The 121,896-nt window shown below is 46.9% G+C and overlaps 3 protein-coding genes and 1 pseudogene across 12 annotated transcripts; 2 read left to right on the forward strand and 2 right to left on the reverse strand.

The window, feature by feature from the left end:
* Positions 1–26,852: 26,852 nt before the first annotated feature.
* INTS10 (integrator complex subunit 10) lies at positions 26,853–59,808 on the forward strand. 4 transcript variants are annotated; one of them, XM_055566959.1, is made up of 18 exons: positions 26,853–27,290; positions 28,032–28,099; positions 30,670–30,773; positions 31,524–31,663; positions 33,574–33,655; positions 34,123–34,263; positions 34,849–35,020; positions 35,481–35,650; positions 36,410–36,543; positions 42,338–42,494; positions 44,862–44,944; positions 45,959–46,111; positions 47,513–47,621; positions 52,047–52,126; positions 53,638–53,800; positions 54,644–54,737; positions 57,431–57,508; positions 59,489–59,808. In XM_055566959.1, exons 1-18 carry the CDS (start codon positions 27,162–27,164, stop codon positions 59,643–59,645), a joined length of 2,214 nt encoding a protein of 737 aa, XP_055422934.1. In that variant the 5' UTR covers positions 26,853–27,161; the 3' UTR covers positions 59,646–59,808. The 4 variants fall into 4 exon arrangements, with proteins under 4 accessions (XP_055422934.1, XP_055422935.1, XP_055422936.1 ...); XM_055566960.1 differs by having other exon boundaries at positions 26,858–27,290; positions 42,341–42,494; XM_055566961.1 differs by lacking the exon at positions 57,431–57,508 and having other exon boundaries at positions 26,864–27,290.
* Positions 43,743–44,633, forward strand: LOC129642963 (mitochondrial inner membrane protease ATP23 homolog; annotated as a pseudogene).
* Positions 59,809–66,920: 7,112 nt separating the features above from the next.
* On the reverse strand, positions 66,921–120,926 carry HGSNAT (heparan-alpha-glucosaminide N-acetyltransferase). Of its 3 annotated transcripts, XM_055566964.1 has the most exons (19): positions 120,897–120,926; positions 119,305–119,408; positions 92,903–93,018; positions 87,680–87,816; positions 87,337–87,458; positions 84,810–84,879; positions 81,091–81,160; positions 80,352–80,449; positions 78,516–78,592; positions 77,875–77,905; positions 76,598–76,758; positions 75,366–75,481; positions 73,153–73,274; positions 72,621–72,747; positions 71,465–71,551; positions 69,841–69,918; positions 68,903–68,973; positions 68,691–68,803; positions 66,921–68,005 (listed from the first exon to the last, which is right to left on the reverse strand). In XM_055566964.1, the coding sequence occupies exons 3-19, from the start codon at positions 92,984–92,986 to the stop codon at positions 67,824–67,826; spliced, it is 1,746 nt and encodes a 581-aa protein (XP_055422939.1). In that variant the 5' UTR covers positions 92,987–93,018; positions 119,305–119,408; positions 120,897–120,926; the 3' UTR covers positions 66,921–67,823. The 3 variants fall into 3 exon arrangements, with proteins under 3 accessions (XP_055422939.1, XP_055422938.1, XP_055422940.1); XM_055566963.1 differs by lacking the exons at positions 119,305–119,408; positions 120,897–120,926 and adding an exon at positions 99,653–99,840; XM_055566965.1 differs by lacking the exons at positions 87,680–87,816; positions 119,305–119,408; positions 120,897–120,926.
* Positions 108,553–120,932, reverse strand: POMK (protein O-mannose kinase). Of its 5 annotated transcripts, none has more exons than XM_055566971.1 (4): positions 120,897–120,932; positions 119,305–119,408; positions 118,221–118,601; positions 108,553–110,020 (listed from the first exon to the last, which is right to left on the reverse strand). In XM_055566971.1, the coding sequence occupies exons 3-4, from the start codon at positions 118,500–118,502 to the stop codon at positions 109,250–109,252; spliced, it is 1,053 nt and encodes a 350-aa protein (XP_055422946.1). In that variant the 5' UTR covers positions 118,503–118,601; positions 119,305–119,408; positions 120,897–120,932; the 3' UTR covers positions 108,553–109,249. The 5 variants fall into 5 exon arrangements, with proteins under 5 accessions (XP_055422946.1, XP_055422942.1, XP_055422941.1 ...); XM_055566967.1 differs by having other exon boundaries at positions 118,221–118,669; XM_055566966.1 differs by having other exon boundaries at positions 118,221–118,774.
* Between the last annotated feature and the right edge of the window lie 964 nt (positions 120,933–121,896).

Consider the following 121,896-nt stretch of genomic DNA (forward strand, 5'->3'; position numbering starts at 1 on the left):
AGGACCGCGGCCCGCCAGGCTCCCCTGTCCACAGGGCTTCCCAGGCAAGAAGACTGGAGTGGGTTGCCATTTCCTCCTCCAGGGGATCTTCCCGACCCAAGGATAGAACCCTTGTCTCCTACCTCTCCTGCAAAGATAAAGACTGACTATTCTTTGCTGCACGTTTGGGATTATTTCAAAATAAAAAGAAAATGTTAACTCAAAAGTGCAGATTTTAAAAAAGTATATGTAAGTACTCTTCACACTCACAGATGCTTTTCTGTAACATCACTTTAAACAGTTTCACATACTGCAAGGACTGAATCGGCTTCCCTGGTGGCTCTCAGGTGGTTCAGCGGTAAAGAATCCTCCTGCCAAGCAGGAGACCCGGGTTCCATCTCTGGGTCGGGAAGATGCCCTGGAGAAGGAAATGGCAACCCACTCCAGTATTCTTGCCTGAGAAATCCCATGGACAGAGGAATCTGGCAGGCTATAGTTCATAAGCTCAAAAAAGATTTGGACACGATTTAGTGACTGAAACAACAATAACATTGCATATTTAACCAAATCTTCCATTATCAGGCATTTATTCTTTCCAACTTTGCATTATTCCAAACTATGATCATTGAGTATTATCATAATGATCTATTCGAATATACTCCTAATTATTTTCTTAAGACAAATATGTAAATGTGGAGTTTCTGGGTCAAAGGCATTCATTTGATACTTTTGTACATGTAAATTGCCAAACTGCCTTCTGAAATGCCAAATTCCCTTGCCACCCACAAACATAGAATCACTATTAGTAAAATGATCACCACTGTTCAGTCAGATATGATTAATCGACTGAACAACAACAACAAACCTCATTTGGGGAGTCAGCAATCCATACTTTGGAACCAATCTTGCCTCTTGAGGAAAGGAGAGAAATGATTACATTTTTCTAATCAAAAAGAGGGGATATATGTATACATATGCCTGATTCACTTCATTGTACAGCAGAAACTAACATATTATAAAGCAGCTATTTTTTGTTTAGCTGCTAAGTCATGTCCAACTCTTTGCAACCCCATGGACTACAGCAACCAGGCTCCTCTGCTCTCCACTATCCCCCAGAATTTGCTCAAATTCATATCCATTGAGTCAGTGATGCTATTTAACCATTTCATCCACTGCTGCCCCTTTCTCCTCCTGCCCTCAGTCCTTCCCAGCATCAGGGTCTTTCCCAGTGAGTCAGTTCAGGTGGCCAAAGTATTGGAGCTTCAGTTTCAGCAACAGTCCTTCCAATGAATAGTTAAGGTTGATTTCCTCTAGGATTGACTGGTTTGATCTCCTTGCAGTCCAAAGGACTCTTAAAAGTCTTCTCCAGCACAATTCCAAAGCATGAGTTCTTTGACACTCAGCCTTCTTTATGGTCCAACTCTCATATCTGTGCATGGCTAATGAAAAAATCATAGCTTGGATTATATGACCTTTGTTGGCAAAGTGATGTCTCTGCTTTTAATACTCTGCTAGATTTGTCTTATCTTTCCTTTAAAGGGGCAAGCAACTATATCCCCAATGAAAATAAATAAATTCCTTACACTCCCCTGGCCCCCACAAAGACTATTGGCCCCAAATGGGCAAATGATTATTGTTTACCATAAAAATTACAAAATTTAAAGTCATATTTGTTTGCATTTATGCCTGTTTTCTGGGCTTCCCAGGTGGCGCTAGTGGTAAAGAACTCACCTGCCAATGCAGGAGACATAAAAGAGGCAGGTTAGATCCCTGGGTTGGGAAGATCCCCTGAGGGAGGGCACTGGCACCCCACTCCAGTATTCTTGCCTGAAGAATCCCTCGGACAGAGGAGCCTGGCAGGCTACAGTCCATATGGTTGCAAAGAGTCGGACACGACTGAAGCAATTTAACACGCATGCTTGTCTTTAGATTTCTTAAAGGCAAAAGGGCCAAATGTTCACTCACGCTTGTATGATGACCCCATTGCTTAGCATCTGCTCTGGACTCAAGTCCACCCTGTAACTGCCAGAGGACCTTGAATCAGTAAAGAGTTGAGTTAATTTCTCTCTGTCAGTGAAAACGTGGGTCACTGCGTCATAAGATGGACCAGAATGGCCAGGGACCAGGGCTTATGGGCCCACTGGGTGGGCTCCGTGCTGTGACTCGGGCAGATGATTACAGTCTTTTCAGATAACAATAAAAAGAAATCTTTACATCATCCGAAAAAAGAAGTTTGGAGGATCTATAGGAAAATATTGACAGAACTTCAAAAGGACTACAAGAGAAGATTGGAATAAAGAAAAAAAATAGACTCTTCTCCTGAATGAAACAGTTCTAGATTATAAAAATATAATTTATTTCAAATTATTGGAAAAAACAATTCACAACACCCATGAAATTGATAAAATCATAATATCATCTTAATGAATACACGGGAAGGAGCAGTTAAGAAATGTTGAAAAGGATAAATAACAAGGAAGGTTTTTGCACTTAACAGATACAGAAAACTATAACGTTTCATCATGAAGATAGCGTGATGTGGTCACAGAAATGGACACATGGAAATTATTAGAGGGTTTAGCAACAGACCTAAGTACAAAGAATATTTAGTCTGTGATGAACAAAGCCCTTTAAATCTGCACAGAGATAAGTGAGTAAATGGTTTTGAAATGACTATTTGTAAAAATAAAACCAGGTCCCTAACTCTCATGAAACACCAAAAGAATTACAGAGGAATTTTTTTTTGTTAATGTACAAAAGGAAAAGAAATAAAGTACTAAAAAATATGGGAGCTTTTTACGCTACCCAGACAGAGATCCATACAGCATTGTCTGGATTCCTATCGTAATTTAAACTTGCACAGTACTGGAGCACTTGATGTCCTAAGAATGAAGTAGGAGGTAAAAAACAATAATAGTAATATATATACAGTACATATATACTGTGTGTATATATATATATATGTACTATAATAATATTCAGTTCAGTTCAGTCTGACTCTTTGTGACCCCATGGACTGCAGCACACCAGGCCTCCCTGTGCATCACCAGCTCCCGGAGTTTACTTAAACTCAAGTCCATTGGGTCTGTGATGTCATCCAACCATCTCATCCTCTGGCGTCCCCTTCTCCTCCCACCTTCAATCTTTCCCAGCATCAGGGTCTTTTCAAATGAGCCGGTTTTTTGCATAAGGAGGCCAAAGTATTGGAGTTTCAGCTTCAGCATCAGTCCTTCTAATGAATATTCAGGACTGATTTCCTTTAGGATGGACTGGTTGGATCTCCTTGCAGTCCAAGGGACTCTCAAGAGTCTTATCCAACACCACAGTTCAAAAGCATCAATTCTTCAGTGCTCAGCTTTCTTTATACTCCAACTCTCACATCCATACATGACCACTGGAAAAACCAAAGCTTTGACTAGACAAACCTTTATTGGTAAAGTAATGTCTCTGCTTTTTAATACGCTGTCTATGTTGGTCATAACTTTTCTTCCAAAAAGCAAGCGTCTTTTAATTTCATGGCCGCATTCACCATCTGAAGTGATTTTGGAACCCAAAAATATAAAGCCTGTCACTGTTTCCACTGTTTCCCCATCTATTTGCCATGAAGTGATGGGACCAGATGCCATGATCTTTGTTTTCTGAATGTCGAGCTTTAAGCCAGCTTTTTCACTCTCCTCTTTCACTTTCATTAAGAGGCTCTTTAGTTCTTCTTTGCTTTCTGCCATAAGGGTGGTGTCATCTGCATATCTGAGGTTATTGATATTTCTCCTTGTGCTTCATTCAGCCCAGCATTTCTCATGATGTACTCTGCATATAAGGTAAATAAGCAGGGTGACAATATATAGCCTTGACGTACTCCCTTCCCAATTTGGAACCGTCTGTTGTTCTATGTCCAGTTCTAACTGTTGCTTCTTGACCTGCATACAGATTTCTCAGGAGGCAGGTAAGGTGGTCTGGTATTCCCATCTTTTTCAGAATTTTCCACAGTTTGTTGTGATCCACACAGTCAAAGGTTTTGGCGTAGTCAACAAAGCAGAAGTTGATGTTTTTCTGGAACTCTCTTGCTTTTTTGATGATCCAGCGGATGTTGGCAATTTGATCTCTGGTTCATCTGCCTTTTCTAAAACCAGCTTAAACATCTGGAAGTTCACCATTCATGTACTATTGAAGCCTGGCTTGGAGAATTTTGAGCATTACTTTACTAGCGTGTGAGATGAGTGCAATTGTGCGGTAGTTTGAGCAATCTTTGGTGTTGCCTTTCTTGGAGATTGGAATGAAAACTGACCTTTTCCAGTCCTGCGGCCACTGCTGAATTTTCCAAATTTGCTGGCATGTTGAGTGCAGCACTTTAACAGCATCATCTTTCAGGATTTGAAATAGCTCAACTGGAATTCCATCACCTCCACGAGCTTTGTTTGTAGTGATGCTTCTAAAGCCCACTTGACTTCGAATTCCAGGATGTCTGGCTCTAGGTGAGTGATCACATCATCATGGTTGTCTGGATCATGAAGATCTTTTTTGTGTAGTTCTTCTGTGTATTTTTGCCACCTCTTCTTAATATCTTCTGCTTCTGTTAGGTCCATATAATTTGTGTCCTTTACTGAGCCCATCTTTACATGAAATGTTCCCTTGGTATATCTAATTTTCTGGCAGAGATCTCTAGTCTTTCCCATTCTATTGTTTTCCTCTATTTCTTTGCACTGATCACTGAGGAAGGCTTCTTATCTCTCCTTGCTATTCTTTGGAACTCTCCATTCAAATGGGTATATCTTTCCTTTTCTCTTTTGCCTTTAGCTTCTCTTCTTTTCTTAGCTATTTCTAAGCCCTTCTCAGACAACCATTTTGCCTTTTTGTATTTCTTTTCCTTAGGGATGGTCTTGATCACTACCTCCTGTACAATATCACGAACCTCTGTCCATAGTTCTTTAGGTACTCTGTCTATCAGATCTAATACCTTGAATCGATTTGTCACTTTCACTGTATAATCATAATAGTATATAATATATACTATATACAATAGTAATATACATTATATATATATATATATATATATTTGTTGTTGTTTAGTCATTAAGTTGTGTCCAACTCTTTGAGACCCCATGGATGATAGCCTGCAAGGCTTCTCTGTCCTTGAGGATTCTCCAGGCAAGAATACTGGAGTGGGTTGCCATGCCCTCCTCCAGGGGAATCTTCCCAACCCAGGAATTGAATCAGGTGGATTCTTTACCATCTGAGCCACCAGAGAAGCCCATAAATACTAGAGAGGGTAGCCTATCCCTTTTCCATGGGATCTCCCCCACCCAGGAATTGAACCAGTGTCTCCTGCATTGCAGGTGGATTCTTTACCAGCTAGCTTCCAAGGAAGCCCATATATATGTATATACATACACATATATATGTTTTATATATATATATATATATATACACATACATATATGAGGCTACTTATTTGAGTTTAGAATGGAGGAATCCCGTCTAGAAACATAAACATAAACCATAGCAATGAAGTCATAACTTTTATTCCATTAAAATTAAAGACCTCTGCAAGTCAAAATGGAGAAGGCAATGGCACCCAACTCCATTACTCTTGCCTGGAAAATCCCATGGACGGAGGAGCCTGGTAGGCTGCAGACCATGGGGTCGTGAAGAGTCGGACACGACTGAGCGACTTCACTTTCACTTTTCCCTTTCATGCATTGGAGAAGGAAATGGCAGCCCACTCCAGTGTTCTTGCCTGGGACAGGGGAGCCTGGTGGGCCACCGTCTATGGGGTCGCACAGAGTTGGACACGACTGAAGTGACTTAGCAGCAGCAGCAAGTCAAAAAACACCATAATAGATTCTGGAAAGATCATGGTAGCAGAGATGACATAATTTGGGGAACTTCTTGAATCTCGATGTAATAATAGAAAGAGAAACTAGATAGTAAAGTCAAAGTCATGGCTAACATTTACAACAAATCCAGGTGACGGGGTATTCCCACAAAGCCCCGCATAGCCAAAAGTTGCCACACACCGTCCGCCTTTACAGGGATGAAGTCACTAGGCCCTGCAGTTGCTGACCTTCAACACACCTTGAAACAAGTTCAGGATGGAGACCAAGAATAAGGTCCTCTGTGCTCTGAGAAATCTGGCAAAACAAGCCTTCAGATAGATATTTTCAGGAGATTTTATGAGCCCAATTTCTTGCATCTTCTCATATCTAGAGAATCATTAACAGAGGTATCTGCTCCTCATGACTAGTATCAACCCTCTGACAAAATGTGTACTTGCTCGCATTTATACCCCCTTCACCAAAATCATGTGTATACTGAGCTGCCCCCCTACCTCTTCAGGACAGCTTCTCAGAGTTGTCTGAGCAGCTGTCTCCCAGGCTATAGCCCTCATTGTCCCAAAGAAAGCATAACTCACAACCCTCATGTGGTGACTTTTTTTAGTCGATGATGTAGATACAAGCACAGGAAGACAAACCACCAAGAACCACAAGCAGGCTTCCCAGGGGGCTCTAAGGAACCTGCCTGCCCATGGAGAAAGACATGAAGGATATGGGTGGGTTTGATCCCCGTGTTGGGAAGATCCCCTGGAGGAGGGCATGCTACTCTAGTATTCCTGCCTGAAGAATTGGACAGAGGAGCATCATCATAAAACAGAACAGCAACATCATAAAACAGCCAATAGATATTCCCTGTAAACTCCAGCAGATCTCCATGAGAACCAAAGCTGAAACTGAGGGGATTTCATACAATCCAATGTAGGTGAGAGCAAGAATCCATGTTTAGGTCTGAAAGGGCTAGATCTTTCCAGACCCTTTGTACTCTCAAAACTGACCAGCTGGTACTCCCTTCCAGAACTGGAGAGTGATAACTAAAAGTGAAGTCTGACTCTTGGCGACCCCATGGACTGTAACCTGCCAGGCTCCTCCATCCATGGGATTTTCCAGGCAAGAATACCGGAGCGGGTTGCCATTTCCTTCTCCAGGGGATCTTCCCAACCCAGGGATTGAACCCGGGTCTCCTGCATCGCAGGAAGACTCTTTACCAGCTGGGCCACAAGGGAAGACACAAACTGGACGACACGCTAAAAAGAAATGATTGGAAATAGAATCAAAATTGAGTAGGATGAGGACAACATAGGCGAAGGAAAATCAAAGCATAAATAAAACTGGGAGGGAGAACAAAGCCAGGCAATTTCCGAAGGTGAACTATCATGATTTGTCAATACGACACAAAAAACACGAAAGAGGGAGCCCTGTGAAGTTAGAAAAACTTGACTGAATCACTTCTCCTTCAAAAAGTTCAGGAAAACTAATCACACAAGAAAATGAGCAGCTGACAATGATTAAGGTTAAATACCATGTAAAATCTCAAAGGAAAATAAGGGACAGAATAATACCAATGAAAGCATTCCAGAAAGACTTGCCCACAAAACACACCAAGACTCTTGCCCGTTGCTTCATAATAAGTGAAAAATGTCAAAGCTCTTTGGAAATCTAGGCAATTGAGCCGCTGACTAAATAAGGAGGGTAAGAAAGTTACATTTTTATCCTGACACTTCTTTTTTATCATCACACTTTTTGAAAGCAACACTTCATGCTAGAAGTAAATTTAAGATCCTCAAGGAAGGAAAATGTGAACCAAAACTTTTAAATCTGATAAACTTTTAAGTACAAAAAGTTAGAAAGATTATTCTCAAAACATACAAGAACTTGGGGAATGTTTTTCTCATGAGTTTCTCCAGAAATATCTACTAGAAAATAAGCTTCAAATAAATACTTACGAGTCTTAGACATAAGAATTGGTCATGCAACCGAGGACAAACTGAAGCAATTTGCAGACACGTATGCCTGAAACCTAGAGGGGTGGGATGGGGGGAAGGTGGGAGGGACCTTCAAGAGAGAAGGGACATATGTATGCCTGTTTCTAGCTCATGTTGATGTGTGGCAGAAACCAACACAATATTGTAAAGTAATTATCCTTCCATTAAAATAAATTAATTAATTATAAAAATAAATAAAAATAATTAGTCATGAGCATTAAATGCATGGCTACTTTTAAACTAAGTCTAAATGGGGGTAAAAAACCAAAGTTTAGTGTTTGAAGGCTATACTAACAAGGCAAAAATTGGGATACTCAATGCAGAAGAAAGAAAATATAGCCATATAGATGAGATCAAGTAAAAATTTTAATTTTTTAAATAGTTTCAAGTGGAACACAGTTTACAAACAGATAAATAAATAGGTGTAATTCCTAGATCTGTCCATTGAAAAGGCTTATAAACAATAACCATCCCAGTGGCAGTGGTAATCCATCAAACCCAGATTGTGATCTCAAAGCGCCATTTCCCACTAAATCACAACATGAAGCAAAACAAATAAAACCCCAAGGCCTCTTGAAGTAAGGGCTGACGATGTAGAAGATAAAGCTGGAACATCTTGACACTCCAGGTGAAAAGGAAGCTGTCACAGCATTAAAAAGATTGGACCTTGTTTCCAGTCGCAGGTGGTGACACAGGAGGCCCCTGAGCACCCCTGCTCCGGCGACACAGCTCTGTGCGCAGCGGTTTCCTCCGAAAGAAATCAGGATGCCGAGCGAGCCACTGATATACCCTGAGTGAACGAGGATGGACTCACATCCAAACGGGTCGGAGAGGGTAAGATGCAATCCCACCTTAGACCCCGTCTCCGGGATAAGAGCCTGCAATCAGGAGAAACTCCCAGCTCTCTTCATCTTTTAAAATTATGTATGCATTTATTTATTTAGTGGGGTGGCCTCCTGAAGGGCCTTCTCAGCAGCAGCTTCTCCCTAGCTGTCTGTTTCACACGTGGTAGTGTATTTGCATCAATCCTAACCTCCCGGTTCATCTCACCCTCCCCTTCCTGCTCAGCCGTGTGCACACGTCCACTCTCCACGTCTATGTCTCTTTTCCTGCCCTGCAAATAGGCTCATCCACACCATCTTTCTAGATTCTGCAAAAATGCATTCATATATGAGATTTCTTTTCTTCTTTCTGACTTGCTTCACTCTGTATGACGGACTCTCAGTCCATCCACATCACTACAAAAGACCCAGTTTCATTCCTCTCCATGGCTGAGTAATATTCCACTGTGTATATGGACTGCATCTTCCTTATCCGTTCATCTGTTGATGGATATTTCAGTGGCTTCCACGTCCTCGCTATTGCAAATAGTGCTGCAATGAACATTGGGGAATGTGTCTTTTTGAATTAAGGATTTCTCAGGGTATATGCCCAGGAGTGGGATTGCTGAATTACATGGTAGCTCTGTTTCTAGTTTTTTAAGGAACCCCATTACTGTTCTCCACAGTGCTTCACAACTCTCTTTAAAGAACCCATTTCAAAAGGGCTTGTGAGGGTTCCCAGCTTTGTCCGCAGGCCTCAGAGCAGAGACAGCATACGGCAATGCCCAGGCTTTCCCTGAAAAAGGCCTCTCTGCGTGTTTTGAAAGCTGCAGCCTGTCTCAGGCCTCTAATTTAACACAAGAGAGGGGCTAGCTGCCACCGCCACCCCCAGAGACCAGGGAGGCCAGCAGGTCCCACCTTTGTGCCTCCCTGTGCCCGGATCTACGTCATGAGCGTCTCCCTAGAAGGAGCTTGTGCACACGTCTGGTGCCCCAGCTGATGTGCCGCCGCCCAGGGGGCACGCTCCTTCGTTGCCTGTCTCTGGTTGCCAGCAGGACTTGTACACTCAGATCCCACAGGACCAGATGAGACAGAGAAAGAATTCTTACAAGACGATCCCCCCAAGGCTCAGTGCACAGATGCCAATCAGAAACGCCCAACCTCCAGGCTTTCTCTGAAAAAGGCCAGTATGCTTATCCTAAAAGCTGCGGTCTGAGAGTCAGGCTTCTAATCCAACACAAATCTACAGACCAAGGATGACACTCCGCGGAGACCGGGGAGCGCAGCAGAAACAGTGTCCACACCATCTCTGCCCCATTGATATCAGCAGTGCCCGTGATGCAGCAGAGAAGAGCTGGTGCACACACCTGGCACCCTGGGTTTTGCGGTGCCATCGAGACGGCACCTCCCCTGATACTCTGGCTCTGATGGCTAGGGAGGCGTCTGTCCCTCGGTTCAACGGGACTGCAGCAAAGAAACAGTTCTTCACTGGCCATGCTCTTAGAGGTCAGTGCAGAAGGAGCACAGAAAATTCTTCCCCGTCTTTTTCCCATAAGATGTCTATTTCCATACATTACAAGCTGCTGCCTGAAGATCTAGCCTTTTTTTGGTGGTGGGGGGGGGGGGTTCCTTTAAAAATTTTTTTAATTAATTATTTATTTATTTTTGGCTATGTTGGGTCTTCATTGTTGCGGGAGCTTTTCTCTAGCTGTGGTGTGGGGGGCTTCTCACTGTGATGGCTTCTCTCGTTGGGTAACACAGGCTCTAGGGCTCGTGAGCTTCAGTAGTTGTGGCCCATGAGCTCAGTAGTTGTGACTTCCGGGCTCTAGAGCATGGGTTCTGTAGTTGTAGTGCATGGGCTTAGCTGCTCCAAGGCATGTGGGATCTTCCCAACCCAGGGATCGAATCCACGTCTCCTGCATTGATGGGCAGACTCTTTACCACTGAGCCCCCAGGGAGGCCTGATCCAGCTTTCGCTCAGCCTGAATCGAGGCGTTGACTGAGATCCTCTCCTTTGGGACACTGACAGGTCTTGGCACACCTTCAACTACTGGAAGCCACTAAGAACAAAGTAGTCTGCTTAGACAATCACAAAGATTTGCAAGACAACCAAGAGTGAGGACGGGGTTGAGGAATAAGTTTCATTTCCTACAGGAGGCCACTCCTCCAAAACTGGGCAAGTTGGCTGTTTCATCTAATGCATAGAAACCAACAAAGAGAGTCAAGAAAAACTTTTTAAAAATAGAAGACTATGTTCCAAATGAAACAACAGGATAAAACCCCAGAAATAGGTCTTAATGAAACTAAAATAGTTTATTTACCCTATAAGGAGTTCAAAATAATGGTCCTAAAGATGCTAACCAAGATCAAGAAAACAATGCATGAAGAAAGTGGGAATTTCAATAAAGAGATAGAAAATAGAGTGAAAGTGAAAGTCGCTCAGTCGTGTCCGACTCTTTGTGCAACCCTGTGGACTATATAGTCCTTGGAATTCTCCAGGCCAGAATACTAGAATGGGTAGCTGTTCCCCTTCTCCAAGGGACCTTCCCAACCCAGTGATGGAACCCAAGAAAACAGCACCAAACAGAAATCACAGAGTTGAAGAATACAATAGCTGAACTGAAAGATTCAACAGCAAACTAGGTGTAGCAAAGAAAGAATCAGTGAATTTGAAGACAGCAGTGGAAGTCATTCAACAAAAAGAACAAAGAGAGAAAAGAATGAAACAGTGTGAGGAGAGCTTAAGGAACCTATGGGACACTGTCAAGAGGACAAAAATCGCATTACTGAGGTCTCAGAAGGAGAAGAGAGAGAAAGAGGCAGAAAGCTATTCAAAGAAATAATGGCTAAGAACTTCCCTAACCTGGGGAAATAGATATCTAGATTCAGGAAATCTAGAGAGTTTTAAATAAGATGATTCCAAAGGGGCCCATTCTAAGACACAATATAATTTAATTGCCAAAAGTTAAAGACAGAGAATTTTAAAAGTAGCAAGAGGAAAACAACTTGCCCCATACAAGGAAAACTCTGTAGACTATAAACAGATTTTTCAGAGGAACTGTGCAGGCTATAATGAAATGGTAAGATATATTGAAATGCTAAAAGAGAAAAAAAAGAAAACCTGCCACCAAGAATACTCTGCTTGGAAAAGTTGTTCTTCAGAATTGAAGCAGAGATAAAGAGTTTTCCAAACGAGCAAGATGTGAGAGTTCATCACCACTAGACCAACCTTACATGAAACGTTAAAGTGACTTCTTCAAGGTGAAACAAAGGACACCAATTAGTCACAGGAAAACATAGGAGAGTATACATTTTGCTGATAAAAGTAAATATATATTAACTGCAGAATACTCATGTAATGGAATGTGTAAATCGCTTTTAAATTTAGTCTAAAGCTTAAAAGGCAAAATTAGCAAAAATAACTAATAACTACAGGGATTTTCCTGGTGACTCAGATGGTAAGGAATCTGTGAATCTGCCCATAATACAGGAGACCTGGGTTCAATCCCTGGGTTGGGAAGATCCCTGGAGAAGGGAATGGCAACCCACTCTAATATTCTTGCCTGGACAATCCCATGGACAGAGGAGCCTGGCAGACTACAGTCCATTGGGGGTGCAAAGAGTGGGACACGACTGAATGACTAATACACACTTTCACACACAGTGATTTGTAAATGGATGAACAAGATAAAAAGATATAAACTTTGGCATCAAAAACATAAAATGTTTTTACAAAAAGAGTACAAATGTAGAGATTTAGTATACATCCAAAATTAAGTTGTTATCAGTTTAAAATAGACTGTTATAAATAAGATGTTTTGTGTAAGCCTCATGCTAACCACAAAGCAAAACCTTAAGTAGATTCAAAAAAAAAAAAAATAAAGAGAATCTAAGTATACCACTACATAAAAATCACCAAACACAAAGAGAGCAAGAGAGGAAAAAAGAAACACAGGAATGACAAAGCACCAGAAAACAATTTTAAAATGGCAATAGAACATGCGCACCTGTTAATATTTACTTTAAATTTAAATAGACCAAATTCTCCACAAAAGACACAGAGTGGCTAAATGGATAAACAAAATAAGACCCAACTATATGCTCTCACAAGAGACTCACTTCAGCTTTAAGTACACACACAGACTGAAAGTGTAGGGATGAAAAATAATATTCCAGGCAAAAGAAAACCATTAAAAGCTGAATAGCTATATTTGTATCAGACAAAATAGATTTTAAACCAAAGACTGTATATACTAAGAGATACAGAAGGTTATTGGGTATTAATAAAGGGATCACTCCAACAAGATATTGTAATATTTATAAAACTTCTGCACCCAACCTGGGAACACAAATAAAGAGTAAATATTAACAATACTTATCTGTTGTTTTAAACATTTTTATTGTTCACTATAACGTAAGAAAGCTCCCTGATGGCTCAGGCAGTAAAGAATCCACCTGTAATGCAGGAGACTTGGTTCAATCCCCAGGTGGAGAAGATCCCCTGGAAAAGAAAATGGCAAACCACTCCTGTGTTCTTGCTTAGAGAATCCCCATGGACAGAGAAGCCTGGCGGGCTACAGTCCATGGAGTTGCAAACAGTCAGACATGACTGAGCATGCATGCATGCACATAAGAAACAGGTACATTTGACTTGTCACAAAATGAGTATCTTGTAACCACCACCTGGGTCCAGAAATGTTCAGTTCAGTTCAGTTCAGTGGCTCAGTTGTGTCCGATTATTTGTGACCTCATGAATTACAGCACGCCAGGCCTCCCTGTCCATCACCAACTCCCGGAGTTCACTCAGACTCATGTCCATCAATTGGGGATGTCATCCAGCCATCTCATCCTCTGTCGTCCCCTTCTCCTCCTGCCCCCAATCCCTCCCAGCATCAGACTCTTCTCAAATGAGTCAACTCTTTGCATGAGGTGGCCAAAGTATTGGAGTTTCAGCTTCAGCATCAGTCCTTCCAAAGAACACCCAGGACTGATCTCCTTTAGAATGGACTGGTTGGATCTCCTTGCAGTCCAAGGGAGTCGCAAGAGTCTTCTCCAACACCACAGTTCAAAAGCATCAATTCTTTGGCACTCAGCTTTCTTCACAGTCCAACTCTCACATCCATACATGACCACTGGAAAAACCATAGCCTTGACTAGATGGACCTTTGTTGGCAAAGTAATGTCTCTGCTTTTCAATATGCTATCTAGGTTGGTCATAACTTTCCTTCCAGGGAGTAAGTCTTTTAATTTCTTGGCTGCAGTCACCACCTGCAGTGATTTTGGAGCCCAAAATAATAAAGTCTGACACTGTTTCAACTGTTTCCCCATCTATTTCCCATGAAGTAATGGGACCAGATGACATGATCTTAGTTTTCTGAATGTTGAGCTTTAAGCCAACGTTTTCACTCTCCTCTTTCACTTTCATCAAGAGGCTTTTTAGTTCCTCTTCACTTTCTGCCATAAGGGTGGTGTCATCTACATATCTGAGGTTATTGATATTTCTCCCGGCAATCTTGATTCCAGCTTGTGCTTCTTCCAGTCCAGCGTTTCTCATGATGGACTCTGCATAGAAGTTAAATAAGCAGGGTGACAATATACAGCCTTGATGTACTCCTTTTCCTATTTGAAATCAGTCTGTTGTTCCATGTCCAGTTCTAACTGTTGTTTCCTGACCTGCATATAGGGTTCTCAGGAGGCAGATCAGGTGGTCTGGTATTCCCATCTGTTTCAGAATTTTCCACAGTTTGTTGTGATCCACACAGTCAAAGGCTTTGGCATAGTCAATAAAGCAGAAATAGATGTTTTTCTGGAACTCTTTTTTTTTTTTTTGATGATCCAGCAGATGTTGGCAATTTGATCTCTGGTTCATCTGCCTTTTCTAAAACCAGCTTGAACATCTGGAAGTTCATGGTTCATGTACTGCTGAAGCCTGGCTTGGAGAATTTTGAGCATTACTTTACTAGCATGCGAGATGAGTACAATTGTGAGGTAGTTTGAGCATTCTTTGGCATTGTCTTTTTTGGGGATTGGAATGAAAACTGACCTTTTCCAGTCCTGTGGCCACTGCTGAGTTTTCCAACTTTGCTGGCATATTGAGTGCAACACTTTCACAGCATCATCTTTCAGGATTTGAAATAGCTCAACTGGCATTCCATCACCTCCACTAGCTTTGTTCGTAGTGAGGCTTTCTAAGGCCCACTTGACTTCACATTCCATGATGTCTGGCTTTAGGTCGGTGATCACACCATCATGATTATCTTGGTCGTGAAGATCTTTTCTGTACAGTTCTTCTGTGTATTCTTGCCACCTCTTCTTAATATCTTCTGCTTCTGTTAGGTCCATACCATTTCTGTCCTTTATCGAGCCCATCTTTGCATGAAATGTCCCCTTGGTATCTGTAATTTTCTTGAAGAGATCTCTAGTCTTTCCCATTCTGTTGTTTTCCTCTATTTCTTTGCATTGATCGCTGAGGAAGGCTTTCTTGTCTCTCCTTGCTGTTCTTTGGAACTCTGCATTCAGATACTTATATCTTTCCTTTTCTCCTTTGCTTTTCGCTTCTCTTCTTTTCACAGCTATTTGTAAGGCCTCCCCAGACAGCCATTTTGCATTTTTGCATTTCTTTTCCTTGGGGATGATCTTGATCCCTGTCTCCTGTACAATGTCACGAACCTCCGTCCATAGTTCTTCAGGCACTCTATCTATCAGATCTAGTCCCGTAAATATATTGCTCACTTCCACTGTATAATCATAACCAGAAATGTTGAGTTGGCCTAAAATTTCTTTTGTGTTTTTCTGTAACATCTTGCAGAAAAATCTGAACAAACTTTTTGGCCAACCCAATATATAGAACGGTTCAAGCATCCCAGAGTCCTCCCATCACCTCCCAGAGTCCTCCCGCCACCTCCCACCTTTCACCCCTCCCTTCTCCCTGAATGAACACATGAGTGTAATTACTCCCTTACTTTCCTTTGTAGATTTACCGCTTGTGTATATATCTATAAACATTTTGTTTTACTTTTATCTGTTTTCAAATTTACATAAATGGAATTGCACTTTACATCTGGCCTCTTCCACTTCCCACATTGCATGAAATAACTGTTTTTTATTGCTGTGTAAGAGATGGAGAAAGCCTTTCTAAGTTTCTGCGTGAATAGACCATGACTTTTTATTCATTCTGCTCTTGAAGGACATTTGGGGCTATTTTGGATAATACTTCTATGAATATGTTTCTTCAAGCCTTTTATTCCATAGGAGCACACATTCTGTTGAGCATATATTTAGGAGTGGGATTGCTAAGTCAATGATATGTGAAACTTCGGTTTTAGTTCAGTTCAGCTCAGTTGTGTCTGACTCTTTGCAACCTCATGGACTGCAGTACTCCAGGCTTCCCTGTCCATCATCAACTCCTGGAGTTTACTCAAACTCATCTCCATCGAGTCAGTGATGCCATCCAACCATCTCATACTTTGTCATCCCCTTCTCCTACAGCCTTCAATCTTTCCCAGCATCAGGGTCTTTTCCAATGAGTCAGTTTTTCGCATCAGGTGGCCAAAGTATTGGAGCTTCAGCTTCAGCATCAGCATCAGTCCTTCCAGTGAATATTCAGGACTGATTTCCTTTAGGATGGACTGGTTGGATCTTTTTGCAGCCCAAGGGACTTGCAAGAATCTTCTTCAACACCACAGTTCAAAAGCATCAATTCTTTGGTGCTCAGCTTTCTTTATAGTCCAACTCTCACATCCATACATGACTACTGAAAAAACCCATAGCTTTGACTAAGCGGACCTTTGTTGGCAAAGCAATGTCTCTGCTTTTTAATATGCTGTCTAGGTTGGTCATAGTTTTTCTTCCAAGGAGCAAGCATCGTTTAATTTCATGGCTGCAGTCACCATATGCAGTGATTTTAGAACCCCCCAAAATAGAGTCTGTCACTGTTTCCATTGTTTCCCCATCTATTTGCCATGAAATTTTAGTAGATAATGTCAGTTTTCCTAATTTCCTGCAACCAATTGACACATCAGTGATGCAAAAGCTTCCATTTTTTCACGTCCTTAATAACACTGGATATCGCCAGTCTTTCCTCATTTTCATAGTTATATGATTACAGAGCAGTATCTCATGATTGTACTTTGCATTTTTCTTATTTCTCATGGATTTATTGGCCATTTACACATAGTCTTGTTATGATGGGTCTGTTCTAACCACTTGCCCATTTTTTTCTATTGGATTATTTATCTTTTTCTTTAAAATAATAAAATGCAAGTGGAAAAAGTTAATGACTGCATAGATCTTGGTAATATCAGTTATTTCTGAGTGTTGGAATTACAAGTGGTTTACGTTTTCTTCCTCATGCTTTTCTGCCCTTTTATAATTTCTTATAACAATTATACATTATTTTCAGGACACTTAGTGTTTCACAATTCTAATGAATAAAAATAATGGCTTTTGCAAAAGATATTATCTAGGGAATACATTTTGAATGTTAACTGTTAAATTTATGGGATATTTGGATGATTTATGGTAGTGATTCTTAACCATTCCAAGGTGTTCTACAGCTAAACTTGAATAATTGCGTTCTCTTCCAATTTGCCATGGTTTCATTTATTTTGTTTAATGCCTACAACCAAATTTAATATATCAAGCTATCCATCTATATACACATCAATGAATTATTAATACTCCAAATAGGATTCAGCAGAAAAAAAAAGTTATGAGAGAAGTTTAAGCAAAAATTAGGAAGTCACAGTCCTCTATCAAGAAGAATTTCTGCTTTCACTCCCATCAGAACTCCTATTAATGTAGCAACTTCAAAGATAAAATTATTTGCATCCAAAAATCACACATGAAAAGGCCTTAGATGGCTCATGCTCTGAAAAATTAATTATAAAATAGTAATTGAATAACAACTGTTCCCAGTACTGTGTAGCATTAAAAAGAATTAAAGCATAATGCCTGACCTCAAAAACCCTGCCATCTAATTGGAGAAATAAATCAAACCCTTATGAAAATAACAAAACGCATGATGATGTATAAATGATGTAGTGAGTCAAGGAAAACATTTAAAAGTAGGATGAAGCCTTAAGAGAATGCCTAATATGAGAGGAACATGACTATGGGGAAGAATCATTTCATCACTGGGACTCTGCCTGAGGCCTGCAAAAAATGTTGTTGTTTAGTCGCTAAGTCATGTCTGACTCTTTTGTGACCCCATGGACTGTAGCCCACCAGGCTCCTCTGTCTGTGGGATTTCCCAGGCAAGAATATTGGAATGGGCTGCCATTTCCTTCTCCAGGGGATTTTCCTGACCCAGGGAACGAACACATGTCTCCTGTATTGGCAGGTGGATTCTTTACCACTGAGCCACCCGGGAAGCCCATAAAAGATGTTAACGCACAGCAGTATGAGATTTTTTAATCTAAATTTATGCTACCTTCTTACTGTTTTCATAATGGACGATAAGATGGTTTTAGGATAGTCCCTAAGCCCGGGATCCCAATCCTTTCTCTACTGCTTTGCTATGCTCTACATCTTTCTCATACACACAAACATGCTTTCTTTTGACCAAAGTGCCGAGTATGCCTTTGCATAATCTGGAGTATATCGTGAAGAAGACTTTAAAATCTGTGTATAAATTAATTTCCAGCTATCATTGTCAATAATTTTAAATTCTACTTGGCAACCTGAAGTCAGTTTTATATATATATTTTTCTTTTTTTTCGTTGGCTGCGCCAGGCCTTCATTGCAGCATACTACTACTACTAAGTCGCTTCAGTCGTGTCCGACTCTGTGCGAACCCACAGACGGCAGCCCACCAGGCTCCGCTGTCCCTGGGATTCTCCAGGCAAGAACACCGGAGTGGGTTGCCATTTCCTTCTCCAATGCATGAAAGTGAAAAGTGAAAGTGAAGTCGCTCAGTCGTGTCTGACTTCACGACCCCATGGACTGCATCCTACCAGACCCCTCTGTCCATGGGATTTTCTAGGCAAGAGTACTGGAGTGGGGCGCCATTGCCTTCTCCTCATTGCAGCATGCAAACTCTTATTTGTGGCATATGGGATCTAGTTCCCTGACCAGGGTTGGAACCCGGGTTCCCTGCATTGGGAGCATGAAGTCTCAGCCACTGGACTACCAGGGAAGTCCCTGAAGTCAGTTCTTCTAACTGTTACATGAGTGAGTTGACACTGGGAATTTAAAATGCACTGTACAGAATGTAAGACGAAATAAGCCTGGGAGGGCAGGGAAGATGGCAGTGTAGGAAGTGCTAGGAATTTGTCTCCCAACCTGCACAACGTGGAATTGGCCAAGTCTGTCTTCTGTAATTATTTTAGAATTTCAGAGTCTATTCAAAGGCTTGCAGCTTCCTGGGGGAAGATGAGTCTGGTAAATTGTGCTTAATTTTGGTCAGTTTCAGCCTCGGGCAACAGGCGATCTGCATCCTCCCGCGCCCCAGCCCACGGCTGCCAGCTGGACCAGCGCTCTTAGAGGGGCTTGCTGGAGCCAGAGTGATGATAAGGACTTCGTCCTCCAAGTAATGGGTCTGGGTTCTGATCACCGACAGCTGCCTCTGCTCTCGGAGGGGCAGACACAGGCGGGCAGGCAGCTGCATTTTCCCCCGTCATTGCTTCATGCTCCTCTACCTGAAGCACCTTCCAGGGGATTTAAAGAGACAATCGCTATTTTATGCCCTTTATTTTTACATTTTCCCCCTTTTGGGTTATTTAAGGATTAGTTACACATACGGGGAAATTTAGAAAGTTACCACTTATGCCCAGTGTGCAGGCTTTCCTTAGATCTGAGAAAACTTTAAGTTTATATGCTTCAAGCTGATCCCTAACACAGAGACAACTACACAAAAAAAAAATAAAAAAAAAAGAACAAGAAATTCTAAAATTTGTATGGAACCGCAAAGGACTTTGAATAGCCCGAGCAATTTTGAGAAGAGGAACAAAGCTGGAGGCATCACACTTTCTGATTTCAAACTCTATTACAAAGCTGCTGCTGCTGCTAAGTCACTTCAGTCGTGTCCAACTCTGTGCGACCCCAAAGACGGCAGCCCACTAGGCTCCACCGTCCCTGGGATTCTCCAGGCAAGAACACTGGAGTGGGTTGCCATTTCCTTCTCCAATGCATGAAAGGGAAAAGTGAAAGTGAAGTCGCTCAGTCGTGTCTGACTCTTCACGACCCCATGGACTGCAGCCTACCAGGCTCCTCCATCCATGGGATTTTCCAGGCAAGAGTACTGGAGTGGGGTGCCATTGCCTTCTCCAATATTACAAAGCACTAGTAATCAAAACACTATGATATTGGCATAGAAACAGACATATAGATCAATGGAACAGAGTCGTGAGCTCAGAAATAAACCCATGCATATATGTTCAATTAATTTACAACAAGTTTACTATTAGGAAAGGACAGTCTGTCTTCAGTAAATGATGCTGGGGAAACAAGCCACGTGCAGAAGAAAACTGAACCATGATCTTATACCAAACAGTTACACAAAACTTACTCAAAATAGATTAAAGACTTGAAACCATAAAAATCCTAGAAGAAATAGGCAGTAAGCGCCTTGACCTTGGTCTCGGTGATGACTTTTTGGATTTGACACCAAATCAAAGGCAACAGAAGTGGGACTATATCAAACTAAAAAGCTTCTACACAGCAAAAAAAAAAAAAAATCACCAATGCAATGAAAAGGCAGCATACTGAGAGGAAGAAAATATTTACAAACGTATACCTGATGAAGGGTTAATATTCAAAATAAAGAAACTCAAGCAACTCAATGGGATTAAAAATGGGCAGAGGAAGCATATAGACATTTCTCCAAAGAAGACATGCAGATGAGCAGTAGGTACATGAAAAGTTGCTCGACATCACTAACCATCAGGGAAATACAAACCAATACCACAATAAGCCATCATCTCACATCTGTTAGACTGGCTACTCTCAAAAAGACAAGGGCTAACGAGTGTTGGTGGCGGTGAGCGAACCACTGTGCATTGTTGGTGGGAATGTAGATTGGTACAGCCACTAGGGAAAACAGTGTGGAGTTTCCTCAAAAAATTAAAAAATAGAATTACCATGTGATTCAGCAATCCTACTTCTGGGTATTTATCCTAAGGAAGCAAAAACACTAACTCAAAAAGATATCGACAACTCCGGGTTCGTTACAGCATTATTTATAAAGGCTGAAACATGAAAACAATATCAGTGTCTGTCAAAGTATGAATGCATAAGGAAAATGATCCTATATATAGAAGGGGAAAATTGGATACAACAGAAGAGAAAGGATTAGTAAACTTGAAGATAGCTCAAAATAAATCATTTAAACTGAAACACAAAGAGTAAAATATTAGGAGGGAAACAAAGAACCCTCAATTGGCCTGTGGGTCTAACACATGTGTGGTCAGGATTCCAGAAAAAGAGAGACAGAAAATGAAGTTGCAATAATATTTGAAGAAATTTTAAGCCAAATTCCAAAGTTGATCAAAAAAGAAACCCACAGACAGGAAAATCAGTGAATCCCAACCAGAAAAGAAAATACACCTACAAAGAAAATCACACCTACACACATCATAGTCAAACTGCTGAAAACCAAAGACAAAGATAAGATCTTACAGGTGCTGGGTCTTGAGAGATACAGATTCCTATTAGTATTGTGTCCATCAGTGGGAGAGTAAAAAAAGCAAAATGTGGTGAGGGAATATTACTCAGCCTTAAAAAGCAAGGGAAATCATAACACATGATACAACATGGATACATTTTCAGGACATTAATCTAAATGAAATAAGCCAATCACAAAAAGATAAATATGGTGTGATTTCACTTAAGGGAGGAACCTAGAGTAGTGAAACTCAAAAACAGCAGGTAGAAGGTTGGCTGCAGGGGCTGAGAGAATGGGAAAAGGGAATTGTTTCATGGATGTAGACTTTGTTTTGCAAGAGGAGAAACTTTTGGAGCCTGGCTATATAATGTGGAAAATACTTAACACTAATGAACTCTACACTTAAAAATTGTTAAAATGGGGACTTCCCTGGTGGTCCAGTGGTTAGGAATCTGCCTTCCAAAGCAGGGGATGTGGATTTGATCCCTGGTTAGGCTTCCCTGGTGGCTCAGACGGTAAAGCGACTGCCCGCAATGCGGGAGACCCGGGTTCGATTCCTGGGTTGGGAAGATTCCCTGGAGAAGGAAATGGCAATCCACTCCAGCACTCTTGCAGTCCATGGGGTCACAAAGAGTCGGACATGACTGAGCGACTTCACTTTCACTTTTACTTTAGGCTTCCCTGGTGACTCAGACAGTAAAGAATCTGCCTGCAAAGCAGGAGACCCGGGTTCAATCCCTGGGTTGAGAAGACCCCCTGGAGGAGGGCAAGGCAACCCACTCTTGTATTCTTGCCTGGAGAATCCCATGGACAGAGGAGCCTGGAGGGCTATAGTCCAGGGGATTAGAAAGAGTCAGACATGACTGAGCACTCCTAGACTTACTGGACATATTGAATCTAGAATTCTTGGTAAGTGCATCCACATTGATAAATCTGATCCCATCTAGTTTTGTAATTTATCCTGTTTGGTCAATGCCCTTGTTATCCATTCCAAGCATCTTGTGTACGTGAGTTGGGAGAATCCTGCATTCTTTTGGGATATACTTTTTCTCTTCCTGGAGTAGGTTTTGTGATGTACTCTAGGCCATGTAGAAATTTATTTTTAAAAAATGTTTTATTTGGAAATAGTTTCAAACTTACAGAAAAACTACAAGAATAAAAATTAAAATTATCTCAATACCCGTTAGGAGTACAACTGTGTCCCCCCGAAACAGACATAAAATGCCTGAACAACTATGGATGGAGGTTCATGACATCGTACAGGAGACAGGGATCAAGACCATCCCCAAGAAAAAGAAATGCAAAAAGGCAAAATGGTTGTCTGAGGAGGCCTTAAAAATAGCTATGAATAGAAGAGAAGCTAAAGGCAAAGGAGAAAAGGAAAGATACACCCATTTGAATGCAGAGTTCCAAAGAATAGAAAGGAGAGATTAAGAAAGCCTTCCTCAGCGATCAATGCAAAGAAATAGAGGAAAACAACAGAATGGGAAAGACTAGAGATCTCTGCCAGAAAATTAGAGATAGCAAGGGAACGTTTCATGCACATGGGCTCAATAAAGGACAGAAATGATATGGACCTAACAGAAGCAGAAGATATTAAGAAGAGGTGACAAGAATATATGGAAGAACTATACGAAAAAGATCTTCACCACCTAGATAATCACAATGGTGTGATCACTCACCTAGAGCCAGACATTCTGGAATTCGAGGTCAAGTGGGCCTTAGGAAGCATCACTATGAACAAAGCTAGTGGAGGTGATGGAATTCCAGTTGAGCTATTTCAAATCATAAAAGATGATGCTGTGAAAGTGCTGCACTCACTTAATATGCCAGCAAAGTTGGAAAACTTAGCAGTGGCCACAGGACTGGAAAAGGTCAGTTTTCATTCCAATCCCAAAGAAAGGCAATGCCAAAGAATGTTCAAACTACCGCACAATTGCACTCACCTCATACGCTAGAAAAGTAATGATCAAAATCCTCCAAGCCAGGCTCAACAGTATGTGAACCGTGAACTTCCAGATGTTTAAGCTGGATTTAGAAAAGGCAGCAGAACCAGAGATCAGATTGCCAACATTCATTGGATCTTCGAAAAAGCAAGAGAGTTTCAGAAAAATATCTACTTCTGCTTTATTGACTATGCCAAAGCCTTTGACTGTGTGGATCACAATAAACTGTGGGAAATTCTGAAAGAGATGGGACTACCAGACCACCTGACCTGACTCTTGAGAAATCTGTATGGAGATCAAGAAGCAACAGTTAGAACTGGACATGGAACAACAGACTGGTTCCAAATAGGGAAAGGAGTACATCAAGGCTGTATACTGTCACCCTGCTTATTTAACTTACACACAGAGTACATCATGAGAAATACTGTGCTGGATGAAGCACAAGCTGAAATCAAGATTATTGGGAGAAATATCAATAATCTCAGATATGCAGATGACACCACCCTCATGGCAAAAAGTGAAGAAGAACTAAGGAGCCTGTTGATGAAAGTGAAAGAGGAGAGTGAAAAAGTTGGCTTAAAGCTCAACATTCAGAAAACTAAGATAATGGCATCTGGTCCCATCACTTCATAGCAAATAGATGGGGAAACAGTGGAAACAGTGACAGACTTTATTTTTTGGGGCTCCAAAATCACTGCAGATGGTGACTGCAGCCAAGAAATTAAAAGACGCTTGCTCCTTGGAAGAAAAGTTACGACCAACCTAGACAGCATATTAAAAAGCAAAGACATTATTTTACCAACAAAGGTCTGTCTAGTCAAAGCTATGGCTTTTCTAGTAGACATGTATGGATGTGAGAACTGGACTATAAAGAAAGCTGAGTGCTAAAGAATTGATGCTTTTGAACTGTGGTGTTGGAAAAGACTCTTGAGAGTCCCTTAGACTGCAAAGAGATCCAACCAGTCCATCCTAAAGGAGACCAGTCCTGGGTGTTCATTGGAAGGACTGATGCTGAAGCTGAAACTCCAATACTTTGGCACCTGGCGTGAGGAACTGACTCATTTGAAAAGACCCTGATGCTGGGAAAGATTGAAGGTGGGAGGAGAAGGGGATGACAGAGGATGATATGGTTGGATGGCATCACTGACTCAATGGACATGAGTTTGAGTGAACTCCGGGAATTGGTGATAGACAGGGAGGCCTGGCGTGCTGCAATCCATGGGGTTGCAAAGAGTCATACACGACTGAGCGACAGAACTGAACTGAACTGAAGACAAATACTGGATTGGCCAAGAAATTTGTTCAGGTTTTTCTGTTACATCTTTTGGGAAAACCTGAACGAACTTATTGGTTAACCCAGTATTTAGTTGGAGACCTTTCAAAATTAGTAAGTTGGCTAGAAAATAGCCAGAAGTCTTATGTTAAACTGGCAAAAAGTCAGAGGCATTCTAAATTAATTGGCCTGTAAATTATATCCGGAGTTCCCTTATTGAGCCCCTAGCTCTCACTAGAGAACTGAAGACTCAAGAACAGGTACACTGTTTCATTTTGGTTTCTGTTTTCTAATCCTAGACCCCAAACATTGTGTTTAATGATTAATCAGTCATTTTTGCCATATGCTTCCCTTGTGGTTCAGAATTCATCTGCAATGGTAAAGAATCCATCTGCAATGCAGGAGACCTGGGTTCTATCCCTGGGTTGGGAAGATCCCCTGGAGAAGGGAACAGCTACCCACTCCAGTATTCTGGCCTGTATAGTCCATGGGGTTACAAAGAGTTGGACACAACTGAGCGGCTTTCACTTCACTTTGCTATTTGAAAACCTTACACAATTTATACTTGCAAATCAATTAAATAATGAAAAAATGTTCAAGCCCTCAATTTTTTTTTTGATCTTCACTTTATACGATAAAAATTATCAATTTCGTACCTTCTTCTTTTCTACAAAGCCAACAGAATTCTATCACCAAGCAATCCATCCCGGCCTACAGAGTGAACAGAAAAGCGGGCTGTTCCTGTGTATAATCACAGGACATGAAACAGCTTTAGGAACCATAATGCTTTCTAAAGCGCTAGTACAGTTCAGGCATGGAGGAGCTGAGGGGAAAGCAGTGACTCTTACCTAAAGACATCACTGAGGATGCTGATGAAACAAAATCAAGTTTTTAAAATTTGGGGTAGAACTTCCGTGGTGGCCCACTGATTGAAAAAAAAAAAAACAAAAAACAAGTACACCTGCCAATGCAGGGCACACAGGTTCAATCCCTGGTCCAGAAAGATTCCACACGCCAGGAAGTAACTAAGCCCACACACTGGAACTGCTGAGTCTGCAAGCCTAGAGCCAATGCTCCACAAGGAGAGTAGCCCCCGCTCCTGGCAACTAGAGAAAGCCCAGTGCAGCAACGAAGACCCAGCGCAACCAAGAATAAATAATTTTTTTAAAATTAGGGGTAAGTGGGGAGATACCAAAGTTGCCGTTTGTAGAATGGTACCAATGAGCAACGTAGCAAAACAAAAGAATCCCAACCTTGACAGATTCGGTAAGGTTGGCACTTTACATGGTGTTGCAAGGCCTGCTCCCCTTGGTGCTTTCCTCTAAAACTAGCTTGGTAATTCACCACTAACTCTACAATTGTTTTTCAAGTATTCTAATTAGGAAGTACCTATATTAGGCTTCACACATAACCATAGCATTGCCTGAGAAAAATACACAACCCGAAGTTGCTAGCTACGTTTTATTCAGGGACCTTATTGGGGACCACAGCCCAGGAGACAGCCTCTAGCTCTGCAGAACTGCTCCAAAGAGCTAAGGGAGGAGTCAGGATATATAGGAATTTTTGCTGAAAACAAAACAAAAAAACAAAACACATTGTTAGACCCAAGACTCTGGGCTCATTGAAATTACTCTTTAGATACACATCTGTAGTTGGGCCAGTTTGCTTTTTTTCTCCATCCTAAATGCCCCTCCTGGGGCACTAATGTAAGTGGGGCTGGGGGTGCTGGCAGACAACATGCATTGTTTATCAGAATGGCAGGCGACATCCTCTGTCCACAATAGTGATGTATATATTCATATTTATTTAACATATCTATAACTTTTCCATGTATGAAGTGTATAGTAATTTTTTTTTTCAAACAGATCAGCTTTGAATCCCTAACCTTGGTTTTAAACCCAAAATATCAGTGGTACTAGAACTTGCTTAAACTTTTGTATATAGACCATGGATTGAAAACCAAAGGAAGGTTCACAACCCAAATTTTGGCACATTCTTCCTGTTCGGCAAATAAATACTGCTTCCTCCGGTTCCTAAGTGCGGCTTCCCTTCCCGAGAGCAGGGGAGACTGTTTAGCTTTCATCTGGCGAAAATGACATCGATCCCGACTGGAAAGGATAATTAAAACAGCTACTTTCTGCAGGTCATAGGTCCCTAACACTGTAAACCCGGGGCGCCAACAGGTATAAACGACTCAGTAGCTCCCAGCCCGCAGCCAAGCACTGGCAAAGCGTTCACGCTGCAATAGCTCAAGAAACGCTCGCGGGAGAAACGAGAGAATAAAGGCGCAGCGGCAGTGACACGTGGCCGAGCGGAAGATCCTAACAGCAGCCCGATCGCCCGCAGGACCGCGGGACCAGAACCCGCGCAGACCTTTCGGAGCGTCCACTCCGCCGGTGACCCCCGGCAGAGGGGCTCCTGGCACCGCCCTGGGCCCACCCCCGCCTTTCCGGCGTCTTCTGGCTGCCCGGGCGGCGCGCGCGCAGGCTCCTCGGGGGCACGGGGGTCGCGCCCCGAGCCCGCGAACAGGCGCCCGCTGCTCCGCGGCCTCGGAGATCGGGACGCTCCCGGGGAGCTGCCCGCCCGAGGCCCCGCCAGGCGCAGGCGCGGAGGCCGCCCGCAAACCCGGAAGCGCTCGGCGCGTCCCGCGCCGGCGTAGTAGCGGTCCCGGCGGCGGCCAGGCCCGCGGCGTCCCCCGCCCCGAGGTCCGGCGGGCTCGGGCCGCGTCATGTCCGCCCAGGGCGACTGCGAGTTTCTGGTGCAGCGAGCCCGCGAGCTGGTGCCGCAGGACCTGTGGGCCGCCAAGGCTTGGCTCATCACGGCGCGCAGCCTCTACCCGGCGGACTTCAACATCCAGGTGAGGCCCGGCGGGCGCGCGGGGGGCGCGGCTCCCACTGACTTGCGCCCCCCAGCTTCCCACCCTCCCCGAGAAGCCAGCCTGGGGACTCCGGGTCCGGCCGGCTGGGCTGGGGCCACGGGAGCGTCAGCCGCCCTGCGGCCGGGCCCGCGCCGGGTGCCGCGGGGGAAGGGCCGCCCGCGGGGGCGGAGGCGGGATTGTGGGGTGGGGGGAGGTCCTGGGTGCCTTCGCGGGCGAGCTGGGGCGCGGGGTGCTGGCCACAGGAGCCCACCTGGGCGATGGCTGTGTAAAGGGGGGAATGCCGCGGGTCTGCAGTCACCGCCGCTGTGCCTAAAGGTATCGGAGTAGCATGAGCCACGGAAACCTACACGCCGTTCCCGGGAACCCGATGATGAAGGCGGCGGCCTATTGGGCGCCGGCGACCTCGGAGCCCGTGCCTGCACTAACCTGGGCCCGGGCTGTGAGCGACCGAGCCCTGAGGCTTCATTGAGCGGGTGGTGCCCGACCCTGGGACCTCCAGGGGCGGGGCGGGACGGGGCGGGGCGGGCTCTGAGGGTCTGTGTCGCCAGGTGATGCTCAACCTTAGGACCTCCAGGGACAGGGCGGAATGTGGGGGTGGGGGCCTCTGATGGTCAGTGTCAGCAGGTGGTGCCAGATCCTAGGCCCTCCAGGGGTGGGGACGGTGGAGGAGCAGGCCGGGAGGGGGGCAGAGGGCCTGACCCCGCCCCGGCTGTGTTGCAGTATGAGATGTACACCATCGAGCGGAATGCGGAGCGGACGGCCACCGCCGGCAGGCTGCTCTACGACATGTGAGTGGGGAGCTGCCCCGACCTCTTGGGGTGGGGAGTTGATTTCTGTCTGTCGAAAAGGGAGTTGCGGGGAGGTCTGAAGTTCTGCGGGTCCGGTACCTAAAGCGTACTTTTTCATGGGTCTAGGCCTTCCGTTAACTGCAGAGAAGTCTAACTAGGCCTTGTTCTTATTAAAACTCTTCTATTCAGTCATTTATTTTGGAAATAATACACACTCTTCTCAGAAGTTTAGACAGTACTGAAGCATAGAGAATAATGAGTGGAAGTCCCTCCTGGCCTCAACCAGAGTACACACAGCGCACGTCAGTAGGTTCTAGGGGAGCGGTGGTAGCAGTGAGCGCTACTGCTCACCCACCTGATGGACCCTTTTCCAGGTCAACAGTAAAGATCTGTTTAGTTCTTTTTCACGTCTGCAGAGCATTTCACCCCTCTTTTATTGGGGGACATTTAGGGAGCTTCCAGTTGGTTAAGATTATATTCAAGAGTGTCAGAAAGTAATTTTGTACTCAGGTTTTGGTGTTTTGCTTTAGATTCTTCAACATAGGTTTGCATAATCAAAGGGTGCGTGGATTTTAAATTTTGATGTACTATCAGACTGCTTTCCAAAAAGTGCCATTCCTGTTTACATCTCCATGGCCAGTGTGTAAAAGTGTTGCGTTCCCATAGCGTTGCCAGCACTTGGATATTATCAGTCTTGCCATCAGCTGTTAATTTTCGCCAGTGCCACAGGAGAAAGGGCTTCCCCAGTGGCTCAGCAGTAAAGAATCCGCCCACAATGCCGGAGATGTGGGCTCGATTCCTGGGTTAGGAAGATCCTCTGGAGGAGGGCATGGCAACTCACTCCAGTATTCTTGCCTGGAGAATCCAATGGACGGGGCGCCTGGCAGGCTACAGTCTATAGGGTCGCAAGAGAGTTGGACACGACTGAAGTGACCAAGCACTCATACACAGGAGAAAACAGCATCGTGCTATTTTTAAAAAACGTGTGTTCAGTGTATTACTAGTAAGACTGAGTATCTTTTCAAATGATATTTGGCTATTTGTATTTTTTCTATGATTTGCCTCTGCCCATTTTTTCTTTCTGAATATTGAGCTTTAAGACAACTTTTTCACTCTCCTCTTTTACTTTCATCAAGAGGCTTTTTAGTTCCTCTTCACTTTCTGCCGTAAGGGTGGTGTCATCTGCATATTTGAGCTTATTGATATTTCTCCCAGCAATCTTGATTCCAGCTTGTGCTTCTTTCAGCCCAGCGTTTCTCATGATGGACTCTGCATAGAAGTTAAATAAGCAGGGTGACAATATACAGCCTTGACATACTCCTTTTCCTATTTGGAACCAGTCTGTTGTTCCATGTCCAGTTCTAACTGTTGCTTCCTGACCTGCATATAGGTTTCTCAAGAGGCAGATCAGGTGGTCTGGTATTCCCATCTCTTTCAGAATTTTCCACAGTTTATTGTGATCCACACAGTCAAAGGCTTTGGCATAGTCAATAAAGCAGAAATAGATGTTTTTCTGGAACTCTCTTGCTTTTTCCATGATCCAGCGGATGTTGGCAATTTGATCTCTGGTTCCTCTGCCTTTCCTAAAATCAGCTTGAACATTCAGAAAACTAAGATCATGTCATCTGGTCCCATTACTTCATGGGAAATAGATGGGGAAACAGTGGAAACAGTGTCAGACTTTATTTTTTTGGGCTCCAAAATCACTGCAGATGGTGATTGCAGCCATGAAATTAAAAGACGCTTACTCCTTGGAAGGAAAGTTATGACCAACCTAGATAGCATATTGAAAAGCAGAGACATTACTTTGCCAACAAAGGTCTGTCTAGTCAAAGCTATGGTTTTTCCAGTGGCCATGTGTGGATGTGCGAGTTGGACTGTGAAGAAAGCTGAACGCCGAAGAATTGATGCTTTTGAACTGTGGTGTTGGAGAAGACTCTTGAGAGTCCCTTGGACTGCAAGGCAATCCAGCCAGTCCATCCTAAAGGAGACCAGTCCTGGTGTTCATTGGAAGGACAGATGCTGATGCTGAAACTCCAATACTTTGGCCACCTCATGTGAAGAGTTGACTCATTGGAAAAGACCCTGATGCTGGGAGGGATTGGGGGCAGAAGGAGAAGGGGATGACAGAGGATGAGATGGCTGGATGGCATCACCGGCTGGATGCACATGAGTTTGGGTGAAATCCGGGAGTTGGTGATGGACAGGGAGGCCTGGTGTGCTGCGATTCATGGGATCGCAAAGGGTCAGACACGACTGAGCAGCTGAACTGAACTGAACTGATTTTTTCTTTGGGGAGGTTTTTTTTTTCCCCTTGTTTGCCTTTTAGGAGTGCTTTACATATTATGGTCATTTGTCTTTTCACTTGTTATAAAAGCTTAAGTCTATTGTAAGGGCCCTCATTTTTCTTAGTTTTTATTTTTATATCTTTATTTTGGTTTGGTTTATCTATGTATTCACTTGGGATAAAGAAAAATGTGTTTTTCTGTGATGCTACTGTTTTTACTTTCTTTTTTGGATGCTGTATAGAATCTGACATTTTAATTTAATGCATTCATTTTTAAAAATAGGTTTGTGAATTTCCCAGATCAGCCGGTGGTGTGGAGAGAGATCAGCATTATTACCTCAGCATTAAGAAACGATTCACAGGATAAACAAACCCAATTCTTAAGAAGTAAGAACAAAGTGATAACATAATAGTGTATAAATTACTACTTCCAGAATGTCAAATTGTTTGTAGTAATTTCATACGAAAAAAGCCACATCTGTGGTATTGGTACCCATGTATGTGTTTTGTTCTTGGCCTGTACAGATGTCACTTGGTCCCTTGAGCATTTGCTTAGAACCCTTTAAATTTTCTTAAAGGATGTGGATATTAGCCTGGGGAACTGAATATATTTTCACAGGTTCTGCAGTAATCAGAAAGCATCTGTAGATTATGCAGACCTCCACAGAACAGAAGAGAATCTTTTAGTAATTTATGACCTTTCTCATTAACCTTCATTCTGTGTTGGGTGCCATAGCCAATCCAGTATTTCAGATTCTGGACGAAAAAGGAAGTAGATGGTTCACACCATTTCAGCTTATGTGCATTCTTTTTATCTCAGCCGGCAGCAAGCACTGCTGTGACCCTTCCCAGACGTCATTCTTCTCTTCTAGATCCAGTGAGGCCTCCAGATATTTCGCGGTCATTCCACAAACATCTTATGCCCAATACCCTGACCTGGAAGCCTTCCAGGTTGTGGGTGAAATCCGCAGTAGCAGTTCTTTTACTTAGTGAATCCCAAGTATACTTCACTTATAGACTAAGAAGCGGTTCTTCACTCAGTATATCCCATTCTGTGCATGATGACGCCTTCTGTCCTCTTTCGCTTCTGCATTTTCTTTCTGAAAGACTTCACAAAGTGAAATGTATCGTATACAGGTTTATTTGAAACTCTTCCTGGGCGAATCCAGTGTGAAATGTTACTGAAGGTTACAGAACAATGCTTCAACACTTTGGAACGTTCAGAAATGCTGCTTCTACTTCTGAGACGCTTCCCTGAAACCGTGGTGCAACATGGGGTAAGATAAAGTTTATCAGTGGAGGCGCAAGTATGTTTAAAAGCTAGAATGTGTATGTTATTCTAAAGTAGGTTATTCTCATTCTGAGGAGTGCCAGAAAAGATTGAACTCAAATCAAAGGAATCCTTGTTGGTAAAGCTAGAAGGATGTCACTGTTACCAGACTCTGAAATTCCAGAAATTGTCTTAGCAGTGTAAGGAAATAAGCACCAAGCTATGACAGTGCTTTTGTTGTTGTTGCTGTTGTTCAGTCGCTCAGTCGTGTGCGACTCTTGGAACCCCGTGGACTGCAGCCCAGGCTTCCCTCCTCCATTATCTCCCGGAGCTTGCTCAAACTCATGTCCATTGAGTCGGTGATGCCATCCAACCGTCTCATCCTCTGTCATCCCCTCCTCCTCCTGCCTTCAGTCTTTCCCAGCATCAGGGTCTTTTCCAAGGAGTCCACTTTAACATCAGGTGGCCAAAGTGCTGATTATTTTCAATTTGTAAAGTATAGTAGAGTTTTCAAAAATAATCTATTTCATAGTTTTCAGCTCTGTGTTTGAATTTAAAGGAGCACCGTAGTTGGTAGTACGAACGGGCACATTCTTCACGTGCTTTTGCCGTGTGGTCACTTTTTCGCTGCTCTGCCCTTTCCTCGTGCGTCCAGCCGTGACTGAGTGTTGTTGGCAGACACTAGTCAGCGTGCGGTCGCTCCGGGAGGTGGACAGCAGCGTGCTTTGCAGCTGTGTTTGTCACTTCCCATCGCCTGTAATGGAGAGCTGGGCTTCAGATGATTAACTCTTAATTCAAACCCTTTGGCTTATTCTTTCTGGCTCCACTTTCCTGGCTGCTGCCCCGGTTAACCTTCTCTGTATCTCTGTGTGTTTCAAGGGGCTGCTGTAACAAAGTACCAGAACCTGGGTGCCTTAAAACAACAGAAATGTATTCTCTCACAGCCCCAAAGCAAGGCATGGCCGGGGCCGTGCTCCCCGTGAAGGCTCGGGGAGGACTCGTGCCCACCTCTTCCTGGCTCCCGGGGCACCAGCGATCCTTTTCATTCCTTGACTCTTGGCTTCATCATCCGGTTCCTGCCCCTGTTGTCACCTGGCCGTCTTTGCATGTTGTCCCTGTATCTGTGCATGACCTTATAAAAACACCAGTCATTGGATTACGACCCACCCTGATCCCGAATGACTTCATCTTAACTGATTACCTCTATAAAGACCTTTTTTATAAGATAAACATGCGAGATCACATCCTGACGTTCTGAGTGGACATAAATTTTGTGGGGGAAGGGGCAATGTTCAACCTAGAGTCTTCCCTGACTTTAACTTCGGGCCTCGTGTAATCATTCACAGGGTAACCCCTCCTTGTCACCCCATGTCATCAGGTTGCAGGGAAGACAGTGCGGAGGTCTTGGTGGGTTTGTGCAAGCCAGCTCTCCACTGGGCTAGGGTGTCAGAATGGGACCGTGGCCTGCAGACCCAAACCGCTCTCTCCTACCTAGTCCAGGCTATGCGACTGGCTACTCTTGGGAACTCTTGCACGTGCGAAGTTTTGTCTACATGATACATCTTGGTGTAGGGAATAAAGTCAGTTTCCGAATTTCTTAGAAAAATCTCTTCATCTCTGTTATCATTCTGTCTAGCTCCAGTGCTTCCATGAAGTTTTTTAGACATTTGATTGGTGTTTTAATTTTACTGGTTCAGAGGAGAATAAGATGACAGATGAACGTGGGATTCCCTTCCGGGCAAGGTTGCTGACGGATTCTTTTGTTTTCTAGTCTTTAAAGTGAGAATTCTTGTTTCTCAGGGAAGTTTGAATATACAAACTATGTAGTAAATCAGTAAATCAGATGCACTGTTTCTTCATGTAATTCGGACATCTGAAACTTAACACGTTTAAATGATGAGGTGTGTTTTGAAACAGGTTGGCCTTGGGGAGGCACTCTTAGAGGCTGAGACTATTGAGGAACAAGAATCTCCTGTCAACTGCTTTAGAAAATTATTCGGTAAGAAAAATTGCATCTTGTATTAATTCCTATGCTCAGTAGAATGTGCTGGGGGTGTCATTTCAGAAATAAGGTCATTTGTAGATAGCAAAGGAATTCTTCGTATTATGGGATTTAAATCCTTGTTAATTTTTTTGGTTCAGAAAGCATTTTAAACAACTTCTAAATTTTTGTTATGTAATAGTTAATACCTCTGAAAGAATACATGTAACCATGTATTGGGGTGTGAATAATAATAAATAATAGTAAACACCTGTCACTCGTGATGTAGCGTCTTCGTCTCCTTGCTGACTCCATCCACTAGCGTCCCTCTACATTGCAGTTTTCAAATAACTGTGCCATAAGGGAGTTCTTTTCTTCCTATTTACTCTTGGCCAAGTGAACTAAAAACTAAACTTGGTTTTTGCCAGAACCCAAGAGCAGCCAAACAGCTTAATCAGTTTTTCCTCGGTTTTCCTTCTCAACAGTGTGTGATGTCCTTCCGCTAATAATTAACAACCACGACGTTCGGCTGCCCGCCAATTTGCTCTATAAGTACTTGAACAAAGCAGCTGAATTTTACATAAATTACGTCACTAGATCGACTCAAATAGAGAATCAGCATCAAGGTAAGTGGGAATAGCTTGCAGTTTATTTTATTTTTTTGTCCTTTTTCATTTTGTAAAATTTCCAGCTCAGAACTCCCTCAGTGTTTTGATTATTCTCCTCTGGATATGTACCAGTTTGATAGTCTTGCTAAAAGAGGGTTCCTAGAAAAAAAACACTACACTTAAGAGATAAGACTTTTCTGGAACCAGTTTTACCCCTCGATTGAAACAGTGAAGCTGCTGAACTTGTAAGGTTAGCTTCGTACGTGGACCACAGCTCACAGGTCCCTTCCTGCTCTGCCAGGGGTGGACACAAGCCTGTTGAGGTTCTGTGTTCTTGCCTCTTGCATGGGAAGTCAGACCTTTTTTTCCTCTATTAAGTACCAGCCACATAAATAGTAAGTAGTGGGGCATCCGTGGCGGTCCAGTGGTTAAGACGGCACTTCCAGTGCAGATGTGCAGGCTCGATCCCTGGTCGGGGAACTGAGATCCCACATGCTGCAGGGCATGGCCAAAATAAATAATAAAAGCTTTTTTTTTTTTTTAAGTAAGTAGTCACGTTAATTAATCGTAAACTACTTTTTTTTTTTTTTTTTCACATCTCAGGTGCTCAGGAAACATCTGATTTAATGTCACCGAGCAAACGTAGCTCTCAGAAGTACATAATAGAAGGGCTGACGGAAAAATCGTCCCAGATTGTGGACCCTTGGGAGAGATTGTTTAAGATTTTGAACGTTGTTGGAATGAGGTGTGACTGGCAGATGGATAAAGGAAGACGGTAAAAACATGTTCATTTTCAAGACCACACGACAAATCATTTGATAGCATAATCTCTAAAAAAGCAAAATACTTTTTTCTAGAAGCATATAGTATGTGGGTACACCTCTGCCTGGGGCAGTTGTGTAACTCTCAGTATTTATGCAGGAGTGTAGTTTTTCACTTCATTAAAAGATTCCCAGGGGAAGCATGGTCTCTTAAGGTGCTGTTGAGTCTGAGCTCTCCTCGGTGCTTAGAGGAAAGAGAACCTACTTGGCACATTTGTGTCAGGAGCTCTTGTCCTGATGCTGCTCTGATTCAGAAGGGGAATTTGCCTCCATCTGCAGACAGTGGAGAGTAATTCTTCCTGCCCAGAGCCACATCGGGTAGTTGTAACGGTTCTAGGCGCGCTTTTCCCTCGTAGACGTTTTGCTGACAAGCTCAGAGTAATTAAATAATTTTTGTTGTCCTTCATCTTTCAGAAGCTATGGTGACATTTTGCATAGAATGAAGGATCTCTGCAGATACATGAACAACTTTGATAATGAAGCTCATGCAAAATACAAAAACCAAGTGGTTTATTCCACGATGCTGGTCTTCTTTAAGAACGCGTTCCAGTACGTCAACAGCATACAGCCGTCTCTCTTCCAAGGTTGGTTTAGAATTTTAGAGTGTCCCGGACTACTGGCCTCATTGAGGGTGGTGAAGACGATGAAACTGTTCACCTTAACATTGTTCTTGGGTCCAAGTAACTGCCAGTGCTTTTATGAGTTGTTGGTTTTTATGTGTGTTTTCACTAAAAACTTCTGTATCAGAGGATGCATGGTATTCGAAACTAAATACAGATATTGAATGCCTCTTTTTAAAAAGCAGCAGATGTAGCAGAGTGTTGACTTAGGTTTCACAGTAAATTCTCAACAGACAAAGATTTTTAAAAAATAATATGTATGCATATCAAGTCTAGAGAATGTGAAAAATAGAAATATCATAGGGTGAAATACCCACGATGCTTCCAGTCTAACATAACTCTCATTTTTGCATATTGCCTATAGTATTTCATACATTTAGATTATCTTATATGTTAGATTATCATATATTTAAATAATGTATGTGTATCTTTGTAGTTTTTCTGTTGTTGGTAGTTCTGTGCTTTGTGATCATTGTAAAAAATTTGGTAAATAACGTAAGAACAAACACAAAGAAGGAACTTGCTTTGCCCACCAAGAGACATTTATTAACAGTCGGATGTATATCTGCACAGTTTTTATTTCTGTATATGTTTGCTTATTTGTTTAGCTAATTGAGACGATAGTGATCATATTTTCACCCGGTACTTGAGTAGGTTTCCTCTGGTATTAAGTACTCTTTTCCTCCCACATTTTAAGTGTCGATCTTTCCGCTCCATCCGCAGGTCCCAATGCCCCGAGCCAAGTCCCGCTGGTTCTCCTGGAGGACGTATCGAACGTGTACGGTGATGTCGAGATGGATCGCAGTAAACACATACATAAGAAGAGGAAACTAGCCGAGGGAAGAGAAAAACCCATGGTAATTCTTTCACATATAATTATTAGCGGATGACATGTTTACGGTTTGCTAGAAACAGGTCACCTTGGTCACTGCCTGCTCCCTGCTCCCACTCCAGCGCCCACAGCCTCTTCTCTTTTTGTAACGTGAACCAGACGTCTCTTCGGTCACTGACGGCTTCCTGCCACTCTCAGAATAAAATCCCAACCCTGTCCTTTGGCTTCAGAGCAGGCACGAGCAGGCCCCCATGCTGCGGACCCTCCGGCCACCTGCGGCCCCTTCCTGGCCTCCGCCCAGCTCACGGCCACCCCTCTGGGTCCCGCCACTCAGCGCTCGGCCCGGATGTTCTCCCCCCTGAGGCTGCCTCCGAATGGCCCTCCGTTTTCTCTCTCTCTTCCTGTATTTTAATTCTGTGTGGCCCTTAGTGAGGTCTGTTCTTAAATCTTTCCTGGTTGGTTGCCTTGCTGTCCGTGTCCCTTCACTGGAGCACAAGGTCTTTGGGGCCATCGGCAGCATCTGTCTCGCCCACCCTGTGTCGTGGGCATCTGTCTGACAGTGCCTGCGCCCCCGAGGGCCTTTGGTGCCAGGGGGCTCCGCTGTGCCCTCCCCGGGGTGGGTCCAGGCATGGGACAGCTGTTGAGCATCCTGACCCTCACCTGTCGTGTGCGAACCAGCAGGCTCTGCCTGCGAGCTCTGGCCCCCAGTGCGCCCCACCTGATGCGGGTCCAGCCAGCTCTGTCTGCCCCGTTGCGCAGGGGACACACAGATTATATGTTCATACGTTAAGGGCCCTGGAGGCCCGTGAGCTCAGCTCACATGTCTGTTTTACTCATAGTGTTTGTTTTTAGTAACCCAGCATCTAAAACTTGGGCGCTTTCTCATCACAGTCCAGATGGACGTCCCTTTACTGATTGATGTCTTATGATGCTGGTCCCTGGGGGCGGCCACCCGTGGAGGGGGATGGACGTTCTGCCCGAAGCCCGAGTGCCTGCTCACGTGACCGGCCAGGCGACTGGAGGTGGGGGCGGGGGAGGGTCCTCCCGCCTGCACACGCTCGTGTGCTTTCCCCGTGGTCAGGACTCTGGCCTCAGAGTCTCCTCTCAGAATGTGCTTTTGTGTTCCTATAAATTCTACAGACCGTCTGGAACTCCATACCGACCCCCTGCATCTGAGGTCCCTTCCGTAAACTCCTGATCTCATTTCGGGGCAGGAGTGTATTCCATAAGCTGCCAGAGCAATGAACGCAGTGCTCGTGTCTCTGTGTCTCACTGGATTGCCCACCTGTGAATGGGGGACGACACTGGAGAGCCAGGATGCCTGAGAGATAGGTTTTGGTTTTGAAAGAGATTGAGGAGCGTGTCATCACTGAGAGGGATAAGGAGATGAAGCTAAAGAGTGTGAGACAGGGAGGGTCCCTGGATGTCAAGGAATGCGGAGAAAGGTGGGGAGTGGGAGGGGAGTGCCTTTTTTTCTGAGATTCGCTTAAGGAGTAGAACTGTTCTTTTTAACTACAGTTGATTTACAATGTTACGTTAGTCCAGTGGTACCGCTTTAGGTTCTTTTCCATCCCAGTTTTTATAAGGTACTGAATATAGTTTCCTGTGCAATATAGTGGGTCCTTGTTGGTTATCTGTTCTATATATAGTCGTATGCATGTGTGAACCCCATACTCCTGATTCATCTCCCCCACTTTCCCCTTGGTAACCATAAGTTTTCTGTATCTGTGAGTCTGTCTTGTAAATAACTTGTGTCATTTTTTAGACTCCATGTACCAGTGATGTCTTCCAGTATATGTCTTTCTCTGACTTGACTTCACGTGGTGTGATGATCTGTAGGTCCATCCACGTTGCTGCGGCATTATTTCATTCTTGTTTGTGGCTGAGTAATGCTCTAGTGTGCGTGTGTACCGCGTCTTTTTCTTTATCTGCTCACCTGTGGACGGACACTTAGGTTGCTTCCATGTCTTGGCTGTTGTGAATAGTGTTGCAGTGAGCGTTGGGGTGCATGCATCTTTTCAGATGGAGGTTGCTCCAGATACATGCCCAGGAGGGGGATTGCTGGATCATACGGCAGTTCTGTTTTTAGTCTCTTGAAGGAACCTCCATACTGATCGCCATAGTGGGTGCACCGGTTTGCATTCCCCCCAGCAGTGCAGCAGGGTACCCTTCTCTCCACACCCTCTCCAGCATTTATTGTTGTAGACTTTTTGATGATGGCCATTCTGCCTGATGTGAGGTGATACCTCATTGTCGTTTTGGTTTGCATTTCTCTAATAATTGGCATTGTTGAGCATCTTTTCATGTGCCTGTGGGCCATCTGTATGTCTTCTTTGGAAAAATATCTTTTTAGGTCTTCTGCCCGTTTTTTGATTGGGTTGTCTGTTTCTCTGATATGAATTATATGAGCTATCTGTATATTTTGGAGGTTAATCCCTTATCAGTCCCACTGGATACAGATACTTTCTCCCCGGCCATTGGTGGTCTGTTTGTTCTGTTTATGGTTTCCTTTGCTGCGCAGAAGTTTATAAGTTTGATTCAGTGCCATTTGTTTATTTTTGCTTTTTTTTCTTTTGCCCTGGGTGACTGATCTAAGAAAGTATTAACTGTGATTAATGTCCGAGAATGTTTTGGTTATATTCTCTTATAGGAGTTTTATGGCGTCATGTGTTAATATATGTCTTTAGGCTGTTTAGACTTTATTTTTGTGTATGGTTCAAGGGAGAGTTGTAACTTCATTGATTTACACATGCCTGTCGAGCTTTCCCAACACCACTTGCTGAGGAGATTGTCTCTTCCCCCTGTATATTCTTCCCGCCTTTGTTGAAGGTAACTGGCTGGAGGCGTGTGGGTTTATTTCTGGGCTCTCTGCTCACATTCACTGAGCTGCGTGTCTGCTTCTGTGACGGTACCAGGCTGTTTTGTGCTACAGCTTTGTAATATTGTCTGCAGCCTGGGAGGCTATGCCTTCAGCTTTATTCTTTTTCCTCAAAATTGCTTTAGCAATTCTGGGTCTTTGGTGGTTCCATATAAATTTTAAGATTATTTGTTTTAGCTCTGTGAAAAATATCATAGGTAATTTGATAGAGATCACATTAAATCTGTAGATAGCTTTGGGTAGTGTGGCAATTTTAACAGTAGTAATTCTTCCATTCCAAGAACATGGGATATCTTTCCATTTCTTTGAATCATCTTCAGTTTTCCTTTATCAGAGCTCCCAACGTACAGCTATTTCACCTCCTTTGTTAGGTTTATTCCTACATTGTTGGGGTTTTTGTTCATTTGTTTTTGATATGATTTTAAATGAGATTCTTTTTTTAACTTCCCTTTCTGATATTCCATTGTTAGTGTAAAGAAATGCAACAGATTTCTGTCTATTTATCTTGTATCCTGCTACCTCACTGAATTTGTGAATTAATAGTTTTTGTGTGCAGTCCTTAGGGTTTTCTGTATAGAGTATCATGTCATCTGCATACAATGACGGTTCTACCTCTTCCATTCCAATTTGGTTGCCTTTTATTTCTCTTTCTTGTCTGATTTTTATAGTTAGGATTTCCAGTGTTGAATAGGTGTGGTGAGAATGTTGCAAATTGTCTTGTTCCAAATTTAAGTGGGAAAGCTCTCAGTTTTTTACCATTGAGTATTATGTTGGCTGCGGGTTTGTTGTACATGACTTTTATTACATTTGAGATACGTTCCCTCCATACCCACTTTGGTGAGAGTTTTCATCAAGAATGGACGTTGAGTTTTATCACATGCTTTTTCTGCATCTGTTGAGATGATCATGTGGCTTTTGTCTTTTCTTTTGTTAATGTGTATATTATGCTGATTGATTTGCATATGTTGAATCATCCTGTGACCCTGGGATGCATCCAGCTTGGTCATGGTGCATGATCCTTAATATGTGTTGTTGCATTCGGTTTGCTAGTATTTTGTTGAGGATCTTGCATGTGTATTCATCAAAGACACTGACTTGCAATTGTCTTTTTTTGGAGTGTCTTTGTCTGGTTTGGTATCAGGGTGATGGTGGCTTCCTAGAATGACTTTGGGAGTGTTCCCTCCTCTTCGGTGTTTTGGAGGAGTTTGAGAAGGATCAGTGTAAGTTCTTTTTTGTACGTTTGGTAGAATTCCAGAGTGAAGTCTTATGGTCCTGGACTTCTGTCTGCAGGGAGTTTTTTTTTTTTATTACAGATTCTATTTCACTTCTAGTGATCAGTCTGTTCAAATTGCGTTTCTTCTTGATTCAGTTTTGACAGGCTGTATGTTTCTGGACACGCGCCCATTTCTGCTAGGTTGTACAATTTGTTGGTGTGTATTCATGCCAACAAGATGTCTTCATGGTATGTTCTTAGGGTTTTTTTGTCTTTCTGCTGTACTGGTTGATATTTCTCCTCCTTCATTTCTTATTTATTTGGGTCCTCTTTTTTTCTATTTAGTGAGCCTGACTGAGCTTTGTTCTCTTTTTTAAATGAGGATTGGATATATTTAGCTGAAATATATGTACTTTTTTTATTGAAGCATAGTTGATTTACAATGTTGGATTCATTTCTTCTGTACAGCACGTTGATTCAGTTACACATATTTTTTTCAGATTCTTTTCCAGTATGGTTTATCACAGGAAATTAAATAGAGTTCCCCGTGCTGCACAGCCAGACCTTGTTGTTGATCTGTCTCCTGTATGTGACACGCACCTGTCAGTCCCACACTCCAGTCCTCCCCCCCCATCCTCTCCCCCCAACAACCATAAGTCCATTTTTGTTTCATAGACATGTTTATTTGTACATATTTTTGAATGATCTTAGCGGGGTAAAAATCTACAGGGAGAATTTAATTTGGGTCATTGAATTAATAAAAATGACTTTGGTGGAATAAGAGAGTCAAGAAGTTTTCAGGAAAATTAAGTGGAGCTGTTTTGCCTTTGCTTGTTTTCAGCACAAAGTCCGACCGCGCTCAGTGGCCTCTACAGTAGTGGCCTTTCTCCGGGGCCCTCTTCTTTATTCGTTCTATTATTTGAGATGAAAAGCAAGTTACAGATCTTTACTATTAAATAAAATGAGTAAGTGCAGACAAAAGGACTCCTAGCCAGACGCCTTGCACTGGGTGACTGTTGGAGAAGGTATATGCAGTGAACAGAAGCTCACTTTTAGTAAGTCAGTTTCTCTCAGGTATTTCTCAGAGGACTCAGGCTTTAATTTTTACTCCACTGCACAAGAAACTGTTTTTTGGAAGCAAACTAAATAATGTCACCTATTGGAAAAAAGTAAACTATAAAATAGGTACTACTTAATTAAGCTGTATGCCTAAACATAATAATGTAGGTTTTGGCTTTTTTAGCATTAATATGTTTTTAAGCTAGTAGAAGTTTTAAGTCTGTAGCTTTACTCTGAAGCTGCCATAACCTTAGTATTTTATCCTTAGTATTTAGCCTTAGAATTTTATCATCAGAAAACCATAATTTTAAAAATAAAAATTGAATGCATGAAAGGATGAAATTTTATATTATCTTTTAATACTGTTATTTTGTATTATATTGTGTTTTAAAATTGTTAAATTCAAAATATTTTAGCATACTCACGATCATATCCTTTGATATAAAATTCATACAGTAATCAGAGTTGACATCAGCAATAAACATAATAATGTTCAAATAGTGACTATTTCCAACCCACTCCAGTACTCTTGCCTGGAAAATCCCATGGACGGGGGAGCATGGTAGGCTGCAGTCCATGGGGTCGCTAAGAGTCGGACACGACTGACGCGACTTAGCAGCAGCAGTGACTATTTCTGTAACTTTAATCGTGTTCTTCACATTCTCTAAGCAGAGTTCGGATGACGAAGACGGTTCAGCAAAAGGAAGGAACCGTCACATTCTCATCAACAAGGCAGAACTTGCTAACTCGATCGAGGTGTTGGAGAGCTTCAAGCTGGCCAGAGAGAGCTGGGAGCTGCTCTATTCCCTGGAATTCCTGGACAAGGGTAAGGCGTACTTGTCCCGTTGGGATATTTCAGTTTTTATATGGAATCATCACACCAAAAAAGACTCATTATTCTACTCGAAATGTCAAGTCACTAATGGCTAAGTAAACTGATTATGGTAGTTCACACATCTTAGGATCATTTTAATCAGAGTTGGGGTGGAGTGGCAGGGAGAGTTTTTGGTCTTTTAAAACTTATATTGCTGGCCTTTTTCTTTGCTTTCGGGGTTTGTTCTGGGCTTTCAGTTGTTCTGTCCCCCTGTGTTGTATCTTCCTCCAGCCACACGTACTAAGGTTACAGGAGTTAGTGCTGTTCTGTCTGCATTAATTCCATTGCCTGAACGTGAAAAGCTCAAATTCCAAACACTGCAGGAAGCCTGTTTTGAGTAAATAGATGTAAATAAGAGGGAGTTTCTCTGTGTAATATTTGCACTCGTATTTCAGCCTTACTTAGAAATGACTGGCACTTGGCTAACCAGCATATTTTTCTGTGCTTTGGGATCAAGACCCTGACCTTCCTTTTGGCCAGTGGACATCGGTCCCTGGCTGCTTCCGTCACGCGCCTCTACCGACGCTTTGGCGTGTTGTCATGTTTTCTAGTAAACATCGCATGACCCGATTTGTCCTTGTCACATCTAGAGTTGTGAACAGGTTTGTGACTTTGGAAGGGGATTTTTTTCTTTAGTTATAGGTCGGCTTTTAAAAAAATGAATAAAACTCTTAGTGTCACGTGTTGATTATTTTAACTAGGTGAAAGCAAAGTAGCTTAAAAGATAAACAAAGTAATGTGTGAAAAGCACGTTGAACAGCTCTTAGCACATGATACGTGCTTAGTGAGTGTCAGTGCCTAACGATATTTCTTACCTATTACTGGTAAGTATTCTTTCTCAGTTGTTAAAGAATCCACCTGGCAATGCAGGAGATGCAGGAGACCCAGGTTCAATCCCTGGGTCAGGAAGATCCTCTGGAGAAGGGAATGGCTACCTACTCCACTATTCTTGCCTGGAGAATCCCATGGACAAAGGAGCCTGGCGGGCTGCAGTCCATGGGGTCACCGAGTCGGACACAACTGAGTGACTGGCACTGTCACTGTGATTCTGCCCTAACTTTACCCTCTGATTAAAAGTCCAGACCAGGCTGGGCTGGCGCAGGTTCGACCTGGCAGAGGGAGGGCCTGGGCGGTAGGAGGGAGGTTACCTTTCCCTCTCTCGCCCTCCGCCGCCCGAAGCGGGAGGAAGAAGCCGAGGCAAAGTCCGTGGGCGGCATGGCAGAAGCTCCGGATGAGCACGAGCCGGGCTCCGTGGCAGGGGAGCAGCAGCAACAGTCGGGTGCCAAGTCTTCTCCGAGCGGCTGGCTCAGGGGAAGCCACAGCAAGGGTTCCTCTCCAATTTCTTCACCAACAACCACAAGTGCCAGCTTATGCTCTTAAAGACGTTGGCCACAAATCCATATGTCAAACTTCTACTTGATGCCATGAAGCATTCAGATTGTTCTGTGCCAGAATAATATCCGTAATCAGGCCCATATGAACAGAGTGGTCACCCACGAGCTCATTCACGCGTTCGATCATTGTCGTGCTCACGTCAATTGGTTCACCAATGTCAGACATTTGGCCTGCTCTGAGGTTCGAGCTGCTAACCTTAGTGGAGACTGCTCACTTTTAAATGAAATATTCAGGTTGCATTTTGGATTAAAACAACACCATCAGACTTGTGTGCGAGACAGAGCCATTTGTTCTATCCTGGCTGTTAGGAACATTAGCAAAGAAGTAGCTCAGAAAGCTGTTGATGAAGTTTTTGAGTCTTGTTTCAATGACCATGAACCTTTTGGAAGGATCCCTCATAATAAGACCTATGCAAGATATGCTCATAGAGACTTTCAAAACCGGGATCGATACTACTCAAATATATGAAGACAATGATATTTTATACTATAGAGCTTCAGTGATCATGAAGAAAGTATGGTTTCTACGTGGACAAACATAAACAATCAATTAAATACAGGGAAGACACAGAAGATGCTGATTCTAACATCAGAAAGTAACTGTGGTGAGAAATGAAATTGCCTTAAACGCAAAGGCAACCATTGTATCTTTGTAGCTTTGGATCTTTATTTACCAGTTGGTAAATAAAGCAAATAAATTGTTCATTTAAAATTTTCTACAATATACTTGTTATTACTTGTGAAAAAAAAAATAAAAGTCCAGACCAAAATAAATTAAAAAAAAAAAAAAGTTCAGACCAGTGTTTTAGGAATCAAAGTCTAAAGTTACATCCATGTTTTGATAATTTGTCTCTCTGACTGTTGTTCTCTTGATGGGTATGATGTTACATATCTTTGATAAATTTGTCTTTGAATTCTTGCTCAGAATTTACAAGAATTTGTTTGGCTTGGAAGACGGATACTTGGCTCTGGCTGAGAATCTTCCTCAACGATATGATCATCTATCAGGTAACGTGGGTTTGTAAGTGCCTGTGTGCAGACAAGACCGTGGTCTCCTGAGCGCATCTTCAGCGTGGAGGAGTGTGTGTTCCCTCCCGCTCTGGAGACAGGCGTCCTGTCTTCACTGGCGGGAACTGTGCTCCACTGTCATCTCAGAACAGCTCCCAGCGACAGGCCTGCGTCTCCTGTGTCACGTGTGGCCTGTCCGGTCACACCTGTCTGTAGACGTCAGGGTTTACTTTTCAACGAAAGACGGACCCTGCTCAGCCCCCTCTGCTCTGGTGGAGCCTGCCGCCCGGCTCTGCTGTCCTTGAGCAGGACCTGCCCAGAGGAGACAGAGGACTCAGTCCCAAGACAGAGAGGCTTCGGGCCTCCATTGTGAAAATGGGCCGTTTGCTGCTTCCAGCCTTCATGGAGGAGAAATAGTCAAATATTTATAAAGAAAGAAAGAAAGTGAAGTCTCTTAGTCATGTCCGACTCTTTGCGACCCCTTGGACTGTAGCGAACCAGGCCCCTCTATCCATGGGATTTTCTAGGCTAGGGTACTGGAGTGGGTTGCCATTTCCTTCTCCAATTTATAAAGAAACGGCATATCAAAAATGTACTTTAATCAGAGAGCTTGTGTTATTTTATTTCCTCTCAAGAATTAAGACCAGAAAGAAAAATCTTTGTGTTTATAAGGTACCTCCATACAGATCCTCCATTGGCTTTAACTAAGTGGGTTTGATACTGTTGCTAAGTCTCCTTCCCCTTCTCACTTGGTTCAGCAGAAGTACCTGATTTGGAGTTGCTTGCTAGTGGCTCTGGAAGGTTTGATTATTATTATTCATTTACTTGTTCTTATTCATTTATTTATTTTACTTTGTATTGATCTTAAAAGGATGTATGAAGGTGGTTTGCGAAGATGCATATCATAAAAGAGCACTTTCTCAGGACAGCTCATGAAAGCACATGGAATCTAAGAGCAGAAAGGAAGTTGTTTTTCTGATGGCTGTGTCTCTCTTGCTGTTGTGACTCCCTCAGGGCCAGTATAAGAAGGCCGTCGCCAGCTTGCACCACTTGGCGGCCCTCCAGGGGTCGCTTCCGCAGCCACAGGTCTCGGGGCAGGGCACCTTGGAGCATCAGAGGGCGCTCATCCAGCTGGCCACCTGCCACTTCGCTCTGGGGGAGTACAGAGTGAGTCCTGGGTGCCTGGCGGGTGTGGGGACCCTCATGGGCGCCATTGGCGACCCTGGGCCTTCCTCTCTTTCCCAGAGTGGCTTTTTAATTCCATGCATATTTACTTGAAACTTGCTCTTTCTGCCTAGGTTTTATTACCTGATCTGCTGGTGAAAAAAAAATAGTGATTCTATTTTACTTAATTTCCTACTTTCCATCGCGTACCTGAGGTCAGGAGATGGGTATTGAGGAATGGCAGCATTTGATTCTGAGTTCACTCTTGGCCCCACCGCCTAACTGGTTCTCTGTCTACTTCCAGAGTTTTAAGTTTTTAACTGCCCAGATGCCACCTCTCAAAGCTGGACCCTGTGGCCATGGGTGGTTCTGGACGTGCTGGAACGCCAGCCCCTCAGCCCAGGCGGTTAGCTAGGGCTTGAGCAGCTGAGCCCCGGGGTCATCTGCTTCCAGCTCTGAGCAGCCTTATAAGTATTTTCTGGACTTGCCAAGATACGAAAAAGGCTGGGAAGCAGGGATTTAAGATTGTATTTCCTCGTCTGTAAAATGAAGGTAATAGGAGGGTTGTGCCTGACACACAGGAAATGCTCCCCCCGTGACCCTCTCACTCCTGGAGTTTGATGGGGGGGACCGAGGGTGACGCCCCGCTCTCTGTGGGTCGAGACCACCTGCTCAGTGGGGCGTGGGGGCCGCCTCTCCTCCACTAGTGTGTCATCTGTCCAGTTTCACACCTGTCTTCTAAACCACGCCCTTAGGTGACTCTCCAAGGCCAGTGCATAGCCCTCCCCGCATCTTTCTCTCCTCTGAAAACCCTTCCTTCTCTTTTCTACATATCAAACCCTCCTGGCTTTAAGGCTTACATCAGGATAACCATCCAGCCTAAAACTCCTCCTGCTAGTTTATTACCCTGTGTGTATTTCTACTTCATTTTAAATTATGCTCCTTTACCGTCTGTCCCATTCTGTTCATTTCTCTATGCAGTGAGTTAGTAAATGTCTTTAAGACAGGGCTGTACTTCTTTTGGACTCCACAGTGCTGTCAAATGCTTTAGTAGTTTAGTTAATACTCGATTAGTTTTTAAGTTTTGTTCTTTTGTTGTTTAACAGCAGAGAGTGGGTCGTGTTCCCTGAAAGGTCTAGCGCGTGGATTTAATCTTAGCTGTTTTTCCGCGTTCACTATCAGGCAAGCAGCAGTGACCACGTGGGGTCCCATGGGTTTAATCTTACTTATTTTTCCGCGTTCACTATCAGGCAAGCAGCAGTGACCACGTGGGGTCCGGGGCTGCCGGTGCTCCCCAGCGTCTGTGCCCAGGTGGCCCGCTGTGTGCTGTAGAGACTGTAGCTACGGAGGCATGCTTTCCATCAGAAACTCACAGTTACTTCCTTCTGGTCTCATCTTCTTCAGCTGACGTGTGAGAAGGTCCTCGATTTGATGTGCTACATGGTCCTTCCCATCCAGGATGGAGGCAAGTCCCAGGAGGAGCCCTCCAAAATAAAGCCCAAGTTTAGAAAAGGTACAGTGGCAAATGCTAGTTTTATTTTCTAGAAATAGCTTTAAAACCCACCTCTGGGAGTTTTTTTTTAAATAGTTCCTACAGTTCCTGACAAGGTGACACCCTGAGGTCTTCAGAGCTTGGCAAGCTGTGTAAGAAGCAGAGTGCTCACCAGGCTGCTCTGGGCTCTGGGTTCACAAGCAGCTGTGCGTCTGTCCTCCTTCCGACATTCTCTTCCTTTCCTGAATGTGCTCTCTTCAAAGAATATCAGAGAGCTCCTTTTCCAATCTTTACCAATTCCAGGAAACTTTGTCATGATTAGTGGAGAAGGATCGCTCGGCGTATCTCAGGCTGCTTTGAGCTTCACTCCAAGTTGCTCATTTGTTGAAAAATTACATAAGTTGAGCTGTGATGCTTCACAGGAAAGGAAGAGGGCCCCACCGTCCGGATCTCAGTTCCATCTTAGAGGTGGAAAAAGATGCGCCGTCGAACCCAAGCCCAGTAGAAAACAGGGATAAAGATGAGACCAGAGATCAGTGAAATAGAAACAAACGGAAGGAAACTAATAAAGCCAAAAGTTAATGAAATAGATGAACCCCTAACAAGACTGACCAGAATGACAGTGATCGCAAATGACCAGTATCAGGGATGGAAGAGGGAACATCACCCCGGATCCTGCTGAAATCAGGACAGTAAGAGCACAGGTTGTAAATAACTTTATGCCAATAAGTTCAGCAATTTAGATGAAATGGAAAAAGTCCTTCAAAAACACAGCTTACCAGAATGGATACAAGATGAAATAGAAAATCAGAACATTTTATATCTATCAAATTTGTCATCAAAAACTTTCCCACAAAGAAAATTCCAGGTCCAGTTGGCTTTACTGTGAATCCTGTCAGGCATTTAGGAAGAAATAACTTCAATCCTGTATGTAGTTTTTGAGAAAATAGAGGAAGAGAGAACACTTAGCCTTCAGTTTTTAAGACCAGCATTAACCCTGACAGCACAACCAAACAGGAGCATCACAAGAGGCCAGGGTCTGTCACGATCATAGGTGCCAAAATTCTTAACAAAATATGAGCAAATACAGCCGTTTATAAGAAAGATAAGACATAACAGCTGAGTGAATGCAGAGGCGGTTTAACCCAGGAAAGCCGATCAGCACAGATCATCACATTTGCAGATTAAAGGAGAAAAATCATAAGATTGTCTTAATAGATGCAGACAGAATTTAATTATGTCTGCATTTATCATTCACAATTAAAAACAAATAAACAACCCAGTAAACTAGAAAAAGGAGGAAAGCTTCCCCAACATCACTCTTGGCTATGAAATACCGAGTGCTTTCCCCAGGACCAGCAGCAGCACCGGTGTCTGCCCCCAGCACCTCAGTGCAACACCCTGGGGAGTCTCGCCAGCGCAATAGGCAAGAAAAAGGGAGGTCAGAAAGGAGCCCTTTATCCACAGCTACATATTTGGCCATGTAGCAAAGCCTAAGGACTCTCTAGATCAAATAACGTCAAAACCCATAAAATACTTAGGGATAAATTCAATGAAATATTGCCCTAAACTACTACTACCATTAGTACAGGAAATTCAGGTTAAAACAATAAGCTGTCATTTTACATCAGGATGTGGAGAGTAAAGGGTGGCTGTGTTGACCATCAGGACGTGAAGATCCACATCACCCATGTGCTTCTGGAAGGCACATAGATTCATGCGGTCGGTTTGTAGACCAGCTTAGCAGACCAGGTCACACATCTCACTCCCTGGCTATGTCTGAGACCAGCTTAGCAGACCAGGTCACACATCTCACTCCCTGGCCATGTCTGAGACCAGCTTAGCAGACCAGGTCACACCTCACTGCCTGGCCATGTCTGAGACCAGCTTAGCAGACCAGGTCACACCTCACTGCCTGGCCATGTCTGAGACCAGCTTAGCAGACCAGGTCACACCTCACTGCCTGGCCATGTCTGAGACCAGCTTAGCAGACCAGGTCACACCTCACTGCCTGGCCATGTCTGAGACCAGCTTAGCAGACCAGGTCACACCTCACTGCCTGGCCATGTCTGAGACCAGCTTAGCAGACCAGGTCACACATCTCACTGCCTGGCTATGTCTGAGACCAGCCTAGCAGACCAGGTCACATCTCACTGCCTGGCCATGTCTGAGACCAGCTTAGCAGACCAGGTCACACATCTCACTCCCTGGCTATGTCTGAGACCAGCTTAGCAGACCAGGTCACACATCTCACTCCCTGGCCATGTCTGAGACCAGCTTAGCAGACCAGGTCACACCTCACTGCCTGGCCATGTCTGAGACCAGCTTAGCAGACCAGGTCACACCTCACTGCCTGGCCATGTCTGAGACCAGCTTAGCAGACCAGGTCACATCTCACTGCCTGGCCATGTCTGAGACCAGCTTAGCAGACCAGGTCACACATCTCACTCCCTGGCTATGTCTGAGACCAGCTTAGCAGACCAGGTCACACATCTCACTCCCTGGCCATGTCTGAGACCAGCTTAGCAGACCAGGTCACACCTCACTGCCTGGCCATGTCTGAGACCAGCTTAGCAGACCAGGTCACACCTCACTGCCTGGCCATGTCTGAGACCAGCTTAGCAGACCAGGTCACACCTCACTGCCTGGCCATGTCTGAGACCAGCTTAGCAGACCAGGTCACATCTCACTGCCTGGCTATGTCTGAGACCAGCCTAGCAGACCAGGTCACATCTCACTGCCTGGCCATGTCTGAGACCAGCCTAGCAGACCAGGTCACACCTCACTCCCTGGCCATGTCTGAGACCAGCTTCACAGACCAGGTCACACCTCACTGCCTGGCCATGTGCTCCTCCTGGATGCAGACCTATTAGTGATTTCCAAACGCGAGCCCTCACCTCCTGGGTCATGGATTTTCAACTAGAAATTTTCTTTTTTAGTGAGATAGACTGTAAATATATTACTAAAATGAATGTACCTCCAGTAAAATGGATAAATTTTATTTCACGAACCTTTTGTTTTAGGTATACAGTTGACCCTTGAACAATGCAGGAGTTAACCCAAGGGCTCTGACCCCCTCTCTCCTCCTGCCGCCCCCAGTAGTCAAAAATCCAGGTACTTTTCTCTCTCTGCCTCAGCACCCAGAATTGACGAATGACTTACCCACAGGCAGGAAGCTGCAACAGTTTGGGCAGAATCAGGGCTCAAACCCTGGTTCTTTTGATTGCACACGCTGTGATCTGTAATCCCGCAGTTAGTTCATCTAGAGATCTGTAAAGTGAAAATGCCGGTACTGTTTACTGAAAAATCCACATACAGGTGGTCTCATGCAGTTCAAACCTGTGCTGGTCCAGGGCCAGCGGTGTGAACCTGTGTAAGTGCGTGTGCATAGGAGCCACACGAAGGCAGTGTCTCTGTTTTTTGCTGCTTCTTACCCTTGGAGTAGAGAAGGATTTAGGAATAAGGAGCACACACCATAAAGGAAAGGACTAAAATCTTGGTGTGAAAAACAGCCACTGCTCTCTACAAGTATGAAGAAATATATAAGAATGTTTATTTCAGCACTGTTTGTAATGGTGAAAAATGGGAAACCCCAGGGTTAAACGGAAAAGAATAGATAAATCAGTGGTGGTCTGTGTTACCAACAGAACATTATGTAACATGGAAAACCAACAAGCTGGAGTCACAGGGGTCATACTGCAAACGATCAGCGGAAGGATGTGCAGGCTGAGACACCGTTTATACCGCAGACTGGAAACATGAGGAACATTCCTCTGAGGTGTACGGATACAGATTCTTGCCTGACAAATGCGCAGTGTACGTAGGAATGCTGAGCCCCTCATTCAGAATGGCCCTTACCTCCAGGGCTTCCCTCATAGCTCAGTTGGTAAAGGATCCGCCTGCAGTGCAGGAGACCCCAGTTCAATTCCTGGGTTGGGAAGATCCCCTGGAGAAGAGACAGGCTATCCACTCAAGTATTCTGGTCTGGAGAATTCCATGGACGCAGTCCATGGGGTCACAAAGAGTCCGACACGACTGCACGACTTTCACTTTCTTTCCAGGGAGGGAGGCAGGGATCAGAAGGGGCTCACAGAAGGCGGACTGGATTTGTGATGCTGTGTGTGAAAATCTAAAAACTAAACCCAGTGTCAACATTTTATAAAACTTGAGTGATAAAGCACACTGGTGTTTCTGATATTGTCTTGTCATTTTCTGTATATTTCAAAGGTTTCATAATAAAAGGTATTTAAGCAATTTTAGAAATTGAGATTGAGACATGAAATCCAGAGACGATTCAAAAACCAATTTTTACCTTCATTAAATGTAATTGTGGTTTAACTGTGTTTGAGACCATGTGACTGCTGCTTACCCTTTTTGTTTTAAGGAAAGCACCTCAATCATTTGCCCTCTAAGCTCTCTTCTTTGCCTGTCGTGGACTTTTCTTAGGTTCGGATCTGAAGCTTCTGCCGTGTACCAGCAAGGCCATCATGCCCTACTGCCTGCACTTGATGTTGGCTTGTTTTAAGGTAAGCTTCACGTTGATCAGCACGTTACTGTTACTGTTCAGTCACTCAGGCTGACTCTGCGACCCCATGGACTGCAGTAGCTAGGCCCCTCTGTCCTCCACTATCTCCCAAAGTTTGCTCAGACTTATGCCATTGAGTCGTTGATGCCATCCAACCATCTCATTCTCTCTGCCCCTTCTCCTTTTGCCCGCCTCAGGGTCTTTTCCAGTCATTCGGGTCTTTGCATCAGGTGGCCAAAGTATTGGAGCTTCAGCATCAGTCCCTTCCAGTGAAGATTCACAGTTGATTTCTAGGATTGATTGCTGTGATCTCCTTGCAGTTCAGGGGACTCTCAAGAGTCCTCCAGCACCACAGTCCTAAAGCATCAGTTCTTCAGCACTCAACTTTCTTTATGGTCCAACTCTCATGTCCATACATGACTGCTAGAAAAACCACGGCTTTGACTCTTCAGACCTTAGATGGCAAAGTGATGTCTCTGCTTTTTAATACACTATCTAGGTTTGTCATAGCTTTTCTTCTAAGGAGCAAGCATCTTTTAATTTCATGGCTGCAGTCACTATCTGCAGTGATTTTGGAGCCCAAGAAAATAAAGTCTGTCAGTGCTTCCACTGTTTCATGATTAGCATGAAAGGAATTTAATTCAGAGGATTGTTCTGATGATCTGAAGTGACTCAAGTTGAGAGCCTTGAGCACACGTTAGTTTAGTCTTTTGACAGCATGTTGGTATAGCTAGGGAACCAGTGGGAGGAATAAACAAATATTTATTAAATGTCAGCTGCACTAGGCAGAGAAGAGTAGGAAATAACCTCCATCCTTGAGGCGCAAGATTACCTATTAGTCCAGGTACCAGTGAGGCAGACACGCACATAGCCTCGCCTGTTGCGATGTCCAGTGTTTTATGAGTTAGCCTGCAAGTCAGGATGTGCTAGGTGTGGCAGAACGGAGCAGAGGTGCTCTTGGGCTCAGAGAGGGCTATGAGTTTATCATCCTAGAGTGAGGTCTCCAGAGCTGCGGCGTCTCAGGACGGTTGACGGAACGCACGGCTGGGGCAGCCAGGGGCGGACAGGCTGAACCCCCATGGCTCCTGAGCGGGCGGCTCCGCCTCGGGGTGCCAGTCCCCAGCCCTGCTCTTGGTCTGTACCGGGCGGCAGAAGCAGCTTGGAGTGACTTTAGGCAGGGCTGCCGATCCTGACCAGGAAGCCCTGTGACGATTTCTCACTTCACGTTCCTGCCTCCTCCCCGCCTGCCCCGGCCTCGGGTGTCCTCAGACCTTCTCTCCAAGGGCGCCTCTGGCCCGCCCTCCACCCCCCACGCAGCCCCTTAAGAGCAGCCCCCGATCCTTCCCTCTGGTGCTCAGCTTCCTCCCACCTCACCCCACCTTCAGAGCCTCCGTCCCCACCTGCGTGACCCGCTCCCACCGGGACTCTGCCTGGGCGCCGGGTCCGCTGGCCGGGCCCCTCGCCACCGGCCTCAGTCACCCTGTGACCACACGCCCCGCCCCGTGTCCGCAGCTGAGAGCCTTCACGGACAGCAGGGACGACATGGCGCTGGGCCACGCCATCGTCCTGCTGCAGCACGAGTGGCCGCGTGGGGAGGCGCTCTTCCTGAAAGCCGTTGGCAAGATCTGCCAGCAAGGGAACTTCCAGTACGAGAACTTCTTCAATTACGTCACAAGTATCCTTTTCCCTGTCTGAGCAGAAGAAACTGCTGGGACAAAAATGAGTGAACCCTTTGGGGGAGAAATAGGTGTCAGTGATGTGGGGGAGAAAGGAGGAGTGGTGCTCTGAGATGGGATCGTGGCTGTCCGTCTTGTGAAAGGAGAGACCTCAGAGAGGAGCCGGGAATGTCAGCAGCCCTGGTCCCTTTCCCACTTGGAGCGACTTGTTGGGAAGGTACCCGGGATGCCTGAAGGGCCCCCAGCGGCGGATGGGCCGAGGGATGTAGTCGTTCATTGGGCTCCGTCTGGGGAGGGGCCCCGGGGTCCGTGGTCACAGCGGCAGGTGTCAGAGGTGCACTGAGCACCCACCAGAGATGCTGCCCCACCGGCACCTGCTTTCATGACGGGGAGCATTGGACTTGGTACTGCTGATGAGGGAGAAGCCACCTTAGAATCCAAGGTCTGGTGTTCACACTTGCTTCTCTTACATGCTAGTCTTCATTTGCGAGGAGTCTGACATCCCTGTACAGGTGTCTAGAGCAGTGTTTCTTAACCTTTGGGTAGAGGTAGAGGGGTGGAAATAACACCCCTACCACCCTCCCCCGCTTTTTTTTCCATCTCTTACTAAGAAAGCAAAAAGTGTTGCTTTTACGACCATACAGACTGTTTAACCATCTATATGAAAACCGTAATTCTCTTTGGGAGGGAGTTTGGTTGGCGTAGGAATCGTTGGTTTGGACTCAGGCCTGGGTTGCTGGTGGGGTGGCCGTGGGCGTTACCCAGGAGCTGCGAACCCGTGTCGGCCTCTGAGAGAACAGGGCTCCTGGCTCCCACACGTGGTTCCCTGACTCTGGCCTCAGATATCGACATGCTGGAGGAGTTCGCCTACCTGAGAACTCAGGAAGGTGGGAAGATCCATCTGGAACTGCTGCCCAATCAAGGAATGCTGATCAAGTAAGCCCGCCCCCCGCCCCCCCCATCTCCCGCTCTCTCTGCGTGTCGGAAATGTTTATAAATTTCTGTAGCTTTCAGACATTTAGTAGGAAGGAATCCAAACAAGTCTATTTTTAAGACGGTTTGACTCCAGGGATCCTTTTGAACTTGGCCTTCCCTTAACTACATTTCTGATGGAAGCGTGTTTAAATCGGGGTAGTTCTGTCACATTGATACTTTTTTCACCAGATGAAAGTCTCATTCACAGAACCTTTTTCCTTTCTAAAACATACAGACTGATCCTATAATTTCTGATTAGAACACTTTTCATTAAGAGAAGCTATGCTTCATCACAGTTGTGCTGGATTAGGAAAAACCTGCAGACTTGATTTACACACTGCACTTTCAGTCCCTCCCCATCAAGCCGCCTGCTCACATCAGGTGGCCTCCCCCCCCAGCCTCTGCAGCGAGGCTGGGGCTTGGTCTGGGCAAGCCCCCCTACACCTGGATGAAGTCAGTGACCATTTATGATTTTTAAATAGCTCATGACCCCCGCTTCTGCCCTCCAGTCCTCATCGCGGTGTGGACAGTGCATCCTCCCTGCTGTAGACAGCCACGCATGGTGTGACGTGTGGTCCCCCTCCGCGTCCTGCACGGTCCTCATGTGCAAGTCAGGTCACTGTCTCTGCAGGAGACTGAGACCCGAGGGAGAGCCCAGTGCTGTTGAGGCTCGGACCAGCTCCTTTTCCTGCCTAGTGAGAGGGACAAGTTTCCGGTTGAAAGCAGGAATTTGCATCTTGTTCCATCCATGGAGGGTGTTAGAAATGTCAGGAGAGGGAAGTGAGAGACATTCCTTCTGGATTCCCTAAACCTCAGGGTTGGGCACAGCCCGCATGGCGTCCTGTCAGGAGTGGGAAGATGCGGTGAGGGGGTGTGCTTCTCCTTCATCTTGCAGATGTTGCTAAATATTCTGAAGATTTAACATGTATACAGAAGACCTGCACACAGTAGCTGGCTTAGGCAAGTGCACCAGGCATGCTTATCTTCCTGCTCCGTTAGCTTCCCTCGAACCTGGGGAAGATGACTGCCTGGTTCAAAATATTCTTAATGGTGTTTGAGAACAAAGATGGCTTTTTGATACGGGAACCTAGGTAACCCGTTTTGTGTTGTGACTGCCTGGTTTTGAGGCTGGATTCACAAACATAACTTTGAATAACTTTTCCTTTAATTCCCATGAACACACACCATACAAACTGTCATAATATAGAGACAGCCTCAGCTGGATCAGCTCCATTTAGTTAAGGTTAAACCTAAGTTTAACAATCCTCCCACCACTAAGCTGATGCTCAGCTGTGGAAGGTGACAGACGGGGTTGTCAGACAATCAAGACTGACCCTTCCTTCTTCAGCCAGTTTTATTGAGCTGCTCAAGACACGGGGATGTGCAGACCAGCTCTCAGACAAGGGTGAAGGCCGGGGCTGTTGGACAGCCAGCATGACTGACTGTGGGGTGTTCAGGGCGAGGCAGAGACACAGCAGGCATTTCTAGGCTTTTGAGGCTTAATTGTGCCCCCCTCCCCACCCACGGTTAGTATAACCTTTAGTCTCTTCTAACGCCCTACGCCCTGTAGAAGACCACTCAGCTTCCTAGGAAACCTGCTCCTCCGTCAGTCTGGAAGCAGGCACAGGGGCTCCTGCTTAGTGAGCGGACTGTGTGAGTCTCAGAGTTTGCCTGAAACCTGCCTGACAAATTTCTGATGAGAAACTCCTGCAGAGAAGCGGGCCACCTGAGCCCGTTGAGGTACAGTTAGAATCTCGAGTAAAACTGTCCCATTCCTTTTCCTTTTGGTTCTCAAACAAATTACCCGCAGTCTTACAGATCTTTCAGGGGGCCCCGCAGCTGAGTGCAGAGATGTGGGGAGCAGAGGCCAGCCCCTCCAGGCCAGCCCAGGCCTGGGCGAGGCCACCTGTCCATCCCAGTGTGGGGCGAGTGCCTGGGCGCCGGGACCTGACGGCAGGAGAGTCAAGCAGACCCGCAGCTTGGGTCTGCGCTCCACGGGTTGCCGTCTCGTATCTGAAGGAGAGAAACGCTTCCCCGCGGACGCTGGCCGTGCCCTGGAGGCACTCGGCTGAGTGACCCAGACGCTCCGTCCGCGCGGGTGCCCTGAGCTGGGCGCGGGCCCCTGCTCTCAGAGGTGACCCTGGCCAATGTGCGGCTGTCACAGCACCCCGCGAAGCCGCGGCCCAGACTCGCGTTGTCCCCCTTCCCGTTCCTTTTCTCACTACCTTGTGAACTTGAAACTCAGCCTTTACCAAAAACACGCCAGTCCCATCAGTCTTCTCAGAAGGGCCTCTTCGACGTGGGGCTTCAGTCCCATCAGCGATGGTTCAGAAACGTCGCTAGGTTGCTCTGTGGGACTGGCGTGGTCACGACAGGTGTGGGGCCCTGTCCCTCCGTGGCCGCCCCGGGGCACCGCACCAGCCTCTTCCCCGGCGCCCCTTCTGCACCGGCTCTCAGTGGGCTGAGCCGGGGCCTGGGCGCACGCGCAGTCAGGGCCCCCCTCCCCCGTCCTCCCGAAGCCGCCGCGCGGGCCGGGGCTGCCGGCCGTGTGCAGCCAGCCCCCCGTCTCATGCGTTTTCTCTGGAGTGTTGTTTTTTAAGTGCAGGCTGAGTCGGTGTGGGTGTTTGAATGCCGCTGTTTGCTGTTTTTTAAAGGCCTTCTAGCCCTCCCATGGGGCTACTGCAGCAGGAATTCTTCCCTGTGCTTCAGCCCAGCATACAGACTGCCGACAGGTACCGCGCGGACACGCCTGCTCATAGTGTGCTGTTCGTTGACATGTCTTACCGCCCATGGTTTTCAGCTCTTCGTTCCTCGGTGCCCTGTTTTCATGCTTTATTTAATTTTTTAATTTGTTCCGCATTCCTTGGCAAGCCATCTGGTTGTAATATTGTTAACATTTCTTATTTTTTTCCATAAGTTGCCAGTGTTTTTGTGTTCAATTTAAAAATCATTATGGATCTGGAAATAAGTGAACAGTATATGAAAGTGTGTCAGATTAAGCACACATCAGATCAGGCACTGAACTACGATTCTCTTCATAAAACGTAAGACATTTGGTGATAAATGTTTAAGGATAGCGAAACTCAGAAGTGCATTTTTATCCTGGGATTTCCAAATTCGTGCCCAGGGTTGAGGGTTCGACCTCAATGAGCTGGCTTTAGCAGAGTTATTTTCGTGACACTGACCTCACCTTTCTGAATTGAAAATAACTGGTAGGCAGGACACCACGTTTATTAACTGGTTTATCCTGGTCTTAAACCACAGAAGCTAATTCATCCTCTTCTTCATCCAAACTTACCAGAGCAATAGAAACTCTGATAGAAATATAATTGAGTTGCACTGCTCTTCATGTATGGAAACAGTCTGGCCTCGGGCCCATGCCCGCGGGACACGGCGTTTTGTGATTACCAGCATGAAGGGGAGCCTTTGGTTGGAGGCACCCATGCCCTTCACTCAGGGTCTGCAAACACCAGTGTCTTTCACTGGGTCAGAGGGCGGGCTCTCATGTGGGGCTGCAGGCTGGGTCCCCCAAGAGCCGTATCTCAGGGCAGCACAGAGGGGCTGCTTGTGCCCCCAGTGGGGCTTACTGACCCTGTGTCCTCCCTGCCGAGGTCAGCAGCCGGACCCGGCTAGAAGTGTTCACGGAGACCCGAGTTTTGTCCGTGGCTGTGCTGGCGAATGCTGTGTAGCTCTGTAAGCTGCCCACGGGCATGTAGAGTGAGCACCCTTCTAACCAAGCCTGGGTTTTTTTATTTCCCCTTCTGTTACCCTGCAACTTTTCACTTCTATTGTTCTTACTTTATATGATTCAGGTTTTAAAAACAGAAACATTTTTAAAAATGGTTTCAAACCTTTTAATTTTGGCCAGTACCCTCAAAGTCTAGTTTTAAATCCCTGTGCCTGTCTGAGGGGAGTTAGGCAGAGGGCTGGGGATGGAGGTGCCTTGTGTTGGTCTGAATCCACCCCATCACTGAGCAGCTGGTTACAACTCCTTTCCTCTGACTTGAACCCACTGAACTTTACTAGGTGTTTCTTTTCCTTTCTTCATGTTGGTGTCCGGGGTTCCCTCTGTGACCCCCTTCTCTGAGGCACACCCTCCAGGGCACCCTGAGCGACCCGCCTTTGCTTCCCCGACCAGGGGCTCCCGGGCCCCCCCAGACCTCGAGGAGGCTCTCTTTCAGGGACTCTGCTCCCCTGTGTCCGTGCCAGACCCGCATCTCAGGACCCCAGCTGTGCCCACTTCCCGCACATAGGCCTGGTATCGCAGGGAGCAGAGTCATGTTACCCAGGCTGTGCGGAGACCCCAGCCAGGGGTCACGGCCACAGTCCTGCCCATTCGGGTGACCTGCCCCCCGAGGCCGGCCTGGCTGGGCCCGAGAGCCGTGTGGCCTGAGCAGTGAGCCCCACGTCACTGAACTGTGTGCGAGTCGGGGGAGCCCAGCGTCAGAGCTGCGGGAGCCAGAGGCAGGCAGCCGGCATCTGGCCGGAACTGCTCAGGCATGTAGAACAGCCTTGTCCCAAGTGGGGAAGGTGACACTCTGGTTCTGAGTGTTTCCAAGAAGGACCGGGTGGGGGGCTGTTTGGTCAGGACGTTTTTCTTTCCAAAGCTCTCCGCTAGGTTTGAGGCAGGCTGTTCTCCTGCCCCGGGACTGCGTACCCGCGCGGCCGTGCTAACCAGCCATCCACTTGTCTCCCTGTTGCCGCCCTGCCAGGCACCACACGGTCACCCGGGGCATCACCAAGGGCGTGAAGGAGGACTTCCGCCTGGCCATGGAGCGCCAGGTGTCCCGCTGTGGGGAGAGCCTGATGCTGGTGCTGCACAGGTTCTGCGTCAACGAGAAGATCCTGCTGCTCCAGACCCTGGCCTGAGGGCCCTCCCGGAAGGGAGCCTCCGGGTTCTGACTCCTCGGTCACTTAGAAGTAGTTCCCAAGAGTCTGAGAAGCTATTTCTATTTTTGTCACTTTTTGGGGTAATTTTTGTAAAACAAAAGAACTTGTTTTGTAAATAAATTGGGGTGCTTTTTTGTTTTTACTTTTTAATTCTTATAAGTGTACAAACGAGAGTGTCCTTTATTTAGAAAGACGTTTGCTTCCACGACCTCAAGATTTTCTTTCGCACAGTTAGACTTTGGTGACTATTAGGTATCAACACCTAGACCTTTTCCTTCAGCAAGTTTTAATGCTGAAAACCGTCATGCCAGAATGAACAAGAGTGAACTTCCACTGAAGGTGCTGTGGGGGCCAGGGTGGGGTCCCGCCCAGAGGCCCAGGAAGGGTATGGAGGACGCCTCCCCGGCCCTGCAGCCCCCAGGCCGCTGACGCCCGGACCCAGAGGGCCTACCCACCAGCCCAGCTCCAGCTGGCCCCTCCTTTCCAAGTACCAGGGACGAGCTCCTGCCTCTGCCTCAGGCGTGTCATGGGAGCAGGCATTGGCCCTTCCCCCCGGGTGGTTGTAAAGATGGAGAGGGACGAGCTTGGGACCAGGGCTTCCCACCTCTAAGTCCAGCGCTGGTGTCAGGTTGGTTTCTGTCACTGTTTCTGAAATACCTTAGGTAAGCATCACATGAACAGTTGTTTCTCGGGAGCCTGAAGAATGAAAGCGCTAAGAAGTTCAGTCACTGCTGGCAAAGCGGGTCCATTGGCTGCACGTGCAGCAAGCCAGATGCTGAGGTGCAGCGGTTTGCAGCCAAGTGAGGCAGGAGAACAAGTCTCGGAGCCGCCCGCCGAGGGTGAGGGGCACGTGTAGTGTGAGCAGGGTGGCCGCAGGCATGGGGACAGATGAAGTGATGGCTCTTCTGTGCGGGGGTACCTGAGCTCCTGCCTCGGCACATTCACACCAGAGGCCCCGAACGTGATCTGAGGGTGGAGGCTTCTGATAGCAGGCCATTCACAGGAACCCCACACAGCCCCACCTTCAGGGTTGGGGAATCCCAACCACGCTTAGCCACCTTGTGCTGGGCAGGAGCTAACTCCAGGCTCCCGGGCTGCAAGAGGCCAGGAGGCTGTGCATTTAAAGAGGAAGAACAGAAAACAGATAACCAAACTGAGCTTGTTGCATGAAAACAGGCCGCAGGTGGAGCAGTTTTAACCTGTTTCCTTCACTGGAATCCTGTGAGAGGTCAGGAACTTGTTAGTCACCAGTTTTGGTCACCCCTCTAGGGAGTGAAAAAGTTGGCTTAAAGCTCAACATTCAGAAAACTAAGATCATGGCATCTGGTCCCATCACTTCATGGCAAATAGATGGGGAAACAGTGGAAATAACGTCAGACTTTATTTTTGGGGGCTCCAAAATCACTGCAGATGGTGATTGCAGCCATGAAATTAAAAGACACTTACTCCTTGGAAGGAAAGTTATGACCAACCTAGATAGCATATTCAAAAGCAGAGACATTACTTTGCCAACAAAGGTCCGTCTAGTCAAAGCTATGGTTTTTCCAGTGGTCATGTATGGGTGTGAGAGTTGGACTGTGAAGAAAGCTGAGCGCTGAAGAATTGATGCTTTTGAGCTGTGGTGTTGGAGAAGATTCTTGAGAGTCCCTTGGACTGCAAGGAGATCCAACCAGTCCATCCTAAAGGAGATCAGTCCTGGGTGTTCACTGGAAGGACTGATGCTGAAGCTGAAACCCCAATACTTTGGCCACCTCATGCAAAGGGTTGAGTCATTGGAAAAGACCCTGATGCTGGGAGGGATTGGGGACAGGAGGAGAAGGGGATGACAGAGGATGAGATGGATGGATGGCATCACCGAATCAATGGACATAAGTTTGGGTAAACTCCAGGAGTTGGTGATGGATAAGGAGGCCTTGTGTGCTGTGATTCATGGGGTCGCAAAGAGTTGGACAGGACTGAGCAACCGAACTGACTTGACTAACTAGAGCATGGCTTCATTACTTTGTATACGAAGTTTATATAAAGGGGCTTCCCTGGTGGTCTAGTGGTTAAGAATTCACCTTGCAATGCTAGGGGGCACAGTTCAGTCCCTGGTTGGGGAATTAAGATCCCGCATGCCACAGGACAACTAAGCCTTCTCACTGCACGAGCCCAACTAAGACCTAACACAGCCAAACAAATGTTTTTAAAAATATTTTTTTAAAATAACCATACTGCTCAAGACAACCTACAGATTCAGTGCAATCCCTATCAAATTACCAAGGCACTTTTCCACACAACTAGAACAAAAGCTTTAAAAACTTGTATAGAAACACACAAGACCCCACCCAAGTAAGCCAAAGCCATCATAAGAAACAAAAACAGAGCTAGAGGAATCAGGTTCCCTGACTTGAGACTACTACAAAGCTACAGTCATCAAAACAGTATGGTACTGGCAAAGAAACAGAATGGAAAAAAGGCGGTCTCTTCAATATGTGGTGCTGGGAAACTGGACAGCTACATGTAGAAGAACAAAATCAGAACATTCTTAACACCATATAGAAATATCAACTCAAAATAGATTAAAGACCTAAATGTAAGACCAGATACTATAAAACTCTCAGAAATATAGGCAGGATATTTCTTTGACATAAATCATAGCAATATCTTTTGGATCTATATCCTAGAATAACAAAAACAAATGAGACCTAATTAAAACTTTTTGCACACAAAAGGAAACCATGGAGGAGAAGATAACCCAGAGAACACATTTGCAAATGATAACAACTGACAATCTTCAAAATACAGAGACACCTCACACAACTCAATATCAAATCACATAACCCAGTCAAAAACTGGGCAGAAGACTTAAATACATTTCTCCAAAGATGACTGATGGCCAAGAAGCACATGGAAAAAATGCTTGATATCACATATTATTAGGGGAATGCAAATCAAAACTACAATCAGGTATCACCTCACACCAGTCAGAATGGCCATCACCAAAAAGTCTACATATAAATGCTGGAGAGGGTGAGGAGAAAAGGGAACCCTCCTCCCTGTTGGTAGGAATGTAAATTAGTGCAGCCGCTATGAAGAACAGTGTGGAGGCTCCTTAAAAAACTAAAAACAGAGCTACCCTGTGACCCCGCAGTCCCCACGGAGCAACTAAGCCCGTGCATCAGCACCACTGAGCCTGTGCTCCAGAGCCTGGGAGTTGCAACAAGAGAAGCATCGCGATGAGAAGCCCAAGCACCACAGCGAAGAGTAGCCCCTGCTCCCTGCAGCTAGAAAAAAGCCCAGCAAAAAAGAGAAATGTGCAGCAATGAAGACCCGGCACTGCCAAAGGCGAACAAAATAATTTTTTATTTTAAATCATCCTGTTGTTTTTACCATCGTGTGTGTTGCCCCTAGCAACTTTCACAGTAAACGCCGTTGGTTTGGTTTCATAAATCCTTCTTCAGATCAGTGTTTGGGGGCTGCACACATCAAAACAAGACTTTCTAACACCCACGTGTGTAGGCCCCAGATAAAAGGGACCAATCATCTTTTTTTTTTTTTAAATTCAGTGGTGCCTGGGATTTGTTAAACTGACATGAGCTGCTGTCTCCTAGGCAGGCAGGATTTGGTGCCACTTTACAGGGCTTCCCAGGTGGCGCTAGTGGTAAAGAACCTGCCTGCCAAGGCAGAAAGACATAGAGACGTGGGCGGGTTCAATCCCTGGGTTGGGAAGATCCCCTGGAGGAGGAAAGGGCAATCCACTCCAACATTCTTGCCTGGAGGATCCCATGGACAGAGGAGCCTGGCAGGATACAGTCCAGGGGGTTGCAAAGAGTCAGGCATGACTGAAGGGACTTGGCATGCACACACGACTTAACAAGCCAAACAACATATGGAGTTTAATCACATAGAAGAAAATTTCTTATGTATCAAAGTGGAAAGGTGTGACCACTGGCAAGGTAAAATGCAACAATGAACAGCCTTGAAAGGTGGGAAAAACAGGAAAGAACCGACCTTTGTAGAGAAAGTCCTGGAGATGAGGACAGAATCCCACTGGCCCTGAGATGGGAACAGACACTGTGGGAAGCCATGTGCTCGGCCCTGTGGGACGGAGGCCAGCTGTCCTGGCAGCTGTGCCCAGGCTGCATTCTGCCGAGGAGAGCCGGGGGAGGCTGGCTGCCTCTGCGTGTCTGCACACCCGCAATTAAATCAGGCGTTACGGAGTCAGAGGCGTCTTAATACACGATGCAAACATGTAGCGTGTCTAATCAACTTTGAATTTGGAAACGCATTTAGCCTGGAGAAAAACAATGTATGGGAATTAATGCCCAAGAAAAACTGATTATCGGGAGAAAAATGTTGGCTCACCTCATCTGTGGAAACAGGTTACGCAAACACAGAACTGAAGACCACCCTGGCAGTGCGTTTTCCCGCCTGATTTCAAACTCTAAACAAAAGTTGTGTTTAAAACCCGCACTGCATTGTTCTAGAGTTGTGGCTCTCCTGCTTAGCATTTTTTTTAAAGCTCTTCCCCTGGATTTTCACAACTGATGGAAACCTCTTCTGAAAGGCAGTTTGAGACGCTGAGAAAATTTCTCAAAGTCTGTTTGCCACCCCTGTTTATTTGGGACGACATTAAAGGAAATATAAAAGCTAATATGGTGACTTTGATTTAAGCTGATACTGGGCGACACAAACTCGACTGCTGTGCATCATGAAAGAGGCCTTTTATGGGCCAGAGTGAGGGAGGTAAAGTGTAAGAACAGCAGCCTACTAACTTCATTATAAAGAGGAATCAGGAATCTACGTGCACAAATGAAGACACGATGTTAGGTTACGATAGCCCCGCTACACAACAGCACGTTTTGCTTTGTTCCTCAAGGATTCCACCCGACTTCCCCCAAAGATGCCCCGTGACGGGTGTTTTCTGCAGGCAGCGCTGCCCATGGGCGTCCGCACCCCTCCCCAGGGAGATGCCAGCTGTCCCCACTCAGCCCGGGCCCAGCCAGGCCAAGCTCCCTGTCATGGCTGGTCTGGCACAGTCTGGGGAGGGTTTTCCGGCCAATAACATTAGGCGCCACCGAGGGAACGCCTGCTCCCTCCCGCGTGGAGTTGAGTGTGTGCAGCCTTCCTGATGGTGATGGGGCAGCATCTGGGCCTCGGGGTTGAACTGGGGCCTGCTCACCCCAGGACTACTTCCGGTGATGCTCTCCTGCTAACCCAGCTGGAGCTGGAGTTCCTGTGCTTTAAAGCTCAAGACACCCTAACTGGCGTTCTCCCCAGTTGGGTGCACTGCCTCTGCAGGGGGCCCTGCTCAGCCACACCCGCTGAGATTCGGGGGGACACAGCCGTGACCACCCACGAAGGTGCCCTGCCAGAGAGGGGCCTCCTCAGAGAGGACCGCCCCTCACCCCTGCGCGCACACACGTGCACGCCAGGTATACGCTAAATTTTCAGCACTTAGATTAAGGACACACCCACCACCACTGCTTTGCTTCCACGAATGTTGATTTGGCACCTGCTCCGCATGGGCACGGGGCACAGGGCACTGCGTCCGCACTTGAAGAACGTGCAAATGGGCAAGGCCTCACCCTCCACGAGCTCATGGTCCAGCACGGGAGGCCAGTCCAGTATCCAGATGACTGTCGTGCAGGGCAGAAAGCGATAACGCTGCGAGGTTGACCCCAGTCACATATTAGAAGACACAGAGGAAAAAAATATTACTTTGGGATAAGGATAAGAGATGAGAAGGTGCCCTAGAGGCAGGGGGCGAGTGTGACAGATTAGATGTCGACAGGAGAGAATGAAGAAGAAAAAAGTAGAACAGGACAACTAGTCACAGTCAGACGCCAGAGGCCCGGCTCCCTGAGGAGGTGGGAAGTGGCGCTGGAACTAGGAAGCGCATCCAAGGGCTGGGAGGAAGCCAGGCAGGTGCTCTGGGCTCAGCCAGGGACGGTTTTGCCTGCCCACAGCGCTGTTCCAGCTCCAGGGGAAGTTCTTGCAAGGAGGGTATTTGATCTGAGAGCTTCCCCCATGACTCAATCTGCCTGCCAGTGCAGGAGACACAGGAGACACGGGTTCGATCCCTGGGTCAGGAAGATCCCCCTGGAGGAGGGCTTGGCCACCCACTCCAGTATTCTTGCCTGGAGAATCCCATGGACAGAAGGGCCTGGTGGGCTACAGTCCACAGGATCACAAAGAGTCAGACACAGCTGAGCAACCATGACACTGCTTTATGAAGTAGAGTCCATCCCCCCCACCAACCGCAAAAAGGCTCTTATTGTTGGAAAAGCAATCACGGCTCTATGAACTAGCTGATCAGGCCTTGTGAAAAAAGAATGTAAGTCAACTCTGCAAACAGGTCATCCAAGTGCCTCAGTTTCTGAATTTCCACCACCCGGGGCTGACAGTTGGCTACACCCCAAAGGGTAACAGGAACCTGGTTCTGATGCTGCGGGAACAGACACGGTAATCAGGATTGAGGGGCAGCCCTGGCTTTACACGGAGGGGGGACACTTGATAATGGCAGTTTCCCACCTACACTGCTCACGTTTTCCTTCTGACAAGTTGTCCACCTCCTCCCAGCACAGCCCACTCCACGATGCTGCCTGGGCCTCTCCAACAGTGAGATGCAGCACAGCCTGGGGCAGTGGACAGTGACTTTACAGGAGGGACCCAGGGAGGGAGGCCAGTTCAAAAACGATTCCAAGAGTCTGGGCAAGAGTAGCAGGCGGTGACCATGAGAATGAGGACTTCCTCAATTCCTCAATGGGAGCCGGAGACAGAACTGAGAAGACTCTGCAACGACTGAACACGGGAAAGGGGCAGACAGGAGGGAAGGCAGGTGAAGCCGAGAGATGGAGGGTCAGCTGTGTGCAGAGCTGGGGCAGCCTGAGCTGGAAAGTTCTGCGGAAGACAGGAGCAGGGGGTGCCCGGATGCTGGCGGTCATGCAGGTGGAGGCATCCTCGGGCGGGCAGGTACAAGTTGGGATGTAAGTTGGCGCAGACAGGGTAGCTGGAAAACATCATCCACAGGGCGACAGCTGACGCCAGGGGACGGGCTGAGGTGAGCCCACCTCATCACGCGAGGATGCTCCGCAGCGCAACCTTTCTGCCACAGAGAAGCCCTGGACACAGGACCCTGCATCATGGGAGTGCTGGTCCTCTATGTTCTCCACCTTCACGCCCGACAAACAATTCTTTCGTTTGGTGATTCCAAGCAGGCAAGTTGCCTCCGCTGTGGAGGATCATTCTGAAAGGAGTCACTCCAGTGAGAGCTTTTTAAACATCATTTATTTTGAAGCGTTTTTGGTAACAAAATGATCTCTTCTAAGGATTTCAGGAAAGCCACTAATGCCTCCCACCCCACTGGGTCTCAGGGCTGGAGTGGACCTGCCCGGTGAGGATGGCAGCGTGAGCGGGCTCCTCTCTTCCTAGAGACAGAGGATGGCTCAGGGGACCCTCCCCCTCCAGATACACAGACAGACAGACAGACGGGTGGGAGGCAGGTGGGCAGACAGACGGGGAGGTGATGAGCTCAGGGAGGTGCCTAAGTAGATAACTGCTGGCGAGCGTGGCCAGGAATCACACGTCTCCAGTTTCACTTATTTTTCAAGTGGGGAAATGCAGAACATGGCTTCTGAGGGAAAGGCATTTTTTTTGGACCCACCCATACCTTACGGATCTGACAGGATATTACTTGGACTTTCTTGGAATATTAAACTACGTAACCAAAATATAGTACACTATGTTACTGTACGTGACACCCAGTGAGCTTCACAGTCAGACACGGCAGCGATGGTGGCATCTTGGTCTCTGTGGACAAGCGTGGGAAGACGAGGCTGCAGGGAAACATGGATGAGGCGGCTTCATCCAGCACAGAAGCAAGGGCGCCTGGTCATCCCTTGTGAAAAATTCAACCACACAGCCTTAGAATGAAGTTCCAGAGGCAGCCGTGCACACAGCAGATGGAGAGAAAAGACAATTATGGTTCAGCTGTTTGAGTTCTGCATACACAGGCCGAGTTCGACGAGCTGTGTCCCAGTCAACCAGCCTGAGCATGTCCACATCACCCCCTTAACTGGGAAACACACAGCCCATCTGTTTTATAAGCAAGGACTCCTGTCAGTGATCCCCGGGGCCCAGCCATTCTGCCAGGAACACATCTCGGCTGGGGCCTCAGATTTTCCAGAACACCTTCTTCTTATAGAGGACAAAGGCGATGAGCACCCACAGGGCGGTGGCGACCATGTTCTGCACGAGGTGCTCCTTGTGTGACTGCTGGTCCCCCAGCTTCCACTGGAAGGGGAAGTAGTTGGCGAAGACCTCGTGGCCCACGTACACCAGGATCGAGTTCATCCCTGGGGAGACACAGCTTGGTCATCCAACTAACTCTGGATGTTTGACTTTGGTTCAGTGGAAAAAGAGAAAAAGCACCCACTTCTGCTATCGGCTATGGCCCAAAGATATAACGGATGGGTATGTTAAGAGATTTGAGTGTAAATTACAACCAAAAGTTAGAAAATACTCCTTTTGACAAGTGTGACTCTGGAATACTAAACCTGAAAGTCATAAATATTAACTTACCTTCTCTATCCAGAAAACCCGAGGACGAGACAGAGTAGCTGTTACTGGACTTGGGGCTGAAACGTAGTAACTGTTACTGGACTCGGGACTGAAACAAGTCACTGAAATCACCTGCCGCCTCTCGTCTTGGGCGGAAGCGTGTCTAAACCGGCCCCAGTGTCCCCAGGCGGCACCTAGCATCACTCACGCGTCATCTCTAGGGTGCGTGTGTGTGGGGGTTGTTCCATGAGAAGGCATGGCCCCTTTTGTGAAGCGCCTGGAACCAATGACCTGCCTGAGGAGGCCAGTCGGGTACGTTTACGACCCTACAAACGAAACAGTAAAATGGGGGGCTGCCTGGGAACAGAGCCAGCGATGCCTGCCTGGGCCCCCGGGACACGCTCCGCACCAGCCACTCGCGACCTCCAGCCGGTCCTTGGGGTGCCCTCCTTTGCCGGGCCTGGGGCACGGGGGGCTCACCCGGGTAGAAGAACGGGGCTCCCGTCCACAGCCCCTTGACATCCACCACGGGGTAGAGGGCCAGCAGGATGAAGAAGGCCAAGGAGCTCAGCGTGGTGACGTAGGAGATGGACCTGGGGGACAGCGGGCGTCTTAGGGCCCCGGAGAGCGCGGCGGACGCCCACCACCCCCCTCCCCACCAGGTATGACGGCGGTGGGGCTTCCACACCTACCAGAGGTTTTTGTTTACTGGAATAAAGCCTTCATTTTCAGATGCTTTCGTCAGAGCCACAGAAACAAGCCCCTGGAGGCGGGGGTGGGGTGGGGAGAAAGATGTTAAAAGTTTTTTCCGTCATCTCCAGAAACAATGGTGGTTCCAAACTGAAAACCAGGAGTGACTTCCTCACTTAGGGAAAGCTGGAAAATGTGCCCTCCGTTTTATTCTTTTAACTAGAAAAACATGTTTAAGATGTATCAGTATGGGCTCCCCTGGTGGTCAAGTGGTTACGAATCCGCCTTGCAATGCAGGGGGCACAGGTTCGATCACTGGTCCGGGCAGAGTCCACATGCCACGGAGCAAATAAGCCTGCACACCACAACGGCTGAGCCCGCACACCCTAGGCCCGGTGCTCTGCAACAAGAGAAGCCCCCGGGATGAGACCTAACTAGAGCAGCCCCACCCGCCACACCTAGAGAAACGCCTGAGCACAGCAATGAGAGCCCAGCACAGCCAGAACAAAACTAATAATTACATAAACAAACAAGATACAGAGCTAAAAACACTCTCCACAAAGCGCCTTCTCAGCACTGCCCTGAGTTGAAGGTAAACGAGCTGATCAGCTGGAGTGAATCCTTGGAGGAAACACGACCGCAGGGTCAGAGGGGAGAGGAACGCCAGGCTTCTCTTCTGCCACCTGCCGACCTGCTATCGGGGGCCAGGTCCTGCTGGCAAAGGCCCCCCAGAATCCACCCCTCCATTCCATTTCCTCATGGGTTCACTGACTTCCTTAAAGAGACTTCTAAGAAAACCAACCTGAGCATTTAGGCCTCGGGATGATGAAGTGAAGAATGTTCTGGCCCGAGGGCTGTGACCCCAGGGCTAAATGTTTTCTTTCTTTAAAACATGAATGTGTGAAGGGAAGGAACTTCAGTGAGGGAGGGGGTGACTTACAAGAAGACAACCCCAGGCAGCAAATCTGATCAGGATGCCTCTGGTCTGGTCCTTGTAATACAAGAGTATCTTCCCTGCCTGGGGAAGAAAATGCAGGTGACCAAGAGAACCAGCTGGGGGGATTCTTATTTCATATTCACCCAGTGTCCCAGGACAGACTCGCCTGCAGGCACTGTGGTTACCAGGGAATGAATGGTCCCCTGCCCTTGGCTAGTGGGGGCCAGAGGCGCAGGGACGACTGGGGAGGGGGCCGCGCAGAGGACGCGCTGCCGGGCTGAGGCCATGAGCGCGAGGCAGGAACAGCAGGCATGCAGCGTGTCGCACGGTGAAAGCACACGGCCGCCCTGCTAGGCTGCAGGTGGTTCAGAAAGGCCCAGGGGTCAGAGGTGGGAAGGAGGGAGCAGGCGGCACGAGCCTTCTCCCACAAGCGATAGGAGCCAAGCAAAGTCACTCCCCCCGCCACGTAACCAGGGACCAGCTCAGGCTGGGCTGCTGGGTGGCCCCGTCTGTCAGGGGTAGAGAAGGGGGACAGAGGCAGTGTGGACCCAGAGGCAGGGAACACTTTAAAAACAGAAAAATCTGCACTTTGCATAAACTACCCCCCAAATTAGGATTTCCTGAAAACACTGAATAAAGTGTTAACAATAATTTATAAGAGCTAAAACTTATGCATGTCCTGTTCTTGGAGCCTTATGTGAATTAACTTATTTGGGTGCTATTAACTTATATAAATGCTATTGAAGCACATGGGGTACAGAAACACTCCCCGGACAGCCCAGTGGGTGCGCAGGGTCCAGGCACGGGTGGCGGTCAGCACTCCTTACCAGAGTTAGGGCATGCACAGATTTACCTGGAGAGCATACGGGGGGATTAAATGCATTTACGAATAAAAGCAGCAATGTAAACTCGACAGTAGGCAGCATCTCTACCCAGGAAATTATTGAACCATCAAAATGTAAATGCTGCAGACCCGCACTGTCCCACACGGGAGCCACTGGCCACCTGACTATTCAAGTGTAAATTTAAATGAAATACAAAACCAGTTCCACCACATCTGGAGGACTCTGCAGCCACGCACAGAACAGTTTCAGTGTCACAGAGGTCCCCCAGGAAGGGGTACGTGGTCTTTCCCCTCCCAGTCATCTCCTCTCAAATAATGGTTTCCGACACCAAATCAGGAGAATTTCAGGAAGGAAAGTCTGGGCTGCTCAGAATCTTAACATAATTGTTTCTGAGAGAAACCGAGAGCCACGGGTACTGGCTCGGGCATAGAGTATGCGTAATCTGTGTGACGTGCACACGAAAGGTGACAGGTGACCTTCCAGACGTGGCCAGCCCAGCAGGGACACCTCTCACCCTGGGGCTGCTGTTCCCACTGCCGAGACGAGCCATGAGTAATAACTTCCGAGACTACCGGAATGACCCCTGATTATATGAACGTGCTAACTTTTAGCACCCTCTAGCTGTGACGATCTGTCAGACGGAAGCAGAATTTATTAGGCCTGAATTACACAGGAGACTGTGCTTCCAATGACTTCTTTTAGTCAAACGGACACGTGGGTGAGTGATGAATCAATAGTCACAAACTGTCAGGAACACGCATTCTCACGAAATGAACAAATACCTGAACTCCCAAAAACGCCATCACGATAGAGTTGATGGTCCCCAGGATGCCCTCTGGGTCATAGGCCACCTCGGTGTGATAAAGCACCTGAACAGGACGAGAAGACAGGACTCACTAACTGACCGAAAAACACACACAAAACAACTCGCAGATGAAATACTAAACTTCATTACACCCCGGCAGTCAATGATTTTGGTTTCGCTGCAGAAATTCACTGCCAACTTGTGGCCAGCATACTTCTGGCCAAGAAAGTGTGTGCTGTGTGACACTCTGGAAGGAAATGCAGATGTGAGCCCCGGTGCAGAGCAGCAGCCTTGACCTCAGGTGGTCCAGGAGATGGTGCTGGGACCCATGCCCCTGACACAACGCGTCCCTAGCCAGCTTCAAACACTATGGTATCTTTTACTTTTCAGGTTTATCCTTTGGGATCAACCCTATTGTGGCTTTGACTTCTTCCTTTCCTCTTTCAAGGCAAATAACATTTAAAAATACATTTGTACTATTTCATTATAAAAGAAATGGTTATTGTAGAAAAGGCAGAAATTTGGAGCCAGTTATTGTCATGGATGCTGGGGGCATTACCCAGCTCTCCAGCCCCAGCTCGTCCCACCCCTCTGGGGAGGACAGCATCCTGAAGTAGTAATGGCAGAAAGCTCTCAGCTGCTCCTGGGTTCGTCCCTGAAGGGAACCAGCTCTGGAGAGTCACCCCCTTGCTGGGCCACCCACATCCCACTAGGGATGTCAAGGGCCTGGTCCCACGCCTGCCCCACTGAGAAAACCTCTGAGGGGCCGTCCCAGCCCCCAGGACACCAGCGGGGTCTGCGTGTGACAGTCCCCCGCCCCGTCCTGCTGCCTCCAGCCCCACACATGCTGATCCCAAAGTGCTCCCCTGTCAGACCTCCCCTGTTGGAACCGCCCACCCTGCCCCAGACCTGAGACCCACGGGAAAGCACCTCGCACACACCTGGTGCCGGGCAGACCCCCTTTAAAAGACAAAGAAACACACCGCCCACGACCAACACAGTGAGGTCCCTTAGGTCAGCCAACTTCAGACACAGCTTGGCTCCACCCTAGTCTACTCCTCGGTTGCAGCTGGGGGCTGGCCGCCCCCTTTCCGCCCCTCAGGCTCCATCCCGGCCAGGCGGCGCCCACTCACAGCAGAGGAAGGGTGCTGGTAGAGATGCTGGTCGCCCAGGAGCAGGCGGTCCACATAGCCCGCGGCGCCGCCCGTGCAGTTCCGGTACCTGCCCCCGTCTCCGATGCCGCCGGGCCCCAGGTAACCACTGAGGAGGCAAGAACACGGGCTTCACCCGCCAGGCACAGGGGAGGGCTGCGCACGGGCGATGTGCGTGCCCACCACACCCCCAAAGCGCCGCCAACTCCTGCCCGCCCTGAGTGCTGTGCACACCCCCTGCAAAGCCCCTGACTCCCTGGCCGCCCCAGGGGTGAGACGGGGGTGGCGGCCCAAAGTCCATCCCCACTCCCACTGACCCTGGGAGACCTGCCAGAGATGGGCCTCTGGACACGCATTCCACCCCCTCCTCCCCTGCCCCGACACCAGGGAGTCTTCACGGAGGACAGAGAGGAATGAGGTCCCGACATGGGCAGGCTGACAGCTGGAACCCAGATGCTCCGACTTGGCAGAAAGAGCCGTGCAAACGGGGTTGGTTCCCCGCAGGGCTCCTCACGTGGGGCACCCGGGAACCGGTAAGAAGAAGGTCAAGGCCAGCCAGACGCCTTCCAGTATCAGCACGAAGAGCCACTGGGGCCAACTGGCCGTGATGTCCAGCAGAGAAAAGCAGCTTCTCTCCTGGGGGGAGGGGCCGCACATAAAGAACACGTGTGAACTCAGGCAGAACGGGAAATAACGTGCAGCTGCACATGTATTCAGGACGCTCCTGGGAGGCTCCTCTTGGCCTTGATGGTGGTAACACAGAACAGATGTGTGTTTATTCCAAACGCAGATACGCCACCTCTGTGACATGGGCTTCCCTGGTAGCTCAGCTGGCAAAGAATCTGCCTGCGATGCGGGACATCCAGGTTCGATTCCTGGGTGGGAAAGAGCCCCTGGAGCAGGGCGCAGCAACCCACTCAAGTATTTTTGCCTGGAGAATCCCATGGACAGAGGAGCCTGGCAGGATACAGGCCATGGGGTTGCAAAGAGTTGGACACGACTGAGTGACTAAGCACAGCATATGACATGTCACAGTAAAATGTTAGTGGAGAAGTTATCAGTGGAAAATTCTACTCTTGTATCCAAGCGATTTAAAAAGAGATGTTCATACAGAAACATGTACACGAATGGACACAGAATCATTATTCATAGCAGCCAAAAACTGAAAACAGGTCAATTGTCCATCAACTGATGAATGAATACAAAATATGTTACATTCATTTGGCAAAACTAATACAATTATGTAAAGTTTAAAAATAAAATAAAATTAAAAAAAAAATGTTACATTCAGAAAACAGAATGTCATTCAGGAGTAAAAAGGAGTCAAGTACTCATGGCATAACATGGATAAACCTCAAAAAATATTCTGCTAAGTGAAAGAAGCCGGACATAAGAAGCCACATACTGTGTGATTCCATGTCTGTGACATGTAATTCCAGGTCTATGACATGTCCAGAACAGGCAGATCGACAGACAGACAGCAGATTAGGGGTTGTCTTGGGCCGGGGGACCTAGGGTTGGGGAGTGGCTGGGAGTGAGACAGGGTGTTTTCCGGGGGTAATGATGAAACTGTTCCAGAATCAGACAGTGGCGATGAGTGCACAACTCGGTGACTGTTACCAAATGTCCCTCAGGTTTACACCTCGAGGCTGTGAGTCTTATGGTATGTGAACTATATCTCAATAAAGCTATTATTTTAAAAAGAAATACAACTGAATTTTAAAAAGGAAAATAAAATTTCAGCTTTGGGAGCTCTGCTGGTTGAAGAAACAAGGGGTACAGCCCACCTGCTCCTGGTGTACCCACAGCTCCTGGCTCCATCATGGGGGCCTGGATGAGCCTCGCAGACCCTCAAGTCCCCCACGGCTACCAAGGTCACATCTGGGCGAGCACGGCAGCCCCACTGTGCCTTCAGGAGCCTGCAGCAGAGGGCACAGGGCGTGGGCAGGGGGCCGCTGGGGGGAGTGGGGTAAAGGAGTGCCAGGTAAACGCACTCCAGCAACACACACCGAGGAAGCCTTATAGGAAGAACCAAGAGAACCTGGGACTCAGGGATGCGTTTGCTAGTTACATAGGAAGGAGCGGGAACAAATACAGCTTATACAGCTAATACGCTTACTGTGAAATAGGAGCCACATGGAAAGATTTAAACATTTCCACCTAAAGCTTTGCCTCCACTGGGGGTGGGGGGGGGGGTGGGGTGGGGGGAGACAAAAAAAATTGCTGTCATCTGAGTAAACTGAACTCGGCAATGTATAATAAGACAGAAAGTAATAACACCGGAGGCGAGACACATCCACCTTACAAAGAAGAAACAGGAAGAAGCCCAGGGCAGATCTGGCACCTTCCAGGTTGAACCTCTGCAGCCTTTGTGCGGACAGTGAACGTTCTGAGGTTTCCACGAGGAGACTGAAACACTGGCAGCCACGCCCCCAAGAGGCTGGGCTAGAGCAGCAGATGATGCTGCTGCTGTTAATACCATCAAAATGCACTGATTAATGGAAACTGCACATTTATTAAGAGAGTAGCGCTCATGGTATGTGTTCTTGATCTCAATAAAAAAAAAGATGGATATAAAGACTAAATAAAAATAACTACTTGAAGAAAAAAAATATGCTTTGCAACAGAGTTAGAGTCTCGTTCTCTTTGGCAAGGCGCTGAGAACTAAAGAAGGTTCTGGCACTTATACAAGGACCCTCCCCCCTTTATAAAGACAGGGTTGCTCACCGAGGCGCAGGTCTCGGGCACGGGCTTGGCAAAGAGCAGCTCCAACACGGCGACCACGAAGTAAGTGGCCCCCAGGCGCTGGAGCACGCCGGGGATGCGCGCCTTCTCCCAGGACACTGCGGGGCACCGGGCGGGGGCGTCAGCCAGCGCAGCTCACTGACCCCACACACCACCACCTTCTCCCGCGGGGCAGACAGACCTCTCCTGCACCCAAGGAAGTTTGTTTTTTCAGCGTATGGAGATGGGAGCCCAGGTGGTCAGGGGCCCCGCTCGCACCAAGCAGGGAGGCTGGGCGCAGAGCAGCTGAGGGTCCCGCTCGGCGTGGGGACACAGGGAGGCCCCCTCCCGATCTTCTCCCATCAGGGCTGACGATCCAACTGCCAGCCTGGGGGTGCCTGCAGCCCCGGCACGGGCCGGGCTCTCCCTGCCCCACAGGCGTGTGCCCTGCAGAGCCCCGCTGAGCCCACTGAGCCCACGTCCCTCAGGGCCCCACCTCCTCCCATCGCTGGAAGCCTCGGCGCCTCCTGCCGAGGGTTCCCCTGCTGGCTGCCAGGTGAGTGTGTCCCCTTCCACGAGCGAGAGTGAGCCCTCTGCAGCCCGCGGCCTCTGCTCCAGCGCTGCCCCAGCACGGGGCTCACACCCTTTCCCCCGCCGTCCTGCCCCTCTCATGCCTCTCCAACACGGCAGAGGTGTCACTGCCTCCTCGCAGCGAGGCGTGGCCACATGCAGGGGGGGGCCCTGGAAGGTCAGCCTCACCGTGAGAGCAGGTGACACCGAAGCGGCAGGAGGGGGGCAACGGCGACCAGCGGCTGGTCTGGCCCAACCCTGCCCCTCCCTACACTCGGACACAGCACCTCGCTCTCCCTACCCCAAGGTCTTCCTTTGTACAGAAGGGTTTGCCTGGACTTGGAGGCACCTTTCAGGCCTAAAATTCCAAGATAATAATAATAGGGACTTCCCTGGCCGTCCAGTGGTTAAGACTCTGTGCTTCCACTGCAGGGGGGCACGAGTTCCATCCCCGGTTGAGGAACTAAGACCCTGCATGCCATGTGGTGTAGCCAAATAAATAAATAACAATGCCCAACGCCATGCAAGCATTAGATACACTTCTCGAGTAACTGTTCTTTTTTGCAGGCAAAACTTGAGGTGGAGGAACTGCGTTTCTTTCAAAGTATAACACATATTTTCCCTATTTCAACCTGAATATATTTTAACAGGGGAAAAATACTTACGTGGACCAAGGCAATAATTGGGATTCACAACGAAAATTCCTATACAGATTAACAGAAAACTCCTCCACGAGATCTTCCCCAGTAGTCTGAATTTTGAACATCCCCGCTGCAGAATGGAAGTCATTGACAGAAAAATCGAAGTCCCCATAATAAACACAAACCTGAAAAAACAACAGCTCTTACTAGGTGGCCACTTCCAACTTTTTCGTCTCTACATCATTAGTATTTTATAACCTAAGATATAAGAGATGCAACGCATGATTTCTCGAAACCACATCAGCTTAGAGGTGGAGGAAAAATCTCAGTGTTGGGCTGAAAGGTTTGTACCCCTTCTCATCCTGACTTAGGAGCAAACCCTTTGGAACAATGGACAATCCCCCCATTCGGTCACCAAAAACAAATGATTATGTATAAAATAAGCTACAAGGATATTCTGTGCAACATAAGGAATGTGACCAGTATTTTATCATGCCTCTATTTTTAAATTGTGAATCCCTATAGTATATAGATGTATATACATATATACATGTACTATACACACATATATATACATATAGTATACACATATACGGCACAGACTTACATAATGTTGACCATCAACTACACTTCAATTTTAAAAAATTAACATAAAGGAACTCTTCACCAGCCCAGAGAAACCTAAGTTCATATCAGCAATGAAACACTGAGGACCAAAGACAGGAACCCGCGGCCAGTTCTACGAACACCTCCAAATGATGGAGGGAAGTCATTCAAAGTGTTGGCAGACACAAAAGCCGCGCTGTACAGGAAGTCAGGGTCCTTCAACCAAGGGAACAGCCGGAGACAGCCAGGCTTACTCCACTATCATTTTAGAGTTTAATTCACTACTATCATTAACTGTTATATACATTATCAGATTTTATCAGAAATCCCTGATACTGATATACTGCGTACCTTTTAGGAAATAAGATTTTCACATGTATTTTCAGGATCAGTGGAATATTCAGAATTTATGACTTTCCACAAGATTCTAGAATCTCCCACATCATATGCACACTAACTAATCGTTCCCTCTGAAGTCACCCATCTTTTATGCGCATGTGTCTTAGACAGCACTACGCCAGGTGTTAGAACTGTGCGGGAACCCAGCTTTCGGGAGGAGTTCATCACACGGAGGCCTGGGGGCAGCACAGGCCCGCCTCCGGAACTCAGGCCGGGGTCAGGAAGGTCCAGCATCAGCGGAAAACCAAAGCTGGCGGATGGGCCACGAAGAGCGGGCGGTGGGGTCTACAACTCACCATGGAAACACAAGGTCAGCCACTGTCAGCCCTGCAGAAGGACACAAGCGTGAAAGTGAGGAAGGGGCCCCGGAGCGGCGGCGCTCCCCGACCCGGGACGGCGTCCACCTCTCACTGCCCAGGCGCATCCCCAGGAAAACCCCTCCAAGCAGCGCCGAGCTCCCTGACTCTGGGCTGGGGGCTGGCCGGGGGCGCTTCCATACTTCCAGCCTGGACAGAAGTATGCAGACGATCTCAGGGAGTGCTACTCAAAACTCATCCTAAACCCACCTCCTCCCAGCCAGATTCACAGACACGATGCAGCATCACTCAGACCCCCCAGATCCACGGCGTCCCCAGGAGGACCACGCGTCTCAGGGCGGAGCGCCCAGGAGGCTGTGGCATAAGGCGCACCTAGAACAGGAGGAGGGCCTCACATCCACGTTCTAATACCCTCTGCAGAGCCCACATCTTGGCACCGACCTCTGCAGACCTCTGGGATGACAAGGAAGCATTGCAGAGCCAGGGTACACAAAAGGGAGAAGGAAACTGAAGGCTGAGGCAATGGTCTAAGGTGCCGTCCATGGGGACGCATCTCTGGGGCCTCTGGGGGACGCTGGAGGGGCCCGAGTCAGCCAGGCAACCCCCGGGCAGGGGCTCACCGTTCCAACTCGAGTGCTTGAAGTACCAGTATTTCCCGCCTCCATAGTTCACGAAGACCATGAGGATGAGCGCCATCCTGCAAAGCGACAGACGCGCGCTCAGGGCCCGGCCGTGTGCCCGGGACGCCTGGCTGCAGGACGCAGTGCCGCCCTGATTGTGGGCAGACCCTTCACGAGCGAGAAACTCCCGCTCCTCAGCACCGCAGGGAGGACCCCGCACGAAAGTCCTCTCTGCCATGTCCGACATGATGCCTGAAGAAAAAGTGCCACTACACCCTGGAATTTGAAAATGGAGCAAAACACTCCTCATCACTCCGTTTCGTGCTAATTGCTTAAGTGTTTCAGGTTAAGGAACTGTAGTGGGAGGGGAGTCTTTCGGGTCAAGACCTGGCTTCCTCTTTCTTGGATCCACCGGACCTCGGGTGAGCCTCCCATCAATTCTGTGAGAAGGAGGGACACCCGACCAGGGACCATGACAGAGAGTTACGTCCATCACTGCATGGAACCCGTGCCTGAAACATCTCAGCACTAAATTAGTGTCAGCCCTGAACACCTGGGAACATCTCCAGAAGAGAGAGGAATACAGTATAGACAGATTCTGCCTATGCTGCTGTTTGATGCCAGTTCCCCAGAATGTGGGGAATAAAGACAGGAGTGTGTCAGTGGGGTGATTTGTGGGAAATGTGGAGCCCAGAAATCACCAGGTAGCTCAGCTGGTAAAGCATCCACCTGCAATGCACGAGACCCCAGTTCGATCCCTAGGTCGGGGAAATTCCCCTGTAGAAGGGATAAGCTACCCACTCCAGTATTCTTGGGCTTCCCTGGTGGCTCAGCTGGTAAAGAATCCGCCTGCAAGGTGGGAAATCTGAGTTTGATCCCTGGGTTGGGAAGATCCCTGGAGGAGGGCATGGCACCCCACTCCAGGATTCTTGCATGGAGAATCCCATGAACAGGGGAGCCTAGTGGGGGCTACAATCTATGGGGTCACAAAGAGTCAGACACGACTGAGCAACTAAGCACAGCACACTGGAGCCCGGCCGACTGCATTCACATCCCACGTGGTCCCTGTGTGACCTTGGCCAGATTACTCAACTCTGAGGCTCAACTGCTCCATGAGAAACAGGGATGTTTTAGGAAGTATATACTTCAGAGGACTGCTGAGAGATGAAAAGATGAAGACAAGTTGGAACCGGGCCTGGCGCACAGGAGGACTCCGTGTTACGATGATTATTAGCATTGTTACTGTTGCTACTGCCTGGCTGCAGACACACAGAGAGGGGCATTCAGAGCCCTGGGGAGGCGGGGTCAGGGGAGCCCTGAAAGGGTTCTGAAAGGCCTCAGTGGGGAGCAAGAGAAGACCAGACCTCACACCTAGAGGTTTCTTCTTGGCCACATGGTCTCAGGCCTTATTGTCAGCGTCTGGTCCTGGCCACCATTCCAGACCGCGTGACTCTGGGTTTGCTATCAAAAGGGCCTGATGTTTGAGCTGTTCTGCGAGTGGAGGAGGAGGACGAGGCTGCCCCGCGTTCCATTTCCAGGCTGGGGCACTGGCCCATCTGTGCAGCTGCTGAGCGGACAAGGGTGCCCGGGGCAGCTCCTCGCAGGGGGAGTGACCCCCAGCAGCTCCCGGGCCCCCAGGAGGCGGGTCTCGGCCTCTCCCCCCACTGCTCCGAGTGACCCATCCGCCTGGCTTTCACGACACTCTCGTTTTGGGAGAGGCTGCCGATGTAGCTCTACAGCAGGAGACCTTCCCCAGCCTCAAGAGCAAAGGGTGCCTGAAATACCTCCTACGGCAAGTGTGTGTGCTTGTGAACGCGCCACCAGGAGCCTACGTACCCTCGGAACGTGTCCACGCAGCGGAGGCGCAGCGGGGCCGCCGACCGACGCCAGGCCTCTGGTTGGGGGTCACTCGCCCTGCTCGGGGACCCCAGCTCCTTCCAGAAAAGGGGAGAAAAATGCAAACAGTTCATGATGTGAAAGAGTAAACCAGACTTTTCTGCTTTTAGGGCAGAAATCAGCAGAGTGAAAGCTGAGGATCACTGTGGCTGTATGATGCTTTCACTTGCTTCTGTAAAGACCCACCTAGAGATGAGGGTTTCGCACCTCTACTGAGTGGCCAGGCTGATAAACAACCACAAAGGATGTCTGGGACAAGAACACCCGCGGGTATGCCCGCAAGTGGACTCGATGCGTCCATAAGGGACTGATCAACACGAGACAGGACATTTCATCACCACGGCTGGCCGTCACGTGTACAGAGCTAATAGTCATGTTTCTCATTCTTTTGTTTTAATCCTGACACTCTCTACTTAACTGGGTCGATTGAACAGTGCCGCCTGCGGAGTGGACACAGTGTCCACACCGAGCATCACCATAGAGCCCGAGCTCCAGTCTCACAAAGAAAGAGGAGGGGGTGCCCTTCACAGGGGCTGGAGGGGCCTTCTGGTGATGAAGAACGCAGGACATTCGACCTGGCCATGCACACGTAAGATGGTCTAGATGACTACATGAGGGACTGTAAATTCCGCGTTGAGGAAGACACCCAGAGTGCACAAGACGCATTCTAATCACTCACAGAATTGATGAGGCGATCGGTTTCCCGAGAATTGATTGCTTTAGAAATCCAATTCTGAAAGTCTTCCAAACTGTCAACAGATAAAAGGCCCGGTTAATTTATTTTCTTGGGCAGAATTTTCAGAATATTATGCTGAAAGAAAATGAAAGCTCATATTCTATAAAGTCAAAGAATCAAACATTTTCCGTTTTCAAGAAAACGGAAGTAGAAATCAAAGTTTACAGCAGCGGTACTTTCAGGGGCAGGACAGCACGGATGCCTCGGGGAGGAAGCAGGAGTAAAGACAGAGCCTTCCTAGAACGTCGTGAGGGCAAACGACACCGCTAGTCCCCGCGGCTGGAGATCTGGTTAAAGTTAGAACAGCAGGGGGCGCAACAACCGACCGTGCTCAAGGCAGCCAATGACGGACCTCAGCGTCTGCGGCCGTGGGAGGCTGAGGCACCGCGACCAGAGCAGCAGGAGCGGAGCGGGAACAGGAGGGACCCAGAGGTGATACACCAAGTGAAGGAAGCCAGGCAGAGAAAGACAAACGCCGCGCGGCCCCGCTTCCACGTGGAACCCATCTCTGAATCAGAAACAGGCTCACAGACAGAGACCCGTGGTTGCCAAGGAGGATGGAGGGCAGGGGAGGGATGCAGTGGGCGTTTAGGATTAGCAGATGCAAATTGGTACACAGTATACAGAACGGAGAAACAGCAAGGACCTGCTGTGCGGCACAGGGAACTATACTCAGCCTCTTGTGATAAACCATAATGGAAAAGAACATGAAAAAGGATTCTATATATTCATGTGTATATATAACTCAGTCACTTTGCTGTACAGCAAAGATTAACACACACTGTAAATCAATTATACTTCAATAATTTAAGTTTCAAAAATATCAATAAAGAAAACCAGCATAAACAAGAGTGTCAAGGTGAATGGGTGACTTTCTCTTGATTCTGATTTTATTGATATTTCTCCACCCTAAATGTAAATTAATGGAGCTAGAGGCACCCTCAGGCTATTCACAAAATAAATAAAAATGGCTTAAGGACTTAAATATAAGACACGCCACCATAAAAATCTTAGAAGAAAATATATGCAAAACATTCTTTGACATTAATTGCACCCATGTTTTCTCAGGTTACTCTCCCAACACAATAGAAATGAAAGCAAAAATAATTACACTTACATGCTTTTGCGCAGCAAACCACGAACAAAGTGAAAGACAACCCACGGACTGGGAGAACATATTTGCAAATGATGTGACTGAGAAGAGCTTGATTTCCAAAATATACAGGCAGTTCTTACAATTCAGTAACAAAGAAACAAACAATGGAGGAACGGATAAAGACGCTGTGGTACATATATACAGTGGATACCATTCAGCCATGAAGAAACAAAAATGAATGAAATAATGCCATTTGCAGCCACATGAATGAACCTAGAGATGATCATACTAAGTGAGCTCAGAAAGAGAAAGCCCAACACGGTTATCACTGATACATGAAGTCTAAAATAGGACACAGGGAATCTCCTGGCAGTCCAGTGATTTAGGACTCTGCACTTTCACTGAAGGGGGCATGGGTTTGATCTTTGGTGGGTGAACTAAGATCAAGATTCTATAAGCCAAGCAGTGTGGCCCACCCCCCCACCCCCCCAAAAAACCAGCCAGTTCAATTTTCCTATCTTTTTTGCAAATTAATTGCTCAAAATAGTATCCAAATATGATCCATGTATCCAATGCATATATTTTAAATTTCTTTTTTCCCACTACAAGTCAACTCCTATTTTTTGTTTATTCAGCACTAATAATATCAGTGTCACATGAAAATTTTTGAAAGAGAACTATATAATTAAGGGTAAAAAAGGAGAAGTTAAGATGCTGGAGAAGAACTCTTGAGAGTCCCTTGGACAGCAAGAAGATCAAACTAGTCCATCCTAAAGGAAATCAACCGTGAATATTCATTGGAAGGACCGATGCTGAAGCTGAAGCTCCAGTACTTTGGTCACCTGATGCAAGAACTGACCATTTGAAAAGACCCTGATGCTGGGAAAGGTTGAAGGCAGGAGGAGAAGGGGACGACAGAGGATGAGATGGTTGGATGGCATCACGGACTCAATGGCCATGAGTTGAGCAAACTCCAGGAGATGGTGAAGGACAGGGAAGCCTGGTGTGCTGCAGTCCATGGGGTCGCAAAGAGTCAGACACGACTGAGCACTGAGCAACAACAACAAAGATATTTAAAAACTAAAGTTGAAAAAGCACTTATTTTCTTATACATGCTTGTTCCCCCAAGTGAAAAGGAAACAGACAATATACTCTTTTCTGACTACTTTTTCAGATTCTTTTCTAGTTCACATACATCTGAACTTTCTGGGGCTTCCAGGGGCAGCTGGAAGCTGATGGGAGAGACACAAGGAACTTCTGCTTTGCCCACAGGAGCATGTGCCCTCAGGCTGAGAAGGCAGAATCATGTGCGAAAGGAGTTTCAGTTCCACTACAAGGCAGGGGAAGTTCTTCTCTTTGCAGGAGCCTGATGTCAGCTAGCTACTACTTTAAACATTATGCAACAGACACATTCACATGAAACGCAGCAAATGAGGACTTCTTGGCGGTCCAGTGGTTAAGAATCCACCTGCTGATGCAGGGGACACAGGTCCAGTCCCTGGTCCAGGAAGATCCCACAGGCTGTGGGGCAACTAAGCCTGTGAGCCCCAACTACTGAGGCTGCATACCCTGCCAGCGCTCGGCAACAAGAGAAGCCACCGCAGTGAGAAGCCTGCGTGCCGCAACTAGAGATTAGCCCCCATTTGTCGCAACTAGAGAAAGCCCATGAGCAGCAACGAAGACCCAGGTGGCCAAAAAAAAAAAAACCACACCAAATGTAAACACTCTCAGAAACTGTTACATTATTTGTATATCATCAACATTCAAAGGGATGCACCTCCCCTGCGAGGACTGCGCTGCCTGAATGGCAGTGAGGCTAACCGTCTGCTCGGTGGCAGGCAGCTCTCCTGCACAGCCAGGGTTCTCCGCCATGGAAGCACACTCTTTCTAAGTTCTTTCTTCCAGATTGGATCCGGCTCACCAAGAGAATCATGTGGTGTTTCCTGAGACTCTCACCGGCTGAGCATGCCAAAATGCAATCCTATTCCTTCTAAGAGGAAAGACCTTCCCTTGGAAAGAAGCTATGCTGGGCCTGAGTCTAGTTCACTTTCTTTTTCTTCTCCAGTTCACAGATCCACTCACCAGAATGGCCGTTTACCAGCAGAGGGGAAGGAATTCCCTCTCCAAGCTGGCTGACCCTAACCAAGGGAGAGTCTACCCCGAGGTGGGAGGTCCTGGCCGCGGGAGCTGGGGCCGGAGGCACGGCCTCAGGGTTCAGAGCTGAGAGGAAGAAGAGAGTCAGGGTGTCAGCATCTCCCAAAACCATCACAGGCCACTTCCACATGCCACGAAGCAGGATGTGAGTCCTCCAGGAAACAGTGATTGCTCGAGCATTTTCTTCTACGTTTCAGCTACGTGGGAGAATTGAAGGTAAAGATCCATGCCAACTAGGTTATTATTTCCTTGAAGTCAGAGGCCATCTCTTACTCGACACTGAATCCCTAACACCTAGGATGGCGTGGTGGACACAGTAAATTTTCATTTAATCCAGGAATAATGATCAAACTACCTTTTCTGAACACATTTTTTCTATACTACTTTCCCCAGTGTGCCTGCACCAACTTACCTCAGCAGGAATCTCAGAAAGGACACCACGATAATGAGCGCCATGCCGACAAGGAACGCGATAGCCACAGCTGCAAAAATCAAAGGAAACACATTATCACCAAAAGTGTGGTCACAAGCATCAAGGCTGTCACGTCATTGCAGTTATCTGTGAATGAAAAATGCAAACAGAATATGAAGAAGAATGTATTTATATGTACAACTGAGTCACCTTTGCTGTACAGTAGAAATTAACATTGTAAATCAACTGTACTTCAATAAAATAAATGGAAAAGTTAAAAAAAGAAAAAATGCAAACAAATAAAAATGGCAACATGAAGAGAAAGCCTATATCCCTTATGTGAAATTTCTTACTAACAATTGAGAATACGATTCATGACTAAAGTGCTAATTTTCATCATGAGAAATATCAAACATACTCAAAACTGTAGAGAATTGTATAATAAACCCACATATACTTGTAGCCTAGATTCTAGAATTTCAAACATTGTCACTCTTGCTTCATCTTCATTCTCCTTTTTTTTTTTTTTTTTTTTTGCCTGAAGTCTTTTAGGCAAATCCCTGACATCAGTTATTTCATTCCCACATCTTTGGGATGTACATCTTTAACATCATGCAACCCTTGACCTGACCCCCCACCCCCCGAGAGGACACAGCGTCACTTCCACAGGACTCTGTTGAAGACACACAGCCTCTCCTGGTCACAGGAAGGCAGCAAGCAAACCCAAGGAAGAAGACAACTGGCCAGTCTTCTTCAAGAGCATCAAGGTGGTCAAACATCAAGAAAGCCTGATTAGAAGAGATGAGACTGGCTTAGAAGAGGCCTGGGAGACCTGACCACTAAGTGCCCTGGAACCCTGGACGGGGAAAGGACACGAGAAAGACAGCTGGAGAAACCTGCGAAGTCCGAAGCTCAGCTCACAGCACTGGGCGCGCGTTAGGCGCCTGGTTTCAGAAACTATACGAGGGATCACGGTACTGTGATTCCACAGTTCAGGGGCTGAGGGGAAGCTGGCTGAAGGGCATATGGGAACGCTTCCTTGCAGTGAGTCTAAAGCTATTTCAAAGTGAAAAGTTTCTTAAAAATGGACCTTTTGCTGTATAGGCACAATGTGATACAAAATTAATAACTCCCTGGCTAATACTGACTCCATATTCAAATTTTTCCAGTTGTCTTGAAGACACCTTTTGTAGTCCGTGTGTTCAAATCAGGACCAAGGCAAGGCTCACACCTTGCACGTGTTATGTTTCTTAAATCTTGTGCATTCGTCCACAGTCATGGACTTGATTGACACGAGATTGGCCGTCTCCTATCAGGGCGTCTCATTCTCGGTCTAGATCTGCCAGGGCACTTCCACCCGGTGTCACTGATCTTGTTCCTTTGTCCTCTGAATGTTCTGCAGATGGAAAGTCAGCTGTTCAGCCTTGGTCGAGAAGGCCCACTTTTCCGGCAGGGATGCTCCGCAGGTGCGGCGTCTTCATCAACGCATCCCATCAGTAGCACCTCCTGCTGCCCACCGTACACCTGATGCCCACGTTCAGGGGGTGGAGGCCTGACCCCTCCCGTGTAAAGTCTCCCTTTCATCGCATGGTTCCATCCACTCACAGTTTTTGCCTAAATCGATGATTTCATTGGGTGTTGCAAAATATTCTGCCACACTATTAGTTAGATTCTTCTGTAAAGAATTGACCCTCTTCACCTAGGACTACTCCGTTATCCTAAAACACAGTCAAAAACAGGAAAAGCACAACAGATGATCCTGCTTTTCCACTATTTTAATTGCAGCAGTTAACATCACGTGTCCCTGTCACTCCCAAAGGCAACCAAAATATTGTTTCTGTTTGGGGATGGGGGCTTTGTGATTTTTAGCTTCATAGTGAACTCACTGGTTTTTGTTATGTTCAGGGTGTTTCCATCAATTACTTCATTATTCTTTTAATGATTGAATCTTCCCACATTGGCCCTTTCACGTTGCCTCTTACTAATGTTCTTCTGACACAACCAACCAGTCTTCAACAGCATCACTGCGGACAGTGCTTACTGTTTGGAACAGCCCCAGGGACTTCTGATACTATCTACTGGGGGCCCGGAAGGACTCATTTCCTCCAGAGGAGTTATTAGAGACTGAACAACTCCTTCAGAACCCAAGAGGATGTCTGAACTGTCAAAGACACATACAGAAAACACTGTATTCTAAATCCTAAAACAAGGAAAGATCCTTGACAGTCAACTGCCAGATTGCTAGCCAATTTCGAGTTTCTTTCCACTGCATTAACTTTTTTTGGCTTATTTATGCTTCAAAATTAAACCAACTATGAGAATATGTGGATATATCAAATATTTTTATATATCATGTAATTTTCTTAGTATATACCAATGGCACAATAAATACACTATAAACATGCCATAATGAGACAGACAACCTGTAATCCAGGGTCTGAATTACACAACATGTTGCAAACAATACTCAAAAACTGAAACGGTTGAAAATGCAAACTCTCAGAATCAAGCGAGAGCATGTACATACGAAGGTTACTGTCAGCTGGCTCCTTGTTGACGACCAGGTCACACGCAATTTCACTGACTCCGTCACGGACGTGCTTTACCAAGAGAGAATAGTTTCCAAATTCTCCAAATTTGTACTCCAGCCTACAGAAATTAGGTAAAATGAAGAAACACCATTAGGTTAGGAAATAAGGAGTTGGATACTGGTGATGCCGTCCAGACAGAGTGAGCGGCGTCTCTGGATGGAGACCAGGGAAGACACAGAAAGATGTTCTGAAAGAAGGAAGAGCTAGAAGCCAAACAGGAAAAAAAAAAAGCAGAGAGAACTGCAGATTTCAGTAGATCACATCAAAGCGGGTACGAACCTACAGACTTCCTTGTCCTCTGCGGTGTCGTTCAGCTGCAGGATGGACCCGTGCTGGGTGCTCACGGCCACGGCTGCAACGCCCGGCCGCCCGGCCTTCCTGCTCTGTGAGACGGTGGCCAGAACCTGGAGCAGGCACTAGAGATCCAAGCACAGGCCAGGGTTAGGGGTCTGGTAGTCTGCGGTGGTCGGATATCCAACTGAAGGGCCTGAGAAAACTTCCTCATGCTTGTAAATAATTTTTAAATTTCAATAATTTAGGTAAAATTTGTCTATGTAAGTAGGTGTTGCTATAGAACTACACAAACCTTTATTCACAGGTCAATTCTTCACATTATTAATAAATAGAGCATCCATTAAATATTGCCTTTTATGGTTTTGCCTAATATTGTTTAACAAATAAACTTATATGATTCTAGCCAACTTGCATATTTATCAAGGTTGCATTAATTGATACATCATGTCCCATCACATACTATAGTCAGGAATATTTAGGCTGCTTTCAAAGCTTTTATTTATTATTTTGTATATAACTTATATAAATTATAGTTTTGAAAGATCTAATTTAATGATATGACATATAAGTATATCTATAATTTATAAAAATTATATTGTTTTTAAAGATCTACACATGATGTTCTTATTCCTTTAAGTTCTTTCCCTGGGATAAATTTCCAAAAATGAGATTATTGGCTTAAAAAAAAATCATTTTAATGGTTCTTGTTACACGTGGCCAAACAACATTCACATAAAATAAAAAACTAAAACAGATTTATTTCTCAGAGCCTGACCAGGATGTCACATCCTTCTTCCTTCTGTTCAGGCACTGCTGCTGCTAAGTCGCTTCAGTCGTGTTCAACTCTGTGCGACCCCATAGACGGCAGCCCACGAGGCTCCCCGATCCCTGGGATTCTCCAGGCAAGAACACTGGAGTGGGTTGCCATTTCCTTCTCCAATGCATGAAAGTGAAAAGTGAAAGTGAAGTCGCTCAGTCATGTCCGACTCGCAGCAACCCGATGGACTGCAGCCCACCAGGCTCCTCCGTCCATGGGATTTTCCAGGCAGGAGTACTGGAGTGGGGTGCCATTGCCTTAGGAGTTTATAATACCAAAGCATTCAGATTACATTTTTAATTATCGGTAGATATGTTACTGTTTAGTTGCTTCAGTCGTGTCCTATTCTTTGCAATCCCATGGACTGTAGCCCATCAGGCTCCTCTGTCCATGGGATTTCCCAGGCAGGAATACTGGAGTGGGTTGCCATTTCCTTCTCCAGGGGATCTTCTCAACCCAGAGATTGAATCCGCATCTCCTGCATGGTCAAGCAGATTCTTTACTGCTGAGCCCCACGGAAGCCCCTATCAGTACATTAAATAATTCAATTTTCTTTGACTCTTTTATGTTCCCTATGGTGTGAACCACGTTAGACACCTAGTTCCCTCAAACATAATCTTAGAAATCTGTCCTCACGTCCTGCAACATTAAGCTTCTAATTCTCTCAAACATGTCCCCACTCTAGTGCTTTCATGCTGCTACATTCTGTTGTCTATAAGGCTTTATACACTCACACTACTCTGGTGTGTTATTTCTTCTGTTGCTTCATGAGCATAAAGATGTATTCTGCATCTTTTCTTTAATGTGTAGGTTTTTTTACTTGAATCTACTTGGGGTATTTGATAGATGGTGTCAGATAACGCCAGATGCCTTTCCCATGGTTTGCGCTGTAGTATGTCAAACTGATACATAAGTTAGAGTCTACTCGTCACACTCAGTTTGGACCACTGGTCCTCGTCTCTCTCTGGCTGCACTTACCACTGTGCTCTGCAAGGCACCTCATCGGGCAGAGCAAGGCTCTGGACCATCCGTTCACTTTCGGGCCATCCTCTGATTCACTTACCCACTTAAACTCTTTCATATAATTTGGAATTCTTTTTATGGAGCTTCTATAAAGTATCCATTGATGTATTAACAGCAATTGTGTTGATTGTATAAACTAATTTGGGAAGTACTGCCATTTTTCCTATGTTTAATCATCACATCAGTGTGCGATGGCTATCTCCCCATTTAGACTATAATTTTCCCGTTAAAACTTGATCGTTGTCCATATATATGACTTCTTATAGATCCCTCAAGGATGACAATATAAGTCATCCTAAATCTCTCAGTATGCCAACTTATTCTACCTGATACAAGTTTAAGGGTTAGGGTTAGGGTGAAACACTGACCTGCATTTCTTCTCATTTCTTCGATAGGTTTTAAGATTAACACCCTGCAGAATGAATCAGGTATCAAGCCATCATTTTTTTTAATAGTTGTTATATTTAGGGTGGGTGTATATAGATTTATAGGTGGGCTTCCCTGGTGGCTCAGAGGTTAAAGCATCTACCTGGAATGTGGGAGACCCTGGGTTCGATCCCTGGGTCGGGAAGATCCCCTGGAGAAGGCAATGGCACCCCACTCCAGTACTCTTGCCTGGAGAATCCCATGGAGGGAGAAGCCTGGTGGGCTAGTCCATGGGGTCTCGAAGCATTGGACACGATCGAGCGACTAGCACTTTCTCTTTCACTTATATAGATTTAGAATTATTTATTACTTGAAAATAATTTTCCAGATTTCTTAATCAGTTGCTGATCTGTTTATGTCCTCAATTTCTTTTTTTTTTTTTGGCCACACCGCACAGCATGTGGAATGTCCCAGACCAGGGACTGAACCCAAGCCCCCTGCATTGGAAGCACAGAGTCTTTACCATTGGATCACCAGGGAAATTGCATGTCCTCAACTTCTTGGATCAATCTTCATATTACATTTTTTAAAGGAATTGATTTTTTTTTACTTTAAATTGATCAGTTTTAACTGTTCATTGAACCATAATTATTTTAATCTCTGTTGACATATAAATTCTAATTTTATTAATTTCCATTGCTCTTTAAATATATTAGTAATTTATCAATTGTGTGATTTTTTAAAAAAACTTTTATTGGAGTATAGTTGATTTACACTGTTGTGTAAGTTTCTGCTATATTACAAAGTGAATCAGTTATATATATATATCCTCTCTTTTTTTAAAAAGACTCTTTTCCCATATAGACCATTACAGAGTATGTGTGACTTTTATTTTTAAAAAAATCACTTGGCTCATTCTTATTCCCATTTTTCCTCACTTTGCAGTTTCCATAGTTACTGTTTTTATTGCTTCCTTTTTTTGTTGTTTGGATGATGGCACTGATTTCCAAAACCCTGAGATCCTTACTCACTAGCTTTGCATTTCCCCTCTTCTTCCTAATAAACATAAAGCAGAATTTGGAAAGCGGACAGACTCTGAAGCTAGAGCAAGGGGTGTGGACCTCAGCGTTGCCACGTGACTGCTGGGGCACCCAGGAGAAAGCCCCTTTCCTGCCCTTAATCTCAGTATCACTGCCGGTAGCATCCCGGATTGCCCTTGAGGATTATATGAGCTGTAACATGCATAACAAAGAGCAGGCCCTCATTAAACAGAAGCTGCGACTTGTACTAATTGTATTAACATCATCTTTATTGTTTGCAACATTTAGAAACAAATTTTCGTAAGAATTGCTTTGGCCAGGTCAAAGATTTTCCATGAAATATTTACCTTTGTATTCTCTCTTCCATTATATTTTTGTTGTGTAGAGAGATGAAATTGCAGAAAGTATTATTTCTGCCTGTTGTGTTTATTTAGTCTCTTTTGACAAGACATGATTGATGTTTTGTTAAATACATCAACTTTCTTGTATGATAAACCTTTTCTTGGTCTTGACCTACCTTCTTATTATCACAAATGTTCTGTTTCATGCCACTTTACAGAAGGTGTCACATACTGCTCCATCACCTTCCAGCTGATGCCCATTCTGCGGACTTCTAAAAATTTGCCTTTTTTAAAAAAGCTATTTACATTAAACAGGGGATTCCCTGGTGGCTCAGAGGTAAAGAATCCACTTGCAATGAAGGAGATGTGGGTTCGATCCCTGGGTTGGGAAGATTCCCCAAGAGAAGGAAATGGCAACCCACTCTAGTACTTTTGCCTGTGAAATCTCATGGACAGAGGAGGCTGGCGGGCTATAGTCCATAGGGTGTCAAAGAGTCAGACACGACTCAGCAACTAAACAACAGCACTAAACAGATCACTATCCAGGAAAATTCCTCCTCTGAAGGTGGTACACCGAAGCTCTCAATTTGGAAGTAGGCTATTTCATTTTACATGGAAGAATAGCCTTGTCCCAAAAAAGCAATAAGGTTTAGCACAGGAGTAACACCTTCATATAAAATCCTTTATCATCAGAAGGGCCTCAGTGTGGGCCTCCCTCAGCCCTCACCACCCCTCCGTGGAGAAACCCCGAATCTCATCCCTTCCTTCTCTGGTCCAGCAAGAGGGTTATGCAGTAGGCAGAGAAGTCAAATAAAACACTATTAGTTCAGGCTTCATAAAGGGTCAAACTGAACCCACTGCAAAGGGAACTATGCACACCCTGCTGAGACTCCAGTCCTAGCACATCTTTCCTTAACAACTTGAAAACCTGTCACACCCTAAGCCCCTGGAGAGTGCTTCTAAGGGCACAGGCTCTAAGAGGTGGCAGAAATGGGCAAGCGGCCCAGACCTGGCTTATGCTCTTACTGTGGCATGAAAGAGCACCTGCCACATTAAACCAAAAACCCCAAAAACAGATCTATCGATTTGCTTATCTCAGTGGTCTGAAAAAGATGGGCACGGAAAAGAGAAGGTGAACAGATGTGGCCCACTGCCAGGCATTCTCCATGATGGCATTCCTTCTGAATCTTTATCTAGCCTTCCTCACCTGTAAAGCTAACATGTGGGGACTTCCCTGGTGGCTCGGTGGTCAAGAATCCGCCTGCCAATGCAGGGGACATGGGTTTGATCTCTGGTCTGGAAAAATCCCACGTGTCATGGAGCAATTAATCCTGTGCACCGACCCTGTGCTCTAGAGCCTGGGAGCTGCAACTACCAAGCCCGTGGATGGAGAGCCTGTGCTCTGAAACAAGAGAAGTCACTGCAACGAGAAGCCTGAGCACCGCAACCAGAGAAAGCCCGTGCAAAGCAACGAAAACCCAGCAGAGGCATAAGCAGATAAATAAAATTATTAAAAAAAACAACAACAAACTAACATGTTTGTTGGTTTCATGACAGCACAAAGGTCACATGAGACTAGCCTCAGAAGAAACATAACTGTGAGCACACACGTGGCACCTACATGGTAACAGCGATCGAAATTCCAGTAGACGGTCAGGTTTGTCCTGGGCAGTTCATTATGGATGAGCAGCAAAGCCTGGTCCATCTTCAGCTCCACAGGCTTCTTTTTGTCTAAGTCTGATAAGAAATAGAAAAAGAGAAAAACGAGGCACTTGAAAGATGTGTCAGAAACAGGCACTGGAGTGAACAGCAGCTTCCCAGGAACGCTTCTCAAATGCCGGGGCTTCTTGTCCCTCATGCCCTGTCCACACGGACGCACACATGCACCCAGTCCCCTCCCCTTCCACACGTGTGCCTCTACTACAAACGAGGGTTCAATTAACACCAACCACACCTTACAGTCGACAACTGCTAAGGTGTGAGGGGCACCGGTTTGGTAGTTTCCACGCACCTTCTCTATGATGCTATGACAACCTCGAGAGCTGGGAATTTCCTCCACCCTACAGATGAAGAAATTACAGCTCACAAGGATTGCATCACTACCCATAGCCAGAGTTTTTCCGTGAAATCACCGGGACTCCATATGTGTGACTCCCAAGCCCCAGCTTTCCTGGTCCACATCACTCGGCTCTGAGCCGGGACGGGCAGCTTGTGAGACCTGCAGGACCCGTCAGCATCCCTTGGGGATCTGCACATCCTTCACAGTCTGAGGAGCTCTGCCTGAGGTCTGGGGTTCAGGATCAACTGGTTCCCATGGCAGATGTGAGGCAGGGAAGGAGAGAGCCTAAGTCTGAAGGACAGAAGAGCTCCCTGGCTTAGAGCTCATCACTTCACCAGACGCTCTTTGGGCTCCATGAGGGCGATGCACACTCTCCACCTCACTCTGCCCATTTGCTAGGAAAACAAGGTCACCCATTATTGGCACATATTATCTGTGAGATGGAAGAGAAATTACCCTCTAGCTTCCAGGCAAAAGGAAAAAAGGGATGGGATTTCCCTGGTGGTCCAATGGCTGATTCCACACCCCCAGTGCAGGGGGCTTGGGTCCGATCCCTGGTTAGGGAACAAGATCCCATATGGTGCCACTAAGAGTTCATATGTCACAGCTAAAGATCCTGCATGCTGCAACTAAGACCCAGCAAAGCCAAAAAAATAAATGAAAATATTAAAAAAGAAAAAACTTGAATTAAACTTTTATATTGGCATATAGTTGATTTGCAATGTTGTGCTAGTATATAGCACAACAGGTATATAGAAAAATGATTTCATTATACATATATCCATTCTTTTTCAGATTCTTTTCCCATACAGGTTATTACAGAAAAACGAGTAGAGTTCCCTGTGCTATACAGGACTTTGTTAACTATTACATTTATATCTCTATCTATGTATAGTTTGCAATGTTAATCCCAAACTCCTAATTTATAACCCCCCCAACCTTTCCCCTTTGGTAACTGTAAGTTTGTTTCTGAAGTTTGTCTGTTTCTGTTTTGTAAATAAGTTCATTTGTATCATTCTTTTATTTTAGATTCCACATATAGTGACATCATATGATATTTATCTTTCTCTGACTTCTTTCACTTAAGAGGATAATATCCAGTTGCAGCTATGTTGCTGCAAATGACATTATTTCATTCTTCTTTATGGCTGAGTAATATTCCATTGTATACATGTACCATATCTTCTTTACCCATTCCTCTCTTGATGGACATTTAGATCGCTTCCATGTCTTGGCTATTGTGAACAGTGCTGCAATAAACATTGGGGTGCATGCATCTTTTTGAATTATGGTTTTCTCTGGGTACCAGTCCATTCTAAAGGAGATTGGTCACAGGACCAATGATGCTAAAGCTGAAACTCCAGTACTTTGGCCACCTCATGCGAAGAGCTGACTCATTGGAAAAGACTCTGATGGTGGGAGGGATTGGGAGCAGGAGGAGAAGGGGATGACAGAGGATGAGATGGCTGGATGGCATCACTGACTCGATGGACGTGAGTCTGAGTGAACTCCGGGAGCTGGTGATGGACAGGGAGGCCTGGTGTGCTGCGATTCATGGGGTCGCAAAGAGTCGGACACGACTCAGCGACTGAACTGAACTGAACTGGGTATATGCAAAGGAGTGGGGTTGCTGGGTCGTATTTTTAGTTTTTTAATGAACCTACATACTGTTCTCCCCAGGGGCTGCACCAACTTCCACTTCTACCAACTGTGTGGGAGGGTTAAGGGAACCTATTTGATAACACAACTAGAAAGAAATAATCTAACCTCTCTTATTTCTGTAATGTGAACACTTAATTCAGGACTATGCAGTATCTCATCTGGTTAATTTGGAAAATTCTTCACTACAGCCAACATAAATCTCTCATTTTTTAGAGTTTACTCAAATTTACCCTTATTTAGCTCCCTGTGAAGACAAAATACACAGTATGTATCTTTTAATAATCTACTGAAGCTTTTTCCTCCCCCAGGCTAAATAAAGCTTTGCCAGTAGCTCTGTCTGTTCTTTGGCGGCCCTCTCAAAAGCAGCCAGTGGGAGCGGTGTTTGGGACCAGGAGTACAACGTGGTGGGTTACGCGTGTGGACTCCAAGATGAGCCAACTTGAATTTGAACTCCACCACCCTCAGCATCCTCATCAATAAATTAGGGGTTACAGCAGTATGTGCTTCAGAGGATTGTTGGAGAGGCTAAAATTGATAACATGCATAAGTATTTGGCACAGAACCTCAAAAATAGTTTTTTTTTTTGAGGTGCTCGACAAATGATTATAATGGTCTGGACCACATCCAACCAACGCAGGGGACAACCATGTGGTTAAACTTTTTTTATTTTAAAACTGTTTCTTCTTTTTTGTTTAACCTTATTTACAATTTTATTTCATTCCCCATTTCTTCCAGTTATAAGAAATGATGCTGGGGACTTCCCTGGCAGTCCAGTGGTTAAGATTTCACTTTCCAAGGCAGCAGGTATGGGTTTGATCCCTGGTTGAGAGGTTAAGATCCCACATGCCTCGTGGCCAAAAAACCAAGACAGAACACAGAAGCAGTGTTGTAAAAAATTCAATAAAGACTTCAAAAATAGTCCACATTAAAAAAAAATCTTAAAAGAAACGATGCTATATATCCTACACAAAAATGGTACTATAGACATCTGAAAATCAACATTGTCCTTTGACATAGTTCCTTTAGAATGAACTTCCAGGAGTGAAATTCTTAACCAAAAATAGCCTTTCTAATAGTTTTTGATACATTTAGCCAAAGTTCTCCCTCAGTTGAGCTGTGACAATTTATAAAGGCAGGTGTGGTGTTTACCAGCTCCCCGGTGACTCAAGCAACGACATGCCTGATGAGGGGGGTGAGACCTGCAGAGACCCACCAGTCTGCCCGGCACCTAACCTCTGTGCTTCCAGTCTCCTGATACTTAGCAAAACTGTTCCCTAGCAGCTTAATCTTTTCCCCTTGCTATTTAACCTGATGTATAGATAATGTAATTTCTGTATTATTCTGCTTTGAATGAACAATTAGCAAGTTTGAACATGTCTCCAAATGTTGACCATCACTGTTTTCCGTTCCTGTAGATACTTGGAATGCTTACTTAACCACATGGCCCCTGTGATAGTAAATCCTTTGTCATATTTGTCATGTTTTCAACTCTTTCCCTTCTTCATTTCCTTTGTTCAGGTTTGAGAGCTCCCATTTGCAAATTTGCAGTCACTAGCTGTTGACAATTTCCTTCGTAATTGTTCTATATAGCATCATCCCTTTAAAGTTGTAATGACTGCTGTTTTTATTCATATTTCTATTAAGTCTCCAGTGGTGGGTGGAAGAAGGTTCTTGTTTCATGCTTAATTTTTCCATGTGAATTTCAGACTTTAAAAGCTCTTAATTATAATCAACATTATTTATTTTATAAAAGGCTGTATGGAAGGTTAATGCTAACTGAACATCAGAATTACTTGAGAAGCTTAAAAAAAAAAAAAAAACACCCCAACGCCCTGGCCCCAACCAAGACCAATTAAATCAGAATCTCTGCCCAACCAGTTCAGTTCAGTTGCTCAGTTGTGTCCGACTCTTTGCAACCCAATGAACTGCAGCACGCCAGGCCTCCCTGCCCAACCAGTATGATTTAATTGTTGTATTTTTAAAACTGAAAGACATCTGACTTACAATGTATGTTTCAGGCGTACCACAAAGTGATTCAAAATTTTTATAGACTATATTCCACTTAAACTTACTATAAAATACTTGCTGTATTCCTCATGCTATACAATATATCCCTGTGGCTTGCTTATTTTAGGCACAGCAGTTTGATCTCTTAACTGCCCACCCCCATCTCTACTTTTGCCCCTCCCCTTCCCTCTCCTCACTGGCAACCACTGGTTTGTTTTCCATATCTGTGAGTCGATTCCGTTTTGTTACATTCAATCATTTTTAGATTTCACGTATAAGTTACACAGTATTTGCCTTTCTCTAACTTTTTTCACTAAGCATAATACCCTCTAGGTCCATCCACGTTGTTGCAAATGGCAAAATTTTCATTCTTTTTTTATGACTGAGTAGTATTCCATTGTATGTGTGTGGTGGGTGTGTGTGTATATACACACACATATATATACACACACCACATCTTCTTCACTCATTCATCTGCTGATGGACACTTACGTTGCTTCCATATCTTGGCTACTGTAAATAATTCTGCTATAAACACTGGGGTGCATGTATCTGTTTGAATTAGTGTTTTCATTTTCTTCAGTTATATACCCAGGAGTAGAAAGGCTGGATCAATGTTTAATCATTTGAGGAAGCTCCATACTGTTTTCCATCATGGCTGTACCAATTTACATTCCCACCAACACCGAGGAGGGTTCCCTCGTCTCCACAACCTCATCAACACTTTCTATCCTCCTCACAACAACAGCAACAAAAACAGCTCGCAAGGAATGCTAATGTGCAGCCAAGATTGAAGAAAACAGCTGAAGACGCTGTGAGTGCAAGGCCAGGGGATTCTGATACCTTTGTAGCTTTTTTGCATTATTCAAACATTTTTGAAAAAAGCAGTGAGTTTGTAGGATTAGCAGATACAGACTATTATATACAGAATGGATAAAGCAACAAGGTTTACTGTACAATACAGGGAATCATATTCAGTATCCTGCAATAAATCATAAAGGAAAAGAATATGAAAAAAGAATGTATATATACATATAACTGAATCACTTTGCTGTACAGCAGAAATTAGCACACTGTAAATCAACTCTATTTCAATAAAATAATTTTTTAAATAAGTCTGCATCTGAATCACAAACACACACAGAGGACAAAATTCCTAAGCTATCCAATATGACACCAAAATTGAAACCGATGCTGTTTCTAGAAAAAGCTGCCAACTTCCAAACAGCTGACCTTAGAAATCCCAGGGCAGCCTCAAGGAGTTTAACACACAAGAACAATTCCCTCCTCCTCTTCCTGTCCACACAGTAAGGCAAACAAATCGCCTTTCAATAGTGATCATATATCGGGCTTTTACTGAATTTCCAAATATTTAATTTCTGGTTCTCCCTCTCAGCTCATACGTGTCTGTGCTGAGCATATTTTAAAAGACTTATTCTACTATTTTTTTCCTTTTCAAACGAGTCCTCAATTTATATGAAGGTGGAGTTCTTTATTCCTATGGTAGGAATCTGCCCGCCCAAACCTGGGCTCCAGGTGGCACTGGAAGCCTGGCAGCACAGCTCTGTGAAGGTGCTGCGGCGAGGGCCATTTAGAAACTACCGGTTCCCTGCGATAATGATCATTATCAACGGATGCTGAAGTACAACCAATAGAGCGCTGTGCGGAGTCTGCCCTCACAAATTGGGACCGGGCAGATTACATAACGCGCGAGGTGGGCTCCTCAATTACAATGTAGAGGGGGAGTGGACGAGATTGAGGCGGGGTGGGGAGACCGTGTACCAAACGCAATCCGCTAAGTCGCTACTTCAAAATCCATGCTGTCTCCGCCCTGCAGCATCTTGACTGGGGAGGGGGTGGAAGGTTGAACCACACCCGCCGGCCTCAAACCCCTGTGTTCGGATACAGAGGGGCTGGGAGCGGCGGGGAGAGGCAGGTGACCCCCGATCTCTCCAGCCCCGACCAGCACCCCCTTGGAAGGGGCCTGGACTGAGATCCTCGAGGGCCCCGAGTCTTCGTCCATGGGGTCCGGGGGAACGCTCTGGAATTTGCTTCCCCTTCCCCTTTCCCTGGCGAGCTCGGAGACCCGGACAGCCGGGGAAACGCTCGCGGGAGCGAGAGTCAGTTGCCCGGTCCTCTCGGCCGGACAGCAGCACCGCCCGCCACTCGACCGGTCTCGGGCCGCAGACCCGGCCGGACTCCCCTGCAGACCGTGGCGGCTGCGCCCAGCCCGTCACCATGGAAACGGAACCGCCCAGCGGGCCGGGGAGGCTCCTCGGTGTCCGACCGCCGCGCTGCCGCTGCGCCCCCGGCCGCGGTGACCCAGCCCCGTGGCCCCGGACTCTGAGTCCGCCGCGCTCAGGGCTGCGGCTCCGGCCGGTGTCCCGCAGCCCCTCCATGCGGCAGACGGATGGGCGCGCCGGCCCCCCGGCGGAAGGCTCTCCAGAAGCCCTGGGAACCCCACTTCCCCGCCTGCGTCCTCCCGCTAAGCGGCGGGCGCCCACGGGATGCGGGGCGGCCTCTGCGCGCGAGCCCCGGCCCCGCCACGGGTGGCGCGGCGGAAACGACGCGCGAGTTCCGGGCGCCGCGCCTCCCGGGCGGGCTCCGCGCCGCTCCGCGGGCCGGGTCAGAGGGCGAACTCACCTGGCGTCGACGAGCCGCCGGGGGCCAGCAGCGCGGCGCTCAGCACCGACGCGGCCAGCAGCAGCGCAGCCAGCGCTCGGCCTGCGCTGCCCGCGCCGCCCATGCTGCCCGCCGCGCCCGCGCCGCCGCCGCCGCGCCCGCCGCTCCCGCCGCTGCCGCGCTCCCGGGGCTCGCGCCGCTCCACCGCGCGCGGCCGCGCGCCCGTCATCGCCGGGCTGCGGGCCGAGTCGCCGCGCGAGTCACTGCAGGGGTGGGGCGAGGGCGGAGCGGGGGCGGAGCGAGGGCGGCGGGGCGGGGCGAGGCCTGGGGGTGGGGCGAGGCCGGGGCTGTGGGCCGAGTCGCCGCGGGGTCGGGGCGAGTGCGGAGGGGCGTTACCGGGGCGGAGCGAGGGGCGGGGTCAGTGCGGGATGTGGGCCGGGCGTGGGCGGGACCTGCCTTCCAGGGGATAGGGACGCTCTCAGAGCCCAGACCGCTCCAGCTGTGCAGGGCTTTTTGTCCCGGGATCGGAGGAGAGACGCGTCCGGAAGAGAGGGCACTGCAGGCCCCGAGCCGGTGCTCCGCGGTCCCTCCTCACACTCTGAATTCTTCGCCCTGCAAAACGGGCGTTAGTGTCCTCTGTCCACTGTTCCGAGTCCCAGCCCCCGTTTGCCTCCAAACCCCCGTTTAGAGGCGTTTGCTCCAGAGGCAGAGTTGCGACCTAAATGCCACCGCGTACTGACTCCCCACTTGCAAAGGCTAGTTCCAGTCCATCATGCGCGCAGGCATGATGACCCAATGGTTACACTCAGCTATGCGCTGGGATAAACTACCATAACTGTCATATGTAGGAGGGGCAGGTCCGGTCATGCTTGAGGCGAAGTGGATTGAAATTGCAAAAACCTGCCAGCGATCTAATGTCCACGGAAGAAAATAGATAAATTCTGGTGTAATGTATGTATGCTGCAGCTACTGCTGCTAAGTCGCTTCAGTCGTGTCCGACTCTGTGCGACCCATAGACGGCAGTGTATGTATACAGCAGTAGAAATTATCTAGAACTACCTGTATCCACACGGATGAACCTCAAATATAAGTCTGAGGGGAAAATGCAAGCTGCAGAAATATCTCTTTAATAACACATAAAGTGTAAAGCCAAGCAAAATAATGTTGTGTGTTGTTTAAGCTTATGTGCATGCCTAATAAAAGTATGAAGATGCATATGGTAAGCTAAATGCTGAATTTAAGCTGAAGTTGGGAACAGGGAGGGGCACAGTGTTGGGGGCCAGCTTCACAGTGGGCTTCAGCCAGCAGAGTTATTGCTTAGGTACAGCAATAGGCTTATGAGTTCTCTGTTATTATTTTCTATACTTTTCTGTACATTGAATGACTTGATAATTTTGTAAAGCTACAATACAGTGTGACGAGTGCTATGTTCATAGGACGAGATGCTTAGGCAGCATTTGATGGAAGCACCTAAGCTAGTCTGGGAAGGCTCCCAGGAGAACTGACATTTAAACGGAGTGCTGAGGGATGTGAGCCATAGGAAGGGAGGAGGGCAATCCTAACAGCAGGTACAAAGGCTCCGAGAAAGCATGGCTCAGCGCAGGAACTGGAAGAGACTCAGTGTGATGGAAACAGAATTCTGTCGGGGGTAAGGAGGAGACAGGTGAGTTTAGGGCTTCTTAAGGACAATACCAAGCTGTTTTAGGGTGGAGAATAACTTTCAGGAAGGTCATGGTCATGAACCATCTCATGAAGGTCAATCACATGAATTTTCTCTGAGAAAACAAGCCTCTATGCTGCAAGGTCAGGAAGTTGAGTGATACCTTTTTTCCTCCCTGCCCCACCCCATGACTCAAAATCCCGGGAGTCAGTGGATGCTGGTGCCTTAAGTGACATAACAAGACCATTGCCAACTTGCCGTCCAACAGCCTCTCTGGTCCCACACAACCAGATGGGCCACAGTGCCCACTGGGTGGATGTGCCTTCTCTGCTTCCTCTTCCAAGACTCTCAGCTCCGTTAAACTCCTCTGTGCCCTGGGGGGGGGGGGGGGGGGGGGCGGGGAGCTGGAATTCCTGTCTCAGGGCTGGGCATGGCTGGTCCCTCTACCTGGAATGTCCTTCCCCCAGACACCTCACAGCCCTTCCCTGACTTCATTCTGTTCTCAGCTCACTTGGTATCCTCTTCAAGGAGGCCCTTCCCAACAGCCCTACCTAAAACTATAACATTCTTTGTCTCTGTCTCCTGCTCTATCTGCCTTGTTTTCTTCTACTTGTCTCTACCTGACATTATGTATTTGTTTATCTGCTTCCATGGCATTAGAAGGTAAACTCCATGAACCAAAGAGTTTGTCCTAAGGGCAAAAACCTTCTGTTAGGCTTTATGCACAATGAACAGCCCCCTAATCTTGCAGCTTCCTCTTCATACATTGCAGCCTTGTCACAGGAAAGGGGCTTGCATAACTCAATGAAGCCATAAGCCACGCTGCACAGGGCCCCAAAATGGATGGGTCATATTGAAGAGTTCTGACAAAAGGTGGTCCACTAGAGAAGGAAATGGTAACCCACTTCTGTATTCTTGCCCGGGGAAGCCTATGGACAGTATTAAAAGGCAAAAATATATGACACTGGAAGATGAGCCCCCGCCACCGCCCCCAGGCTGGAAGGTGTCCAGTATGCTGCTGGGGAAGAATGGAGCGCACTTATTAATAACTCTAAGAAAGAATGAAGTGGCTGGGCCAAAGTGGGAATGGTGCTTAGCTGTGGATGTGTCTGGTGGTGAAAGTTCAGTCTGATGCTATAAACAACCATACCGCATAGGAAGCTGGAATGTTAGGTCCATGAATCAAGGTAAATTGGATGTGGTCAAGCAGGAGACGGCAAAATTGAATATCGACATCTTAGGAATCAATAAACTAAAATGGACAGGAATGGGCGAATTTAATTCAGATGACCTTTATATCTACTAAGGTGGGCAAGAATCCCTTAGAAGAAATGGAGTAGCCCTCATAATCAACAAAACAGTCTGAAATGTAGTACTTGGGTGCAGTCTCAAAAATGACAGAATGATCTCCGTTCATTTCCAAGGCAAACCATTCAACATCACAGTCTATGTCCCAACCACTGATGCTGAAAAAGCTTAAGCTGACCCAGTCTATGAAGACCTGCAACACCTTCTAGAACTAACACCAAAAAAAGACGTCCTTTTCATCATAGCGGATTGGAATGCAAAAGTAGGAAGTCAAGAGATACCTGGAGTAATAGGGAACTTTGGCCTTGGAGGACAAAATGAAGCAGGGCGACAGCTAACAGTTTTGTTAAGAGACCATGCTGGTTATAGTCGCCACCTTTTTCCAACAACTTAAGAGATGACTTTACACATGGACATCACCAGACACTGAAATCAGATTGATTATGTTCTTTTGCAGCTGAAGATGGAGAAGCTCTATACAGACAGCAAAGACAAGACGGTGGATCTGACTGTGGCTCAGATCACAAGCTTATTGCAAAACACAGGCATAACTGAAGGGACCAGGGAAAACGACTAAGCCGTACAGGTATGACCTAAATCAAATCCCTTTTGATTATACAGTGGAAGTGATGAATAGACTCAAGGGATTGGATCTGGTAGACAGAGTGTCTGAAGAACTCTAGACTGAGCACTGTACAAGAGGCAGTGACCAAAACCATCCCAAAGAAAAAGAAATTCAAGGCGGCAAAGCCGCTGTCTGAGGAGGCTATAGAAATAGCTGAGGAAAGAATAGACACAAAAGGGAGAAAGAGAAAGATATATCCAACTGAATGCAGAGTGCCAGAGAATAGTAAGGAGAGATAAGAAGGCCTTCTTAAATGAACAATGCAAATAAATAGAGGAAAATAATAGAATGGGGAAGACTAGAGATCTTTTTAAGAAAACAGGAGATATGAAGGGAATATTACATGCAAGGATGGGCACAATAAAGGACTGGAATGATAAAGACCTAACAGAAGCAGAGGAGATTAGGAAGAGGTGGCAAGAATACACAGAAGAACTATATCAAAAAAAAGTCTTAATGTCCCAGATAACCATGATGAAAAATCACTCTCCTAGAGCTGGACATCATGGGAGTGTGAAGTGGGCCTTAAGAACCATTACTACAAACAAAGCTAGTGGAGGTGACAGAATTCCAGCTGAGCTATTTAAAATCCTAAAGATGATGCTGTTAAAGTGCTACACTCAATATGTCACCAAATTTGGAAAACTCAGCAGGGGCCACAGGACTGGAAAAGGTCAGTTTTCATTCCACTGCCAGAGAATGTTCAAGCTACTACACAATTGTGCTCATTTCACATGCTAGCAAGATAATGTTTAAAATCCTTCAAGCTCAGCTTCAACAGTACATGAACCAAGAACTTCCAGATGTACAAGCTAGGTTTGGAAAAGGCAAAGGAACCAGAGATCAAACTGCCAACATCTTCTGGATCATAGAAAACCAAGAAAACTTCAGAAAAACATCTATCTCTGTTTCATTGACTATGCTATAACCTTTGACTGTGTGGATCACAACAAACTGTGGAAAATTCTCTCCAGACCCACTTTACTTGCCTCCTGAGAAATCTATATGCAGGTCAAGAAGCAACAGTTAAAACTGAATATGGAACAACAAACTGCTTCAAAATTGGGGAAGGAGTACATCAAGGCTGTATATTGTCACCCTGCTTGCTTAACTTATATGCAGAGTACATCATGCAAAATGCCAAGCTGGATGAATCACAAGCTGGAATCAAGATTGCTGGGAGAAATATCAGTACTTCAGATGTGCAGATGACACCACTCTAATGGCAGAAAGTGAAGAGCCTCTTGATAATGGTGAAAGAGGAGAGTGAAAAAGCTAGCTTAAAACTCAGTGTTCAAAACTAAAATCATGGCATCTGGTCCCATTCAGTTCAGGTTCAGTCGCTCAGTCGTGTCTGACTCTGCGACCCCATTAATCACAGCACGCTAGGCCTCCCTGTCCATCACCAACTCCCGGAGTTTGCTCAAACTCATGTCCATCGAGTCGGTGATGCCATCCAGCCATCTCATCCTCTGTCGTCCCCTTCTCCTCCTGCCCCCAATCCCTCCCAGCATCAGAGTCTTTTCCAATGAGTCAACTCTTTGCATGAGGTGGCCAAAATATTGGAGTTTTAGCTTCAGCATCAGTCCTTCCAATGAACACCCAGGGCTGATCTCCTTTAGAATGGACTGGTTGGATCTCCTTGCAGTCCAAGGGACTCTCAAGAGTCTTCTCCAACACTACACTTCAAAAGCATCAATTCTTTGGCGCTCAGCTTTCTTCACAGTCCAACTCTCACATCCATACATGACCACTGGAAAAACCATAGCCTTGACTAGACGGACCTTTGTTGGACAAGTAATTTCTCTGCTTTTCAATATGCTATCTAGGTTGGTCATAACTTTCCTTCCAAGGAGTAAGTGTCTTTTAATTTTATGGCTTCAATCACCATCTGCAGTGATTTTGGAGCCCCCAAAAATAAAGTTTGACACTGTTTCCACTGTTTTCCCATCTATTACCCATGAAGTGATAGGACCAGATGCCAGGATTTTAGTTTTCTGAATGTTGTGCTTTAAGCCAACTTTTTCGTTCTCCTCTTTCACTTTCATCAAGAGGCTTTTTAGTTCCTTTTCACTTTCTGCCATAAGGGTGGTGTCATCTGCATATCTGAGGTTATTGATATTTCTCCTGGCAATCTTGATTCCAGCTTGTGTTTCTTCCAGTCCAGTGTTTCTCATGAGGTACTCTGCATAGAAGTTAAATAAACAGGGTGACAATATACAGCCTTGACGAACTCCTTTTCCTATTTGGAACCAGTCTGTTGTTCCATGTCCAGTTCTAACTATTGCTTCCTGACCTGCATACACATTTCTCAAGAGGCAGATCAGGTGGTCTGGTATTCCCATCTCTTGAAGAATTTTCCACAGTTTATTGTGATTCACACAGTCAAAGGCTTTGGCGTAGTCAAGAAAGCAGAAATAGATGTTTTTCTGGAACTCTCTTGCTTTTTCCATGATCCAGCGGATGTTGGCGATTTGATCTCTGGTCCCATTACTTCATGGCAAATAGATGGGGAAAAAATGGAAAACTGACAGACTTTATTTTCTTGGGCTCCAAAATCACTGTGGACAGCGACTGCAGCCATGAAATTAAAAGATGCTCGTTCCTTGGAAGAAAGGCTGTGACAAAACTAGACAGCGTATTAAAAAGCAGAGACATCACCTTTTACCAACAGAAGGTCCATACAGTCAAAGCTGTGGTGTTTCCAGTAGTCATGTATGGATGTGAGAGCTGGACCATAAAGGAGGCTGAGTGCCGAAGAACTGACGTTTTTGAACTGCAGTGCTGGAGAAGACTCTTGCGAGTCCCACGGACAGCAAGGAGGTCAAACCAGTCAATCCTAAAGGAAATCAACCCTTTATATTCTTTGGAAGGACTGATGCTGAAGCTCGAATACTTTGGCCACCTGATGCAAAGAGTCGACTCATTGGAAAAGACCCTGATGCTGGGAAAGACTGATGGTGGGAGGAGAAGAGGGCAACAGAGGATGAGATGGTTGGATAGCATCACTGACTCAACGGACTTGAGTTTGAGCAAACTCTGGGAGCTGGTGATGGACAGGGAAGGCTGGCGTGCTGCAGTCCATGGGGTCACAGAGTCAGAAATGACTGCGTGACTGAACAGAACAACTAAGTTCTGGTACAGTGTGTTTTCATTTTTGTCTCAAGGAACTAAGATTTTCCTTTTGATTTCTTCTGTGACTCATTGTTTGTTCAGGTGTGTGTTGTTTAATTTCCACATACTTGTGGATTTTCTTTATTGTCTATTTATTTTCTATTTCATTGCTTTCTGTTGTTTTCACTCTTCTGTTACTGATTTCTATTGTAGTTTTAAACCACTGTGGTAAGACAATGAGATGCAATGCTTGATGTTATTTCAATCTTCTCAAAATTGTTAATCCTTGTTTTGTGACCTAACACCATAATCTGTCCTGGAGAAAGTTTCATGTGTGCTTGAGGAAAACGTGTATTCTGCTGCTGTTTGGTAGAACTTTCTATGTATGTCTGTTAGGTCCATTTAGTCCAAGATACAGTTAAAAATCCAAGGTTTTGTTCTTGATTTTGTCTGGATAATCTATTGTTGAAAGTGGGGTATTAAAGTGGGGTATTTTTACCATAGCTATTATTGTATTGCTGTCTATTTCTCCCATCAGATCTATATGCATTCTGGGGATATGCACAGACTTATGATTTTTATACCCTCTTGATGAGCTGACCGCTTTGTCATCATATACTGAATTCTGTCTCATTGCACTTTCTGACTTAAAGCCTGTTTTGTCTCTCTGGCTTCCGTGTGCATGGCATATCTTTTTCCATCCCTTTACTCTGAGCCTGTGTGTGCTCTTAAAGTGGAAGTGAGTCTTTTTTACACAGCAGAAAGTTGGGTCTTTCTTTTCCTCTTACGATTCTGCGGTTCTGTTGTTACTGAAGATAGAAACTGAAGGGCCAGGGCCAGCTTGGTGCCTGGCACTGGCACAATAAAGCATCATGGAGAACTCAGAGGAGCAGAAGCTGGAAATGCCTCGCCGACTCTCTCACTTAGAAATCAGTTTGTCTGAGACCACATGTGAGTCAGAGGCAGAGCTGGAATTCTGTCTTCTGATCCTGGCACTGTGTCCTTTCTAAATACCATGGTGCTCATTTTAGCTCTATCAGCAATATTTAAAAAGAAATTCATTTGAAACTGAAAGTTCTGTTCTAATGCAAAGTCCCCAAATCAAGGAAAACCCTCAATCCAGAATTACAACACGAAAAGGGTAACATCAGCTCAGCAGCTCCACACGGAGCTGCCCCCTTTTATACAGTTCAGTGTTATTTAGTGTATTCAGAGTTGTGCAACCGTCACCATTTCTGGAAATCTCCATCTCCCCTGAAGAAACCCTGTACCCATTAGTAAGCCCCCCATTCTTCAACTCCAGCCCCTGCCAGCCCCTCTGGAACCACTGGTTTATTTTCTGTTTCTGTGGGTTTGTCGATTCTGGACATTTCCTACAAATGGAATCATACGGCACGTGGTCTTTCGTGATGGCTCCGTTCACTTAGTACCTTCACCCATGTTGGAGCATGACTACGTGCTACACTCCCTTCATGGGTGAATGCTACCCCTTTGTACGCAGGGACCACATTTTCTATTATCTATTCACCAGCACATGGACATCTTCATCCTTTGTCTATTATGAATAATGCTGCTATGAATATTTGTGTCCAGGTTCTTTTATGGACATGTTTTCAATTCTCATTGGTTAATACTGGGAACTGGAACTGCTGGGTCATGGTAACTCTATTTTTGACCTTTTGAGGACAGTCAGACTGTTTCCTAAAGCAGCTGGGCCATTTTACGTTCCTACCAGCAACGTATGATGGTCCAGTTCTCTACATCCTCGCCGACATTCCTTACTATCCATCCTTTTGATTAAAGCCATCCTAGTGGGTTCTGGCAGCATGTTTATAACAAAGAGCAGCGATTACTATACTCTGGGCAAGCACATTCTCTGACCAACCATAGAACCCAATCACCATGGGAGGTAGAACAAGGATAATACTGACCACACTCCCTGTCTACTGCCTGGATAGATAAGGACACTGGTTCTCAAAATGTGGTTCCCAGACTGGCAGCACATCACCAGGGAACCAGTGCGAAATGCAGAGACTCCACCCAGACACTGAGTCCGAGATCGCGGGGCAGGGCCAGCTCTCTGTAATTCCGGTGACCACGAGGCCTGTGCACAGCCTTTCTGCCCTCCATGCCAGCTTTAACCCCCTTATTGGTAATGATGAATATGCACCAAATCCTTCCTCCCCTGCAAACAAGGATGACAAGGACCAAGGAAAGCTTTCTGAAGGATTCAATCATGCAACTCAAGTGGAAGGTCTTCAACGCCTTCCAATAATGAGTGAGTGACAGACATTGTTGGTGTAAAATGTTCACGATAATTAATGTTGAGCACAGAATAAATATCCAGCTGGAAGGTAAAGGGGAACTTCACAAGCACCATCCGAGGCAGTAGTAACACAGATGGGATTTCCGTCATACGTGATATTTTCAATGTTCCTTATCCACTCAAGGTTTCAGAGAGCATGCATGCTAGCTCGCTGGGGCGTGGATGACACAGGTGTGTCCCTGAGCAGTCACCTGAAACACAGTGACGTCTCCTTGGTACCGTGAAGCACACTGCAGATACTCACCCAACAAAGTGAGAACTACTCTTGTCTCTTCCCCACACTGCCACTTAAAAACCTCTCCATGCATATTTCTTATAAGCCTACAGATTCAGCTGTTAGGGACTCCTCTTTGTAGCTGCATTTTTGTTACTTCCTTCAGATACTGGTCAGACCCACTGCTTGTCTCCACCTTCGCTTGCAGCCAGGCTCACGGCAAGCCCGTGTACTCCTGCTTAGCAACTCCCTCCAGGCGGTCAGGAGAAGAACAACCTGGGGCAGAACTGCCAACACCTTCCATCAGGGAAAACCGGTGCAACTCTTCCAGCTGTTCCCTGACTCGCATCTGTCAGCGGCCACACGGGCTTTCACAGCATCTCTCTTGACTGAGATGTCACGGTGTCTCTGAGTAGATTCAGAACCTTCTGGTAAGTGTCCAGGACGGCCTGAGCGGTGGGTCTCTCTGCAGGCACCTGGCTCTTACATGCCTTGTGAATGTCAAACAGGTGGAATCGGACCATGTCGCTCCCTTCCACATGCCCCAGAAGGAAACTGGAGATGTCAGGAATCTTCCAGATGTCGCTCTTCTCGTCATATGCGGGCATGAGGTCGTCCTGGAAGGGCACGTCCTCTCCAAAGGGCCACAGCTGCTCTGGGGCCACGAAGTCCCCATGGAGCTCCCGGTGGCCACACTTCACCAGGGCCCCGGAGCTGTGGTTCACCAGGGGCAGGGCGTCCAGGTCGTTGAGCACGATGCTGAAGTTGGCGGTCAGCAGGTACTGGGACAGGGTCTTGGGCAGGTCACTGGAGTCGCACATGACCAGCGTGCCCAGGGGGCTGCGGTGCAGGAAGTCGAGGATGGCCACGTAGCCCAGGGCCAGCTGCAGCCTGTGCTGCCACGTGTTCAGGCTGTGGTACTTGGCGAGGTTCAGTGTCGCCTCCAGGTTGCCCAGGGAGCCCAAGGGGTGGTACTCGGTGAGAATGGTGTCGTCATCCTCGCAGAAGCCCAGCAGCGTGACCACGTGCTCGCTCTGCAGTGCCTGTAGCATCCGCAGCCCGTGCAGGAAGTCGTCTCTCACCTCCGGCCTGGTGAGCCGTGACAAGGCCACCTTGCGTTCCTTCCACTCGGACAGAAACACCTGGAACAAAGCCACAGAAAACGTCAACCCGGAACCCTCGGCAGCTGGTGAGCTGGGAAGCAGCTGCTTTGAGGTGCTGGCTGAGGTGCGGAGGATGCACAGAGCCAAGCGTGGGCTGTTCCACAGACTCACTTGGGAGCCGGACCAGATGCTGGGTGAAGGCTCAGCCCGCAGGCAGCAGGGCAGCTGGCCTTGGATCGGGTCTGTGGGATGACAGGCTTGCAAAGCAGATGTGGAGAAGGGGGTTCATTCCCCGGAGAGGGGGCTGCACGTGCAAAGACGGGGAGGGAAAAGGCTGGGGAAAGGGCGAGTGGAAAGCTGGAGAACCCCGAGTAGGGAGAGAGTCCAGCCAGCCCATTGCACACACCGGCACTGCCACTCGCTTTAAAAGGTGCAGAGTAAAGCACAAATAGGAACGGCTGTACGTAGGGAACACGCTTTAACACGGTCATGGTTTTCCGTGACTTTGGCTGGAACAGCAGGAGCTGAAATGACGCACTCCACCCTAGGCCAGCCATCCTGACATCGCCAGCCAGCGAGCAGCTGCCCTGCACAGCTGTGCACTCACACTTCTATCACAGGGAAAGAAATAAGAACTGCTGACCCGCTGCTCGAGTCCCCAAAGGGAAGGCAGGGGTTGGAGAGGAGAAAACAGGCTCCAGCTCAGGACCTGGCTGCCCGGGCTGAGCTGTACCCCGTGGGCCATGTCCCTCTGGCTTCCATGTCTTCGTAGTCAAAATAAAGGTTATGGTAGCAACTTGGGGTGTAGTTTTCTAGAGACTTTGGCACTTAAATTAAAGGCAATAACCCGAAATATATAAAAAGCTCCCGAAATAAAAATCTAGCATTATTTATCAAAGCCTAACTGGAACCTGTCCACCCATCAACAATTGGGAAGTGCTCCAGTTATGCAGGGCCACTCAGGGAAGATTATGGGTGCAGCCAAATGCAGATGCTATCGGATGGGGTTTTCACAGATACAAGCAATGTGACAGATGAAAAGGACACAGTGTTTTTATATTATTGTTCTAACTGCATAAAACAAAATTACACAGAAATCTAAGGACGTTTTCTGTTCTCTTTACATGCTTCCCCCCCAACTTTATATCTTTTGGCATAACAAGAAAGAATATATAATACTCTAATATTTTAAAACATTTTTTTAAGGAACTAAAAAATACATCAAATGGAGGAGGTAGGCTGGAGGACTATGAAAATTTACTGTGGGCCTGAGAAGGAAGGTTCATTAACAGAAAAATCCACTAAACTGTCGCCGTTGATCATTTATTCAAACAGTTGTCTTTTAAGACATTCTCCAAAACCCAAATCTAAGAAATTTCACTATAGATAATTTCTACTAAGAAGTCAAGTTGCCCTCGCTGCTGGAATCACTGTACGTTTCATGAGTACATTTCTTAAATTTTAATATGGAACACATTTTATTCTCTTCACAGAGCTGCACAAGCACTGAATTTGATCTCTGACTCCAGTATAAAAATCCTGTTTCTGTTGAGATCCATCACTCCCTTGGGCTCCCCTTCCCCTCACTGGCAACTAGCTTTTTTTTTTTCATATAAAATGAGGATCACTAAAGAGAAGCTGCTATGATTTTTTTACACATTTATTCCACAAGAAATGAGGGAGAGCTTCAGCCACAGGCCTCATAACTTCCCCCCAAACCTCGCTTACATCTCATTCACTTTTGTGCCTCAGATAAGTGAAAAGATTAACTACTACTGATGTTTATTATCAAATATTATTAGTCTTTGAGATCTCTCACAAATATCTGAAACCTCCAATATTACATACTTGCAAGTCAGGGGTTAAGAATCATTTCTCAGCAATCTACCTTTTTAAAAATATTATAAAAATAATCATGAATACTCTTGATAAAAGTTCAAATATGGAGGGAGTAGAACTCCTTCCTCTGAATTTAATCCCCACCCCAAAGAAAACTAGTTAACTGTTGGACTAGTAATGTTCCAGACATCTTTCTATGCTTTTACATGTGTTAATACCCATTTATAAAATAGCATTTGAGTTTGTTATATAAAATGATACTATAATATATATATAAAGAGAGATTCAGGTCATTCTTTTTAAATCTTCATAACATTTCATAGTATGGGTGTACAACCTATACTGGTGTATGTTAGGTAAGATTTTGCAGAAAACCTTTTTTTTTAAACTGAAGTATAATAAAAATTCATTAAATTTGGGACAGATGCTGTCAGGGTGGCTTAGGTTCCTTTTTCTACACAGCTCTGTAATTTTACATAGGCATTTACTATGACCTTATGTGATCTATTTTTAAAGAATTGATGTATATCTAAATAATTTCCCACTTATTTCCTATTAACAACAGTGCTACAATGAATAGCCGTATATTCACATCTCTGTGCACATGTGCAGATGTTTTCATAAGTTGGGGAAGTAGATGGATCACTGAATGAACACTATGTACCATCGCACCCTTCAGAGTCTGGGCCAACATGCACTTTCACCAATCATGTATGAATCTTACGTTCTAGCCTCAACCACACTGCTGCTGCGGCTGCTGCTAAGTCGCGTCAGTCGTGTCTGACTCTGTGCGACCCCATAGACGGCAGCCCACCAAGCTCCTCTGTCCCTGGGATTCTCTAGGCAAGAGCAGTGGAGTGGGTTGCCATTTCCTTCTCCAATGCACGCATGCATGCTAAGTCGCTTCAGTTGTGTCCGATGCTGTGCAACCCTATGGACAGCAGCCCTCCAGGCAGGATTCTCTAGGCAAGAATACTGGAGTGGGTTGCCATTTCCTTCAACCTTACTAAGTGTTACCAATCTACTGGATGAAAAACATTTCCCTGTTTTCATCTGTATTCTCCTGACTACTAATTCATCCCTGGGCATTTGTGTGTCTTCTATGGAAAGTCTGTTCACTATCCTTCATACTATCTCCTCTAGGATTGTTTGCTTCGTGCTTATTAATTTCTAGGAGCTCTTTATATATTATTCATGTGATCCTTATTATAAATATAAAGACAAATTTTAGAAAATAATGGCCCTTTGCAGTACAAAGTCTAATCTGTCTTCATTCATTTAACAAGGTACTTATGTCAATTAAAAAAACTGAAGGAAATCCCTGGCCATGTGAAATTTACATTCTAGTGCACGAGGCAGATGATAAGAGAAAATAAACAGGAAGTGTGTAAAGTCTACTGGAAGGTAAAATACGCTTTGGAGAATAATTAAGGAGGGAAGGGGGAGAATTTACAACTTTATTAGCTTGGGGAAGCTCTCGCTGGGGTGATGCTCAAACAGGAAGCTGACGGAGGTGGAGGAAGGAGCCAAGGGGCTTCTGCGGACCACATCCCAGGCAGGGAGGACAGCGGGGCAATGGCCTCGGGAGATGCGCCCACAGCCTGCAGTGACACAGCAGCGAGTGGTCAGGGGGTGGGGAGTGGAGCCAGAGCAGAGGAGGGACACCGCTGCCCGTGGCCACACACACGCCACTCCAACAGCGGCGAGAGCAGCCGAAGCGGGCCAGGCCGGAGGCAGAGAGCCCCATCTGGAGGATATGGAGACAGGCAGGCACCGGGCACGGAGCCCCGGCTCGGGAGGCGACAAGGCAGAAGGCTCGGAAAGGCCAACTCCTAGCTTGTCCCACGTGCAGAGACACTGCACCCTGCTGAGGGGCTGCGCGTGGATGGACACAGACACAGGGGCATGACAGCGGTGCCTCCCGGGTGGAGGAGAGAAACTCCGGGATTAGCACACACGTGCCACTAAATACAAAAGGGGTACCAACAAGACTCTACCGTAGAGCTCACTATTCTGTAATAACCTATATGGGCAAAGAATCTGAAGGGCAGATGAGTAACTGATTTCACTGTGCTCTACAACTGAAACTAACACTGTACTGTAAATCAGTAATGCCGCAAAATAAAATTAAAACTGAACTTAAAAGAAAAAGGAGGCCTCTTGGCCGTGGTGTGAGTAGCTGGGTGGTGGGAGAGGGGAGGGGGCTGAGGGGATGGTCTATGGCACACAGTCCTTCAACAGCCAAGGTGTGGGGGAGGCAGGGGATAGAAAAGGCCCGAGTTCACCGGCGGATAAAGGTAGGGACGGGGCCGGATGAGGCCACCCAGGCATCGGCACAGAGGATAAGAGAGGTCCCAGAGGAGGAGGCGGTCGGAGGGTGGACACCACATTTTCACACATCTGCGCTCCAGCCAGCCTTCCACATGAAAAACATCACATCCAGCCCTTTCTGGGGTTACACAAAGCTGGAGGGCGCCAGAGGAAGAGAAAGAACCGAATCAGTTCTTCTGATGGGCGCCAACCCAAACGCTCTGCCTCTGTAAAGGACCTTTTCACACCGTTCATGGGGTTCTCAAGGCAAGAATATCAAGTGGTCTGCCACTCCTTTCTCCAGTGGACCACATTTTGTCAGAAGTCTCCACCATGACCTGTCCGTCTTGGGTGGCCCTACAGGGCATGGCTCATAGTTTCATTGAGTTAGAGAAGGCTGTGGTCCATGTGATCAGTTTGATTAGTTTTCTGTGATTGCAGTTTTCAGTCTATCTGCCCTCTGATGGAGGATAAGAGGCTTATGGAAGCTTCCTGATAAGAGAGACTGACTGTAGGGGAAACTGGGATCATAGATAAAGCAAGAAAGTTCCAGATAAACATCTACTTCTGCTTTATTGACTACGGCAAAGCCTTTGACTGCGTGGATCACAACAAACTGTGGAAAATTCTTCAAGAGATGGGAATACCAGACCACCTTACCTGCCTCCTGAGAAATCAGTATGCAGATCAAGAAGCAACAGTTAGAACTGGACATGGAACAATGGACTGGTTCCAAATTGGGAAAGCAGCACATCAATGCTGTATATTGTCACCCTGCCTATTTAACTTATATGCAGAGTATAACATGCAAAATGTGAGGCTGGATGAAGCACAAGCTGGAATCAGGATTGACAAGAGAAATATCAATAACCTCAGATATGCGGATGACACCACCCTTATGGCAGAAAGCAAAGAACTACTAAAGAGCCTCTTGATGAAAGTGAAAGAGGAGAGTGAAAAAGTTGGCTTAAAACTCAACATTCAGAAAACTAAGATCATGGCATCTGGTCCCATGACTTCATGGCAAATAGATGGGGAAACAATGGAAACAGTGACAGACTTTATTTTCTTGGGCTTCAAAATCACTGCAGATGGTGACTGCAGCCATGAAATTAAAAGACGCTTGCTCCTTGGAAGAAAAGCTATGACAAAACTAGACAGCGTATTAAAAAGCAGAGACATTAGGCAACCTTTGTTGATTAGACAACAAAGGTCTGTCTAATCAAAGCTATGGTTTTTCCCACAGTCATGTATGGATGTTACAAACAAGAAAGCTGAGTGCCGAAGAATTAATGCTTTTGAACTGTGGTGTTGGAGAAGACTCTTGTGAGTCCCGTGGACAGCAAGGAGATCCAACCAGTCCATCCTTAAGGAAATCAGTCCTGAATATTCATTAGAAGGACTGATGCTGAAGCTGAAACTCCAATACTTTGGCCACCTGATGCAAAGAACTGACTCGTTAGAAAAGACTCTGATGCTGGGAAAGACTGAAGGCAGGAGAAGAAGGGGACAACAGAGGATGAGATGGTTGGATGGTATCACCAACTCGATGGACATGAGTTTGAGCAAACTCATGATGGGAGTTTGGTGTGAGCAAACTCATGATGGGAGGGAGACCTGGTGTGCTGCAGTCTGTGGGGTCCCAAAGAGTCGGACACAATTGAATGACTGAACTGAACTGAAAGTACCTTGGTTTTAAAGGACAAAAGCAGCAGCTGTGAAAACTACCGGAGGTCTGTGAGGTGGGCACACGGAGGCTGCCAGAGAGGACGATGCCCACGAGGGAGGCATGGGGGCAGCGGGTGGATGGAAGGTCAGGAGGCCGCCCTGGGCACCACCCTGCACAGGCCCTGGGGTCCCGACGTGGGCAGGACAGATGCGCTCAGGATACTTGTGCCATGAGGGCAAATTGCAGGCAAAGAAACAAAGCCTCAGTAACAGCCCTTGAGTGCCCTTGACCTTAACAAACAAACCACACTGCGCACTGCTGAACCTAGTGGGAGTCTGCTGCGATCCTCTAAAATCACGTCTGTCTCAAACAACAACCTGCCATCACCAAAGCTACTCAAAGCCATCCTTTAGGGTAAAAACCAATGCCGAAAATGTTCTGAGTGAACACAATAACACAGAAACAAGTGGGGAGCCACAGGGTCCCTCTTCGAAGGAGACAGAGTTACCTGGCGTCAGGTGCTCTCTCTACTCCCCCCTCCTGCTGACATCTTCACGGCCCGCTGCTGTCAACACCGACCCAAGTGACACCTCCCCCACCCCGAGGGCCACATCTTACACCCAGCAGCCGGGCACCTCATGCGCACACGGGACCTCCCCGGCACTGCTGACCCTGTCCCTCAGCGGCCTGGGCCAGGCGCCTCCATCACCCCGTCCCTTACACCCCACGGTCAGTATAACGGGATGGCCCGCGGCCTCTGTCTGGCAGGGACAGCCAGAACCCACTGATTCCTCACCGGATCCGGTCGGGCTGCAGCCGCCTGTCTCCACGCTCCCCACCCAAGCCGGCACCGCCCCCCCCACCGCATGCAGGGGCAGCGTGCCTGAGGCTGGGAGCCCCCCGGGGCCCTCACCTCTGACTCCTTCCTCGCGTCCTGCCTCTGGTCCCCAGACAGCCAGGCAAGGCCTCAGCTCGTCCCCGGGTTTCCTGGTGGAGCCTTGTCCCCAGATACCCACTACCACCTTGACCCCCCGGGATGACAAGCCCACGGCTCTCTTCCTTGCCCCAAGGGCAAGTTTCAGCCATAGAAACAGAATCTCAGGGCAACGGCCTTTTCGTCACCCTTCATTTTAATGAACAAGCCACATCCTTAACTGACTTCTAGAGTCATCCTGCCTCAGTTAACATGGGCAAAACCGCTGCTGAAACAGCCCATGAGACCGGGCTCTGGAGGCTTCTAATGAGAACTGAACTGGCCCCTTTGGGTTCTCTTTTTAAAGTAAAAAATTTTCTTAATCAACGTAATAGCATGCTGATATAAATCACAGCAATATCTTTTTCCATCTGTCTCCTAGAATAATGGAAATAAAACAGAAATAAACAAATGGGACCTACTTAAACTCAAAAACTTTTGAATGGCAAAGGAAACAATAAACAAAAGGCAAAGACAACCCACAGACTAGGAGAAAATATTTGCAAATAATGTGACAGACAAGGGATTAGTCTCCAAAACTTATAAACAGCTTGCTCGCATGACGCTTAACGGCATCAAAACAAACCATCCAGGCCTCCTGGTGGATCAGTGGTAAAGAATCCATCTGCCAGTGCAGGGGACAAGGGTTCAATCCCTGGTCTGGGTGGATTCCACATGCCTCGGGGCAACTAAGCCCATTGCGCCACAACTGCTGAGCCTGTGCTCTAGAGCCGGCGTGCCTAGACCTCTGCTCTGCACCAAGAGAAGCCACTACAAGAAGCCCGTCACCCCAACCAGAGCTGCCCCCGCTCACCGGAACGAGAGAAAGCCCACGCCCTGCAATGAAGACCCAGCGCAGCCCCCAAAAATAAATAAACAAAATGAATTTTTAAAAAAAGACGTAGATAATAAACACATAAAACGGATAACCAACAAGGACCTCCTGTACAGCACAGGGAACTCTGCTCAGTGGTATGTGGCAGCCCGGATGGGAGGGGAGCTGGGGGAGAATGGATACATGGATATGTGCAGCTGAGTCCCTTTGGTGTTCATCTGAAACTATCACAACGCTGTTAATTGTCTATACTCCAAGGTAAGATAAAAAGTTTTTGAAAAACAGCACCGTACAGCTGGAAAAATAAGAACCAGAAAAACTTGCCCCAAACCCTCCTTCAGCATTGCACGATTTCTATCATTTTTATATTTTTTACGTATTGAATCGTGCAGATAGGACAGCCTCTGGCACAGCTTTCCATTTTGCTTTTCTACTTAGGACAGCATTCTCACGCTGTGACACAGGGTTCCTAATGACCCCTCTTGACTGCAGAACACCCTACAAGGGGGTGGGCCACCCTTCACTGGGATGGCGTCCCCGCAGTGAGGTTTCTGGGGTGACGCCAGCGCCCTCCTCCAGGCTGCCTGCCCCCTTGACGGCGGGCGGGACTCACCGTCTTCACGGCTCCCTCCCCGACGCGCTTCAGAGGCCTCACTTCCGTCCTCAGCTGCTCGCAGGACAGCCACGGGGAGCAGGTGGTCGTCTGCCCCATACTGAAGTGGCCGGGCGGGCAGCGGCCGGGGTGCGCCACGGGGCCGCGGGGTGCGGTGACGAGCCGGTCGAGGCAGAGGTAGAGGAGGACGTTCATGAGCGCCATGGACAGCAGCAGCCCCACGGCCGGCGGCAGCTCCCTGGGCGCGGGCCCCTTCCTGCCTTCCAGGGGCCTTTTCTCCATGGTGCTGCACTCCGCTGGCCCCTCAGACGGAGACACGAGGCACGGTCACAGCCCAGCCTGTCTCAGGAAGGACGGAGGGGCCGGGGCTGCTGTGAGCATCTGGGTTTGAGAGAAGCAGCTGCAGGTCGGGTGCCCGATGCCGGCTCCTCCTGGAGCCCGACTTTCTACTGCAGGGTAGAGCAGAAGGCAGCCTTGGGCCTGTCCGGCCGTGTCTCTGTCTCCCCCACAGCCGCCTGCACTGAGGAAAGGCAAGCACCGCACAGCCAGCAATGCTAAGAGGAAAGCAAACCGTGGCTCTGGAGACGGCAGGGGAGAGAGAAGCTGGGCTGGGGGCTGTCTGGGATGCTGAGGGGCTGGGATGCTCCTTGGGAGGTGCTCAGAAGCCCTCTGATGCTTTTAAGAAGCGAAGTGTGAAAGGGTGCTCTGGGGGGTTGGTGTGGGGTTGGGGGTGGGAGAGGCCAGGTGGGAGGCCTGGGCTGGAATCCAGGACGAGCGCTGATGAGAACGCAGGCGGTCTGACAAGGGTGAGGCGGGGCACAGGTGACTCTCAGCGGCCCAGGAGCAGGTACGGGGCCCAGCACAGGGCAGGAGCTGCTGCCTGGCCATGGGGGGCGAGAGGTGGGGAGGAACCTGCATGTCGGGCGCGGGGCCCTCCAGGAGCCCGGGGTGGACACTGGTTGCCACCCACAGGGAGCGGCCAGAGTAGAGGGCGCGGGCTTAGCCACAGCACGGGACACATGAGACACAGTGACTGATGGACCCTGGGTGTCGGGGCCGAGGACACAGCGATGCGAAGCCTTACCTGCTGGAGGGGGGGCCTTCCTTCCCGCTCAGGTTTCTGGCCAGACTCCCAGGTCAGTCAAGGCTCCAGCTGGCCTCGCGCGCTGGTTTGAAAGCGCTCTGCCTCTAAGTACCAAAGAGGAGGTCTGTTGAATTTTGAATAAGACTCGTGACTCTGCACACAAACGGCCACAGTCTGAGCAGCCCTCTTTTCCAGGCCCTCCCGGCCAGGGGTCTCCCAGGCTCCCGATCTCCAGAGCGGTACAGGGGGGCCGGGAGCCCAGGCCTCCCTGCCAGCCACCCTCTGTCCCCAGCCGCCCCCCTGACCCCCATCACTCACTCCTGGAACTCACTCCTCCCACACATCTTAGGCAGCCTGTACATGCCCTGCTGCGGGCACTACCAAGTGCCAGGCCACCCTCTTTGAACGACGACTGCCTTCTCACTGCAAACTGTTCTCTGCAAGTACATACAAGCAGAAAGTCTGCAGCTCCAGGACCTGGCGGGGAGCTTGATGCCTCCGCTCTTGTCTGGAGCAGCTAAGTCGCTTTGCCTGGAGAAGCCACTTCTGACCCAGAGCTGGTCTGTGTCTCTGATCCAGAGTTGAGCACAGGAATACAGCCATTATTTTGTAGTAACTTTTAAGTGGAACATAAGCTTTAAAAATACGGAGTCACTATGTTGTATGCTTGAAACTAACAAGATAGTGTAAATCACCTACAATTCAATTGAAAACCTAGGCTGAGATGTAATTCACATACTATAAATTTGAGGTTATCACCTCACACCTGTCAGAATGGCCATCACTAAAAAAGATAAGAGATAACAAATGTTGGTGAGGATGCGAAGAAAAAGGAACACTCTGACACTGTTGGTGGGAACGTAAATTGGTGCAGCTGCTACGGAAAGCCATGTGAAGGTGCCTCAAAACACTAAAATTAGAACCATCATATGATCCAGCAATCTCCTGGGTGCATATCCAAAAAAAAATCTCTACTAATTTGAAAAGATACATGCACCCCTATGTCCATAGCATCATTATTCACGATAGTCAAGACATGAAAGGAATGGTGTCTGTCAACAGAGAATGAATGAAGATGCTGTATTTTTATGTACATATATATATATATATAATCTTAACATGAAAAGATAAAAAAACACTTCCCAAACTCAACCCTCCCCCCTCAGATCCGCTCTCTTCAGTGCTCGCAATCTCAGAAGTGCCAGCTGTCACCTCCCAGTGACCAGGCTGCAGGCGTCAGCAGTGACAGCGCTTCTGCTGAGCAGGGACTGTCAGAGGGGAGGGACTCGTCTCAGCCACACCACCCTGGACATGCCAGACCGCATCTCCCCTCCGAAGCTAAGCGGTGTCAGGCTGGGTTAGTAGGTGGATGGGAGAAGGGAGGACTCTGCCACGGGTCAGTGTACTTTGCCCTGATGGGAAGAGAACGTGGGGCTTCCATCATCTCTGCCGTCACCGCGAGGAGCTCAGGGACCCCCGGCTCTGCTCCAGGCTCACTCAAGCCCCTCCTCTCTGGGACGAGGTGGGGTGCTCACCCACGGCCCGGGTCCTGCCAGCAGCGCCCAGTGACGGCCCGGGCGTTGTCTGCTCACCGTCCTCGAGATTCCGGGCCCGCATCTTTCTCTCCGGCGCCCTCCCTCCAGGCGTCTCCCAGGACTCCGGTGGACGCTGCGACGACGTTCACCACTCCGGCCTCACAGTCTCTGGAGCGTCTTCCCTCAGTGCCTGATTCTTAGAAGCTGACCTACAAGAAACAGGCAAAACCCCTGCCGTCTCTCCTCTGTGGCATTTAAAGCGACCAAGAGTGTCTCGACTTAGACCTGAGGTCAGAGGCCAGAAGAACTTTTTCCCATAAAGGGCCAGAGAGTAAAAGTTCAGCTTTAGGGGCCAGAGCAGTAATCAAGGGACCACAGCACTGGGACTTGCGGGGCATGCAGTGGCCGTGCAGAGCGACCGGGGGACAGTCACAGTCCCTCCATCCGGCCGCCAGAAGCAGCCGGGCCCTCCTGCACCAGTGGGCGAGCGTGGCTTTTCTCTAGCAAGACTCTGCTCACAGACACTGGGATTCGAGCCTCATGTCACAAAAGACTGTTCCTTTGATTTCTTTCCCCCAGAATTTAAAAATGTGAAAGGAATCCTTAGCTCACGGGCCACCCGAGAATGGGTGTCGGGAGGAGCAGCTAGCCGGCCTGCCTCGGGGGATGGCATCCCTCAGGTGATGTCACGGGCCCCTCTTCCATTCGCCTTCCACGTGGTCTCATCCATGCACACGACTCAGGCAGCCGCGTACACGCCAATGGTTTCCAGCCTCTGCTGTAACCTGGCTCTTTCTCCTAAAGCATCACTCAGCCGGGGACCCTTCAAGGTCTGGGACGTCCACAACTGAATTCCCCCTCCTGTCGCCATCATGCCTGCCACTCAGGGCTCCCCACTGTGACGGGGACGCAACCGGGGAACTTGATGTGTCCCCCTCAAGCACGACAGACCAGTCACCATCGACAGTCGCTTCTCCCCCCGAAAGCTCCCGAATCTGCTCGCTCTCCCCTTCCCTTGCTCCTCTACCCCGTCTAAGCATCTCCTACCTGAGCTTCT

The sequence above is a fragment of the Bubalus kerabau genome, chromosome 2, assembly GCF_029407905.1.
Source record: "Bubalus kerabau isolate K-KA32 ecotype Philippines breed swamp buffalo chromosome 2, PCC_UOA_SB_1v2, whole genome shotgun sequence".
NCBI lineage: Eukaryota > Metazoa > Chordata > Mammalia > Artiodactyla > Bovidae > Bubalus > Bubalus kerabau.

Bases quoted from the DNA above. Each gene is read 5' to 3' on its own strand.
- HGSNAT (XM_055566963.1), bottom strand. From the start codon at position 99,755: ATGGGCGGCGCGGGCAGCGCAGGCCGAGCGCTGGCTGCGCTGCTGCTG. The intron at 80,450-81,090 runs GTGAGTGATTAG...CTTTTCTGGAAG, and splicing joins CCGATCGCCTCATCAATTCT to GAGCTGGGGTCCCCGAGCAG. The intron at 68,804-68,902 runs GTAGGTGTGGAA...GCTGTCCCCCAG, and splicing joins CCAGTAAACAAAAACCTCTG to GTCCATCTCCTACGTCACCA.
- POMK (XM_055566971.1), bottom strand. From the start codon at position 118,502: ATGGAGAAAAGGCCCCTGGAAGGCAGGAAGGGGCCCGCGCCCAGGGAG. The intron at 110,021-118,220 runs GTGAGTCCCGCC...GCTTTGTTCCAG, and splicing joins GGGAGGGAGCCGTGAAGACG to GTGTTTCTGTCCGAGTGGAA.
- INTS10 (XM_055566959.1), top strand. From the start codon at position 27,162: ATGTCCGCCCAGGGCGACTGCGAGTTTCTGGTGCAGCGAGCCCGCGAG. The intron at 27,291-28,031 runs GTGAGGCCCGGC...GCTGTGTTGCAG, and splicing joins CGGCGGACTTCAACATCCAG to TATGAGATGTACACCATCGA. The intron at 57,509-59,488 runs GTACCGCGCGGA...CCGCCCTGCCAG, and splicing joins AGCATACAGACTGCCGACAG to GCACCACACGGTCACCCGGG.